General features: G+C 38.0%; 1 pseudogene; it reads right to left on the reverse strand.

Moving 5' to 3' along the window:
- Positions 1-58,289: 58,289 nt before the first annotated feature.
- Positions 58,290-105,314, reverse strand: LOC122673376 (annotated as a pseudogene).
- Positions 105,315-144,179: the final 38,865 nt, after the last annotated feature.

A 144,179-nucleotide genomic window follows, 5' to 3' on the forward strand; every position in this document is an offset into this window, starting at 1 on the left:
TTGTTTCTTAAGTAATAGAATCCTTAATTTCAAGCTGGCACATGGCTATCCTGAAAAGCATAGTAATTCTCATCTTTATTGCACTAAATTATGGCAAAGGTGATGTGAGCAACTTCTTGAAAGAGTCCTTAATGGAAATATATTAGTCAGTAAACAGAAGTCATACTATTTTTTTCAGACCTTGAATAAATTAGAATAGATAATTAGGAGTTTACCTAATAATTGGAAAAGCAGGGAAATAAAAAATCAGGGAAATTACTAGGGATTTTATTAGCTCAAAGTAACACATTGGCTAGATCTTAGGTTTGCTGGAGATATGCCCACATTATGAAAACTCTCCGGAAGGTTCCCATCAGTCAGTTATCTCCATCGGCAGTAGCAAAGCGCGTTGTTCACTGGGCTCACAGGGAAGTGGCTGTAAGTCTCACACCTGACAACCTATTTGGTTATAATTTCCTCTAAAGATTATGATCTTTCATTTCTTCAGCCTCTGAATCTGAAGTGAGTGCCTCACATTAGAAAATTCTAACCTTGAATCATTGGGTAAAGAATTTTAGGAAACTCAATTACTGACTTCTCTTTCATCTGGTAGAAAAAAGAATGAGCTTGTGGTGATATTGATTTGTTAATGGACAGCCCAACTCTTTGTCCAGCACATCATCCACAAACGGCATTTAACTCACACTTAACTCCCAAATAGAGACTGCAACAACAGCACACTCCGCTTGCCACTCCGTTTACATAAATGAGCCAGGCAGTCTCATGTGTCAGTTATTCATCTCAGGAGAGTATGTTCATTCCAAAAGGCTTGCTCACTTTCCCTTTGGTGATGCTATAGCATATGGAATTATAATTTAGCTATTCTTAATATTCCTAATATTCAATAGAAAGAGAATGTGAAAAGAAAAAATCCAATCAGTTTATACACACACACACACACACACAAACACATACACACACATATATGTACATGTTACAGGCTGTCATGGTCAGAAGTAAAATTTGAATGGTTACTATTATCATATATGTAGTTATATGGCTGTAGGTTACATTTAGAACTTCTTTCTTTGACTTCTGTTTCTTTTGCCATTAGGTATTACATCAGCTGGTCTTGGTTCTTTATTGGACAGGATCTAAACATTATCTATTGAAACGTTTGTGGCATTTGTTTTTCTGTGTACATTGCAGATCAGTGGAGAAATAACTCTAGAAAGAATGAAGAGATGGAGCCAAAGCAAAAACAACACCCAGTTGGGGATGTAACTGGTGATAGAAGTAAAGTCTGATGGTGTAAAGAGCAATATTGCATAGAAACATGGAATGTTGGGTCCATGAATCAAGGCAAATTGGAAGTGGTCAAACAGGAGATGGCAAGAGTGAACATCGATGTTTTAGGAATCAGTGAACTAAAATGGACTGGAATAGGTGAATTTAACTCAGATGACCATTATATTTAATATTGTGGGTAAGAATCCCTTAGAAGAAATGGAGTAGCCATCACAGTCAACAAAAGAATCCAAATACAGTACTTGGATGTAATCTCAAAAACAACAAAATGATCTGTTCGTTTCCAAGGCAAACCATTCAATATCACAGTAATCCAAGTAAATTAATATTCAGGACTGATTTCCTTTAGGATTGACTGGTTTGATCTCCTTGCAGTCCAAGGGATTCTCAAGAGTCTTCTCCAACACCATAGTTCAAAAGCCTCAATTCTTTGGCACTCAGCTTTCTTTATGGTCCAACTCTCTATAGAGTTACATTGTAATGGGACTGAGAGGTCCCATTGTTGGTACTGAGAGGAGTGTTATGACCATACATTTTGCTTTGTGGCTTTCAGACTAGAGGATGAGATGGTTAGACATCATCACCAACTCAATGGACTCTGGTATTTAAGCAAACTCTGGGAAATATGAGAATCCCTTGAACTGCAAGATCAAACCAGTCAAACTTAAAGGAAATCAGTCCTGAATATTCACTGGAAGGACTGATGCTGAGGCTGAAACTCCAATACTTTGGCCAGCTGATACAAAGTACTGATTCTTTGGAAAAGACCCTGATGCTGGGAAAGACTGAAGGCAGGAGGAGAAGGGGACGACAGAGGATTAGATGGTTGGATGGCATCACCGGCCTGACGGACATGAGTTTGAGCAAGCTCCGGGAGTTGGTGATGGACAGGGAAGCCTGGCATGCTGCAGTCCATGGGATCACAAAGAATCAGACATGGCTGAGTGACTGAACTGAACTGGGAGATAGTGAAAGGCAAAGGAGCCTTGCATCCTGCAGTCCGTTGGGTCACAGAGTCAGGTGTGACCTAGTGACTGAACAGTAACAAGGACTCAAATAGACTGCGTGGCCTACTGGGAAGACAGATAGATGATCTGCTTATTGAGGTTTCTTTGATCTAGCAAACCCTATTATTTGAATGGCCATCCATGATACTCTCTCAAAGTTATAGAGAAACAAATATTAGCATTAGCCTTCAAAAGGCTTCTTTATCCTGAGATTTTGTATCTGTCTTCAGGTGCAGAGAACATCATTGCAAAGTTTCTGCAAGTCAGTTTGAAAATTTTTGAAAACTTTTATTTGGTGGGATATCCAAAGTGAGGGACAGAGGTCAAGGAACTTTATTCTGAAAGTTCATTATCTGTAATTGTTTTGAACTAACTTAAACTTATCATAGAGAAGATGGAGAAAGATTGCTTTGTGATTATCACTTTAAGATCAATCATCTTTAAAGTTTTAAAGCAACTGTTTATTGAACTCCTATAAGACAGCTTTCTGCAAGAATTGAGATAAAACACAAAAAGACATGATCTTTTTCCCTGATTCAAGACATAAACAGATACATATAATACTATATAATTATATATTTTGACAAAGGCACAATCATTAGACATAAACAGATACATATAATACTATATAATTATATATTTTGACAAAGGCACAATCAATGTAACTTGCGAGAGAAGCTTAACTGATTTTAGAATTCGGGTTTTGGGAATTTTGGGGAAGATTTCTTTGTATTAGTGAAGTTTTAAAAAAGATTAGTTGTAATAAACAAGGCATGGTTGGATGCTGGAAAGGCAGACTGTAGATACATTATAGGAAGAGCAACTCAAATAGGTAACTGGAGTTTAGTTTCAGTTATCCGGATGAAATATACTATACCACTAATACAAGAGCAAGGGCAGGAAGGGTGGGAAAAAGGAGAGGCATCAGAAAGGTGTAAATGAGGGGATTCCCTGGCAATCCAATGACTAAGACTGACTTTCAATGGAGGGGGGTGCAGGTTTGATTCCTGGGTGGGGAGCTAAGGTCCCTCATTCTTCAAGGCCAAAAAACCAAACATAATACAGAAGCAATGCTGTAACAAATACAATAAAGATTTTAAAAGTGGTCCACTTAAAAAAAACCCAAAACTTAAGGAGACATAAGTGAGATAGACCTGTAAGAACTGGTTACGGATTAGATAGTCGGGCTGAGAGAGGAGCAGGAGTAAAGGATGACTTCCAGATATATCCTTTGGCCATATATAAACATATGGACATGGATCTAGATTTCCTGTATATATGCTATGAAGAAAGGGGAGAGAAGAGGGCTCCTTGCAGAAATCAGCACAAAGAATATTTATGCACAAGTTTGCTCGTTGAAGCATCAAGGTTTTTATTACAGTATTGCAAAATATGGCTATCAATATATGCGGAAATAGGGATCTATACTAAATAAAGATAAATATATGTTACACTGAGGAGCAAGGTGACATAATTTAGGATGGATGTGGCCCAGAAGTATATGTGTCTGTGTGTGTGTGTATGCATGTGTGTGTGTGTGTATATATATATATGCTCATAATTAAGCATATTTGCTTCACACTCTATTATACAAATGTATGTGTGTGTATATATATACATATATATATATAATGATTATTTACACACATATGCAAATGGGTCTATATTTAGAGAGAGGAAGTCAGTGTTGATCTCCATTTTTTAAATTACTTGAATTGTTTCCAAGAATTTATAGATAATGAAATTTCACTGAAAGCTCTAGCTTTTCTTTAAAAAATGGAAGATCTAGAAATTCTATTCCTGAATCCAACATGACAGTATTTCTGTATTCCTTCATGGCAACAGTTAGGTACATGGCTAATGTGTTTAAAGCACTAGTTCATTTGTCATTTCTAGATGTCTCATAAACTCTGTAGTTGATTACAAAGGATAATTCACTAATTTTAAAGTTTTGCACAACCTGTCTGGTTTCTGTATATATTTAAGTTTGAAAATTCTACTTTACACAGTTTATTATATAAAAGAACATTTCAGGTCAGAGGATCTATTTCTTTGGCCATCATCTTCAGAGAGGTAACTACAGTGAGCCATAACAATTGGCTAGATCAATCACTTTAAAAACTTTTCAATTTAGAGAAAAGTCAGCAAAATTTATAATCTAAACCCAGGGAAATATATGAATGGATAAGCTGTTTCTGTCAAAGCATTAAGCCTAATGACTAATGGATGTAGACTATATTTTTATAGAGACAGGGAAGATTTCCCTTTGGTCAGTTCAGGCACATCACCGAGTGATTTATGCTTGAAGCATGCCATATACAGGAGACCATTATCTCAATTTTACGATGGGTGACATTCTTGCCACCTATTCCATTTTCAATTTCTTAGAGAAAGTAATGTCTGAGCTCTTGTTCAGATGCACCACAGATTTTAAAAACATTGATAGCCCTCAGGAAATGTTAAAAAAAAAAAAAAAAAAAGGACAGCAATATAATAGTAACTGTAAAACGCTGTGCTCATAACCAACATTGATCTCAAACCTATTTTCCTTATGTGATAAATTCTTATGCTCCCACACTGGAAATTTGTGATTTAATCATCTCCAGCCACAGAAAATGCTCTTGAATAATTAATTATTCTTGCGGCTCCATAGTTTTTAGGTTGGTAGTTCTGTTTCTAACAAGAGACCATCCATTCCACAGAAGATGAGTTTGCATGAAGATATGCACTGCAAAATAAGATACGCTTCTTCTTTTATCATTGTGGAGGTAGTTTACATTCATGAAGAAGGCACTGATCTGGGACTCAAAGCTACACAGTTGGCCTTCCTATGCCATTAAGTCAACACTGATAATTTCTCATAACTTTCAGAATAAAAAATGAAAATTCCAGTCAATCTTTACCTTTTTGCAGTATTGAATTTCTCACATTATCAAGCTTTCCCCCTAAGAACTGCAGTATTTGAAAGTGTTATTTTGTCTTTTTGTCTAAACCATAGGTTAAATTATATCTTTAACAGACAATAGTGTACGTTCTAATGATTCATGGTGTTGTTTTTCTCAAAGTGTTACATTCTAATTTTACAATATTTAGTATGTTGTTTTCTCACCAACTGACACATAAAAATATTTATATAGTTAACTTTCTCCCTGCAATCTTCTTAGTTGCTATAGGAATTTTTAAAAATGATGCAATAATCTTTTTTGCATCTTCCAATAAAATGCCAGAGCCTGAATCATTTTCCAAGAATTCTTTTTTTTTTTGGTATTGAAGTAGCAGCTGATTTATAATACAATGTTAGTTTCAGATAGTTGATTCAGCTTTTTTGCAGGTTATACACCATTATAGTTTATTATAAAATAATGGGTATAATTCCCTGTGCTATACAGTATATCCTTGTCACTTATTTATTTATTTTTATTTTTTCCATTTATTTTTATTAGTTGGAGGCTAATTACTTTACAATATTGTAGTGGTTTTTGCCATACATTGACATGAATCAGCCATGGATTTACATGTGTTCCCCATCCCGATCCCCTCTCCCTCCTCCCTCCGCACCCGATTCCTCTGGGTCTTCCCAGTGCACCAGCCCCGAGCACTTGTCTCATGCATCCAGCCTGGGCTGGTGATCTGTTTCACCCTAGATAATATTCATGTTTCGATGCTGTTCTCTTGAAACATCCCACCCTCGCCTTCTCCCACAGAGTCCAAAATTCTGTTCTGTACATCTGTGTCTCTTTTTCTGTTTTGCATATAGGGTTATTGTTACCATCTTTCTAAATTCCATATATATGTGTTAGTATGCTGTAATGTTCTTTATCTTTCTGGCTTACTTCACTCTGTATAATGGGCTCCAGTTTCATCCATCTCATTAGAACTGATTCAAATGAATTCTTTTTAATGGCTGAGTAATATTCCATGGTGCATATTTATCTTATACCTGGTAGTTTGTATTTGTTAATCCTGATCCTAATACATCCCTTCTCCCTTTCCTCTCCCCTTTGGTAACCACGAGTCTGCTTTCTGTATATTTGAGTATGTCTCTGTTTTGCATAGAGATTCATTTGCATATTTTAAAGGTACAGGCCAGCGTTTATTAGGAAGAGAGGCAAGAAGGGCATCTCAAGTAGAAGGAGCATCGTGCACAGAGGGCTGGGGTAGGAATGCACATTGTAGATATAGGGAGTGGCAGTTAGGTGAGCTAAAAGGCAGAAAGCTTTAGAGGCAGTTGAGTGGCAGAATGTAGGGCTAGAAATTGGCACAGGATATTGATCCCCAAACATTATTAGCCAAAGAAAAATCCAGAAGTTTCTGTAGTACATAAAGAAGGAAACTATAACCTAAGCCATCTTTTGAAATCATCTAGTCAAAAAAAGTCCCCAAGGCATGCTATTTCTATAAGATTCAACTCCTTATCCCCTGAGGGGACTCAGATAATTCCTTTAAGGAAGAGTCACAATTTAGGGCAAAAGTATTATAAATGCTTTCTTAGGTGCTATGTGGTCCTGGCAGGGGTTTGATGTTGGGTCTTCTCTGTTCCTCACTGTGTGTAATGCTGATAATGAACAAAGAGCTAATTTTTTTGGAGGCTCTTAGAGTTTGTTCCATTATATTTTCACTAGGAAAATAAAATTATCCAATTATTATGAACTGGCTCTATCATCTTTGTTCTATTTTCTACAGACCTCTGCAGTGTAGTGGCATTAATAGGAAGGTCCTAGACTTTAATTTCTATACTGTAAGGCTTCCCTGATGGCTCAGGCAGTAAAGAATCTGCCTGTGATATAGGAGACTCGACTTCAATTCTTGGGTTGGGAAGATCCCCTGGAGAAGGAAATGGCAACACACTCCAGTATTCTTGTCTGGAAAATTCCATGGACAGAGGAGCCTGGTGAGCAAAAGTCCATGCAGTCCCAAAGAGTTGGACATGACTGAACTCTAACACTTTCAGATTAACAGATACAAACTACTATGTGTAAAATAAATAAGTGATAAGGATATACTGTATAGCACAGGTATTATTTTAATTGTACTCTAGAAGAAATATCAGGAAAATACCTTAAGAGCATTTATTTCTGCTGGAGTAGAAGATCACTTCCACCATTCAGCTGGGGAGAACAGATAATTTAGAAAGATTTGATAGATGTGGGGATATATTGCATTTGAGCTATTATGGATGAATAAGATTTGAAAAGGATTTGAGAGAGAAGATATATGAAGGATAGGACATAGTAAATATACAGTCATTATCCTTTCAGTTGGAAAGAATGTAAACTTTTTCTTATTAGATAATTTCTTGCTAATTATTTTGTGAATGTTCAATCTGAAAGAGTAAAACAGTTCTAACAGTTGTTAGTCTATTTGGGACATCAAATAGCTATTTTGTCAGAACCAGAGTGCCATTAGCTATGTGTTTCTAAATGAAAGTTCTGCATGTTAATGCTAACTGTGACATGAACAGTAAGATTGGCTTTAGAGACCGTGTGAAGTGAGAACAACAGTCATGATTAACCTACGGAGTGTGAAAATTGGGAATCATCTAGTAACTTTGTGAGGCTATGTTGCCTTGTAGTTTCATTTTCACTAGCAATGACATTGTTATGGAATAATGAGAGAACTTGAAGTGTAACAAGTTAGGTAAAAACAAATTGCTGTACCAATTTTGTAACTTCCAGTCATTTAGTAATTTATAGTTTTCCTGTTAACTCTTGAACAAATTTTGGAGATGGGATTTTGTTTATTTACATGTCTTTACTACTGTTATCATTTATATCAGAGGTGATATAACTGATCATTTAATTTTAGGTCCAATCACTGTGTTTTATGGGCTTCCCTGGTAGCTCAGACAGTAAAGAAAATGCCTGCAATGCAGAATACCTGGGTTCAGTCCCTGGCTTGGGAAGATTCACTGGCAAAAGGAACGACTACCCACTCCAGTATTCTTGCCTGGAGAGTTCCATGGACAGAGGAGACTGGTGGGCTACAGGCCATGGGGTTGCAAAGAGGCAGACACAGCGGAGCAGATAACACTTCTACTGTTTTCTGTGCTCTCCGTTAGGAAGAGAGGGGTTAATATTTAGTGGATCCCTCCCATGTGCCAGGAAGCTCACATTTGCTTGTTTTTAGTTTATATTTTATTGAAATAGCATTGGTTTATAACATTATACACCAGTGAACTTCCAGATGTTCAAGCTGGATTTAGACAAGGCAGAGGAACCAGATATCAAATTGCCAGCATCTGTTGGATCATTGGAAAAGCAAGAGAGCTCCAGAAAAACATCAACTTCAGATTTATTGACTGTGCCAAAGCCTTTGACTGTGTGGATCACAGCATACTGTGAAAAATTCTTAAAGAAATAGGAATACCAGACCACCTGACCTGCCTCTTGAGATAACTGTATGCAGGTCAGGAAGCATCAGTTAGAACTAGACATGGAACAACAGACTGGTTCCAAATTGGGAAAGAAGTACATCAAGGCTGTATATTGTCACCCTGCTTATTTAACTTATATGCAGAGTACATCATGCAAAATGCCAGGCTGGATGAACCACAAGCTGGAATCAGGATTGCCGAGAGAAATATCAATGACCTCAGATATGCAGATGACACCACCCTTATGGCAGAAAATGAAGAACTAAGGAGCCTCTTGATGAAAGTGAAAGAGGAGAGTGAAAATGGCTTAAAGCTCAACATTCAGAAAACTAAGATCATGGCATCTGGTCCCATCACTTCATGGCAAATGGATGGGGAAACAATGGATACAGTGAGAGACTATTTTCTTGGGATCCAAAATCACTGCAGCCATGAAATTATAACATGCTTGCTCCTTGGAAGAAAAGCTATGACCAATCTAGACAGCATATTTAAAAGCAGAGACATTACTTTGCCAACAAATGTCCGTCTAGTCAGAGCTATGGTTTTTCCAGTAGTCATGTATGGATGTGAGAATTGGACTATAAAGAAAACTGAGTGCCGAAGAATTGATGCTTTTGAACTGTGATGCTGGAGAAGACTCTTGAGAGTCCCTTGGACTGCAAGGAGATCCAACCAGTCGATCCTAAAGGAGATCAGTCCTGGGTGTTCATTGGAAGGCCTGATGCTGAAGCTGAAACTCCAACACTTTGGCCACCTGATGTGAAGAACTAACTCATTTGAAAAGACCTGGATACTCAGAAAGATTGAGGGTGGGAGGAGAAGTGGATGACAGAGGATGAGATGGTTGGATGGTAAAACCCACTCAATGGTCATGAGTTTGAGTAAGCTCTGGGAGTTGGTGATGGACAGGGAGGCCTGGCGTGCTGCATTCCATGGGGTTGCAAAGAGTCGGACACGACTGAGCGACTGAACTGACTGATAACATATACAAGTTTCATTTACAAAATCTTGTATTTTTATTTATGTATACACGACAGCATTCTCACCACCAAAACTGTGTTTCGTTAACCACCGTACTGCTGACTCCCTTTAGCCATTCCAGCCTCCCACTGCCACCTCTTCCCCTGTGATAGCTCCTACTTTGTTCTCAGTATCTATGCGTTTATTTTTATTTGGTTTGGTTTGCTCATTTATTTTGTTGATTGTTTTTTGTATTGCACATATGAGTGAAATCAAGTGGTATTTGTATTTACCTGTGTTCTCTCATCCTTCCTAGTGAATCCATGAGATTATTCCTATTATCTGGAGAAGGGAATGGCAAACCACTTCAGTGTTCTTGCCTTGAGAACCCCATGAACAGTATGAAAAGGCTATTCTCCATATTTTACAAATTAGGAGTCTGAAATTAAGGGGAGTCAAGTTGAGTGGCTATGTAAAAATTTATGTTTGTTTCCCTAGTATCTTTATTTTTGATGGCTGCACCTCACCTTCCCTTGTACCAAATGGTATTTTTAAATACTCAGCCCACTTTCTTCGTCTCAAGAGAAACAATCTTAAGATCTGCGCAACTTAAAAACAATGGTTACTCTTCTTGTGGGCTCAGATTGTAGCAAGGCCAATAAATATTCTTTCTCAGGGATTAAACCACCAATGGCTTCCCTGGTGGCTCAGATGGTAAAGAATCTGCCTGCAATGTGGGAGACCTAGGTTTGACCCCTGGGTTGGGAGGGCATGGCTACCCACCCAAGTAATCTTGCTTGGAGAATCGCCGTAAGCAGAGGAGACTGGCAAGCTGCAGTCCTTGGGGTTGCAAAGAGTTGGACACACGCCTGAGCAGGAGGAATGTAACCACCAAGGAAGAGGGGGTGATCTTGCCTTTACAAAATGCATAGTCCCGGCACCCTTTGGATCTCTTATTTTTGCTTCCATAGGAAGATATCTCACATGAGTCTAAAGCCAAAAGACAGTATGGCAGAACTGAGAGATGGCAACAAGGAGCCTGATTAAGGAGTATAATTTGAAGTTTAAAAAATCTGGCCATAAAACTTAGTAGAGAGGAATCGGATACACATGTAAACAAGTGTAATAATCACTGTGCTAACAGTCTTTCTTAGCGCACTGTGTTCTCATCGCCAAATCGCTTCATTTCTCCGTCAGTACAAGGTCTCATTCCCTAAGCAACTTAGGGCAAATCTATGATAGTGATCGACCCCACAAAAATAACTTCAGCTATTAAAAGTCAATCCTTGAGACATATTGAGCAGAGGAGTAATCCAATTTACTTGAAATGTAGAATTTAAGGAGAGAATTCTGTTGTACAGTTATGGGTGGTTTTAAAGGATAGGAAGGACATGATTGATTTCTGCTGGATTCACTGAGTTTGCACCGTGTGAGTTGTGAATGTTTCTCTGAACTTGCAAAAGAAACATGGAAACGCAGGTATAGAATTGACCCTAGGGGGAAACCTCTCTTGGTCTTGATACGTTGTGGCCTGGAGCTTGGCTGCTTCCTGCTGTTCTCCGTTGTGTTTGAGTCTTTGAGGAGCATTATTTCTTGCTAAACATACATGCTCTGCACAGCAGTCATATAACTAGTGACTGTCCTACCGGTTTTTATTTCCTGGAAACAGTTCACTCAGAGGCTAGATTATACCTAATGACATTGAATCTCCCTTGTCTAAAGAAATAGACTAAAAATTTTGTTTTTTTTCCTCCCCTGTTGTGAAGGGAACAATGTGTTCTCAGAAGGCTCTTCTGAGACATAGCTGTATCGATATTGGTGGTTCTTACTGATACTAGCAAATTACTGAGGATCTCCTAAGCACCCAGAACTTGGTTGAGAATATATGTTGTTAATCTTCACAGCCATTTTCAAGGCTTAAATAGTGAGGAACATGAAGCCCTGAGAATTTCTAAGTGATAGAAACATATGTGAAAATAGAATGATGCGTGTGAAAATATCCGATTGAACAGCGCACTAGGTAAGAAGATGTTCAGTTTCATCTCTCCCGTTCCTCCTCCTTTCTTCCATGGTCTGAATGTCTGTGTCCCTCCAGCTCCCCAAATTCACATGTTGAAACCTAATGCCCAGTGTGATTGTATTTGGAGATGGGACCATTAAGAAGTGATCTGATCATGCGAGGGGACCCTCAGTGGTGGGATTTAGTGCTCTTGTAAACGAGGCCTCAGGGAAAGCTCCCTTACCCCTCTGACATGTGAGGTTACAGTGAGAAGACAGCCAGCAACGCAGAAGCTGAAACTTACCAGACCCTAAATATGTCAGCACCTTGATCTTGGATTTCCCAGCCTCTAGAGCTGCGAAAAGTAAATTTCTGTTTGTTATAGCAGCCTGACCAGACTGACATAACAAACTTCTGTTGTTTGTTATAGCAGCCTGACCATCCTTTCCTCTTTTCCTTGCTTGCCTAGATGAATAGTGAAAGCATTTTCCATGTAGGTTTCTCTGTGTTAATTACAATAACCTGATCTGGCAGTTTGTGAAATTTTCAAGTCCTTTTCAGTCCTGCGTTGAAACCTTTTCCAAATAGTTGGTGCATTTTACAGCTACAGATGCAGTGAATGCTATGCATTGACCTTGTTTACTTAGACAGGAAATTCCCAGGTATTGTAGCTTCAGTGGATTGTGTATTCACGTCAGAATTAGCTAAACTCTAAAAATAGACTATGCTCTGTACGTGAGACTCTTCCCTAGTGCTTTTCAACCTCTGTTTCTCAGAAATAGTTGATGCAACTCAGAGGCAGAAAAGAACAGTGAGAGTAACTCCACAATTCACAGTGGGAGGAAATGCTATTAAATTCATAATGAGTTCTGACATGTATATCGTCACTAAGAGCTACAAGTCCTAGTAACATTTTTAGATATAACCTTGCTGAAAAGTTATATATTTCAAGCTTCATGTATGTGACCATGGTTTATATATTTATAGCTTCATGATTCAGGATCTGTCTTGAAACTCTATTTTATGTATATATACATGATGGTTTCTAATACCTTTGGGAAATCATCTTTTAAAATATCCTACATTTTCATTATATAACCTTGCTCTCCTTTAGTTATTTTTCATCTTTTAACTAGGACATACTTATATTTAAGATCAAAAATTTAAAAAATTGCAAGTCTGAATTTGTCTTTGTTTCCACAAAGTATGTCTAGATTTTGCTTGCTACATCAGTAATGTAAAGCAATGGTAATGTGCCACTGAACTGGAGGCCTCAGATTGATTTGCTGATGGGAGCAGTAAGAACTCAATGAATGGTTCTCGTTTCTATATTTATACTTTCCCATCACAGGAAACGTGTCACACTATAATTACCCATGCGTGTGTCTGCCTTGCTCCCATGCGAACACCTGGAGGAAAGCAGTCCTGCCACATGCAGTCTTTGTTGGCCTCGGTGCCTCTTGTGATGCTGGACACACACTCTCTCAAAGCTCACGGCAGAGAAGGGTCAATGTGTGACCGGGCCGAGAGGGGGCTGGAGGTGTCGTTTGCAGAGCTCTGTGACTACCTCCGTGCTCCTGTGATGCCTTTGATTTTAGAAAGCCCCTTGGGCTTGGATTCCTTTCATTTTAGAAATTGATGCGGGCTTGGATACCTTGGATGCATAAGCTGCTTACTTGAATGAGGAGAAGGGAGGTGCTTTAAATTATGTGATGTTGATGTTGAATAAAGTTAACGTGCCGGAACATATGCTGTGTTTACCCTGAAATAGGTGAGGGCAGATAGGTAATTAGAATGTGTTTGAATTTAATTGTATTTAGCAGCCCACTTTCAGAAAGCAAAGCATATGGGCAATTCAGGTGGAAACAAGGTAGGCTTTTTAATCCACTGCCTCCTTCCCAGTATCTGGTGTTCTTTTTCTGTTCTTGCTCCCTCATCTCCACGTCTTTATTACTGGTTTCTCTCATAGGAGAATGGGGCTAGAAACAAAGATCTGTGCTTTTTGCTACTGGGGTGGACTTCTCAACTGCCAGAGCACAGAAACGTATGCGTGTGTAACTGGCCCATGAATAGGAACATAGCTAAATATTTCTACTTGCAATGATATGTATTAAGCTAAACATGAGTTCTTACTGATGTCTCTGATTCTAATACATTACCACTTGAATCATCCTAGCTTTTCCTCCTTGCCTTTGTAATGTATTTTTATAGAAACATGGGTATAAATTTGTTTATAAACTGATGATGATACAGATAACATTTATTGATGACTTACCAAGTTTTAAGAAGAGATGGCCAGAATACACGGAAAAGTAACACAAAAAGTATCTTCATGACCCAGATGATCACGATGGTGTGATCACTCACCTAGAGCCAGACATCCTGGAATGGGAAGTCAAGTGGGCCTTATGAAGCATCACTATGAGCAAAGATAGTGGAGGTGATGGGATTTCAGTTGAGCTATTTCAAATCCTGAAAGATGATGCTGTGAAAGTGCTGCACTCAATATGCCAGCAAATTTGGAAAACTCAGCAGTGGCCACAGGACTGGAAAAGGTCAGTTTTCATCCCAATCCCAAAGAGAGGCAATGCCAAAGAATGCTCAAACTACCACACAATTACTAGTAAAGTGATGCTCAAAATTCTCCAAGTCAGGCTTCAACAATACATGAACCGTAAATGCCCAGATGTTCAAGCTGGTTTTAGAAAAGGCAGAGGAACCAGAGATCAAATTGCCAACATCTGTTGGATCATTGGAAAAGCAACAGAGTTCCAGAAAAACATCTATTTCTGCTTTATTGACTATGCCAAAGCCTTTGACTGTGTGGATCACAATAAACTGTGGAAAATTCTGAAAGAGATGGGAATACCAGACCACCTGGCCTGCCTCTTGAGAAATCTGTAAGCAGGTCAGGAAGCAACAGTTAGAACTGGACATGGACCAACAGACTGGTTCCAAATAGGAAGAGGAGTACGTCAAGGCTGTATATTGTCACCCTGCTTATTTAACTTCTATGCAGAATACATCATGAGAAACGCTGGGCTGGAAGAAGCACAAGCTGGAATCAAGATTGCTGGGAGAAATATCAATAACCTCAGATATGCAGATGACACCACCCTTATGGCAGAAAGCAAAGAAGAACTAAAGAGCCTCTTGATGAAAATGAAAGAGGAGAGTGAAAAAGTTGGCTTAAAGCTCAATATTCAGAAAACTAAGATCACGGCATCTGGTCCCATCACCTCATGGGAAATAGATGGGGAAACAGTGGAAACAGCGGAAACAGCGGCTGACTTTATTTTTCTGGGCTCCAAAATCACTGCAGATGGTGATTGCAGCCATGAAATTGAAAGACCCTTACTCCTTGGAAGGAAAGTTATGACCAACATAGACAGCATATTAAAAAGCAATTATTTGCCAACAAAGGTCCGTCTGGTCAAGGCTGTGGTTTTTCCAGTGGTCATGTATGGATGTGAGAGTTGGACTGTGAAGAAAGCTGAGCACCAAAGAATTGATGCTTTTGAACTGTGGTGTTGGAGAAGACTCTTGACAGTCCCTTGAACTGCAAGGAGATCTAACCAGTCCATCCTAAAGGAGATCAGTCCTGGGTGTTCATTGGAAGGACTGATGCTGAAGCTGAAACTCCAGTACTTTGGCCACCTCATGGGAAGAGCTGACTCATTTGAAAAGACCCTGATGTTGGAAAGATTGAGGGCAGGAGGAGAAGGGGATGACAGAGGATGAGGTGGTTGGATGGCATCACCGACTCAATGGACATGAGTTTGGGTAAATTCCAGGAGTTGGTGATGGACAGGGAGGCCTGGCCTGCTGCCAGGGGGCTAGGAAATATGTGAGGATAAGCAGAAGTTTTGGATGGGTTATAGGCTGAATTTTGCCTCTTCTACCCTTGTTCATTTGTTGAAACTCTAACCTGTAATGGGGCTATATTGGACTAGGGCCTTTAGGGATGCAGTTATGTTTAAATGTGATCATAAGGATGGGGCACTAATTCTGTAGGGCCTGGTGGCCATCTAAAAGTAAGGAAGAGAGCTCTGACAAGAAATCAAATTTGCCAGCACTTTGATCATGGGATTGTAGCCTCCAGAACTGTGAGAAAATAAAGGTCTGTTGTCTCGGACACTCGTCTGTGTTACTCTGTGACGGCAGCACCGTCTGACTGATATAGACAGCGACACTGTTCCTGCCGCTGTGATATGATTCAAAGCCTTTGAAGTTGAAGATGTAAAAGCAATTAATTTAATTAGCAAAAGAGTTGATGGTCAATAAGTTTCAGTAAAATATTTACCTTGCATAAGACTAAGCACCTCCAAGATTGTTGCTCTTTATTACTTTTGCTGCTTAATTGGTTTTGATCAGCATCCCAGAACATACAATTTCCACTGAAGTGTGTTTTAGTCAGGGTTTTGGAGAAAAACAGAGCCACCAGTCAAGTTGATGTGTAAGATTGACCATCATAAAGGGGAAAAATGAAATGTTTAAGAAGAAAAGGATTAATGAATTTTGTAATTATGTAATTTTCGGATTCTGAAAGAATTTACTTGAAGATCAGCTTGAAAGTTGTTTAAATGAGGAAGTATAAATATTTCAATATTGACTTCTCAGTTGTGTTCACAAACACTGCCGAATATTTTAACATACCTTAATCTGATTATACAAAATGGAAATAAATTTATCTGGGAGAACATTTACATATATGTTCTATGGGAATAAAATGACATGTGCTATGTGCAGAATTCAGTCGTCATTTACCTTTTTAAAAGTTAGTATTTTCAAATTTAGCAAAGTTTTCTGTTCCAATTCATAAATGTTGAGCAATAAATCACAACAGATTTCTGCAATATAAATATGCTTATAAATATCATCAAATGGTATTGTTTTGATTCCCTGAAAACACAGAAATGTAATTTTATATTCAACCTTTAAAACTGTACATACATAGTTAAATTTGGAGGTGACCAAGTTCATGTGTATTTTGAATGGTAAATGTTATGTACATTTCATTTTTTCACCTTCTTGATTTCCCCTTCCAGTTTTAAATTCAGCAGAGTTGAATAACTATGTTTAAATGCTATAAGCCTTTGTTCAAATGAAGTAAATTGTTTTTATTCAAGTTCCCAAAAGTTCAAAATATCATTGAGAAAGCTTTTATGCCGCATGAGTCTCTGTGTCTGTCTGCATGTTTGGTTGATAGTGTGTGTGGGAGATTTGCAAGACTTTCTCTTCCTCCTCTTGCATTATTTTTCCTTTCTATTTCTTCTAACACCTTTCTTCATGTTATTCATTGGCAACAAAATACATTCTGTCCTACCAGTGTCACTGAAGCAAAATCAGGACAAAGAAAATGATGTAACTAAAATCACAGTTTATAAAGTATCTCAAATACATTATCCCAAAAGTATATACAAAATTATTTTGATTTTCAACCTCTAAAACTGGATATTGTCTGACTTTTTAATTCTTGTCAGTCAAACGGGTAAAGAATAGTTCTTATCACGCACTCAGTATACCTTTTAGTGACGAGTCTGAGTGTATCTTCATAGCCTAGTGTCTCTCTTTGGAGACATGACTCTTCAAATCTTTCATTAATTTGCTATTGAGATGTTTGTCCTTTTCTTTTTATTTATGGCATCTTATCACCCATTCCAATCCTTTGTGTATTATATTTTCTGTAAAATTTCCATTTTTTAAATTTAGCTTCTTACTTTCACTAAGATATCTTTTGATGAGCAGGCATTCTTGTTTATTATAAAAATTTAAACCATATACAAAAGTAGAACAGTGTATTGAACCTGATATGTCTATCACCAAATTTCAAACAACAATCAATACATAATCAAATTTATCCCATCTGTAACAATTTACCCAAGATATGTTTTGAAATAAATACCAATGTCATATGATTTCAACTGTAAATATTACAGTGTGCATTTCAAAACTTAAGGTTTCTTTTAAAAAAATCATAACCACAATGCCATTATTATAGTTACGGAATTAATATTTAATATATTTAAATATTTGTATTCATATTTTCCAGTAATCTTATTTTTGACAGTTTGTTTGAAATGTTAATATATCTGTAAAAAGTTCACACATTTTAACTTGCTGAAACTTCTAGGAATGTCTTTTAATTTATAGTCTCCTACAGATTTTTCCCTGCAGTTATTTTTGTTGAAGACTTGATAATTTTGTAGTTTCTAATAGTGCTAAGTTTAATGTTTATATCATTGGAGTACCATTAAACAAGTTCCTCTTTCTTTTACATTTCTGCATATTAGTTGTTGGATATAGAATCTTAATCAGACAGAGGTTTTATTTTTTAAAAGACTATAGTTATTTCCATCAAAATATACATGAATCCTGTTTCCTTTTTTGATGCCATTAGCCATTGATGTTTCCTGTCTATTACATTTTATTTCATTATATATGTACTTGAATAGGTAAGACAGACAAGGTGGCATAATGTTATCCCTCTTGGTCCAACTTGGCCCAGAGTAGAAACGTTGTTTGTATTTTGTTGGTTTTACTCATAATGTTTCAGATATTTCCTCTTGACCTACTTTCTAAGTGACTTAGATTCATTTCCCACATGAATTACCAATACTATTTCCTCCAATAATTATGTAATTTTTTCCTTTCCCAGTGACACAAAGATTGTAACTTGATAAAATAATTGTATAAAGTGGACACCTTTTAGCTTCCCAGGTAGCTCAGCTGGTAAAGAATCTGCCTGCATTGCAGGAGACCCCGCTTTGATTCCTGGGTCAGGAAGTTCCCCTGGAGAAGGGACAGGCTACCCACTCCAGTATTTTTGAGCTTCCCTAGCAGCTCAGACAGTAAAGAATCCACCTGCAATGCGGGAGACCTGGGTTCAATCCCTGGTTTGGGAAGATTCCCTGGAGGAGGGCAAGGCAACCTACTCCAGTATTCTTGCCTGGGGAATCCCCATGGACAGAGGAGCCTGGTGGACTATAGTCCATGGGGTTGCAAAGAGTCAAATGTTTCTATGCTCTAGGACTTTAGAATTCCAGTGCTAAATGTATATCCACAAAGAACTAACAGATATATGTTCCAACAGACATATATGTAGGTTTTTATAGAAGCATTTTTCTTAGTCTCCAAAAATCTCAAATGCCTGTCTATTGTAGATTGGATATGTGCATCGTAAATGGGATACGTGCATCATAAATTCCCATCATGAATATTGATTAAAAATAGTGAAAATGAATGAACTTTGAGTGTGTGCAATAGCATGATCAAATCTTGGTTCTGTAATGTTGAATGTTTTAAATTTAAATCTTAGACAACTACATGCACAAGCTTGATGTTCTTTGAAAAAATTCAAAAATAAACCACATATACACACGTGCACACACCTGAACACATAATTATTAAAACTCAGATTAGCAGTTACTTCTGGTTGTAGACAGAACAGGGTAGACAAGATAGGAAAAAGCACATGAGGTCTATGGGTGCATGTAAATTATTTTTAAAGACCTAGTCATTGGATTTGGTACTAACCTCATCAGCATTCACTGGATTCTTAAAAAATACAAATAGAAATAAACTGAATAAAAGGGACCAGATTTGTATCAATGATTATAGTGTATCATGAACCAAGAATTGTGAGTAATCTCATTCTATGTTCTTGTGTCCCCTTACAAAATTATTACTCAAATAATAATTTATGGCTAACTGTTACAATTATATGAAACAAATATTACTTATAACAAGTAAACTTATTCATGATTTGATGTTTTATAAAGAGGGATATTACATTCTAGTAGAAATAGCCCTGGACTTGGATTAAAAGAGAGAATTCCATTACTTATTAGTCACAAGTAAAATGATAGATAACATGCCCTGTGTCCTCTAATCTTAATGTATATAACATTAATTACTATTAGACGAGAAGTAATTGGTAATTGTGATAATGGCACAAATGTATAAGCTTGCATGTGGATTAAATAAATCAAGATTAACAATTTTACTGCGTGTGTAAGCTATTCAACAGCATATAAATGTATTATACTGACATAATTAAAAACCAATAATGAAATCCCTAACTGCTCTTTAGTTGTATTTTTAAAACCCTGGTTCCTTTTGCCAGGAAAAGTGATGATGGGATGACCCTATTCACTCTAAATAAAAAAAAAGAATTTTGTATATATTATCTCACTCTGTCTTTCCCATAAAACCAAATGCCGGGTAGGATCATCATCTCTCTTTGATAAGTGAGGGAATGGAGGCGCTAGATTACCATTCCTTGCCCAAGATGCAGAGTTAGTAAGTAGGTGGTCTCGGATTTGAACCAAAGGTGAGTTAGGAAAGTTGAGAATGAGATGTGGGGAAGAACTCTGGCTGCGAACGGTTGGCAATAAAATTAATATTCTGATGAACCCCTTAGTCAAAAGGACCTACTGATCAGAAAACCTCCTGCTGCTGCTGCGAAGTCGCTTCAGCTGTGTCCGACTCTGTGCGACCCCATAGATGGCAGCCCGCCAGGCTCCCCCGTCCCTGGGATTCTCCAGGCAAGAACACTGGAGTGGGTTGCCGTTTCCTTCTCTAGATCAGAAAACCAGGCTTGAACAATTATAGAAACAATATTGACATTGTGTGGGAATTATTGTACCTTCTGTTGTAGCATTTTGCTCATCAGCTAGTATAACATCTGGTGCTCCTCCTACCTGCTTTCTGAAGGTTTTGGCATATGTAACAGAGGTTAAGAGATCACTCTGGAGCCAAGTGATGTGGAAGCCTGCTCTACTGACTAGTAGCTGGCAAATCTTGGATAGTTACCAGTTTCTCTGTTTCAGAATTTATTCATATGTAATATAGAACTAGTGCTACCATCTCCCTCAAGAACTGATATGACTTGATAGTTCTAACAACAACATACTAATATGTAAAAATATTTAAAATTATTTTAATATAAAATGTTGGGCACATATGATACAGCTAATATATGGTAAGTTGTAACACATTTAATTTTGATAAAATTAGAGATATTTCCAATGAGCAAATTAAAAACAGATATTTTTTGAAGAGATGACATGGAGGTCAGAGTTTTCCTGAGTTTCTGTTTGTTTGCAACTCTATGACCAAGGGTGCATGCGTGCTTGCTAAATTGCTTCAGTTGTGTCTGACTCTCTGTCACACTATGGGCTGGAGCCCGCCAGGCTCCTCTCCGTGGGATTCTCCAGGCGAGAATCCTGGAGCAGCTTGCCACCCCCTCTTCCAGGGGATCTTCCTGACCCAGGGACTGAACCTGCTTCTCCTCGATTTCCTGCACTGGAAGGCAGGATTTTTACCACTTGCACCACCTGGAAAGCCCTCTCTAGAAGGAGGAACAGAAAGTATGTCTTTGAAGAAACAAGAACTCACAGCTCCCTTTTCTTATACAGTCTCAAGCAGGTTATTAATTTCACATTTTTATTCAAGTACTAAAACATTTCCCTGCATACTTTGAGAGACAGATTTGTTTACTGAACGCAGCAAAGCATTGAGGGTAAGAATGTGTGACAATTTATTCTAATTTGCTCATTGCTTGATGGGCATCTTCAGTCAGTTAACTTGATCCTAGTGTCTGCAGGAATGCTCACATCAGGGGAACATCCAACATTGTATGGCTCTGCATGGGTTTGTGGTATTACTTGGCTAGACAGATAAAACAGTAGTGTCGACTTGCTGCTTGGGTGGGCGCATCTTATTACCTAAACGGTTCATTTACACCAACCACTGCCCCTGAGCCCTCTCAACCTGTTTTACTTCTGTAACATGCCCCTTTCCCCACAATCTCTCAATGTCTTTTTTTTTCCTAGCATTTCTTATAAAATCTCATTTTCTCCATGAAACCTCTCTAGATTTAGAGAGACAAAAGGGGAATATTACATTCCTACACAAATGTGCATAATTGTATGAGTATGCATTCCATTATTTAAGTGCATTACTGAATGTTCTTCATCTCTTGGAATACAGGGATGATGTTTCTTGGGTGTCAGGCTGTATTGTTTTATTTTCAGCATTGAGATAAATGAGAAAGAGTGATGATCTTGTTCCTTAGTTGGTCACATTTTATCTCCTTAGAGAGAAATATGTTCAGGATGGTATCAGAAGATGCCATTGACAGACCTCATGCCCAGATTTTCAGAAGATTCTTATTGTTGCCTTACGCAGTTCCAGAAGTAGCAGCACTGCATTTTACTAGGCTCAGGTCTTTGTTTTCATTTTGTACCACTTTGTAGACATTCATGAATTCCCAGGATGTCATCTTCAAGTTACAAAACACCTGCCTTCTTATTTTATCAAGAATCACATTGGCCCCTGTTGGCAGGGGTCCTTTTGATACCGGAGAATACTGGGAATAGTGCCTGAGCTGGTGATAAAGTTGAATTCCATGAATTCTCATGAATCCCTGCCTTTTATTATACAGTGAAATAAGCAAAGGGTTATAAGTATCATGGAATAGTATAAGAAAGTGAAGTGAAGTCGCTCAGTCGTGTCCGACTCTCTGTGACCCCATGGACTATAGCCCACCAAGCTCCTCCATCCGTGGAATTTTCTAGGCAAGAGTACTGGAGTGGGTTGCCATTTCCTTCTCCATAGTAGTATAAGAAACTTTCTATCAAAGCAATGTTTATGATTTCAATTGTCTGTTAGTATTTCCTTATCAAGATACAATATGGTATAATGAAAAATATTTTGCGTTATAAATTAAAAACAAAACTTTGGTTTCTTATCTCGGGCTTTCATTTACCCAGGCTTGAGCAAATAATATAACCTCTAGGGATCTTAAAATGGGAAGAATAAGTTCTGTTTACCATTGTTTACTGTGGAAACCAGTTATTTAACTGGGCTTGTGAAGCACTCTTTTTACCAACAAGGAGATAATAAGAATATAATCTGAAATGATGTAAACTTTATTCAAAGATAATGTTACTGCTAATTTCCTTCTATGTAGTCTGCTCTTTTTAAGGGTGATGTATGCATGGTAATAATACAAATCTACTAATATATTTTTTACCTACAAATGATGTTTGGCAAGAAATCAAAGATTTTATGTACCACAGAGAATGTTGATTGCAATTAAGTAAACTGGCTGTGGACTTTTGATCAGTACTTCAGTGTTTAGAATTTTTAGCTTTTATTTTGGCTACATTCTGCCAGTCAAGTCTCTTCATATAAGGAAGGAAAATGAACAACTAGTAAGACATTTGATGTGTCATTCTGATGAACTTTAGAATGCTTAATATCATCTTGTTTAATTTCATGTTTCATAAAAGCTTCTCAGTTGCAGGATCAATTACTCTCAATTTCCACATCAATCAGTCCAGATGGTTCTCATTATTTGCTAAGGATAGCTGCAAATTGAAATTTTTGAACCCATGATGCATATTGTGTTAATCCTTGATATGGAAGGGTCCCTCTGCAGAATAATAAGTGGAACTGAAAAAGGTGTATCTTAATATTCACAAGCCAAATATTATTTGAAGATTGAAAGAAATCCTTTATTGTTATACCCTGATAAACATTAAAAAACACAGTCTTCAGAAAAATCATCGTTTCACTTAGGTATTCATTGCAAAATAAGAACATCATTTCTGATTCTACATTGAATTTTGATTGGAAGGAAAAAAACCCTCAGGATTGTTTTGCGTTGCAGAATAAGCTATAACTTGTTCCGTAAATGCTATTTATTGTTAGACTAAAAATGTCAGTTATATTTCTTTGTATTTGAGACAATTCCTTTATTGTCAGTTTTTCCTTAATTTAACTCATAGCTGGAATGTATTCCAATTTGGACAGTTTAAAATACAACAGGTACAGAATAATAATTTTACTTATTTAGTTAAGAAGGTATGTTTTAATGATATATTTTCCCATTTTTTTACATTTTCATATTCTTTAATAATTTTCTCTATTGAAAGCAATTATGAAGATTATTATTGAAACATTTTGCATCAGCAGTATAATGATATGGTACATTTGGAAAAGAAATCTATTTATTCTTAAAGTTATTAATACATTCATGGGGAAAAGGTAAAATTTTCTTGAATGTTCAAACAGTAATGGAAATTCAAAAGAGACAAATAATAATAATTGAAGGGTCATAATAATAACTGAAGGGTCAGATCATTAAGAGGATATGACAGTTGTAAATAGGTGTGTTTCCTAACATTGGAGTACCTAATATTCAAAGCAAATGGTAAAATAAATGAAGGGACATATTTACCAGACTACTCTGTCCCAGAAATTCTCCAGATAAAAACACTGGAACCTGGACTGGGTGACCATTTCCGTCTCCAGGGGATCTTCCCAACCCAGGTATCAAATCTGGGTCTCCTACTTTGCAGGAGATTCTTTACAGTCTGAGCCCCCAGGGAAGCCTCAGGGATACTGGAGTGGTTAGCCATTCCCTTCTCTAGGGGAAAATAAATGCAGATAGAGCTCTCAGTGCATTGCTTCCCTCATAGCTCAGCTGGTAAAGAACCTGCCTGCAATGCAGGGGACCTCGGTTCAACTCCCAGATTGGGAAGATCCCCTGGAGAAGGGATAGGCTACCCACGCCAGTATTCTGGCCTGGAAAATTTCATGGACTGTACAGTCCACAAGGTCACAAAGAGTCCGACATGACTGAATGACTTTCACAGATAACAATACAACAGTGGTAAAGGAAGTCAATATCCCATTTTCAACAGTGGGTACATTATCCAGACGTAAAATTCATAAAAATGGAGATTGGAATAACAACATAGAACAATGAGTTTAATAGACATACATAGAACATTCCATCCAACAGGACTGGGTTTCTATGAATGCCCTCCAAGTCCATCCATTCTGTTGCAGATGGCAAAATGCTATTCTTTTTCGATGGATGAATGGTGTACCTGTGTGTGTGTATGTGAGTCTACCTTCTTTATCCATTCATGTGCTGATGGCTACTTAGGTTGCTTCGTGCTGTAGCGATTGTAAATACAGTTTCTGTGAACATTGGGTGCATGCATCTTTTTGAGTTATTTTCTTCATCTGTTTTGTTTTTTTTTTTCCCCTTTCTGATAGATACCCATGAGTGGATTCCTGGGTTATGTGGTAGTTTTACTTACAGCTTTTTGAGGAAGCTCCAAACTGTTTCCATAGTGGCTGCGCCAATTTCACTCCCAGCAGCAGTGTAGGAGGGTCCCTTTCTCCACATGCATGCCAGCGTTTGTTATTTGTGTTCTTTTTGATGACAGCGATCCTGAGAGATGTGAGGTGATATCTAGTTATGGTTTTAATTTGTCTTTCTCTCATGATTAATGATGTTGAACATCTTTTTAAGTGCCTGTTAGCAATTTGTGTGTCTTCTTTGGAAAAATGTCTCTTCAGATCTTGTATCATTTTGTAATTTTTTTTTTTGATGTTGGTTATTTGAGCTGTTTACATATTTTCAGTATTAACCTATTAGCAGTTGTATCATTTGCAAATACTTTCTCCCATTTATTATGTTGTCTTTTTATTTTATGGATGGCTTCCTTTGCTGCACAAAAGCTTTTAAGTTCAGTTAGAGCTCGTTTGTTTAGTTTGGCTTTTGTTTCCTTTGCTTTAGAAAACATGCACCCCACCCAGTGTTGCTGCAGTTTACGTCAAAGAGTGTTCTACCTATGTTTTCTTCAGGAGTTTTATGGTTATTTTGTCTTATATTTAGGTCTTTATCCCATGTTGAGTTTATTTTTGTATATGATAATAAGAAATGTTCTATTTATATTCTTTTACACGTAGCTGTCCAGTTTGTCCAGCACCACTGACTGAAGAGACTGCCCTTTCTCTGTTCATGCCTCCTTTGCCATGAACTCATTGCCGTAAGTGCAGGGGCTGATTTCCAGGCTCTCGTTCAACTGATCTGTGTGTGTGTTTGTTCCAGCCCCACACTGTGTTCATTACTGTAGGTTTGTTTGTAACGTGAAGTCAGGGAGCATGACTCATCCAGCTATATTCTTTCTCAAAATTGCTTTAATTACCTGGGGTCTTTCATGATTCCGTACACAATTTAAAATTATCTGATCTAATTCTGTGGAAAATGTCCTTACTATTTTGGTAGGGATTACATTGAATCTGTAGATTGCTTGCGTTTTAACAATGCTAATTCTTCCAATTCAAGAACATGGTGTATCTTTACATCTATCTGTATCTTCTTAAATTTCTTTCATTGGTGTCTTTTAATTTTTTGAGTACAAGTCTTTTACTACCATAGGTAGGTTTATTTCTAGGTATTTTATTATTTTTTTATATGATTATAAATGGGATTGTTTCCTTAATTTTTCTGATGGTCCATCATGAATGTATAGAACTGCAACAGATTTCTGTGTATTAATTCTCTATCCATCAACCATACCTAATTAATTGAGTGCTAATAGCTTTTTGATGATATCTTTAGGATTTTCTTTGTCTGGTATCATATCATCTGCCAACAGTAACAGTTTAACTTCTTCCTTACCAATTTGGATTCTTTTTATTTGTTGTTTTTTTTTTTTTTTGCTTGTCTGATTGCTGAGGATAGGACTTTTGTCCTCTAATACTATGTTGAGTAAAAGTAGGAGTGGGCATTTTGAGAAAGTTGGCTTAAAACTCAACATTCAGAAAACTAGGATCGTGGTATCTGGTCCCATCAATTCATGGAAAATAGAAGGGGAAACAGTGGAAACAGTGACAGACTTTATTTTTGGAGGCTCCAAAGTCACTACAGATGTTGATTGCAGCCATGAAATTAAGACACTTACTCTTTGGAAGAAAAGTTATGACCAACCTAGACAGCATATTAAAAAGCAGATACATTACTTTGCCAACAAAGGTCCGTCTAGTTAAAGCTATGGTTTTTCCGATAGTCATGTATGGATGTGAGACTTGGACTATAAAGAAGGCTGAGTGCTGAAGAATTGATGCTTTTGAACTGTGGTGTTGGAGAAGACTCTTGAGAGTCCCTTGGACTTCAAGGAGCTCCAACCAGTCCATCCTAGAGCAAGTCAGTTCTGAATGTTCATTGGAAGGACTGATGCTGAAGCTGAAACTCCAACAATTTGGCCACCTGATGTGAAGAACTGACTAATTTGAAAAGACCTTGATGCTCAGAAAGATTGAGGGTGGGAGGAGAAGGGAACGACAGAGGATGAAATGGTTGGATGTCACCCCCGACTTAATGGACATGAGTTTGAGTAAACTCCAGGAATTGGTGATGGACAGGGAGGCTTGCTGCAGTCCATGGGGTTGCAAGAGTCAGACATGACTGAGCGCTGAACTGACTGGGCATTTTGATAAGAGTTGAGGATCCAAAACTGCATGTGAACTTGACATGAGGGAGACACAGTAAAGAAGATAACAAATGGAAAAGAATAAAAAAGATTATGAAGAAAATAATAAAAGAAGATTATGATGTTGAAGCTCCAATACTTTGGCCATCTGATGCATACAGCTGACTCATTGGAAGACCTGATGCTGGGAAAGATTGACAGTAGGAGAAGGTGAGGGCGACAGAGGAAGATATGTTTGGATGGCATCACTGATGCAATGGACATGTACTTGGCACACACTGGGAGATGCTGAGGGACAGGGATGCCTGGAGTGTTGCATTCCATGGGGCCGAGAAGAGTCAGCCACCAGTGGGCAACTGAACAACATGAGGGTAATAAACGGAAGCTATAGCTGGTAGTCTGGGAAACTATTTTCATTAATTAATTAAGATGTTTTAGGAACTTTTTCAGCTGAAATTTCAGAGTAAATAAGTGAACTATACAAAGGACCAGGAAAATATTTTTCTTAAAGGAGAGAACAACAATCACACGAGCCGAGAGGTAGAAAAAGGGTTGGTATATCCAGATGTACAAAGTGATTAAGAAGGTTTGAGGTATGATAAATGTTATGGGCTAAATTTGTCCCTCCAAAATTCAGATGTTTTAAATCCTAATCCCCAGTCGGATTCTATTAGGAGGTGAGGCCCTTGAGAATAATTAGATGATGAAGGTGGAGCCCTGATGAAGGAGATTAGTGCCTTTGGGAAGAGACAAAAGAGAGGTCTCTTCCTCTCTGCTTTCTGCCATGTGAGGGCATGATCAGTAGTCAACACAAGATGATCACCTACAAAAGCAGAAGCAGGTTCTTACCAAAACTCAACCACACTGGACCCCTCATTTCAGAATTACCAGTATCTTGACACAATGAAAATTAACTTCTATTGTTTAGTCAACTCAGTCTAGAGTAATTTGTTATAGCAACCTGAACTGTCTAGCACAGTAAGAAAGAAGTTGTATGAATTGTGCTTGGAATGAGGCAGACAGGAAAATATAAAACCTGGATCTACGTCATCATAAAGAAGTTTTTTTTTTTTTTTTTTTTTCCTATTAGGAACAGAAAGGCAATCAAGGAATCAAAGTAGAGTGTGAGGAATGAAGAGTCAGATCTTGTATACTTTTTTCAAAATACCAGTGTAACTACTGTGAATGTAGATCACGGAGGAGGAGCTGAGATGTAGGAGAGCAAATAGGTAGATTCGGACGTGTTGTCATGTTTTGGAGGAGAGATGGGGTGGCTTTGGCAGAGTTAACAGTAGAGAAAGAGAGAAATGGAAATTTGGGGATATGAATGATGATGGAAAAAGAAGAATATAGATTGCCCTCAGGTTTGGGGCAAGAGTTTCACAGGCACGCTGTGGTTCCATTTATTGAAATAAAAAGCTATTCAAGGAATTATATTTCAATTTCAGGCATACTAAAGTTGAGATTTCTTTTAGATATCCAGGAGATTTCAAGAGGGAGATGGGATGTATAGATAAAGTATTAAATTTGCAATGATCTTTCTTTAAGTGATCTTAGATGAGTATTAGATAAGTGAGTTGAGTTACAGTGAAAGATTCCATTAAATTTATAGCTATATGGTTTCATATTATGGTCTTTCCTCTTTGTTATCTGTGTGACTGGAGTGAGTGATAAAAGTCTATCTGAGGTTGTTTTCTTATCTGTGCAGTGGTGATAATACCTGCTTGATATGCATAATGTGAAAATTAAGTAAAATTACTCATATGAAGTAGCTCTAATGTTGAAGGTTATAAAATTAAATTTTGTGGGAATCTAAATATGCATTGTCTTCAATTAGTTTTCCCATTTTTGAATAAAGAGTCATAGGAAGATATCCTATATCCACTTATCTATTCTATAATGTCTTAATGTGAAAGCATCTCATTCCCCCCACCCCACAATTTTAAATATAAGAACCTGAGAATGAATACCTGGCTCACAACATAGAGCCAGGTAAAACTATCACCCACAGATCTGAATTATAGCACTGCGTTACACTGATTTAAAGATTTAGCCGTTTATAAACACCTTTAACCTATTCCCATTCTACGTGGCTATAAATATATTATGGACTCTAGGAAGCAGAATTTTCATAGTTGTTTGCTGCAGTGCTTTTGTGAAGAACAGAATATATATTCACTGTCACAGAAAATTACAATTTAGAACTTCTCTTGTTCCTTGATAGTTTTGTTTTATTTTAGGTATTACTGAAAAACAAAGCAAAACAAAAACTTAAAGGTGAAAGAAAAATAACCTCTTTGATAAATTAAGAAATCATTTATGTTAGTCAGCACTACCTGAAAGAAAAAAAGGGCTCAACAGTTCATAAAATTGACTGAAGAGACAGGCAGTTGAAAACAGACTCGATAAGAATGGATATTTTCTTTTCTTCTGAATCTGAGAGATTTGCTGTCTTTGTAAAACACTAGAGCCTCTTTGATTTTGACTCATTGTGTAACTCACAATTTCAGCTAAGTAGTACATGAGACCTCATGCATTTTTGTCCAGAAAGCAGAAGATATTTTCTATGATAGAAAACTAATGTCTTTGAAGGGATGCCAGAACTTCAATTAGGTGTAGTGTTTTCAGTAAGTAAGACCACCTCTCTGTGATCCAAAGGATTTTAAATTCATTTGGATTAAATCATGCCACAGGCTAGCATTCTCTAAGGTTTATTAAAGATGATAATTCTTTCCCATAACATCAGACAGCATATCTTCTATAAAATGGTGTAAGATTTTCTGCTAAATATGGGGCATTTTTGGTCACACATATTTGACAGCAAACTTCCAGGGAGACTATTCATTTTCTTTGCATAAAGCAATCTCTTAGGCCTGTATGACATTCTTCAGAAGTCAAAATATTGCTTGCATTGGGTATTCCTCTCCCTCACCCAGAAGTCCAAGGGTCAAGCAGAAGTCTGCATGAGCAGCTGCGCACGTCTCTCCAGAAAATGAGCGGAAACAATTTTTAGTGTTTTTGTTGTTGCTCAGTCGCTCAGTCATGTCCAACACTCTTCTACAACCCCATGAGCTGCAGCCTGCCAAAAGCTCCTCTGTCCATGGGATATCAGTATCACTTAAAATTAAATGTTTTAGTCCTATAATTACAATTGGATATGCTAATTACTTGTCACTTACTAACATCCCTTCTGAACTCCTGAGTTTCTCAGTAATCTGTGAAGATCCTGAAACATCTTTGCATTTTCAGAACTAAAGGTCTGAGTGATTTGGGGATTAATACACCATAACCTATCATTAGGCAGTCATCTGTCCAGTAGCATCTCTTATGACTTTTCTCCATTTTAATGAAGAAGAAGGATGAGAAAATGTCCAGCTTTCCTTGAGGACGGACTCAAACCAATGATTGGTCATGATCAACATTACTGTCCTAACTACCTTGGTGTAAGAAATCTTTTTGTGCACTTTACTGTCTATTCAAAGATAGAGAAAAGTGAAGGATTGTCTTGCAGACAAATTAGGGCATTTGAAATGCCAAGTCATTGCCTTTGGCATCCTGAAATGCCTCACAAAATTAAAAGGTTTATGAATAGTGCTTTATGCAGTTGGTTGGAATAAGAGGTAGGTTACTCACTTACCTGGGTGTAATTCAGATAGACCCCATGGACATAATCACACAGGTCCTTATTTGGGGTTTTCTCAATCCGCCGTTGTCTGCCTTGGGTGTATTTCTACCTCAGCCCACTCTGGCTGCCATCTTCTGAAGTGTGAAGTGTTAGCCCCTCAGCCGTTTCCGACTCTTTGTGACCCCATGGACTGTAAACCCACCAGGACCCTCTCTCCGTGGAATTCTCCAGACAAGAATACTGGAGTGGGAGGCCATTTCCTTCCCCAGGGGATCTTCCCGACCCAGGGGTCGATGTGTCTCCTGCATCGCAGGCAGATTCTTAACCATCTGAGCCACCAAGGAAGCCCTGTCATCTAACTCCCCTTTCTTCCTGCCGGTGCTGCTTTAGCGGCTTCATTTAACTTCTTCATCTGCATGCTGCTTTGCCTTTTGGCTCACCGCCTGTTTTCTTCTTGCCTTAGAAACCTTGGCTAAATAACTACTATAGTAACCTCATTAGGACTTAAGATTCTCTCACAGATATCCTTTGGACATCCAATATTTCTGAGCACCCACTTTCTTCCCTACTCTTTTCTTATTCTTCCTCACTGCTATCGCAATAAAAGGTGGAGAGTCTAGGCATTTTCTGTGTTAAAATAAATGACCTAAATTTTGCCATAGATCTACAAGTGTTTTCATTAATAGTGACTGTTGAATAATCTAGAAAATGATGGTAAACCATATAGGTGTGTATGCATGTGTGTATGTACTTTTTATAGGTATCTTGTCATCTGTATAGAGAGATTGATTAAATATTTAAATAAGCGTCATTTTTATAAAAGAGAGTGTGAGAGTTAAAACCCTAATGCACAAAGTAGAACTACATATTCATGCCTTGGACTCTTTCCCACACAATTCCTTAAAGAATTGCTTAATTGCTAATTGTTTCTGCCTTCTCTGCCAAAAAGACTAATATTTGGATTTACAATGAAAAGGAAAAACTTTGCTAAGGGAAAATGGAATTTCTTTAGGAAGTAACTACAGAGCATCCTACAGGGAGAGTGAATCAGATTAAAACCATCACTGTAGGAGTTTTCCTTGTTACAGAATCTCCAGCCTGACCTTGAGGGAACATGTATCTCTTTTGCTTCTTTGTTTCCAATCTCTTAGACTGTGCCAGTTGCCACCTTAGTAAAACTATTACCCATTCCAAGAACTTGCCTCTCATAAGTGAAGCCATCTATTGTGGTTGATCTTCATGACTCAATTACATTGCATTTGGATTCTTCTTCAGAGAATAACAACTCTCTGATATCTATCTACCTATCTATCTCTCTATATATAATAGAAAAAATTAAGGATAGGCATAAGATATTGTTTAAAAAAATGAGCAGGTAAGTATTTTATAAAAATGTAGATTATCTTGATGGCATCACAAACAAAGATTTGCTGGAATTATTAGCATACATTATTGCTGTCAACAACATATCTGAGGTATTTTGCAAGGACTCTCAGATGATGTTCATGTATCAAATGGAGATATCTAGATTGGGGTCAACAGAAAAGGTACATTGCTCTCAAATTGAATAATTTAAATGTGTTCACTAGCAAGTGGAAGAACACTTGATTTAACGTTTACTCTAGTGCGTGATGTCAGATTCTTCCTATAACTCTTTCTTGCTTTTTAAAGTCAATATAGATGACACCGAATGCTACAAATATCAAATGTATGGATGATGAAATAGGAGAACAGTAAATATGTATAAGAGTGTTACAACCTTAAAATATTGCTACAGATTGAAATAATGACCCAATATAGCATGGTAAAATCTAATGGAAAGGAGATATGCATGATCTTGCATTTCTTTATGATATGTTACTTAATAGTTATGCATATTTTAAAAAGTGTATCAGTTTTTGTCAGTAGTGGAATACGTATCAGTAAGAGTCAGTGTTTATTGTAGATCTCAACAAGCTATTTTGAACTAGGGATGCTTAGTGATGGCTGATTTTATATGTACCCTTGACTGGGCCAAAAATGGCCAGATACTTGCTTAAACTTATTTCTGGGTGTGTCTGCGAAGGTGTTTCTGAAAGTGATTTGCATTTAAATTGGTGGATGGAGTAAAGCAGATTGCCTTACCAATATGGCTAAGGTACTGTCCAATCCTTGGAAGACCTGAATAGAGCAAAAAGGCAGAGAAATACTGAATTCTCTTCCTGACTTCTGGAGGTGAAATATTAGTCTTCTACTCTTGTTCTTAAACTTACTGGGGCTTACACTATCAGCAGTCTGGGTTCTCAGAACCTTAGACTCGGACTGAAATGTACGCACTACTGGCTTTCCTGGGTCTCCATCTCACAGACAGCAGCGGCAATTCATGGGACCTTAAGCCCTCTGTAACAGTGAGAGGCAACTCCTTACAATAGATCTAAAACCCTCATTCTAGAAATCATATATCTACACACACACACACGTATATCACGTCCGTATATGATTATATGCATTTGATTATATGATTATGGTTGATTGTGCCGTGAGTGTTCTCGGTTGCTCGGTCGTGGCCAGCTCTTTGCACCACCATGGACTGTAGTCTGCTAGGCTCCTCTGTCCGTGGGATTTTCCAGATAAGAATACTGGAGTGAGGTGCCGTTTCCTATTCCAGGGGATATTCCCAACCCAGGGATTGAACCCACATCTCTTGAGTTTCCTGCGTTGGCAGGGGGATTGTTTACCACTGAACCACCCAGGGTTCTTCAGAGAAATGGACTGAATGGGAGATATTTTTACCTAACATATTATGTTAATTATGTATGATCACACAGATATGGTATAAAAGTTTAGAGAGAGATTTACACTTCTGTTCTTTTCTGCATATATCAGGTAAAATCTAGAATTAAATCTTATTTTATGAAAGGTTATATTAAATTATTGTTATATAAGTTAAAAATAATTTAAAATGAGCACTTCAAAATTCTTGAGATGCTCGTTAAGAGTGATTATAGGGTTTACAAAAAATATATGCCATAAATGTTTGCTATCTTTTGGAATCATTTTCTATTTTCAATAGACAAAATCATTATTTGCATTTAAATCTATAAGAAAGAAATGATATATAATTTTTTCAAAGATAATTTTGGGTTCAGCAAAGAAGCTTACTTAAGATTATTGTTGTATCTCTTAAGAACTAGTGTGTTGAGTTTACTTTAGGGATCATTTTGTAAGAAATATTCCTTAAGCTCCAAGATTAAAAAGAAATAGTTACAGGCATAACATAAGAAATGACATTCTTACCTTGACAACTGTCTCTAGGCAGGTTTCACTATTTTGAGAAGGTCTAATTTCCCTGTGCTGGAAGAGATTCATGAATCAGAAAGGATGTGGCCTCTTTGAATGTTCAAAATACCTTCAAACCTTAAAGATTATCAGCTTGTGATGGTAATTATCGTCTCACAAGAGTATAATTAGCTTCTTTTAGGAGACATAGGAGAGTCCTTCTGAGTCATCCCAAGACAGAAATTACCCCAACTGCCTGGAGAAATGTTTAGCAATCCACACAGAATTACTCTCAATAAATGGCATATGCCTTATACAGAATGTTTGCCAGAACCATGAAAATTCAGAAATGTGATGTTTGCTCTGAAAGTCTGAAAAGACAGTCTGTGTCCAAAGCCCACAAAAGCCGGTTGTCTGTTCTATTTTCACTCATTTGTAGTCCTTTCATTTTAATTCTCAGATCTATTTATGTGAGGTAGAGACCCAGGTCCCCTTTTCTGAGGTTTTATTTATTTTTAAAATTAATTTTTATTGAAGTATAGTTGCTTTACAATGTTGTGTCAGTTTTCACTGTATAGCAAAATGAATCAACCACACATAGACACATGTTCGCTTCCTTTTGGGCTTTCTTTCCATTTACTCCCCACAGTGCATTAAGCAGAGTGCCCTGTGCTATTCAGGGTGTTCTCACGGGTTATCGATTCTATACAATACCAGATGGACCTCGATAGTGTCATGCAAAGTGAAGTAGGGCAGAACGCGAAAAACTAATGTTGTGTATTAGCACGTATATATGGAATCTATAAAATGGTATAGACGATCCTATTTGCAAAGCAGAAATAGAGACACAGATACAGAGAACAAATGCTTTCATACCAAGGAAGGAAGGGAGATGGGGGGATTTGGAGACTGGGATTGACAGGTGTACACTATTGACACTGTGTGTTAAATAGACAGGCTTCCCTGATGGCTCAGTGTTAAAGAGCCCACCTGCCAATTCAGCAGATGTGGCTTTGGTCCCTGGGTTGGGAAGATCCCCTGGAGAATGAAATGGCAACCCACTCCAGTATTCTAGCCTGGGAAATCCCATGGACAGAATGACTGGGCTACAGTCCATGGGACTGCAAAAGAGTCGAACATGACTTAATGATGGAACGACATAAAATAGATTACTAATGAGACCCAGATCTCTTTGATCATACCAAAAGCTCCATGGTCAAATCCCTTCGCTATGCTTTGTAATAATGATCCAAGGAAATTACTTTGAAATACCATCTCATTTAAAATAAATTACACATACCCGTTGCCTATGTCACATTTTGAATAGTACTATTTTCAGTTTTTACCTGGCCACACAACAGAACATGGCAATTTAACAATTCAGATAAACTATTTTGCAGTGGCATTTAAACTCAAATTGATTAAATAACTCCTTAAATTTTTGAATTTTAAGGAACCCTCTTAGTCATGTTTTACTTTCATTTATACTCACAGGGGCAAGTAGATGTGCCACCTCATCCTCACAAATATCAAGATTCCAATATACATGTACTTGTTTCTAAAAATAATGTCCATTTAATTACATCCTAATAATTTCCCCAACTTTTTATTTGTCATCATTTAAGATAGAGCCAAGACATTTTTCAATTAGGATGAAAATTTCTGTTTTTTACCAATTGCTGGAACATATAATGGTTGACAGAGATTTTTATTTCACACCTAACAATACAGTGTGTTTGCAGTGGTGAGGCATTTTATAAATGTAACTAAAAATGAAAAATATTGAGTTCAGCATCAAAGTATCAAAATAAAAACTAAAGATAATCTAGCAATTCAGATATTTTTCTTTAAGAATACTAAAATGTGCATAAAGTCTTCACAGAGAATTACCTGAGTCTAAGAATAAAGACTCTTTCCCAAGGTGAAACTATTTTTGGCTTACCAAGACTTTGCATGCCTGATGTCGCTTCAGTCATGTCCGACTCTGTGTGACCCTGTAGACTGTAGCCCACCAGGCTCCTCTGTCCATGGGATGCTCCAGGCAAGAATACTCGAGTGGGTTGCCATGCCCTCCTCCAGGGGATCTTCCCCACCCAGGGACTGAACTGGAGTCTCTGATGTCTCCTGCATTGTCAGGCAGGTTCTTTACCACTAACTCCAGCTGGTAGTATTTAATTGTTTCAGAGTTTTGTTAGACAGAATCAGGGGGATGGTGAAAACGATTGTCCAAGGAAGAGGTGGGAATGCTTGTTGACTCTGCTCTTAACCCAAGTGAAATCACTGTGCTTTGAGCAGAGAGAAGTTTAGACTTCTCCCTAACTTCTCTCTTAACTTCTAACTAAGCTTGTTAGTCTTACTTACCGCTTGTTTGGTTGATAAATATTAAGTATATGGTGTATTATTTAATAATTATTTGGAAGACCTCTCGAATTCCAAGGGTTTACAGGGAAAATACTAAGGTTGAAGGAGGAAACAGGCAAAACAGGCTCTATCTTGAGAGCAGGACTCCATCTTGGGCTGGACTGTGGACTTTGAGCTCTATGCCCAGTATCTTTGGAAGCAATACAACAACTAAAGGAAGAGCCCCAGGGCTTGTACCTAGACTCTCCATCACCTGAAAGAATACCCTAATTATCTGTGTAACAGAATAGAATCATACATTCTATGATGCTTATTGGGGTATGACCACAGGCCTATTGATAATTGTCCACTGTTATCTACCTAGGCTTAAGGCACAAGAATCACAGATTAACTTTGATTGTATCTTTCTTTTCCTTTTTTCAGACTAGTTTCAGGGAATTTGGAGAGGTGGGTTTGGGCAGGTACACTTAGGACATATAAGGTTTTCACAAAAACTGGTCGGGGTCCTTGGCTCAGAAGAGACTGCCTTGGGCTTTTTCTTGAAAATCAAGGTGGGTGAGAAGTACAAATGATTCTCACTCATTAGGTAGCGTATTCATCAATATAATGCTATAATGTTAAGAAACAAACTCCAATGTGTATAATGTCTCAAAAAATAACTCATTCAAAGTCCACAATGGGTTTTCCTTATGACAGGTGTTTTCCCTGAAGTGATGTTCCAGGGATCCAGTCTTCTGTCTTATGCTTCTACCATAATCTTGCAGATTATTGTGTCCATCTGCATCAATCTAGGGGAAAAATGGAAAAACACAGTTCTACAAGGGGTGGCATTTTATACAGAAGACCTGGAAATAATGCTCATTATTGCTAGTCACATTCTCTTGGCTAGAGCATAAAATCCTACCTGCCAATCTCCAAGTGCAGAAGAAAAAAAAAAGGCTGGGAAATACTGTTGAGCAAGTCGTCCAGGAAAATGATGAAGTAAGGTTGGTGGAGCTGCGATGGCAGTTGCTGCCACAGCATGAATGTTGTGTCTCAACCACCAATGAAGGGAGGTGTAGGTGAGCAGAAATAAACGTGAGCTTCCCAGGTGGTGCTTGTGGTAGAGAATCTAGCTGCTAAAGCAGGAGATGCAAGAGATGTTTGATCCGAGGGTCAGGAAGATCCCCTGGAGGAAGGCACAGCCACCCACTCCAGTATTCTCGCCTGGAGAATCACAAGGACAGAGTAGCCTGGTGGGCCGCTGTCCATGGGGACACAAAGAGATGGATACAACTGAGCACACACACACATACATGAATAAATGTTGGTCTCCAGATTTAACTCACAGAATCCCCACATTGTCAAAAATCATGTATTTTAGTTTATAGTCAAATATGCATTGCTGTTCTTGCTTACCAACAACTTTACTTTTGAAAATTTACCGGTTCGCTCTAATCCTTATGACTCTCAGCTCTCAACTCGGTAACTCTGGCTATCACACAACCTGGGAGATATTTAACATATACTAGAGGGAATTCTCCAAACCAGGCTTCAATACTACGTGAACCATGAACTTCCAAATATTCAAGCTGGATTTAGAAAAGGCAGAGGAACCAGAGATCAAATTGCCAAAATCTGTTGGGTCATCAAGAAAGTAAGAGAATTCCAGAAAAACATCTGTTTTAATGACTATGCCAAAGCCTTTGACTGTGTGGATCAAAACAAACTGTGGAAAATTCTGAAAGAGATGGGAATACCAGGCCACCTGACCTGCCTCTTGAGAAACCTGTATGCAGGACAAGAAACTGCAGTTAGAACTGGACATGGAACAACAGACTGGTTCCAAAATGGAAAAGGAGTATGTCAAGGCTGTATATTGTCACCCTGCTTATTTAACTTCTATGCAGAGTACATCATGAGAAACGCTGGGCTGGAGGAAGCACAAGCTGGAATCAAGATTGCTGGGAGAAATATCAATAACCTCAGATATGCAGATGACACCACCTTTATGTCAGAAAGAGAAGAACTAAAGAGCCTCTTGATGAAAGTGAAAGAGGAGAGTGAAAAACTTGGCTTAACACTCAACATTCAGAAAACTAAGATCATGGCAACTGGTCCCATCACTTCATGGCAAATAGATGGGGAAACAATGGAAACAGTGACAGACTATTTTTGGGGGGGCTCCAAAATCACTGCAGATGGTGACTGCAGCCATGAAATTAAAAAACACTTGCTCCTTGGAAGAAAAGCTATGACTGACCTAGTCAGCATATTAAAAAGCAGAGACATTACTTTGCCAACAAAGTTCCGTCTAGTCAAAGCTATGGTTTTTACCAGTAGTCATGTGTGGATGTGAGAGTTGGACTATAAAGAAAGCTGAGTGCCGAAGAATTGATGCCTCTAAAGTGTGGTTTGGAGAAGACTCTTGAGAGTCCCTTGGACTACAAGGGGATCCAACCAGTCCATCTTAAAGGAAATCAATCCTGAATATTCGTTGGAAGGACTGATGCCAAAGCTGAAACTCCAATACTTTGTCCACCTGATGTGAAGAACTGACTCACTGGAAAAGACCCTGATGCTGGGAATAATTGAAGGCAGGAGGAGAAGGGGATGGCAGTGTATGAGATGGATGGATGGCATCACCAACGAGATGGACATGAGTTTGAGTAAACTCCGGGAGCTGGTGATGGACAGGGAAGCCTGGTGTTCCGCAGTCCATGGGGTTGCAAAGAGTCAGACGTAACTGAGTGGCTGAACTGACCTGAACTGAGACAGCATTAGTTAGAGGAGTTGACAAATGAGGTTGAATAGTGAAGTATGGAGAGAAGATAGTGTAGACTCCAGAAAAAAATACCTTTTTTGCTAGTCTTTTTAAAGTAATTGATTCTTTGCATATATGGAATCTAAAAGATGGTACTGATGGACCTATTCACAGGAAAACAGTGCAGATGCCGGCATAGAGAACAGACTTAAGGGTGTGGTGGCGGGGAGGAGAGGGTGGGATGAATGGAGTGAGTAGCTTGGAAACATATACACTACCATATGTAAAATAGATAGCCAGTGGGAATTTGCTGTATGCCTCAGAAAGCTCAAGCCCGGGCTCTCTGACAACCTCGAGGGTTGGAGTGGGTGGGAGGTGGGAGGGAGGGTGAAGAGGGAAGGAACATATGTCTACCTGTGGCTCATTCATCTTGATGTATGGCAGAGACCAACACAACACAATATTGTAAAGAAATTATCATTCAATTAAAAAGAAATAAATTTTAAAAATTAAAAAAAATTTTAAAAATAAGTAATTGGTTCTTGATGTGAGATAAGAAGGAATTAACCCTAAAGATAGTTGATTCTCTTCTTTGAAGACTTTCCCTAAATAACCTTTTCTTTTCTACCAAACCTTACTTTCTACCTCTTTGCATTAGTTCTTTTCTTGATGTGTGTGTGTGTGTTTGGATTTTAACTGACCATGTACCATTCTGTCTTTTTTGAAATTTATCGGAGATGTATTACCTTACATTGGGAAATGCAGAAAGAACTAGTAGAATGAGAACTTTTTTTCTTATGGTTTATTCATGCAAACTGAGTTACTAAGGGCATCCCAAACAAGCTGTGGCAAAGGGTGAGAAGGAGGCAGAAACAATATTTGCATACAGCATACTTGAAGTTGCAAGTTTGAAATCATTTGGGCTTTCTCCTGGAGCAGCAAATTTTTCTCCTTAGGAAGTTCTTATCTACCGTGGAGGAAAGATTAGGTTATATAGGTTATATAATCGTAAACAGTCAACTATAGACACACTGATTCTGCAATGTAATCCAATCTCAGACCTCATGTGGACTACAGAAGATGGAACCCAGGAGATGTCATAAAAAAGAAACATTTGAATATCTCCCAGGCTTCATGCCTTATGTTATAGTTTCTGCATTAAAAAATGTGAGATTTTGATAGTTTTGCATAATGTAAATGAAGGACTACTTGTCCACACAGTAAGTTCAAGGAAAGATTTTTGAAATTGATGAATTAGAGAAAATTAGAAGTTGGAAACATCAAACCCTAAGGGGCTTTAAGATAATCCTGTTACTTTAGTTACAGAGAATGAAAGGCCTAAATATGTTGAGTGACTGGCTAAAGTTTACAAATGAAGTCAACATATATTGAGGTTTGGCAAGTCTCTCTCTCATTACAATGTTCTTTAATATTAAAAAAAATATATACAGAAACAGAAAATTATTTTAAAGCCAACATTAATTTCTGGAGCCTGAAACAAATGACAATTTTTTCAGTAGTCACAAAGATGTATCAACAGCAAAGATGTAGTACGGTTTAGCTTGGTTTCTGCTAATCATATAAGAAAAAGCAAGCAGTATATTTAAGTAATTGAATATTGAGCTAGAATTATTCACTGTAGTTTTGCACAGAAGCATATAAATTAGAACTTAATGGACTGGGAATGTTAACTAAAAATTATCTGAATGAAAAAAATAACAGTAGGTCAGTCAAAAAAAGATAAACAACAACAAAAAAACAAGACAGCAGTGAATTTTGCCATCTCATTACTCATGGGAATACTGTCACTATGGCATTATAAACAAGAGGATATGGAAAGATGAACATCTTCTGGACGCACCTAGAAGCATTTTTCTCCTGTGAATGTATAATAGCATGCATATGTGAGAAAAAAAATTCTTTGGATTTTGGCAATATTCTAACAATAATTAGCTTCAGTGGGAATGTTTGTAGGTACATATTTACATAAACTAAAATAAGAATAAGACAAATGAGGTGAATGGCTGTTATCTTTGAATCAAATAAAATAGGATCATGGAAAGAGGGGAAAGCTTTCAGATTTGTACACTCAAAAGTCTTGTTCAATGGTGCTACATTGGCTAAGATAATAGAATTATAAGGTAAACTGACTTGTTTGTTCATCAGGACATTATTATAGAATATTAATCATATAAAAGAAAAAAAAGCCCCAAAGATTACTTGTCATAGTGTGAACATTATTCAATAGAATGCTGAGGAAGAATATATAAGGCATAAAATGATTACCACTGTAATGTACGTATTAAACCAACATTAGTGTGTTCGGCTGTTTCCCTGTTCTTTCCAAGTAATATCAATCTTGCGTGTCTAGATATGGATAGTTTAATAGGAATAAAATTCCGTACCTTCAAGTTCTATGAAACTTAGAAAGTTAACTTGAGGATAGGCTATTAGTGTGCTTTCAAAACTGTTGCTTTAATTTACAGAATGAAGGCCTGGCTCGTCCCCGTTCTGCATCTCACTATGGGACGTTATGGAAATGTAAAAATTATGTGGGAATCAAACGGGTAGACCATTGAATGTATCAGTTTTAAGTTCCTTCTTTTAATCAGTGCTTTTCTGTTTCATACAATTTATTTTAAGGGTAAAGAACTATATTAGAAAATATGTTTAAAGCTATATGAGAAAAAAAAAGTAAAGCTATATGAGGATGTTCTTAGATATTTAATAGAGTGGGACAGTTCAACTGACTGTAATTTTCTGTGAATGGCATGTTCTTTTCCATCTTATGACTACTGTCAAGTAACTTAATTTCTTCTGAGAGAAACATCCAGTAAAGGAAAGCAGAGGGGCATTAAAAAGTTTGAGAACTGTGGTTCATTAACTCATCATAAAACAAACTCATAGCAAGACTCTATGCCTTACCTAGCTATGTATTTATCTAAGAATTGAAATTAATAAATGATATAAATGCTATGGGGTCCTACTTTAAGATCTGCACTTGAACTGAAAAATGATATTGGATTTTATTTTTTTAACAGACTGTAAGTCTGATTAGGTTAATATATAAACAGTAAGAATGGAGTTTGCCACTTAGGTTATGTATTATACATTTTGTGCAAATTGAATGACCTAAATTTGTAACTCCAAGGCTTTGATATTAACATACTTAAAGTGTACAAAGAGATTAAAAATACTTCATTTCACTTTATAAGGCACTGGTGGTTTAGGTTTAGTTGCTAAGTCATGTCTGATTCTTGCAACCCCATGGACTGTAATCTGCCAGGGTCCTCTGTCCATGGGGTTTCCCAGGCAAGAGCAGTGGAGGGAATTGCCATTTCCATCTCCAGGGGGTCTTCCCAACCCAGGGATTGAACCTGGGTCTCCTGCATTGCAAATGCGTTCTTTACTGCTGAGCCACTGGGGAAGCCCATTAAGACACTGGTAGACATGCATTAAAGTTAATATTTTGGTTTTCCTAATTCTTTCTTATTGACTTTAATAAAGCACTTCCACATTAAAAAAGAACATGTATAAATAAAGTATGTTTGAAAAGTCTTGGTAAAATTGTATTCATATATGTATTAGTTTTCTGTTGCAGTATAAGAAACTATCAAAAAGTTAATGGCTTGAAACACACTCATTTATTACTTCAAAGTGTCTGTAGGTTGGAAATGTGTGCATAGTCCAGTTGGTTCTCTGGTTGGAATTGAGAAAGAAGCAAGCAAAGTGTTCACGGGGCTCCAAAGTCATCTGAGGTTCATTTAAAGTCCTTTTCCAAACTTATTAGGTTTGGAATTATGAATTTCCTGGCAGTTGCGTCACTGAAGTATCCATTTTACATTGCCTGTAGATTAGAAGCACTTTCAGCTCCTAAAGGCCACTCTCTGGGCCATCATATGTGGGGCTTGTCTCTCAAAACATGGCAGCTCACTCCCTGCAGACCAGCAGGGGAATCTCTTTCCATGAAGGGCTCTATCCCTCTTCAAAGCTTCTCCTGATGAAATCGTACTCACCAGGGGTAATATTCATTTTTATTAACTCAAAATCAACAAATTGGAGATCTTAATTTCATAAGTAGTATCCTTCACCCTCTATCCCATAATAGAATGGGAAAGACTAGGGATCTCTTCAAGAAAATTAGAGATACCAAGGGAACATTTCATGCAAAGATGGGCTCAAAAAGGACAGAAATGGTAGGGACCTAACAGAAGTACAGGATATTAAGAAGAGGTGGCAAGAATACACGAAAAACTGTACAAAAAAGATCTTCACAACCCAGATAACCACGATGGTGTGATCACTCACCTAGAGCCAGACATCCTGGAATGTGAAGTCAAGTGGGCTTTAGAAAGCATCACTATGAACAAAGCTAGTGAAGATGATGGAATTCCAGTTGAGCTATTTCAAATCCTAAAAGATGATGCTGTGAAAGTGCTGCACTCAATATGCCAGCAAATTTGGAAAACTCAGCAGTGGCCACAGGACTGGAAAAGGCCAGTTTTCATTCCAATCCCAAAGAAAGACAATGCCAAAGAATGCTCAAACTACCACACAATTGCACTCATCTCACACCCTAGCAAAATAATGCTCAAAATTTTCCAAGCCAGGCTTCAGCAATACGTGAACCATGAACTTCCAGATGTTCAAGCTAGATTTAGAAAAGGCAGAGGAACCAGAGACCAAATTGCCAACATCCGTTGGATCATTGAAAAATCAAAAGAATTCCAGAAAAACATCTATTTCTGCTTATTGACTATGCCAAAGACTTTGTATTCTGAAAGAGATGGGAATATAAGACCACCTGACCTGCCTCTTGAGAAATCTGTATGGAAGACAAGAAACAACAGTTAGAACTGGACATGGAACAACAGACTGGTTCCAAATAGGAAAAGGAGTACATCAAGGCTGTATATTGTCACCCTGCTTATTTAACTTAGATGCAGAGTACATCATGAGAAATGCTGGGCTGGAGGAAGCACAAGCTGGAATCAAGATTGCCAGGAGAAATATCAATAACCTCAGATATGCAGATGACACCACCTTTATGGCAGAAAGAGAAGAAGAACTAAAGGGCCTCTTGATGAAAGTGAAAGATGAGAAGGTAAAAGTTGGCTTAAAACTCAACTCAGAAAACTAAGACCATGGCATCCAGTCCCAACATTTCATGGCAGATAGATGGGGAAACAGTGTCAGACTTCATTTTTTTGGGCTCCAAAATCACTGCAGATGGTGATTGCAGCCAGGAAAATAAAAGCCACTTACTCCTTGGAAGGAAAGTTATGACCAACCTAGACAACTCATTAAAAAGCAGAGACATTACTTTGTCAACAAAGGTCCGTCTGGTCAAGGCTATGGTTTTTCCAGTAGCCATGTATGGATGTGAGAGTTGGACTGTGAAGAAAGCTGAGCACTGAAGAATTGATGCTTTTGAACTGTGGTGTTGGAGAAGACTCTTGAGAGTCCCTTGGACTGCAAGGAGATCCAACCAGTCCATCCTCAAGGAGATCAGTCCTGGGTGTTCATTGGAAGGACTGATGCTGAAGTTGAAACTCCAACCCTTTGGCCACCTGATTCCAAGATCTGACTCATTGGAAAAGACCCTGATGCTGGGAAAAATTGATGGCAGGAGGAGAAGGGGATGACAGAGGATGAGATGGTTGGATGGCATCACCAACTCAATGGGCATGAATTTGGATAAACTCCAGGAGTTGGTGATGGACGCGGAGGCCTGGCGTGCTGCAGTCCATGGGGTCGCAACGAGTCGGACATGACTGAGCGGCTGAACTGAACTGATCCTTCATCTTTGCCATTTAATGCCATCTAATTTTTGGAATGAAATCCATAATACCTCATCTCACCCAGGCTCAAGAGGAAAGGAATAGAGAGGGTGTACACCCCTGGAGATTGGAATCTGGGGGTCATCTTAAAAATCTGTCTACCACAGTATTCTTCCCAGAAATTGAGAAAGAAAAAATAATCTCAAATGGTTTTTAAAGTTATATTGTCAGTCAGATGTCTCTAGCCATTTTTCCTTTACCTAAATCTTTACTATCTCTATGAGAAAATTGAGATTTGGGTAAATTTTTTGAGGTAGGGCTAGTTCTCTGTGTGGTTGCTCACAAGCATGAATTTTAAATCAATCAGTTTGCCTAGAGGGTAGATCTGTTGGGCTGATGCTATTTATTCTGGGCATCAAAGAATCAATATCAATTATTAAAGATGTCTCATTTGAAATTCATAATTTGTAGAACAATATTTGATTGGTTTATGACATCCTTTCCAACATTTTTTTCTAGTTAAATTTCCTGAAGTACAGAAACTAGAAAACCATAGTCCTTAGTTTTCTGGGCAGGTTAGGATTCCAGAGTGACTTGGAAATACTTGTTTGCACTTGGAGAAGTAGAAAGTAAGGCTAAAAAAAAAAAAAAAAAGAAAGGCTAAAGCTGGACATTTCCTGTTCTTCTGAGGATTCTCCTGGTAAGCAGTATTGTGGAGACACTTATTTACTAATACATTTGTTTATTTGCACAATTAGTAGAGATACCAGTGTCCAGCGCACAGCATCACAGGCATCGAAAGGTCTGCGTGGACCCCCACTTTGATCTTGAGCCTTATAGCGCGGTTCTGGACTGATGGCATGGTGGGGGCTTCTCAGCCGTGGAGGGAGCTTTCTGACCATGATGTTGGTGTGGATGGAGAGAACCGCTCTAGAACTAGACTCTCCTTTCGGTGAGTGCTTGCCTGGTCATGGAGAATGTGGTCCTTTTGGTGCTCCTTCTCAGTTATGACTTTGGGAGTCTTTCCTGCAAGCAGCATCTTGATTCTGTTTTATTCAGCATGCTCAGTGATTCTATAAACGATCTCTTTTGGCTTTACCCAGCTAGGATGTATTTTCTCTCTTACTTAACACTGCCCAGTACAGATAGAACTTCTGTGTTTTTCCTAGTCATTTCTGCTTCTGGAGAGAGAGGCGCACTGCTGTAAGAACAGCCATTTTAGTTTCTGTCTTAACACCTATCAGGCCCTTTGAATGTGAATGGGGTGATTCTACTCCTCACTGATGCTTTTTTATTTCAATGTGAGAGATTTGGAAATGACTCCTTACAGTGTGGCCCTAATTATATTTGTATCCAAGGGTGTTTGTTCTCAACTCCAACTGGTAGAAAGGCAGAGGATAGTTTGTTTTCTAAAGTTCAATAACTCTTAAAAATAATTTTAAAAAATCTCACAGTTCATAGAACTTTCATTATTGCCAGTTATGGATTCAGTGGGAGTTTTCAAATTCAATGACCATTTTTATCGTTAAAATATATAAGTTAAATTGTCTACTTGCCCATGGGTATTTTTCCTGAAGGCAAATAATTTCTTCTCTTCTTTCCCTAGCTGCTACTTTAAAAGTTTCATTTCATAGAACTCCCAAGATTGCTTTAAAAAGACTAGATTATCACAGTGTTTAAGAAATAAAGTTGAATCGTGGTTTCTTTTTGACAGTGATGACATCCTGTTCTGCAGCCAAAGACTATGCTAGGGAAAATGAACTCAGTGTAGCAGAAGACGCATTTTGGTTTCATACAACAAGGACTTCCTGGCAGAAACTCTTTTGGCATGGTGCCCATCTTCATGTCAGGTCATGCACACAGCATGGTTTAGTCCTCAGAGATTATCCAGTGTTTGAATTTTGATGAAGTTAGGGATGATGGGCTGAATTTTGTAACTTTTACCCTAAAATGTATTTTATTCATCCGTATCTTGTATCTGCCAGCAAAGCCTTCTGTGTAAGCCTTGGTGTAATATCCATATCTGCCACTACACTCTGTGAGGTTTGGACTTTTTTGCATCCATTTTATCTGCTACTGTTTCTCGAGCTCATCACACGACATGAATGACTGAAGAGATGTTTTTAAAAATCTCTCCTAATTGTGTTTAAACGTGGCCTGGTGGAGCATAAGTGTTGCGGAAATTTTAACACCTTATACGGAGACTTCTCTGGCAGTCTAGCAATTAAGACTTCATCTTCCATTGCAGGTGGTGTGGGTTCAATGTCCGGTCAGGCAGCCAAGATCCCACATGCCTCATGGCCAAAAAGTCAAACATACAAAAAGAAGCAATATTGCAACAAATTCAATAAAGACTTTAAACATGGTCCTCATTAAAAAGATACTTTAAAAAGTACCTTATATTAAATTAGTCATTTAAATTCAACTATTTTATTTATGTATCAAGTGAATAGTTAACACTTGCCATGTATTGGCTGTAATTCTATGTAAAATTAATATTTTCTTATTTTATCCTCAAATATCCCTTTGGTTAGGACAGTGCCATTATTAATCTAGAACACAGTAGGAACTTGAAGCAAGTAAAAGTTTGCCCAAATCACTCATGAAGAAAGGGGCTGAGTCAGGATTCAGACCATCAGGGTAGACCCAGGTTCCTAACAACCAAAGGGGCCAACTTCTCAAATTTGACTATCTCTGATTGGAAGCCTTGGGAGATCAGTGGTAAAACCAAATTGAAAAAACTGTGACATTAATCTATACTTTATTAATTTGTGGTAAATGATTTTGGTTTATGGCCCATTTCAGAAACTATTATAAACAAATATGCCAAGGAGAACCTATCTGAGAATCTAGCAACAATAATAACCACTTATTAAATTCTGAAAATTCATTTGAGTTTTCGGCCAGAGGTAAGAACGAAAGAAGTTTAAAAAAATTCAGATGGGAGATGCAGGTTATTTCATCTTTACACTCTGTTCCCTCTCCCTATTTGCTTCTACCCGTACCTTCTTATTCAGATTCTCTCACTTCTGAAAATTGAGGTGGGAGGACTCTTGGTGGGGACTATAATGACTACTGTAAAGCAGTAATTACAGACTCTAGAGGTTTTTTTTCCCCAAAATGCTTGTACCAGAGAAGTAGCCTCAAGTATTAATACTGATTTCAGTGTTCCCTCTAAGAAAGCTTTAGGCACATCCCAGGTGTTTTTCATTATGTAATAGTGTCTATCACAATCTTTTAAACAGCGTGGCAAATCATTCAGCATTTTTAAACACTGAGGAAAAGTTGCCTGATTTGCTAGAGCATGAATGTGACAAAGCCTGTTGCACATATCAGACATGATTACTCTCAGATCATTAAACTCAGTGTCTGAAAGCTTAGTGTGGATATAAAACTGACCTTTTTTTTTATTACTCAAAATAGAACTTACTGCTGTCTCCCACCCTCACCTTCATAGCAACTCAGACAATACCAGTGATGTACCCTATGCACAGAGATATGACTTTTATACACACCTCCATGAATGTGCTTGCCTATACTTGTCCTCTTACAACATTGATCACAGCATATTGTAGGGTTCTCTTTAGCTGTCCCTATTCTTCATTAGTCTGGAGGTCCTTGAGAGTACAGACTATGCCATATTCTCCCAAAGGAGATAGAATGCCACTTGATATAACGTAACTATTTGACAACACTTGTTGATGAAGCAGAGGGTCATGCTGTTTATTTGCTGTGTCAGTTTTCTATTGCAGTCATGGCAAACAAACACTATTAATTATTTTACAATTCTGTAGGTCAGAAGTTGAACTTGGATCTCAGTGGGCTAAAATGCAGAGGTCAACCTGCATTCCTTTTGGGCATCTAGGGCATCCTGCTTTTCCTAGCTTCTGTAAAGGGCACCCACATTCCTTGGCTCATGGCCTCTTCCTCTGACTCCAAGGTCAAGTGTGTAGCATCTTTGGCCAATGTTTAATAGTGATCCCTCTCTGGTTTCTTGTATCACTTCGTTGTTCCACTTTTAAGGATTCCTATAATTACTTTGGACCCACCTGCGTATCCAGGATAATATCCCTATCTTAAGATCAGCTAATTAACAATTTTAATTTCGTCTGCAACCTTAATGTAACTTTGCCATGTAATAGAACATATTCCAGGGACTAGGATGTAAGCATCTCTGGAGAGCAGGGGCATTATTCTACCTACCACACTTCCTAGATTCTATTCTAGAGTCAGCCACACACTTGCTGGTAAAAGTGGAATGGAAGGTGTGGAATATGGCTTCTGCAATGTCCGCTCCCACCTCCAGCCTTCAGCATGTTTCTTTCTGTACTGTGGAAGCCGGGCTGCTAGAACTCTTATGCCAAGCTCCTATGCAGCTAGTTTTCCAGGTGTGATTAAGGTTTGAGCCTCAGATGCACTGCAGGGAAAACTGAATTCCATAATGAAGGACGTAAGGAAAGAAGAGAAAATAAGCAGGACATCCACTTCTATGGTGCATGATGTGCCAGAGGAATTCATAGGTCTGCAGTCATTGCTTCCATGACTTGGTAGCTTTCTATCATCAGAATGGCATTTACTGAACTATGGCAGGGCGAGTGGAGCTAGGCTTACCAGTTTTATGATTTGGGAGTTATAGTTTTCCTGGGCAGGAGCAGGATGCTTCTGAGGGCTTGATGGTTTCCTGGGAAGCTCCTTCAGCACCTGCAGCCTATTTTTAAGTAATGTGCTCTATGGGGAGACTGTATTCCATCAGTCCTAGATACATTTTTCCACTTTAACTGTCAGTATGTTTATCATTCTTAGTAGTACATGAAATAATGACGTGTCTTATAATCAGTGCTCTTAGTTATGTGAAGTATTGTACATTTCTTCCTGGGGAAACCATTTAGCATTGTTTATGCAACTCAGTCCTATCTAATGCAGGTGTGTGTACTAAGTCACTTCAGTCGTGTCTAACTCTTTGCAACCCTATGGACTGCAGCCCACCAGGCTCCTCTGTCCATGGGATTCTCCAGGCAAGAATACTGGAGCAGGTTGCCATTTCCTCTTGCAGGGGATCTTCCCAACCCAGGGATCGAATGCGCTTCTCTTAAGTCTCCTGCATTGGCAGGTGAGTTCTTTACCACTAGTGCCACCTGGGACAACAGTTTATAACATAATGAAAATGAGTATCTGACCTTTAAAATTCACCTCTAAGACATAGAAAAACATAATTTTTTATTTTCTCTTGTAATCATTGTGTGTTAATCACCAAGAACAAAATGGACTTTGGTTCAGAAAAGCAATATACCAGCAAATTATTTGCTATGTAAAATGTAGAGATTGCCTTTAACAAGGCAGATTTATCATAATTTACTTTAAGACATTAAGTCATATAGACCTAGATGCCCTGTGGAGTAAATAATTCCCATTATTAAACTTTAGCAAGTCAATATTTTAAAAATTTGCAATTTATTACATGCCAGAGATTTTGCTAGGTTCTCCAAATCTCATTGCCTTTTCTCAATACCATTGTATATGAAACATCAAGACAAATCTTAGGGAAGCAGATATAAGGTTGGAAAAATAATTTATCTTTTGTTTCAGCTTTTAATGTTAATTTATATATTCAACTAGTAAAGAAAAGTATTCTGATTCAGAATATGAAATACAATGACCTGACTCACTATAAAACATTCAAACTCATGCTAACAATAAAGGTGCGATTGTAATTTCACTTGTGTCTCTTAAATGTCAAACCTCCAAGACAACTTGACATACCACTTAGTTGATATTTAACCCTTTACAATTTGGGCCTGAATTCCACTTTGATAGAAATATTTCTGAAATATCTTCTATGCCTCCTTGCTTCCCATTTTAAACTGTATCAAAATTTTCCTGTGATACATGCTTATGGTGTGGTTGACTAGGTACAAATCTAAGTGGGGTGGGATGGATATGTTGGGACATACACAATCATGTTGGCTCTGAAGATTTTCTTGGAAAATATATATTCCAATGCTAGCATACTTGTTTTCATTTATCTCTGTTACTAACGCAGGTTGACTTTAAAATTTGCAGATTCATGACTTCCTAAGCAGAGCTCAAAAGCTATATTTCTGGAAAGAATATTTGTGCATGAAACGTTGAAGCAGAAAGTGATCACTGCGTAGAAAATTATCTTGTTATTACTTCTCCTCAGCGTCCTTTGACTCATCTAGACAAATTTCAACACTGTTATTTCTGTATCACTGACGCCAACAGAGTTCACTCTGGGTTTTCTGCCTGATGACCTATTTACTTAGGGTGAATATTCTTCATTATTTCAAAAATTCATGACAATGAATTTCTGAACATCTCAGTGAAAATGGACATATTCTTTACCTTTATTGGATAATTTCTGCTTATCTGATACCAGGCTACAATTTTTGCTAAGTTGTTCTTTAACAAGCAACATAATACAGGTAAATTTATAATTGTCCTAAAAAAAAAATTGAATGTTCTCTAATGGATCCTTTGTGTGATAACATTTCACATTTGGAAGCTGAATACCACAGTTCATAGGTTGAATAAAATAACACTGTGTTAATAACACAGTCAAATCACACTGAAAATTCAGGAATATACTGAAGAGTGTTTTTCTAAGCTTATGCCTGCTTCTTTAAAGTTTCTCAGTATTCCATATGCAACAGAGAACTTTTTGTCCATTTTTATTAGCATGTTGGTGGGCTAGCTATTGAATTGTAAGGGCACGTTATTTTAAAAAGCTTTCTTCATGATTAAATGTAATTTGCTTGACAAATTCAGAATCAAAACAATGAAGTGTTATTCTGAACACACTTAATTCATAATAAATTTTGCATAGACTTGAGATCACGGGTGATCTGGTAGTCTCTCATCACCATGTCCATTAGACATTTTTTATCTTGAATCAGTTTCGATTCTACTATATTCTGAATCAAAGTAAACCTCACTGGAAATTTTGTAAAAGGTGCGTCTTAAAGTCTTTTGCTAATCATTAGCTTTTTCGATTTGAAAGCACAGAATATTTGGCATGCAGATGATGAAGTAATTCACACAGTAAAAAAGTATTCAAACCCTGAAGACCTAGTTATTTGCAATGAGATACAAATATTGTACAGGACTATTTTCATATTTTAATAGCAATATAAAATAGACAAGTTGTCTAAATTATTAGTATAAATTAGCAGAAGTTCATATGTTTTCTGCTCTTTTTTATTTTTAGGAAAAGTATTAGTTTATAATCTCAGTGGATGTAAAATCTCAAGGATATTTACCCTTGATAAGCTTATTTCTTAGACTTCCCCAAGGTATATAAAACAGAAAAAGGTAATACCAATTTTTAATTATATTTCTACCACTGAGGTATTTCAGTTCATTACTTTAAAGTTTCATCTGGCTGGATTTCTGTGAATCAGTTCCTCTAGAGACTGATCATTTAAAACTATTTTTTTTTTCTCTTTAAATGGCAATCAGTTTATGTACAACATAAGCAAATCGAAAGCCAACAATAATGTTATTTTACCGGAACATAAAAATTTGTCATTTGCTTCTGACTCTCCTAATCTTAAGGCTGCTTGCAAGGTGTGGAAGTATACATTTTCATTAACTTATTCATTCCTTCAACAAAAGTATAAGGAGCATCATTACATGCCAGGGACACAAGCACATGAACTCAGATCAGTTCAGTTCAGTTCAGTCGCTCAGTCATGTCCGACTCTTTGCAACCCCATGGGCAGCAGCACACTAGGCTTCCCTGTCCGTCACCAACTCCCGGAGCTTGCTCAAACTCATGTCTATCGAGTTGGTGATGCTGTCCAACCATCTCATCTTCTGTCATGCCCTTCTCCTCCCACCTTCAATCTTTCCCAGCATCAGGATCTTCTCCAATGAGTTAGTTCTTCAGATCAGGTGGCCAAAATATTGGAGTTTCAGCTTCAGCTTCAGTCCTTCCAATGAATATTCAGGACTGATATCCTTTAGGATGGACTGGCTGGATCTCCTTGCAGTCAAAGGGACTCTCAAGAGTCTTCTCCAACACCATAGTTCAAAAGCATCAATTCTTCAGTTCTCAGCTTTCTTTACAGTCCAACTTTCACATCCATACCTGACTACTGGAAAAACCATAGCTTTGACTAGATGGACCTTTGTTGGCAAAGAAATGTCCCTGCTTTTTAATAAGCTGTCTAGATTGGTCATAGCTTTTCTTTCAAGGAGCAGGCATCTTTTAATTTCATGGCTGTGGTCACCATCTGCAGGATTTTGGAGCCCAAGAAAATAAAGTCTGTCACTGATTCCATTGTTTCCCCATCTATTTGCCATGAAGTGATGGGACTGTGGCCATTGAGACAGTCAATTCCTAGGCCGGTTGATAAGAAGTCCAGGGTCCCTGAGGAGGAGAAAGGGATCTGGGACTCTCAAGGAAATAGGGATCTGGAATTCTCAAGGAGGAGGAAAGGACAAACATTTTTTTTTCTACATTCCTTAGAAAGGATAATCAATAAGTATCAATAAACAATAAGTATCAATAAGAACAATAAGTAACAATAATGTATGCTGCTTGAGGACATGTTTCTCCTTCCTGAAAACCTTCTGACTAATCCTGTTATCTTAAAATGTAAATTGTGGGAGTGGGTCTATTAAGATCTTTACAATCTTGAGACATCCTTTTGATCTATTGTAACAACCAATTAAAAAAGTATAAAATTCCCTTGCTAAGACTAGGGATGGGGGCACTCTCCGTCCCCCTTCTGATGTCTGCGTCAGAAGCTTTCTCTGCTCCTTTTCATACTTTAATAAAACTCTGCTACACAAAAGCTCTTGAGTGATCAAGCCTGGTCCCTGGTCCCAAAGCCAGATCTTCTTCTGAGATCATGAATCCAACATTGTTCACTGTAAGATATCAGCATGATCTTAGTTTTTTGACTGTAGAGTTTCAACATCAGATCAATGTTGAGCTTAGATCAGTCTTGCCCTAAAATAGCTCAATGTCTACTGGGAGGAAAAAAAAAATCATAGGTTATTACAGCTTCTAAGCAGCCCATTTACACTAGACTAGATGCTTTTGAAATTAGCACTTGCAAGGACTGGAGTTTCCCTGGGGGCTCAGACAGTAAAGGATCTGTCCACAATGTGGGAGACCTGGGTTCTATCTGTGGGTCAAGAAAATCTGTGGAGAAGGGAAAATCCCCTGAGTGACCAACACTTTCACTTTTCATATGCACTTACACGTGTGCATGCTAAGTCACTTCAGTTGTGTCTGATTCTTTGTGACCCCATGGACTGTAGACTTCCAAGCTCCTCTGTCCATGAGATTTCCCAGGCAAGGATACTGGAGTGGGTTGCTGTTCCTTTCTCCAGGGGATCTTCCCAACCCAGGAATTGAACCCCAGTCTGCTGCATTGCAGGCGGATTCTTTACCATCTGAACCACCAGGGAAGCCCTTACATGGGCCCTGTTAAAACACCACTGCTCATGAGGGACAGTTTACTAAGTTTGTTTATCCTGGGTATTGTGTACCAGATTACATTTTAATCAGGTAAGATTTTTCAATTTCATAAATTTATTATGATGGCAGAAAATGGAAGAGAGTTATATAATTTAAAGTTGGAACTTTATACCCTACAAGCAAAATTAGTTGAAAATGAGTGAACCAACAGTATAGATGAAGTATTTTTCTACACAGTTTAATATAATTAAATAGACTTATATTTACTTAGCAACTATTTTAGCATTTTTATGTGAATTACTCAATTTTCATATTTAAGTAACTTGTATAAACAGTATAGTTGAAAAGGCTATGTATTATTTGACTGAGTCTTAATTTCCTTTTTCTCAGGTTCTAGGAATCATCTTCACTATCAAGTATATTTATTTGTAATATGTTGGTTTGATGTGGTATGCTGCTTTCTAGTTTCAAAGCTTATATTTTTAAGTCTCTGCTTATGTATTTGCCTAGAAATTCTTAAAATCAGAAATAATTTTCTAATCATGAATTCTCTCATGAGAAATTCCATTATATATAACTTGATTTATGTATGCATTTTGAGAAATGTAATATTGTGTGTTGTAATATAGGAAAGCATGTAAACTAGAAAAGTTAAATATGAAACTAAGAAGTAGTGGCAATAAAAATGGGAATTAAATAAATTAGACAGATACGCCATGGTTGCTAAAAAGAGGCAGAGGTAACTGAAAGGAAACCTGAGACTTAGGCTTGAATTGTTGTCTCATCTTGCTAAAGAGAAACCAATATGTGCTTCAAATGAACTAATTCTGTGATGGGATCAAAAATTTCTATTGGTGCAGTTAAATTCTCTGAACTTGTGGACATTAAGAATTACCTAATCATATCTGCTGAGTAGTTTAAACAAAGGATGCTCAGCATTTTCTTATATTTCTTGAATTTGGGATTTTTATGGTCCAGAAGTTGGATCAAGGTGGGTAGTCTTCAGCAATCCCAGGTAATAAGATTTGCAATTCTTAAAAATGAAAAATTCATTGTGACCACCACATAACAAGCAAGCATATCACAATATATCTGAAGTGAAATGAAGTTAAAGTCACTCAGTTGTGTCTGCCTCTTTGTGACCCCACGGACTATACAGTTCATGGCATTCTCCAGGCCAGAATACTGGAGTGGGTAGCCTTTCCCTCCTCCAGGGGATCTTCCCAACCCAGGAATCAAACCCAGGTCTCCCGCATTGCAGGAGGATTCTTTACCAGCTGAGCCACAAGGGAAGCCCACAATATATCTGAGATGTTCCCAAATATCTAATTTTAGATTCATTCATTAGATTTAATTACATTTATAAATTTAATATTTGAAAGAATGCTAATTATAAAAAGATGGTTGAACATTGTTATTAAGATTAAATTGTCTTTTTCTGGCAAAGTTTTTTGCCATAAGAATGTCAGAAACAACAAAATTTAAGACCTACATATTTATTGATTTAAGATAACATGCATGACACGCAACATACTTTCAGGTTCAGGTTAGAGATTTAATATTCAGTTGCTTATCACCAATATTGTTTTTGAGTGAATCTGTAACTCCCTAATATTTACTCTATCCCTAGAATTCAGTCCTATTATCACTGATATAAAAACATCGTATTAGATGGCAGTGTAGTTAATGGTGTAGAATCAGTACATAACAAAATGGTCCTGTGTTGCCACAAAAATATTTTCAAACTCAACTCAAATTCTTGGCAATTGCATACTGAAAATCTTAACTTTAACATTGATTTATATGACACTGCTTATAGCAAAATCAGCATTATGTTTCTTTCTTTATCTGAGTTAACATTAGGCCTGTTTATACTGTTCTAAATTGTTTTTGTTTATTTGTATATTATTTTTCATATTACACTGCATATTCCTTTCTTGTTTCCCTCATTGATTCCACAAGTCATATATTTTCTCCTTGTGCATTATTACACTGAATTTCTAGTGAGTCATTATACATCTTGGCAAGTTCATGTTTTTGCTCTGCCAGTTTTTACCAAGGAAGCTAAAATCAATGAAAATTACTTGGATTTATGTATGCTCAACTGTTAAACATTGAGAAGTGACAGTGTGAAGTTCTTTAGTAAAATGGGTTGAATCTATTTCAGTGTTATTTTTCTAATTATGGTATACATGCTTGATGTGTAGAGTTATGTTTCACTGTTTTCAAAGCTTTGACAAAGATCTTAGAGCAGTTTCATTAAGTCATTCATATCCATAACACAAAGACCCTCACCTTAAGTATCTAAGCTCCAACTTCAGGATCAAGGAATATATGTTTGCTTGGGTCAGTTAAAGAGTAGGGGTTGAAATGGGAATTTTGCATGGGATTAAACATTTTGGGGCACATATAGGTGTCCATGCTGCAGATAAAATACAGTATATGAACTTTATGTGAAATGAGATATTGGCTGCCATACATGCCCAGATATGTGTATGGTGTTCCTTTGAAAGAGGACAGGATTAGCTTTAGAGGCTGATTCTACTGGTATTCAACTATGTGAAATACTATAGATACTATTTTTGGGAATGAAGGCTACTTGGTCTCTGATGCTGACCCCTCCAGAGTCAGCTCTATTAATCAGGACCCTAACAATATATTCTCTGATTTTGTTCCACTTGATAGATTTCTTCTCTTTTCAACTAGTTGAATTTTATTTTATTATTATTTACATAAAGAACAATGTTTATTTTAAATCTACTGTTATAGGGTGAAGGAGGTTTAATAAAAGCTTGTCCAATAAATTGAAAGTAGCTCAAGACTTACTCAACTTTGTATCCTTAGGCCCTCCCTACAACATAGTAGGCAAAAGAAATAATATGCCGTACCAAATCCATAACTACTTAACTGTATCAACACACCAATACAAAAAATTTAATACAAATTTAAAACATAACACATTTAACTGTATTTCATCATTATCATTTAAAGCTTGATTTTATAAAACATAATAAGACATTCTTAAGAGTTCTGTATCACAACAATTTGAAGAGTGGGAATATCCAGTTCAAAATCACTGCAGATGGTGATTGTAGCCATGAAATTAAAAGACGCTTACTCGTTGCAAGGAAAGTTATGACCAACCTAGACAGCATATAAAAAGCAGAGACATTACTTTGCCAACAAAGGTCCACCTAGTCAAGGCTTGGTTTTTCCAGTAGTCATGTACGGATGTGAGAGTTGGACTGTGAAGAAAGCTGAGTGCTGAAGAATTGATGCTTTTGAACTATGGTGTTGGAGACGACTCTTGAGAGTCCCTTGGACAGCAAGGATCCATCCTAAAGGAGATCGGTCCTGGGTGTTCATTGGAAGGACTGATGCTGAAGCTGAAAACTCCAATACTTTGACCACCTCATGCGAAGAGCTGACTCAATGGAAAAGACCCTGATGCTGGGAGGGATTGGGGATGAAAGAGAATGAGATGGCTGGATGGCATCACCGACTCCATGGACATGAGTTTGAGTAAACTCCGGGAGTTGGTGATGGACAGGAAGGCCTGGCATGCAGAGATTCATGGGGTCGCAAAGAGTCAGACACGACTGAGCAACTGAACTGAACTGAACTGAATATCCACAGCTTTATAGGCTCAAGTTACATAAATTAAACTCAAATAATTGGACATTTTTTCAATATGGAAACTATACAAATGAAATAAATGGCAAAAGGACCCAATAAGAGCAATATTTCACTACTTATGGACTATCATTAGTTACTTTCAGGATCTAAATGAAGATTCTAAATATTCATATTTCTTTTGTTCTATTTTATATTTAAATATTTCTCTACCTTCTGAGTCAAGCTACTTGACCGAAAGCCTGATTTAGAAAGGCATTTAGTGAAAATTTTTCCACCTGCAGTTACTACCTTCAAAGAAAGTAACACTGCAGTACTGATGTAATCTGCACAGTAACTTATGTCAACCGTACAGTAAATCAGATAGGTACCAAAAAATGGAACAATTTTGCACAGATTCAGTAAACTATCATGCTAAGTTTTCCTCATCTAAAAATTAACCAATGGAATAAAACATATCAACTATCGCTGATCTGGTAGGAAAATCACATTTGAGAGTTACAGGTACATTATTGTCCATATCTCATCCTCAGTCATTGACAGGAATTTTGTAGGCTACCATGCTATTTACTTTGTGAATTGTAGTAGTAAATGAACGAAGACGAACCTCCTCAGAATTGGTAATGAACTGTGGTCCCGACTTCCCATTTTTCAGGTACAACCAGATCTCTGTCTGTATAAATGAGGAGCTCAAATGAACAAGAAACTTCCAACAGCGGCAGAAATGTTACTGTAGCTGTGGTCTGTCTGATCTCTGAACGGATCTCGTCTTGGAGAGCTTCCTGAGACTTTTCTCTGGGTGCACGGCCATCTTTTGCAGTCTTGTCACACTCAACATCAAACCGCCATCTTTCAAGGACCTCTCCACTTTCAGTATTTGAGAAGACTACCACCAGTTTCTGAACTGAACACTTGCATAACCGTTGGAAGAACTCGGCCACGATCTTGGTGCTCCCGCGCAACGCGATGCCTTGCTCCGGGAGAGTTGCGGCGCCATGGCCAGGCCCAGGATGACTGTAAGCGCTTCCGCCCGGCAGACAGCGACGCAGGCGCTTCCAGGGCAGTTCCCGCCCCTCGTTTCCAAAGGAACGACGCAGGACGCCGTCGCGCCCTCTGCGCAGGCGCGGAGCGCCTCCAGCGCCAGCCTCCCCCCCCCTCCCCGCCCCCCCCGCCCCGCCCCGAATTTTATTATAGGTTTTAAAAAACTTAGCTTATTCTCCATTCTCATTAACTTGAACTTTATAATTAACTTCATGTTTTGAGTTCATTTAGATTTTAGCCTAATTTGGAGCTCCAGATCACTTTATTGTTCAAATAACTTAGCCCTTATAAAGTCCCTTTGTTTGTTTCTTCATAAGCGTTTGAATAAATTACTCTGAAAAATAAAATTAAAAATAGGTGTTTTTGCTTTATTTATATATTTATTCATTCAGTGTCAATATTAACTGAGAGGTGACCATGTCTTCTAGCCTTCATTTTCCAATCTTTAGACCCTGCTCAGAATATTATAGTCAATCTCTTTGTATTGATGAGTGATACAAATCTTCAAATTTCAGTACAGAATTTGCTTACTGAGGTTAGTAATACTCCAGCAATATTTCTTTATCTTTATATTAATATTATTAATGGATTTTTAATAATTCAGAGTTCAGATTTCATTCATTGAGTTTGGGGTGTGGCTCAAAACATGAATTTTTATCAAATCTTCAAATGGTCTTCAGACTATAGTTTTGGAAACCACTTATTATAATGCATTGAAACAGGATATAAATTAGCAAAATTTATACCTTGAAATTAAACCTAGTTTTCAAGCTAGGTTTCAGTACATGAACCAAGAATTTCATATGTACAAGCTTGGTTTAGAAAAGGCAGAGGAACCAGAAATAAAATTGCCAACATTCACTGGACCCTAAAGAAAGCAAGGGAACTCCAGAAAAACATCTACTTCTGCTTCATTAACTTTGCTAAAGCCTTTGACTGTGTGGATCTCAGCAAATTGTGGAAAATTCTTAGAAATTTGAGTACCAGACCACCTGACCTGTCTCCAGAGAAACCTATATGTGAGTCAAGAAGCAACAGTTAAAACCTTACATGGAACAACTGACTGGCTCAAAATTGGGAAAGGAGTACCTTGAGGCTGTATATTGTCACCCAACTTATTTAACTTCTATGCAGAGCACATCATGTGAGATGCTGGGCTGGATGAATAACAGGCTGTAATCAAAATTACTGAGAGAAATATCAGCAACCTCAGACATGCAGATGATGCCACTCTAATAGCAGAAAGTGAAAAGGAACGAAAGAGCTTCTTGATGAAGGTGAAAGAGGAGAGTGAAAAAGCTAGCTTGAAATTCAACATTCAAAAATCTTAGATCATGGCATCTGGTCCCATCATTTCATGCTAAATAGAAGGGCAAAATATGGAAGAAGTAACAGATTTTATTTTCTTGGACTCCAAAATCACTGCAGACAATGACTGCAGTCATGAAATTAAAAGACACTTGCTCCTTGGAAGAAAATCTATGACAAACCTAAACAGCATATTAAAAAGCAGAGACATCCCTTTGCGAGCAAAAGGCCCCTATAGTCAAAGCTATGGTTTTTCCAGTAGTTATGTATGGACGTGAGAGTTGACTGTCATGAAGACTGAGTGTCAAAAAACTGATGCTTTTGAACCATGGTGCTGAGGAAAATTCTTGAGAGTCCCTTGGACTGCAAGGAGATCAAACCAGTCAATCCTAAAGGAGATCAACCCTGAATACCCACTGGAATGACTAAGTACTTTGAACACCTGATGTGAAGAGCTGACTCATTGGAAAAGACCCTGATGCTGGAAGAGACTGAAGTCAAGAAGAAAGGGTGACAGAGGTTGAGGCAGTTAGATCGCATCACTGACTCAATGGACATGAATTTGAGCAAGCTCCGGGAGATGTGGTTGGTTCTTGGGCAGAGGAGGCTGATGTGCTACAGTCCGTGTGGTTACAAAGAGTCGGGCCTGGCTTAGTAACTGAACAACAACAGTATCTACCATAATACAATCCTCCTGGAAGAGAAGGGCAGGTTTCCAAGCTGATTCAAAAATGGCTTCAGAGAGCAGAAGAAGTGAATCTGCTTAGGGTGTTTTGGGTTGTTAAATAGAAGGACTGGGGAAAGGATCTTAACTTTCAACTGGCATCAAAGGATAAAGTACCTGGGGTTTCTTAACAGTGTGCTGAAATGTGAAGCTGAAGAGGAAAAGAGATGGGTGTGGCTTAAAAATATTGGCTGTAAAACATGATAATATAGTAAGACACTATTGCACATCCAGAATGAATAATTGTAGCACTGTGTAATTTATCTTGAGTCTAAAATGAATTCTGTTCCAAGACTTCTTAATCCTATCTAACTTTCTTTTATCTTTGAGCCAAACAATGTATATTTTGGTGTGGTGGCACCCTTAAATACTAGTTTGGCTTGATGTGATAGATTATATTTCCATTCAGCAAATATTCTTGGCCTCCCCTGACTTACATTGTTGCTTCAGTCATGTCTGACTGTTTGCAACCCTATGGGCTGTAACACACCAGACTCATTGTCCATGGGATTCTCCAGGCAAGAATACTGGAGTGGGTTGCCATTTCCTTCTTCAGAAGATCTTCCTGACCCACAGAACCAACCTGTGTCTCCTGTGTTTAATGCATTGCAGCCAGATTCTTTACCACTGAGATACTGGGACACTCATACATTGATGTTTCGCTGGCCATATGATTTCTTTTAACAATCAATGGACTATGTGAAAGGCTGATACATATCCATTCTAAATGTTGGCCTTAAGAAGCATCATCGTGTATTTCCATCCATCTCTCTGGAAGCTTGCAGTCTCTGTCTGAAAAAAAATCTTGCCTTGAATACCCTCCAATCTGAAAGGTTTAATATTTGAAGCTGGTGCGGACCAAAACTGTGGTTCAGTGCCAAGCTGGACACAAACTGAATCAGTCAAACTCCAGTAGCCTCTTAAAACTGCAATTTCAAGCATAGCCTTTTCCAGAAACTCAAATATTAATATTGTAAGTATAAGAATGATATTTATTGCTTTATGCCACTGAGTGTTGAGGTCATTTATTGTGGCCATTTATATAGGTAAATAGAAGATCCATGTACTAAAAACAAACCCCCAAGTTTGTGTCATGCTTATTTGCCCTTTTCTTATCGTTACCAGTTTATTTCTACCTACTCTCTGGCTATAGTACATTTTGGATTCCCTGTGTTTTCTAGGAATGTTAATATCTGGCTTAAATATTCCCTCCCAATTCTATTCTTAAAATCATCTTGTTCTTATAATAGCAATAGATTTTCCCCTTTCACTCTAATGTTCACTTGCTGCTACTGCCTATAACAGTATAAATTATCAAGAATTTCCCAGGAAATGGGTAGAAACTAAAATTTACTGCCTTGAATTTTTATTTGAAGAGACTGACAGGATATTAGGAAACTTGGTCAATAGCAAAAGTAAACTTTGTAATGCTCCTAGACTTACTTGTACATAATTTGTGTTCAGTTACATTTGTTGAATTAATGAATGAAAGGCTCAGCCAATATTTCCACCAGATTAAACCAAGTTTTATTTATTAAAAGTATTAGAATTGTCAATAAGGCTGAATGATATTTCAGAAGTGAAAAGAAAAACACACATATTAATTCTGTGTGGTAGATCATGCAGAATAAAGCTCAAAAAGATCAAACTATTTTTAATATTACTAATTAATAATAATCAGAGATTATTAATACACATGATAACAGAGTCTATCTTGAAGCTGTGTATGTATTATGAAAGTAAGATACATGAGTAAGGCAGATATTCCCTTCAATAAGGGAAATTATTTTTCTAGGTATTTTATATATAAACTTTGAAATTAAGACTATTAACATAGCCATGGGAGGGTTAAGGCTTTTCAGTAGAAAAGCATTTTATAGTAAAGTCAGATCAGCAAGGCTACGTTGTGATTACAAATAACCCTAAAACCCAAGTGTCTTAACACAATAAAATTTTATCTTCTAGCTTCTAAGAAATATTGCAAATGCTGATGATTCTGCAGAGCAATTGTCCTTGCTACAGCAATCCAGTTATTCAGGGTAAAGAGATTCCAAATCCTGTAGCTTCTCAATATGTGAAGAACTGAACACTGACTCTTAAATTCTCCCACTCAGAAATAGCACACATAATGTCTGCCCCTATTTCCTTAGCTAAAGATAGACTCAAGTCCATTCCTATCCTCAAGGGGAGACAAGAAACACGATCTTCTGTTTCTTAAAAGAAAACCGCTTGTCAGTGGAGCGTAGGAAAACTGGCCATGTTCACCTGAAGTTAGCTAGCTTGTAAGGAGAACAACAAGGTTTTCAACTCAGGTCTCTCTCTAAACACTGTGCTCTTCATCACTGGGCTATGTTCATTCCTTAACATAAATTAATTAGTAAACTTACAGGAATTAAGAACAAGAATAATTCCAGAAAAGGGGGAAACTAAGAAAGTTTCATGAAGGCTAATTGCTAAAGGATTTGTAGAATAACGTGAGATTCTGGAGGCTTAGGTGTGTTGTACTTGCTACTTAAATTTCTGTCTTAGCTTTTGGGGCACTTGAGGAGAAAAGAAAACCTGGGGAAATTTTAGGGAAAAGTATATACTGAAATAATTTCTGCTCTGGGTTAACTTTGATTGACAAGACTTGACTGCCTAGGCAATGAGCATTTTTAGAGTGTGACAACATACTCATTCTATGATCCTCAAAATTCATTCTGCATCTCAGACGAGAGCCTGTGAATATTGGATTCAAATAAACAATCTATTTGGATGCTTGCCATCCTGTCAAATTGAAAAGGGAATCTCCTGAGATGTCTATCAACAGAAGAGGACTTTTCTGTTAGGATAAAAAAGTTAATTAATGATTGACTGACCTGCTGAAAGGCAAGTTGAGATATACAGCACACTTCAGCTACAAGTCACTTGAGAATTCTCATTTCACTTTGCTATAAAATGGATTCATTAGTATTCTAACAGCTTATTTTATTGTCGCTATAGCAATGGCTGGAGTTACAGGTTTATTCTTACTGAGCAATGAGCTTTAATGATATTTTCATTTTGCAAGTTAAAAAGCTTTCTATTTTCTCATGGCAAATCATGACAGAGTATATCTGTTACATAGCTAAAGGTCAAATGAAGCAATGAATCCAGAGTCTAATTAAATTTATATTATTTGTTAAAATGAATAACCACCTACAAATCCAAAATGATCTCAGTTTTATTATTTCCCTGGAATCTGTGTTAAAATTTATTTCTCTTTTGAGAGCTGAGTTGTTCAAATTATCAAAAATTTAAAACCTGTTGGAAAGCTACCCATAATTATAACTATTTAAATTTTATAGTCATGTGAGTAAGACTGGAGCACAAATACTTGTCAAATCACTTGATAACAGGGCTGTAACTAATTCTAGAAGTCTATTGTTCTTATGATTTCATATGACAATGAATAAAATAACCAAGAAATGTTTAGAAATAAATCTGAGATATATATTTTCTTGCATATTTTCACAGTCACAAGGATGAAAATACAATTGAGAAGCAACTTTTCTTACTGTGTGGCAAATGTTAACACTTTAAGAAACAAATTACTGTTACAACAACAGAAAATAGGGAACCTAAGTGAAAAATGCAAAGAAATAGAGGAAAACAATAGAATGGGAAAGACTACAGATCTCTTCAAGAAAATTAGAGATACCAAGGGAACATTTCACGCAAAGATGGGCACAATAAAGGACAGAAATGGTATGGACCTAACAGAAGCAGAAGATATTAAGAAGAGGGGTCAAGAAGACACAGAAGAGCTCTACAAAAAAAGATCTTCACGACCCAGATAATCACGATGGTGTGATCGCTCATCTAGAACCAGACATCCTGGAGTGCGAAGTCAAGTGGGCCTTAGGAAGCATCACTACAAACAAAGCTAGTGGAGGTGATGGAATTCCAGCTGAGCTGGAATAAAAGATGATGCTGTCAGAGTGCTACACTCAGCATGACAATGAATTTAGAAAACTCAGAAGTTTTCTAAACTCAGTGGCCACAGGACTGGAAAAGGCCAGTTTTCCTTCCAATTCCAAAGAAAGGCAATGCCAAAGCTTGTTCAAACTACTGCACAATGGCACTCATTTCACATGCTAGCAAGGCTATGCTCAAAATCCTCCAAGGTAGTCTTCAACAATATGTGAACTGAGAACTTCAGATATTGATGTATAAGCTAGATTCAGAAAAGGCAGAGGAACCAGAGATCAAATTGCCAAGAAGTGTTGGATCATAGAAAAAGCAAGAGAATTCCAGAAAAACATCAACTTATGCCTCACTGACTACGCTAAACCCTTTGACTGTGTGGATCACAACAAACTGTGGAGAATTCTTAAAGAGATGGGAATCCCAGACCGCCTTACCTGCCTCCTGAGAAATCTGTGCAGGTCAAGAAGCAACAGTTCTAACCAGGCATGGAACAACAGACTGGTTCCAAATTGGAAAAGGAGTATGTGAAGTTAAGTACTCTGCTTACTTAACTTACATGCAGATTACATCATGCAAAATCCCAGGCTGGATAAAGCATAAGCTGAAATCAAGATTGCTGAGGAAAATATCAATACCCTCAAATATGCAGATGACACCACCCTTATGGCAGAAAGGGAAGAGGAACTGAAGAGCCTCTTGATGAAAGTGAAAGAGGAGAGTGAAAAAGTTGGCTTAAAACTCAACAACAATGGAAACAGTGACAGACTTTATTTTCTTGAACTCAAAATCCCTGCAGACAATGACTGCAGCCAAGAAATTAAAAAAATGTTTGCTGCTTATACAGTAAAATGAAGCAGAGATATTAGTTCTGCTTTAGACTTTAATGACAAAGGTTCATCTAGTCCAGTGGTCATGTGTTGATGTGAGAGTCTGGCTGTAAAGAAGGCTGAGCACTGAAGAATTGATGCTTTTGAACTGTGGTGTTGGAGAAGACTCTTGAGCATCCTCTGGACTTCAAGGAGATCCAACCAGTCAATCCTAAAGGAAATCAACCCTGAATATTCATTGGAAGGACTGATTCTGAAGGTGAAGCTGCAATAATTTGGTCACCTGATGCAAAGGGCCAACTCATTAGAAAAGACCCTGATTCTGGGAAAGGTTGAAGGCAGGAGGAGAAGGTGATGACAGAGGATGAGAAGATTGGATGGCATCGCTAATTCAATGAACATGAGTTTGAGCGATCTCCAGGAGATGGTGATGGACAGGGAAGCCTGCTGTGCTACAACCCATGGGGTCTCAAAGAGTAGGAAATGACTGAGCAATGAACAACAACGATGAAAATACAGGAAAAGACCATTTGAGAAGAAACTCATCCTCAGTGTCAGTAGATACATTACCTAGTAACTTTACCAAAACTTATACGAGGAAGCATTAAGCAATGCTTGGAGCCTGTTAGAAAAGGCACCCACCTGCCAGGCTATAGTTTCTTGGGTTAGTTACACAGATTAACTTTTCAATTAATAAGCCTTTTAATATTAGATTTATTTTTTCATAAGAAAATATAGACATATTGGTTTCCTAAAATTCATGAAAGTCTCAAATCAAGGCAAATATTTTGGCTTATTAATACCACATGCAAACAAAGGAAATATAAGAATGCAGTTAAATTTGAAAATCCTCATTAGCTTTGAAGGTTACTACAAAAAGCTTAGATTTACATAGTGATTTCAAAGACGTTTGTCTGTTTGCTTATAATAGAAGTTCATTTCCGGATTTTATGTTCTGGTCAAAACCTCTAATTTACTATAAATGAAAGCTCCTTATTTGGAAAAAAACAAAAAAATAGGCTGAGAGAAGAAAGGGAAAATGCATTAATACAGAAGAATCTGTATATGTGTAAGCACATACATAATTTATATTTTAAATTTTAAAATGCATGCTAATGAGTCATCAAAGCTCATTCTGCTTTCACCTAAATCTTTCAGTAGAGCCTTTATTATAGAATTTAAAAAATAAGATGTATGCTAATGGTTCGTGAGGAAGCATTTGACTTCTTTTTGAAATCTACTTGATGATAGATTCAATCATTGAATCTATATTTGGTTCCTTTTATGGAACCCAGAAAAATGTCAGTTGGAAAACACTGATTCTCAGAAAAGTAATAGTAGAGCCTTTAATATTTAGCAATGATTCCCCCTAACATGTGTTTATGCGTTTGCCTCATATCTTCTCTTATGACCTTAGGAAATGCTCTATTAGAGAACAGGTGTAGGGCAAGACACGTTAATCATGCAGTCTCCGCAACATGAGTGGTGGAGTGCAAAGACACGGAGGGAACTGCGGTGTATGCCTCCGGAGAAAATGTGCTGCCCTGGTTCTGATACATTCTGCTTCTTGATGTTGGTTTAGTGACACTCTGTTTTAAGCCTCAATTAAATGGTATAAAAATATATATATACAACATTTCCTGAGACTTTAAATTGTGTTGCAAAGACCAAGTTAAAGTGTTCATCACTCTTCATGACCCTGTGGACTGTAGCCCACCACGGGCTGTCCATGGAATTCTCCAGGCAGGAATACTGGGGTGGGGAGTGAATTCTCCAGGGAATCTTCTCGATGCAGGGATTGAACCCGGGTCTCCTGCAACAGGCAGATGCGTTAACTGTGTGAGCCACAGGGAAGCCCTTGGCAAAGAAGCAAGTACATAATATATGAGGAAATACTTTAAAATTGGAAATCGCAATGCACATTGTTATTCAATAGAATAGCTCCACTGGAATCCCACTAATTTAAATCTTATTACCATTATCGTCACTTGAATTCTGTGTTGAATTCTTTTACTTTATTTTATAATCAACACTTCATTTTGAACAGGGCTTCTTTCATCTCCTCACCTCTCTTTTTAAGCAGCTTTCAGTCCTATTTTATTTCTGTTCCTGAAGGCATCCTTGGGAAACAGATAATCAAACAGTGAGAAATTTACAGTAAATTGTTTCATGTTCTCTGTTGCCTGCAAATGAGACTTTCCTCCCATTTTTTTTCTCTCTCTTTTTTTGATTTTGCTTCATGATCCTTTCTTTTCTTTAATATTAGAATTAAATAAATATATAGAGAAGATAATTTACCTCCAACTACTGCACAACTGCACTCATCTCACACACTAGTAAAGTTATGGTCAAAATTCTCCAAGCCAGGCTTTAGCAATATGTGAACCATGAACTTCCAGATGTTCAAGCTGGGTTTAGAAAAGGCAGAGGAACCAGAGATCAAATTGCCAACATCTGATGGATCATCAAAAAAGCAAGAGAGTTCCAGAATAACATCTATTTCTGCTTTATTGACTATGCCAAAGCCTTTGACTGTATGGATCACAACAAACTGTGGAAAGTTCTTCAAGAGATGGGAATACCAGACCACCTGACCTACCTCTTAAGAAACCTGTATACAGGTCAGGAAGCAACAGTTAGAACTGGACATGGAACAACAGACTGGTTCCAAATAGGAAAAGGAGTATGTTAACGCTGTATATTGTCACCCTGCTTATTTAACTTCTGTGCAGAGTACATCATGAGAAACGCTGGGCTGGAAGAAGCACAAGCTGGAATCAAGATTGCTGGGAGAAATATCAATAACCTCAGATATGCAGATGACACCACCCTTATGGCAGAAAATGAAGAGAAACTAAAGAGCCTCTTGATGAAAGTGAAAGAGGAGAGTGCAAAAGTTGGCTTAAAGCTCAACATTCAGAAAGCTCAGATCATGGCATCTAGTCCCATCACTTTACAGCAAGTAGATGGGGAAACAGTGGAAACAGTGGCTGACTTTATGTTTTTGGGCTCCAAAATCACTGCCGATGGTGATTGCAGACCTGAAATTAAAAGATGCTTACTCCTTGAATGGAGAGTTATGACCAACCTACACAGCATATTAAAAAGCAGAGACATCACTTTGCCAACAAAGGTCCATCTAGTCAAGGCTTGGTTTTTCCAGTGGTCATGTATGGCTGTGAGAGTTGGACTGTGAAGAAAGCTGAGTGCTGAAGAATTGATGCTTTTGAACTATGATGTTGGAGAAGACTCTTGAGTCCCTTGGACTGCAAGGAGATCCAACCAGTCCATCCTAAAGGAGATCAGTCCTGAATACCCATCGGAAGGACTGATGCTGAAGCTGAAACTCCAATGTTTTGGCCATCTGATGCAAAGAGCTGACTCATTGGAAAAGACCCTGATGCTGGGAAAGATGGAGGGCAGGAGGAGAGGTGACGACAGAGGATGAGATGGTTGGACGGCATCATTGACTCGATGGACATGAGTTTGGATAAACTCTGGGAGATGATGATGGACAGGGAGGCCTGGCGTGCTGTGGTCCATGGAGTCGCGAGGAGTCGGACACGACGGAGCGACTGAGCTGAAGTTAACTGACCCACAGTGTTACCTGTCACCACTGCCATTTTCACACTGTTTCTTCTACTACTGACCCCACTCCTGGTTACACATGCAGTGATCTCAGCACTTGTATTGACTCATGGGATCAACATGACAAGTGTATATGAAGTTTCTTTTAATAGCCCCAATTTGCAATCGATAAAACTATAGCCCATATAAATTACTTAATTCGAAGTGGCTATACACTCACCAACACAAGTGAAATGGGCATTTGGAGAACAAGTAAGAAGAAAGAAATGAAGTAGCTCAAGACAGAGCCTGGCATCCAGTCTGTGCATACTGGGGAAGTGTTCCAGTGAAATTAGCCTTTCTCTGTTTTCTTCCAGCAGAAACTAACAAGTGGGTATCATAAGCCTGTAACACATGGGGTCCCAAAGTAATCAGCAGGTGATCCTAACTGCATTGAGTACAGTGGAGTGGAAATTACTGTGAAAGTCATATGAATTGTTCAATAAATAAAAGAGCCCTTCAGGTCAATTGGAAGGGCAGCATAACGCGACTTCTGTCAGTCACTGCCCAAACTGGCCAAAAAGTTCATTCGGGCTTTCATACACTGTCATGGAAAAGCCTACATGAACTTTTGGCCAATTTAATATTTTAAAATTCTATCTTTGGTGATACATGAGTTTGCTTTATTTCTCAGTTCCACCCCCTAGCTCTATAACTTTAGACATTGATTAATTCACTGATTCTTCATTTTCTCACCTATAAAATGGGGATAATAATAGTATGCACTTATTTAGGGCTATTATGAGAATTGAATTGAATCCGTATAGCAATAATTTATGAAGTGAGTGAAGTGAAGTCGCCTAGTCATGTCCGACTCTTTGCGACCCCATGGACTGTAGCCCACCAGGCTCCTCCATCCATGGGATTTTCCAGGCAAGGGTACTAGAGTGGGTTGCCGTTTCCTTCTCCAGGGGATTGTCCCAACCCAGGGATCGGACCCGGGTCTCCCGCATTGTGGGCAGACACTTTACTGTCTGAGCCACTAAGGAAGCCAATGTATCAGGCCTGACCCATAATAACTTTTACAGATAAATGTTATAATTACAATACTTGTAATGATCAAAGTTCTGTAAATGTTCAGTTTGTTTCAGAATTTTTCCCCTAGTCCAAAAGATTCAAGGGTTTAAAAGCCAAAAATCACTGTCAAGTTTAGGTTTTAAGATACTCAAGTGAAGACAAGCCCAGTTCTTTCCCCAAATACCGTTCCTATAAACTCAGAGAAAACCAGCTGAGAACATGGGCCCTGTGGCTCCCCTTAAGATCACGGACTAGGGCTGAGATGGGTTTTTTACCATCTGAAGTCTTTCTTTGGATGAAATTCTACATTTGATTCTTCTGGTGTGTGCTCAAGTGAATAGTAACAATTTATAAATGTCCTGTGGTGGTAATATGCCACAAATTCTCTTCTCTGCAACAAGATTCAGCCAATTAACTAGCTTTAGTTAAGAAACTCAAGGACAATCTACTCAGCAGAAACAGTACATTCTGCCTTTATAGTTAATACATTCCTCTCTCACCCCCCATAACTTTTGAACTAAACTTTTTTACTGATCATCTGGATTCAGAAGTTTAATTTTTAAAATAAAAACCCAAGTGATATACGTATATCTTTTTTCTGAAACAGTGATTTTTCCCTTGCTTAAAACAGTCTGAGAGACTTTCCCTTGCAGAATTTGAAATCCACTGATGTGTGTCTCAATACTAAAAGTGAGCCTGTAAGAGTCATTGTCTTACTTAACCTCCTCAGGCTAAATGATGTCATGCATTGCTAAGTCAGCAGCAGAAAACAAATAACACTTCAACAGGGAAATCGGCAAGAAATTCCAAAGTAGAATACAATTCCTTTGACACTTATCTGGAAATAGGCACAATTTCCATTACCATATATTAGAAAAGTCCAAAAGTAAATGGTCTTTAAAATGAATAAAATTGAGTTATAATATTCTATAGGGAAAAAAGTATAAATTTGAAACTGAAATTATCTTCACCTTAAAAAGACTTTCATGGCTTTGATACTTTTTGAAACATAAAATGAAAATTATCATCACTCATTTTTTTTCTTACATACACCCATTTATTTAACTTCTACAATAACTCTGTCCCAAGAATGTTGCATGCATTATACTAATAGAAAAAGAGACAGAGTTAACACGTGGGAGAAAGGACTGGAATTCATTGTTTTGTGACACAAAGCTAAGAGTTCAAGAATCATTGCCTATTTCTGTTTCTCCACCGTGAAACGGATTCCCATGCACATCAGTATTGCTCAGTGTGTATACGGAGCATGTGTGAAAAGAGGCATCAAGACACGAGCTGCTCTCTGGCCCGTTGCATGGAGGCGAGCGCTGTTCAGGTAGGTGTCCTGAAACTGCAGCGTTTGTGTCCCCAGGGAAGCTCCAACACTTAATGGTGAACCTGCTGCAGGTCACCCAGTCTTGCAAAAATTATCAGTCATATGTTCAGGTAGCACTTTCCAACACTTGATTTTGAACACTCTTGAATGTCTTCTCAAATCTGGATGAAGACATTTAGACTTTGCTTTGTGTAATACACTCGAGGTTCATCCACCTCACTAGAACTGACTCACTTTTTTATGGCTTAGTAATATTCTACCGTATATATGCATCACATCTGCTTTATCCATTCTGCTGTCAATGGACATCAAGGGTGCTTTCATGTCCTGGCTATTATAAATAGTGCTACTATGAACATTGGGGTGGATGTGTCTTTTTCAGTTGTGGTTTTCTCAGGGTAAATGCCCAGTGGTGGGGCTGCTGAGTCACACGGTGGATTTACTCCTAGTTTTTAAAGCACTCTCCATGCTGCTCTCCACAATGGCTGTATCAGTTTACATTCCACCAGCAGTGTAGAAGGGTCCCCTTTTTTCCAGATCCTCTCCATCATTTATTATTTGCAGATTTTTTTGATGATGGCCATTCTGACTAGAGTGAGATGACATCTCATTCTTGATTTGCATTTCTCTAATAATTAGTGCTGCTGAACATCTTTATTGGCCATCTGTTTATCTTCTTTGGAGAAATGTCTGTTTAGGTCTTCTGCCCATGTTTGGATTGGGCTATTTGTTTACCTGATATTGAGCTGTATGAGCTGCTTATATATTCTGGAGATTAATCCTTCATCAGTTTCAATTTGTGATTATTTTTTCACATTCTGATGGTTGTCTTTTATTCTTGTTTATTGTTTCCTTTGCATCAGTCTCTACAAAGAAAATTTATACACATTATTGCATTGGTTTTGCCACTAATGTTTTGCATTGGCAATCCATTTTAGTTTCCTTAATTTGAAGTTTGGACTCACTCAAAATTCTCATCATATTTTCAAATTATATACTTGTAGCCCTGGATGTCTCAAAATCATATGCTAGTTTAAATTTCTGCATGTTTCTTAAATATTAACTTCATCCTAAGAACATCATGCATGCCCATGCTGTCTTTCATTTTGTCTGCAATCAATGTGTTCTAAATTTTGGAGTAAGGTTCTCCTGTGTTTGCATTAGACCTGCCAAACCATCTCAGCCACTGCTTAGTTCTTGTGAAGAGATGCTTCATTTCCCCTGTTTTAGCCTTTCCTGGGTTTCCCTGGTGGCTCAGATGGTAAAGAATCTGCCTGCAGTGTGGGAGATCTGGGTTTGAACCCTGGGTTGGGAAGACCCCCTGGAGGAGGGCATGGCAACCCACTCCAGTACTCTTGCCTGGAGAATCCCATGGATGGAGGAGCCTGGCGGGCTACAGTCCGTGGGGTCACAAAGAGTGGGACCCGGCTGAGTAAGCGCAGGACTTACCCGAATCTTGGCTTAACTCAACTGCCTAGTTTCAGCACTTGTCTGATGGGTCTAGTCCAGCTCTGCCATTTCCAAAGCTAACCTGAAAGGTAAAGATTTGAACTAATGACTTTTAAGTACTCTCATCACAAAAATAATTAATTCTATATGTCCTTAGTATAATCATTCTTTATTTTATAATTTTTAAATTCAGTTTCTTTATTTTAGGCCTATTTTTAAAAGATTCAATTTTTTAATTTGCCCATCTGACTGTTAAATGTGGATTATCCACTCATACTAGCTTATTTTCTTCTCTAAATAAAGCTGTACACTACCTTTTCACAATTTCTATACCCTTGATGTCTCAGTCAGTGAGATTTTTGCCATGTAAGATAATAGTTTTTTCTACCAAATTCTTAAAAATAGATATAGGTTCCTATAGGAGCAATGTCAAGGAAATTGTAATTACAGATGATCTGTAGGAGGTTTTTTGAGCCACTGCAGAACTCACTTGACAGAATCAAAACCAAGTGGTAGCAGTTAGGGGTAGTAGAGGCTTCTTAGGTATTCTTCCTGTGCAGTTCTCTCACCAGAGAGTGATAGAACTACCTCTGAATGCACATATCTCACTGTCCATCAGGGTTCTCCAAAACCAGGACCGGTTGAGAAAGAGAGAGAGAGAGAGACTGAGACTGACTGATTTTGAAACAAACAGACAGAGAAGGAAGAGACTGAAAAAAAAAAATTGGGTCAAATGATTATGAGTAGGCTGGTAGGCTGGAAACTTGGGTGGGAATTGATGCCACAGTCTTCAGACAGAATTCTCTCTTTTCTGTGAGGCCTCAAGTTTTGCTCTTAAAGTCTTAATGTGAAACCCACCCACATTATGAGGTCAATTTCCTTTACTTAATGTCAACTGATGGTACTGCTGGTCACATCCACAAGATACTTTTAGAGCAACGTCTAGATTAGTGTTTAAATTAATTACTGAGTACTATAGCTGAACCAATTGACACATAAAACTAGCCATCATATTCACCTCCCCTTTTTTTCCCTTGACAAGTTTTTATGCACAGTGACCTCCAATTCAAATTTTATTGTCTTTTAGTATTTAATCATGGGCCATTAAATTATTGTCCTTTTAAGTATCATCTTTGACTTTCAAAGAAATGTCAACAGAATAAATTATATCAGGCAACTTAAACTTTCTGCAGTTCAGTTATTTCTATAATAAATGAGAGAATAATATGAATATATATAAATATAAAAATTGAGATAGTAAATCATGTCTTGTTAACACTGTAGTGTTTTACTTGAAGGAATAAATGAGAGACATTTAAACAACTTCAAGGTGGTACGCAAATATAAGGAGTTTCACAAGATCTCTAGACCATTTTTTATCTGTTTTGTTTTGTTTTCTTCTTGGTCAGTCATTTTCTGGAGCCAGAAACTGGAAAGTGGGCTTTTTGCCACTTTACCTAAAGCCTTCCAAATTCCACACAAGGCATCCAAACATTCCATCTGAAAGAGAGAACTTTCAGTAAACCAAGATGCTGTTTCAGCTATTAAAAAAGTAAGGTCCAGAGACTTAATGTTCAGCTAGATCTGGCCTCCTCAGCCACATTTAATGCAGTACAGAGAATAGGAAACAGAGCTTTATGCTCCATCCTCAATTAAATTGGAACTATATGACTTCCAAAACTTTTAAATATGATGAAGCGTTTTCAAAGTCAGTGACATAATACAATGGTAAAAGGAAGTTGTACAAATAAGGTGCCCCATTTGCCGACCTCAGAAAATGTCATGAGGACTGTTTTTTTGTCAGCCATATATATACACACAGACACACAGGACTTTCACAAGCCATGTTTAATGTGGTTTAAAAAATATTTTTCCTTATTTTTTTTTTTTTACTTAAGACTTAGCTTTTTTAAGAGAAATTTTAGATTCATAGCAAAATTGAGAAAATACTAAGATTTCCCATATACCCACCACATGCACAGCCTCTCATATTATCCACATCCCTCTCCAAGGTCATATCAGTTCAGTTCAGTCACTCAGTCGTGTCCGACTCTTTGCAACCCCATGGACTGCAGCATGCCAGGCTTCCCTGTCCATCACCAACTCCCAGAGCTTGCTCAAACTCATGTCCATCAGGTCGGTGATGCCATCCAACCATCTCATCCTCTGTTATCCCCTTCTCCTCCTGCCTTCAATCTTTCCCAGCTTCAGGGTCTTTTTCAGTTAGTCAATTCTTTGCATCAGGTGGCCAAAGTACTGGAGCTTCAGCTGAGCATCAGTACTTCCAATGAATATTCAGGACTGATTTCCTTTAGGATTGACTGGTTTGATCTCCTTGCAGTCCAAGAGACTCAAGAGTTTTCTCCAATACCACAGTTTAAAAGTATCAATTCTTTGGCACTCAGCTTTCTTTATAGTCCAACTCTCACATCCATACATGACTACTGGAAAAACCACATCTTTGACTAGATGGACCTTTGTCAGCAAAGTAATGTCTGCTTTCTAATATGTTGTCTAGGTTGGCCATAGCTTTTCTCCCAAGAAGCAAGTGTCTTTTTTTTTTTTTTTTTCATTTGTTTTTATTAGTTGGAGGCTAATTACTTTACAATATTGTAGTGGGTTTTGTCATACATTGACATGAATCAGCCATGGAGTTACATGTATTCCCCATCCCGATCTCCACCCCCCCCCCCACCTCCCTCTCTACCCAATTCTTCTGGGTCTTCCAGTGCACCAGGCCCGAGCACTTGTCTCATGCATTCAACCTGGGCTGGTGATCTGTTCCACTATAGATAATATACATGTTTCGAAGCTGTTCTCTCAAAACATCCCACCCTTGCCTTCTCCCACAGTGTCTTTTAATTTCATGGCTGCAGTTACCATCTGCAGTGATTTTGGAGCCCAAGAAAAGAAAGCTTGTCACTGTTTATATCATTTCCCCATCTGTTTGCCGTGACGTGATAGAACTGGATGCCATGATCTTTGATTTTTGAATGTTGAATTTTTTTATACCAGCTTTTTCACTGTCCTCTTTCACTTTCATCAAGAGGATCTTGAGTTCCTCTTTACTCTCTGCCATAAGGGTGGTGTCATCTGCATATCTGAGGTTATTGTTATTTCTCCCAGCAATCTTGATTCCAGCTTGTGCTTCATCCAGTCCAGCATTTTGAATGATGTAGTCCGCATATAAGTTAAATAAGCAGGGTGATAATATATAGCCTTGATGTATTCTTTTCCCAATTTGGAATATATATTTATTACAATTGGTGAACCCACACAGACACATCATAGTAATTCAAAGTCTTTAGTTTACATTAGGGTTCATTCTTGATGTTGCAAATTCTATGAATGCGACCAATGTATTCATTATATTATATCATACAGAGTATTTTCACTGCCCTAAAAATCCTCTGTGCTCTTCCTATGAACCCTGCCCCTCTCCACCCATGAAAAACACTGATGTTTTTATTTTTTACATAGTTTTGCCTTTTCCACAATTTCATGAAATTGAAATCATATATTAGGTTGGGCAAAATGTTCATTCAAGTTACATTTACAGAAAAACGTGAGCAGACTTGTTGGCTGTTTTTTCAGATTACTTTTTTCACTCTGTAATATTCATTTAACGTCTCTCCATGTCTTTTGTGGCTTGATAGCATGTGTCATCTTAGCACTGAATAATATTCCCCTCTTTGGCATATCAAAGCTTGTCTACTCATTCACCCACTGAAGGACATCTTCGTTAATACTAAGTTTGTTTATTTATGAATAAAACTGCCATGAGCATCCATGTGCAGAGTTTTGTTGTGAACATTCTCAACTTGTCTAAATACAAAGAAGTTCAACTGCTTGACCATATGGTTAAGAGTATGCTTGGTCTTAAAGATCTAAATGTAAGACTAGAAACTATAAAACTCCTAGAGGAAAACAGGCAAACCACTCTCTGATATAAATCACAGCAGGATCCTCGATGACCCACCTCCCAGAGTAGTGGAAATAAAAATCAACAAAGGGGACCTAATTAAACTTAAAAGCTTTTGCACTACAAAGGAAACTATAAGCAAGGTGAAAAGACAGCCTTCAGAATGGAAGAAAATAATAGCAAATGAAGCAACTGACAAAGAATTAATCTTAAAAATATACAAGCAGCTCATGCAGTTCAATTCCAAAAAAATAAACGACCCAATCAAAAAATGGGCCAAAGAACTAAACAGACATTTCTCCAAAGAAGACATACAGATGGCTAACAAACACAGAAAAGATGCTCAACATCCCTCATTATCAGAGAAATGCAAATCAAAACCACAATGAGGTACCATTACATGCCAGTCAGGATGGCTGCTATCCAAAAGTCTACAAGCAATAAATGCTGGAGAGGGTGTGGAGAAAAGGGAACCCTCTTACACTGTTGGTGGGAATGCAAACTAGTACAGCCGCTATGGAGAACAGTGTGGAGATTCCTTAAAAAACTGGAAACACAACTGCCATATGACCCAGCAATCCCACTGCTGGGCATACACACCAAGGAAACCAGAATTGAAAGAGACACGTGCACCCCAGTGTTCATTGCAGCACTGTTTACAATAGCTAGAACACAGAAGCAACCTAGATGTCCATCGGCAGACGAATAAATAAGAAAGCTGTGGTACATATACACCATGGAATATTATTCAGCCATTAAAAAGAATGCAGTTGAATCAGTTCTAATGAGGTGGATGAAACTGGAGCCTATTATACAGAGTGAAGTACGTCAGAAAGAAAAACACCAATATAGTATATTAACACATATATATGTAATGTTGGAGAAGGAAATGGCAACCCACTCCAGTACTCTTGCCTGGAAAATTCCACAAATGGAGGAGCTGGTTAATGATGACCCTATATGTGAGATAGCAAAAGAGAGAGAGATGTAAAGAACAGACTCTTGGACTCTGTGGGAGAAAGTGAGGGTGGGATGATTTGAGAGAAGAGCATTGAAACATGTGTATTACCATATGTGCAAGAGATCGCCAGTCCAGGTTTGATGCATGAGACAGGGCACTCAGGGCCGGTGCACTGGGATGACCCTGAGGGATGGGATGTGGAGGGAGGTGGGAGGGGGTTCAAGATGGGGGACACATGTATACCCATGACTGATTCATGTTGATGTATGGCAGAAACCACTACAATATTGTAAAGTAATTAGCCTCCAATTAAAACAAATAAATGAATTTAAAAAAAGAGTATGCTTAGTCTTGTAAGAAAGGCAAACTGCCTTGCAGATTTTTTTTTTTTTACTGAAGAAACTTAAACAACAACACAAAACTGCCTTGCCAATTGGGTGTATCATCTTGCATTCCTACCAGCGGTTTATGAGAGTTCCTGTTGCTCCATATCTCTGTCCGCATTTGTTATCAATGTTCCAGATTTTGGCTTTTATACTAGGTGTGTAGTAGCAACTCAGTGTTGTTTTAACTTGAATTTCCCTGGTGGTGTGTGGTCTGGAGCATATTTTCATCCACTTATTTGCCACCTCTATATCTTCTTTAGTGAGCTCTCTGCTAAGATCTTTAGGCCATTTTTGGATAGTTCGTTGTACATTTTGAATAACAGTCCTTATCAGGCCTGTGTTTACAAATAGTTTTTCCCATTTGTGGCTTGTTTTCTCATTCTCTGTTACTGCCTTTTCACAGCAGAAGTTTTCCATTTTAATGAAGTTCAGCTTATCAATTATTTCATTCCTTGATTGTACCTTTGTTGCTGTATCTAAAAATTTATCAACATCCTTCAAGTCACCTAGGTTTTCTCCTACGTTATCTTACAGAAGTTTTATAGTTTTGTGTTTTTACATTTGGATCTATGACCCAGTTTGTGTTAACTTTTGTGATGTGTGTAAATTCTGTGTCTGGATTCACACTCTTGCGTGTGGATAGTCCGTTGTTGCAGCACCATTTGTAGAACTACCTTGGTTCCATTGTGTTGCCTTTACTCATTGGTCAGAGATCAGTTGGCTATATTTATGAGTGCCTATTTCTGGGCTTTCTATTCTGTTTCATTGATCTGCTTTGTCCATTCTTGCACCCATACCATTCTTTCTTGATTACTGAAGCTCTTCAAGTCTCAACTTGAAGTCAGGAAGTATCAGTCTCCAAATTTATTTTTCGCCTTTAATTTCTGTCATCTATTCTGGGTATTTTGTCTCTCCATATGAACTTTGGAAGGAAAGTTATGCCCAACCTAGACAGCATATTAAAAAGCAGAGAAAGCAGATGAATGGATAAGGAAGCTGTGGTACATATACACCATGGAATATTACTCAGCCATTAAAAAGAATTCATTTGAATCAGTTCTAATGAGATGGATGAAACTGGAGCCCATTATACAGAGTGAAGTAAGCCAGAAAGATAAAGAACATTACAGCATACTAACACATATATATGGAATTTAGAAAGATGGTAACAATAACCCTATATGCAAAACAGAAAAAGAGACACAGATGTACAGAACTGACTTTTGGACTCTGTGGGAGAAGCAAGGGTGGGATGTTTTCAGAGAACAGCATCGAAACATGTATATTATCTATGGTGAAACAGATCACCAGCCCAGGTGGGATGCATGAGACAAGTGCTCGGGCCTGGTGCACTGGGAAGACCCAGAGGAATCGGGTGGAGAGGGAGGTGGGAGGGGGGATCGGGATGGGGAATACGTGTAAATCTATGGCTGATTCATATCAATGTATGACAAAACCCACTGAAATGTTGTGAAGTAATTAGCCTCCAACTAATAAAATAAATAAATAAATAAATAAAAATAAAATAAAAAGCAGAGAAATTACTGTGCCAACAAAGGTCCGTCTAGTCAATCCTATGGTTTTTCCAGTGGTCATGTATGGATGTGAGAGTTGGACTATAAAGAAAGCTGAGTGAGGAAGAACTGATGCTTCTGAACTGTGGTGTTGGAGAAGACTCTTGAGAGTCCCTTGGACTGCAAGGAGATCCTACCAGTCCGTCCTAGAGGAGATCAGTCCTGGGTGTTCATTGGAAGGACTGATGTTGAAGCTGAAACTCCAATACTTTGGCCACCTCATGCGAAGAGTTGACTCATTGGAAAAGACCCTGATACTGGGAGGGATTGAGGGCAGGAGGAGAAGGGTATGACAGAGGATGAGATGGTTGGATGGCATCACCGACTCGATGGACATGAGTTTGGGTAAACTCTGGGAGTTGATGATGGACAGGGAGGCCTGGCGTGCTGCGATTCATGGGGTTGCAAAGAGTTGGACACGACTGAGCGACTGAACTGAACTGAATATAAACTTTAGAATTTGTTTATCAATACCCACAAAATGGGGTTCCCAGGTGGCTCAATTGAAAGAATCCACCTACCATGGATTGACATGGCTTCGATCCTTGGGTTGGGAAGAGCCCCTAGAGGAGAAAATGGTGACTCACTCCAATATTCTTGCCTGAAAAACCCTATGGACAGAGGAACCTGGCAGGCCCCAGTCCAAGGGGTCACAAAGAGTTGGACGTGACTGAGTATGTGTGGGAATGATTGATGGATCCACAAAATAACTTACTGGGGTTTTTAATTTGGTTTTTGCACTTATTCCATAGATCAATTTGGAAAGAACTGACACCTTAACAGAATGGAATCTTTATTTATGAACATGAAATACCTCTCCATTTATTCTTTGATTTTTTTCATCAGAGTTTTGTAGTTTTCCTCATATAAGTATTGTACATAGTTTGTTTGATTTATACTTAAGTACTGTATTTAATTTTGGGGTTACTAATGTAAATGGCATTGTGCTTTAAATTTCAGATTCCACTTATTCATTGCTAGTATATGAAAAAGTGATTCACTTTGTAGATTAACCCTGATATAATCACTTATTAGTTACAAAATATTTCTTAATAGTTCTTTGACATTTTCTAGATAGATGATCATGACATCTGTAAACAAAGACAATTTTTATTTCTTCCTTTCCATTTTTTATCCCTTTATTTCCTTTTCTTAATGAATTCACACAAACTTCCAGTATGATGTTAAAAAGGACTTGATCATCATGGGAAAGCTTCAATTTTCTCACTGACAAGTATGATGTTAGCTATAAGGTTTTTGCAGATATTCTTTATCAGGTAGAGGAAATTCTCCTTTGTTCTCAATTTTAAGAGTTTTTTTTTTTTTTTTTTAATCATGAATGGGTTTTGGATTTTTAAAAAATGTTCTTCCTGCATTTATTGATTTCATTTATGTTATATTCATTTTTGGATGTTGAAGCAGCCTTCTATAACGAGAGTAAGCCATACACAGTCATAGTTCTTTATACATTTGTTAGATTCATTTGCTAATATTTTATTGAGAGTTTTTACACCTATGTTCATACTGGAGATATTGAACTTTAGTTTCTTTTTATTTTCTGTAATATCTTTGCTTGGTTTTAATATTAGGGTAAGGCTGTCCTATAGAGTAAGTTAGAAAATAGTCTCTGCTTCTATCCTCTGAAAGAGATTGTAGAGAATTAATATAATTTCTTCTTTAAATGTTTAATTGAATTCACCAGTGTGCCCATTTGAGCTGGTGCTTTCTGCTTTGGAAGGTTATTGATTACTGATTCAATTTATGTAACTTATATAGGCTTATTCAGATGGTCTAGTTCCTTCTATGTGAGTTTTGGTAAATTGTGTTTTTCAACTGATCTATTTCATCTAGGTTATCAAATTTGTGGGCAGAAAGTTATTCATAGTACTTTGAAATTATCATTTTGATTTCCATGAAATTTATAATGATGTTACCTATTTTATTTTTGATATGAATAATTTTTGTACACTCTCTTATATTTTTATTAGTTAGCCTGACTAGAGACTTATCAGTTTTATTGATTTTTTTCAAAGAACCAGCTTTTGGCTCCACTGATTTTCTCTAACAATTTCCTGTATTCAGTGTCACTGATTTCCCTTCTAATTCTTATTGTTCTTTGTTTCCACTTGCTTTTATTTTAGTTTATTCCTCTTCTTCAAGTTTCCTAATGCAGAAAATATAGATTATTGATTTCAGATCTTTTATCTTTTTTAGTAGATGCACCCAATGTTATGGGCTTTCCTCATAGCTCAGTTGGTAAATAATATGTCTGCAATGCAGGAGACCCTGGTTCAGTTCCTGGGTTGGGAAGATCCCCCAGAGAAGGGATAGGCTACCCACTCCAGTATTCTTGGGCTTCCCTTGTGGCTGAGCTGGTAAAAAATCTGCCAGCAATGCAGGAGACCTGGGTTTGATCTCTGGGTTGGGAAGATCTCCTGGAGAAAGGAAAGGCTTCCCATTCCAGTATTCTGGCCTGGAGAATTCCATGGACTGTATATTCCATGGGGATGCAAAGAATTGGAAATGACTGAGTGACTTTCACATTCACTTTTCCAAAGTTATAAATTTCCCTCTAAGTACTGCTTTTACTGCATCTGACACATTTTGATAATTTGTATTTTCATTTTCAATTAGCTCAAAATATTTGAAATTTCTTTCAAGATTTCTTGTTTGACCCATGTGTTTAGAAGTGTTTTATTTAATCTCCACTTACACTTTGATTTTCCAGTTATCTTTCTCTTACTGATTTCCAGTTGCATTCCATTGTGTTCTGAGAGCAGACACTGCATTATTTCTACTTTTTAAAGTTTTATTTAGGTGTGTTTTATGACTCAGACTGTGGTATCTTGGTGAATATTCCATGTGAGATTGAAAAGAACGTGATTTCTGCTGTTGGTGGATAAAGTAGTCTGTGCTGTGCCGTCTTAGTTGCTCAGTCGTGTCTGACTGTTTGTGACCCCGGGGACTGTAGCCCGCCAGGCTCCTCTGTCCGTGGGGAGTCTCCAGACGAGAATACTTGAATGGGTTGCCATGCCTTCCTCCAGAGGATCTTCCCAGCCCAGGGATGGAACAGAGGTCCCCCACACTGCAGGTGGCTTCCTTACCATCTGAACCACCAGGGAAGTAGTCTACAGGCATCAATTATATTCAGTTGATTGGTGTCAAGTGCAGCTCTGTACTCACCTGTTTTCTGAAAGATTTGTCCCTTTCTGAGAAAGGGTTTTTGAAGTCTCCAGCTATGATAATGGATTCATCTGTTTTTCTTTGCAAGTCTTTTTGTCTGATCATTTGACACACTATTGTTAAGGCATTGGGTTCTTTTGTTGTTACTTCTAAGAGAAACAATTGTTGGAGAACCAAATGATAAATATGACATTTTTTTCATTAAACACAGTATTAGTGAAGTGGGAGGTGCTTAGTATTGTGCATGTGATCAGCTTGCAGTAATTGTACCTATTTTCATGTGGTAAGTATGACTTAAAAGAAAACACAACACCTTGAAATTTATGGAATGTTTATGGCAGCTTGGGCTCTCATCCAAATGTTAAAAAACTGAACTTTTAAAACAAGTCTAACAAAAAAGAACCATCACATGAGGTCTACAGAGAAGGGAAAGATTTACACAAACACACATACACACACCACCTCCAAGTAGATTAATAACACCATCATTAAAAAAAAAGTTCCTGCAGATCAGATAAAACTAACCAAACACCTCACAGAATAAAGATATAAAGGAAGCTTAAAGTAAATTGTTTCTAAAATGATAAGATAGATGAAGAAAATATTTCCATAGATAGGACAAAATGATAAATGCCTATGGAAACAGAGGCGACTGGGAAGATCCCCTGGAGAAGGGATAGGCTGCCCAGTCCAGTATTCTTGGGCTTCCCTTGTGGCTCAGCTGGTAAAGAATCTGCCTGCAGTATGGGAGACCTGGGTTTGATCCCTGGGTTGGGAAGATCCCCTGGAGAAGGGAAAGGTTACCCACTCCAGTGTTCTGGCCTGGAGAATTCCATGGACTTATAGTCCAGGTGGTCACAAAGAGTCGGTCACGATTGAGTGACTTTCGCACACATACACCACCACTGTCACCAGGAATTAGAATCTCAAATCTACCTGATTCTAAAGATGCATGAAAGAGAGGTTCACATAGGCAACGTTTAGGAAAGGGATCCTGCCCTTTTTAATTCTTCACAGACTTGTATGTTCTGGTGACACAGTGCCATGTTTTGATCATTGATACAGTAACTGGGTGCTACCGCAGAAGAGAACTCTACTGTAAGAAGTCCCCGAGGTCGTGCCTTAGTTTGACATTCAATATCCCATTAAGCCATTCTATCAGGTAAGCTGCCAGAGTGATAGCACACTTGGGAACGAGCATCTCTTGTCCTAAAGAAATCTGTGTGGAATACCATATCAAGGCATGCGGAATTTTGTAAGCCCTTAGGTGATATTGTTCTTAGAGATACTATAGGTAGAGAAGATAGACTCGTATTTGGAATAGGAATCATCTTGGTTGTGACAATCACCATCTAAGAATCATATTTGGAATAGGAGTCATTTTGGTTTGTGAAGGTCACCGTCCACTTTAAGATGGGCCTGATGTAATCAACACGTTACCAGATAGCTGGAGAGATCAGTGTCTGTCCTTCCCTGTGGCAAACTGGGCACTCAGCAGTGACGGTGGCTAGATTATCTGTCATATTAAAGAGCCACGCTGTTGATCCCACATGTATTCTTCATCTCTGCCACCATGGCCGTTCTCTTAGTAGATTAACTATGTTAGAATATGGGTGGTTGGAGAGAAGCTGACAGAGTCATAACGTGCATCTCATCCCTGAGAACATCCTCTGAAGTGGATACTGATGGGCAAAGACAGGAGACAGACAGACACTCTTTGTGACTTTGTAAACCTCGTGACTCCACACTTCCAGTTTTTTTTTTTAATTATTATTAAAAGACTTTTGATGTGGACCATTTTTAGTCTTTACTGAACTTGTTACAATATTGTTTCTGTTTTATGCGGGTTTGTTTTTTTTTTTTCTTTTTGGCTAAGAAGCATGTGGGATATTAGGTCCCTGACCACGGATTGAACCTGCAACCTCTGCATTGGAAGGGGAAGTCTTAATCCCTGGACTACCAGGGAAGTCCCAGCTTCCAGTTTTTAAATCTTTATTCCAGGTTCATAGGGCTTCCCTGATAATCTCAGTTGGTAAAGAATCTGCCTGCAATGCTGGAGACCCCGGTTCAATTCCTGGGTTGGGGAGATCCACTGGAGAAGGGAGAAGCTACCCACTCCGATATTCTTGGGCTTCCCTTATGGCTCAACTGGTAAAGAATCTGCCTGCAATGCGGGAGACCTGGGTTTGATCTCTGGGTTGGGAAGATGCCCTGGAGAAGAGAAAGGCTTCTCACTCCAGTATTCTGGCCTGGAGAATTCCATGGACTGTACATGGGTCACAAAGAGTTGGACATGACTGAGGGACTTTCACTTCACTCCAGGTTTCTGATCAACCAGCCAGTCTATTATCACTAGAATTTGGTGTATATAAGTCATTCAACCCTTTTTTCCAGGTATAACACAGAGCTTTCTCTATTGGGAGAATTTCCCTTCAACATTGTGTTCGGGTTGGGGGGAGTGGGGTACTCAGCGGTGCTGTAATATGGCAACAGTTTATTTTTAACTAGTGCAATCATATTCATTAATGAGAATTAGTTCCACAACATTTCCTTGTCTACCAGTTGGTTATCAGATACAGCCCCTCAGGTGATAGGTATGAATTGAGAGAAAGGCTGTTTGCGTCTGAACTGTTAGAGCCTGATCCAGAAGGCAGGGCTTCACTTACAGAATGTGTTGCTTGTCTGCCTACCTGACATTTGTAATTCACGGGATCTAATGGCTGGACCATGATGGGCAAGTCATGTTGCCATCTCTTTTCCATTGTAGTTTATCAGCGCTAGGGTGCAGTACCAGTCCAAGGACAGTTTTCCAAACAGTACAGAGTTCTACCATGCTCCCAAATCCTAGAGATATGTACTACAACTATCATGTTAAGGCTTACAAAAAACTTCAATCATGATTCTGAACCAACTCAGATGCATGAAAGTAACATTTATTTGCTAGCTGTTGTGTCAGAAGTTATAGGACAGTTCACCAGACCGTGAGCCTGCCACAGTGCTCGCTCACTTTGGATCCCATTTGAAATGGGCAGTCTTCTGTGGCATCCAATAAATAGGTTAGAGGATTATTCCTAAGTCCAGTCTGTGTTCCTAAATTCACTAAGATCTGCCACTCTTTCCTGTAGTGGGAGAAGTTACAGGACAGGGCGTGGGGGTGGGAGCAACAGCTTGTCTTATTTGTTGAGGCTATACCAGCATGACCTAGACCACTGGACTCCTAAAAGCTTCACCGATGCCTGCGTTTGAATCAGTCAGAGCTCATTTCCCTGGCACATTCACATCTTATAAGACATCTAGCCACATAGGAAAAAAAATGATATAAACAGTGCTAAAAAATACAAATGGCTCTTAAGTGAAAGTGAAAGTCGCTCTGTCGTGTCTGACTCTTTGCGACCCCATGGACTGTACAGTCCATGGAATTCTCCAGGCCAGAAGACTGGAGTGGGTACCCACTGGAGTGGGTCGCCGTTCCCTTCTCCAGGGGATCTTCCCAACCCACGGATCGAGTGGAGAACCCAGGCCTCCCACATTGCAGGGGATTCTTTACCAGCTGAGCCACAAGGCAAGCCCAAACGGCTCTTAAACATGGAAAGATTCTCAGCCTCACTTTTAACAAGACAAAAGCAAAATAGTATTATACTTTGATACTATGTTTATCTTTCAGATTATCAAAGAACAAAAAGTCTGTTAGAGAGATTCACATACACATTTCTGAACTGTAAATGAGAAAAATATCTATGGAGATTTATCAATCACTCTCAAAATATCAAATGGATATGCAATTTGTCCTAGAAATGTATTTCCTGAGAATTATCCTACAGATAATCTTACATTTGAGAAAAATTACACACGTAAAAAATTGAGTATTGCTTTGTATACAATCAACAAATTGACAAACGAATTAACAACGGGCTAGTTAAATAATGCTATTCAAAGGATAAAGACTTAGAAAGAATGATATAGATCTTTAGTTACTGATACAAATGATCCAAAATATTATTTTAAGTGAAAAAATAAAATTACTGAACATTGTATGTTGCATGGTATCATTTTTGTTTACCTCTATTTTTGAAGAATCTATTAGAAAATGCTCAAGAAATTATTTTAAAACTGGCTTTCTTATGGGTGGGAAGTTGATTGTTTCTATGATAAGGATATAGAAACAACTTATTTTTTCTGTATACTTATTTATTGCTTTTGAATTTTTTATTATAAGCATACATTATTCATTTTTAAAAATGAAAATAAATCCTACTTGATTCACATTAAATTTCCACTCATATCTAATTCAAAACCTTACTTCTCCCTCTGTTTCACATCTGAACAGTGGCTTGAGAACTTACAGTAGGAAAGAAAGTAAAAGTAATATCTGTTTATTCATTTTTCCTTTATCTCTTCCCCTTGCTACTAGTTCCTTCACACTGATGCAGGGGAATAAAGGATTAAATAAAAGAAATATCTTATGTGTTTTTCAAGAAATAGGGAAATCCATACGCTGTTGATGGAGTTTAAATTTGTTAAAATATTGAGAAATAAATCTGGCCATATCATATCTGGTGTATTTTTAGGAAATCTGGTAGTCAGTTCTCTCTGGCATTTGGACATCACTGACCTGCTGTTTGTAGGCATCACGGCTTCGGGTGTCTCACAACCCAAGAGGGACAACTGCTTCTATCCTTGCGGATGCCTTCTATACTGCCCAGAATAGCATTGGGTGCTGTAAAAAATAAACTCTAGAATATAAATGATATAGTAGACTATAATCTTATTAATCTTATTTCTTCCTCATCTAATAACCTAATGAAAATATCCTTAGGAAGATTGAGGACTGAGTGTGAAGGCTTTTGGTTAGCATCCATTTAAAGTCAACCTGTCAAAGTCTCCGATCTTTTCACCATGTGACTTTATAAGATTTCCTGGGCATTGCTGTTCGGCCAGTGGAGAAGAGGAAAACATGAAAACTCACAGTAAGGGAGAGTTTTATGAATCAGGCCTGGAAGTGGAGTGTGCCACCACAATCCATTTCATGGAGCTGGACTCACTTAAATTGGCAGGCATTACTGCAAGGGAAGTTGAGAAATGTTGACCCAGACTGGTCAACAGATTTTCACGGACAGTCCCACAGCATTGAAAAATCATGCATAATATGTCTGGCCAGCTGCTTGTCTCTCCCATATATCCTCAGCAGTTCACGTGTCAGTTGCATTCCACAGCCTCTTATCGCTAAAGGATAGTCTTGCTTTCCTCTTGCAATGCTCTACTGTTAGGCAAAGCATATTAGCTATAACACAAGCTTGGCTACCTTTGCTACTTGGCCCAAGAGAATCTTAAAATCATTTCCAAGTGGAAAAGGGACAGTAGCATTTGTGTGTGTGTGTGTGTGTGTATACATATATTCACTTTATGTATTTTTTTTTTTTTTTTGGCTGCAACACAAACTTGCAGGATCTTAGTTCCTGACTAGGTATTGAACACACACCCTCCACAGTGAAAGCAGAGTCCTCATCAATAGACCGTCAGGGGATTACCTTTATGTAAATTCTTATGAAAGTTCAAAGGGAGAGAAAGCAGGACTGAGCCACATAGCTTTCAAATACAATGCTGAGCTGACATCTGTGAAAGGAAAGACTGGAGGAGATAGAACTGGTAGGGAAAAGATCAGACAGCCGTACAAATCTGCAAAAGTCTTAGTGCCATGGAGAACGTTAGAGCAGAGGTTGCCAGTTGAAAGAATCTACATTATGTCAAAATGGCCAGACTCTTAATATAACATGTTTAGTTCTTGGTTGTTGAGGCTGGACAAAAAAAGACATGGATTCATCCTTTGAAAGATGAGGTAAACTTCGAAGGCATTAATAGTTGGAGGTTGTCAGCTAAAAGCACTCATTGAATAAGGAATTCCTTTTTTTTTGTTTGTTTTTTGAATGTTGAGTTTATTTATTTATTTTTATTAGTTGGAGGCTAATTACTTCACAACATTTCAGTGGGTTTTGTCATACATTGATATGAATCAGCCATGGAGTTACATGTATTCCCCATCCCGATCCCCCCTCCCACCTCCCTCTCCACCCGATTCCTCTGGGTCTTCCCAGTGCACCAGGCCCGAGCACTTGTCTCATGCATCCCACCTAGGCTGGTGATCTGTTTCACTATAGATAATATACATGCTGTTCTCTCGAAACATCCCACCCTCGCCTTCTCCCACAGAGTCCAAAAGTCTGTTCTGTACATCTGTGTCTCTTTTTCTGTTTTGCATACAAGGTTATCATTACCATCTTTCTAAATTCCATATATATGTGTTAGTATGCTGTAATGTTCTTTATCTGGCTTACTTCACTCTGTATAATGGGCTCCAGTTTCATCCATCTCATTAGAACTGATTCAAATGAATTCTTTTTAACCGCTGAGTAATATTCCATGGTGTATACATACCACAGGCCCATTCATCTGCTGATGGGCCTCTAGGTTGCTTCCATGTCCTGGCTATTATAAACAGTGCTGCGATGAACATTGGGGTGCACGTGTCTCTTTCAGATCTGGTTTCCTCAGTGTGTATGCCCAGAAGTGGGATTGCTGGGTCATATGGCAGTTCTATTTCCGGTTTTTTAAGGAATCTCCACACTGTCTTCCATAGTGGCTGTACTAGTTTGCATTCCCACCAACAGTGTAAGAGGGTTCCCTTTTCTCCACACCCTATCCAGCATTTATTGCTTGTAGACTTTTGGATAGCAGCCATCCTGACTGGCGTGTAATGGTACCTCATTGTGGTTTTGATTTGCATTTCTCTGATAATGAGTGATGTTGAGCATCTTTTCATGTGTTTGTTAGCCATCTGTATGTCTTCTTTGGAGAAATGTCTGTTTAGTTCTTTGGCCCATTTTTTGATTGGGTCATTTATTTTCCTGGAATTGAGCTGCAGGAGTTGCTTGTATATTTTTGAGATTAATCCTTTGTCTGTTTCTTCATTTGCTATTATTTTCTCCCAATCTGAGGGCTGTCTTTTCACCTTACTTATAGTTTCCTTTGTTGTGCAAAAGCTTTTAAGTTTCATTAGGTCCCATTTGTTTATTTTTGCTTTTATTTCCAATATTCTGGGAGGTGGGTCATAGAGGATCTTGCTGTGATTTATGTCGGAGAGTGTTTTGCCTATGTTCTCCTCTAGGAGTTTTATAGTTTCTGGTCTTACATTTAGATCTTTAATCCATTTTGAGTTTATTTTTGTGTATGGTGTTAGAAAGTGTTCTAGTTTCATTCTTTTACAAGTGGTTGACCAGTTTTCCCAGCACCACTTGTTAAAGAGGTTGTCTTTTTTCCATTGTATAACCTTGCCTCCTTTGGAATTCCTTTTTGGAAGGAAGTTTGAGTTAAAACCTCCATGACTACTTCAGCTGTAGACACTAGATTTCCATTATTTTCAGCTCCTTTCTATTTCTATCAATAGTTTTTTTGGATTAAGTAGGTAAATATTGCTCAGTATGTCCGACTCTTTGCGACCCCATGGACTGTAGCGTACCGGGTTCCTCGTCCATGGGATTTTCCAGGCAAGAGTACTGGAGTGGGTTGCCATTTCCTTCTTCAGGAGATCTTCCCAACCCAGGGATGGAACTCAGGTCTCCCTCATTGTAGGCAGATGCTTTTGGATTAGTCCTCAATTAACTTGGAAAGGAAGACTGATTCTTTCCAATTCCTATCTCATCTGCATACCTCCACATTAAATGCTTAGGGACAGGAGACGATATACCATAGTACTTCCATCAAGGAATGATGCAGGTCTGATCTCCCAGATGCCAACCAAAAGCCAGTCTTGTAAGGATGCCTTTCAATGGATAGCAGTCTCAGGTGAACTATGTTAACTATTGATATTTTCTGCAAATGTGAAAACTTTTTCATGTCTTTCGCCTTGTCCTGTTCTCATTTTATGTCTTCCTGAAATCATAATCAATGGTCTCATATATAAGCACTTATGTATATACCCTAGCTCCCCTTCCTGTTATCTATTTATCTGACATTGAGAGAACAAATCATGAATAATCCAAGTGTTTATTTTTTTTTTCAATTGTGCATGGTAACAAAAATACACAAACCTCACATTAAATTTATAACCAATGCACTTGTATTTGTTGTCCAGGAATTCTATAAAAATTCCTTAATTTGTTGCTTCTCAAGCTGTGGTCATTGAATCCATAGGATCAGCACTGTCTGGGAACTTATTTGAAATGTCATTACAGGTCTAACTGCAGGAATGCAATTACAGGTCAATTCTGCAGTTAGATGTGTAATTACAGGTCAATCAATTCCATAATACCCCATGGAATTCTGGGGTATCCACGCTCTAACAAGCTCTTTGGGTGACTCTGATGCATGTCAAAGTGTTAGATACTGTTCTTGACTCTTCATCCTCACAACTTTTTAGACATCGACTTCACATGTTCTCTTCTTCAACTCATATTGCTAGCAACACTGCTCCTCTATTTTTTCTCAGTCAATATCCTTGCTTTTTATTTTACTGAAAAAATAGAATTGTAAAGAACTTCCCTAAGCTCCCTTTCCCCCACACTTCTAACCTGTGTCCATGTTTTATCTGCCTTTGCTCCTTTTGGCTATGATTCATTTGTGCCCTGGATTTCATCCTCCTTCCCTAAGTTTGTAATTGCCTCACTTTCTCTTCATCAGCATCTATTGTATTTCCAATGAATCATTTCCATTAGCATTCAACTATGCTGTAACAACAATTAATAGTACCTTGAACTCTAGCAGTCTATTTCAGTGATCCAATTTATAGTAAAGCAGCTAAAAAGAGAATATATAGTTCATATCTCAAATTTGTTTCCTCTCATTCTCTCTAACCTACTTTAATTAGACTTTCACTGTGCCATTTTATAAGACAGCTCTTGTTAAGGACACCAGTGTTTCCACCTTGCTAAATATACTGACTATGTCAATTTTTAGTCCTCGTTGTCATCACCAACATTATACAAGTTGATTCAAGCCTCTTTCTATTCTTTCTGTTATCTAAATTATCTGCCATATTTCCATATGAATTACTCTCTTGGATCTTCATATCTCAGCTCAAATATAACATTATTAATATAGTATAATGTTAACAGCAAATACTGTGACAGGATATTATCTATAAAACATGGTTTTGAGAACTTCAGGTGCTAATACTATGCCAATTTTTAGTTGGCATAGTATTAGCCATACTATGCCTCAGTTGAAGGACTGAGGCACAGGCAGGTGTATTAATTTTTTCCAAAGTCACACTTTCGGTTTGAATGGAGCCTCACCACAATGGAAACCCAAGCAAGGCCGTGTGACCCTGGGCCTTCAGCCACACCGGCTGTGCAGGTTTCCCAGACTCACTAAGCTGATTAGCTGGCATCGCCTCTTGCCCTCTCTGTCCTCCTCAGTTCTGTGTTCTTGCACAGCCTTTATTTTCATCCATGGCAGAGTATGTCATGTGTCACTGTATTTCCTAATCTCTCTTTCAGCTATGTGGAACTGATTTTTGTCCAATGGCGCGTAGTCATAAATGATGTGAGTCACTTAAATGCCTGGCATGTGATAACCTCTAGATGCTCTGAGATGGATTTACTGTGAACCTAATGAAGCTTAGTACTCAGGGATCTTGCTCGATTTCAGTATCTTTCGAGACTCATAGAGGGCCTTAGAAATGTACCTACATGGTCTTGTAAAAGATGTTTTATGATATTTTCAACCCTTTAAGAAACTAGTCTTTTCATACTCTGATTCCACTTGTCACATTTTATCTTTTGTTGTATAAAGTTAGAAAGATAGCAGGTATTTGGGGATATGTAAAGGGGAAAGCTGAATTAATGTTATGTGTGGATGGGCTTTGGAAAGATGTATGCATGTTTTGCTTTCCTTCCCATCTGTATTTAATTTATGCAGATATATAAATGGCTTTCATGAGTTCTTCAATCACCCACTGTGCCGATTCATCCAGAATCATAATACAGAGATGAGAGGACAGGGGTCTTATCTTGATATGACTGTGCCCCATGGCACTCAGCATCAGACTTATGTGGATGGAGAAAAAACCAGATTTGAAATGCAGGGTTTCAGAGGTAGTATATGGAAAATTTTTCAAGTTAACGTGGTAGTGAAATTAGGTGAATGTTGTTCACTTTTCATTGAAACCTAATGAAATGAAAGTATTCTCTTGTCAAGATTATGAAAAGCAGGTGACTCTTAAAAATGAGAAGGAACATCAGGAAAATGAAAAAAATATATATTACACCCATCACACAATATGTTGAATTAAACCACTAAGATTTTGAGATTTGTTAGAGCATTTACTATTACTTATTGCAATAAAATATAATACCCAACACCTTATATATTTTCGTTGTTCTCATATGAGCTCCATGGTGGTAGAGTCTTTGCTATTTGTTCACTGCTTGATCTCTGGCAATTAAAATAGAACATGATGTACAATAATCTTCCATCACATATTTTTTACTATATAAATACATCATAGTGTAATTGCAGAATGTCAAAAATAGAGTATTACAGAAGTTTCCAGGGAGGAAAAATTACAGAATTTTGTTAATGAACAAGACTCAGATCAACTGACTTCTCATCAGACAGGCAGAGTACTACAAGACAAAGGAATGACACTAACTTCTATTGATGGATAACAGATTACAGTGGATTTAGTGGCTTAGAACAGCACACATTTTTATCTCAACATTTCTGAGGGTCTGGAGGGTAGTCTGCTTTGCTGAAGGTTCACAAGACTGCAGTCAAACATTTGGGGGCTTGGTCTCATCCAAAGCTTGGGTTTTCTTCTCACTGTTGTTGCCAGATTAATTCATTTTGGAAAGAGTTAATTAATTAATTAATTAGAGTGTCTTTTAGAAAGACACTCAGTCGCCAGGTGCACCTCTCGAGGACTTGCAGCGTGCTTCTTCAAGGACAATGAGAGCATCTCACTGCTTCCAATCTTTATCTTCAAAGGATTTCTCAGATACCTTGTAAAGGCCTTACCCTCTAAGATCAAGGCTACCCAGGACACTCTCTCATGTGATTAATTCAAAGTTTACTAGTCAGGGGCCTTAATTACATCTGTAAAATGCCTTTAGCTTTTTCACGTAACCATGGGAATAAAATCCAGTTACATTCACAAGTCCCATTCATACTCAAGTGGAAGGAATTATACAAGGTAAACTATACTAGGGACTAGGAATCTGGGGGACCATCTCAGAATCTGGCTGAAATAATGCTTTCAAAGTAAATTTCTTTCTAATCTACAATTCTACACTCAGACAAAATATCAGATATTTTAGACATGTAAACATTTAGGATCTCTCTGTGTAGCAAATGATTAACTTAGTAGGCCTGACATTGCTCTTTAGAAGGGTTCAGTTGTGGAGTTGTCCATGGCTGATTTTTGGGAACTTGGCTTTTGGAATGTTCCCTGTGTTAATCAGCAATAAAATTGTTTTATATGTCTGGGCACTGAACACTGCTGTACTGAGATGACTAGATTATTTATGCAAACATGTGATTTGTGGTAAATATGCCTCTTTTCCTTCTGGGGGTCTGTAATTTTTGTAATTATAACTCAGAGAATGGCCAGTCCCCATTAAAAGTCCTGTGCTGTGAGTCTCAAGTGGATTTCCCTGGACAACAACATTTTACAAATGCTACTGCATTCCACTGCTGGAGAAAAAAGCACATTTTTTGCTGCCACAACACTCACTAACATGAGAGGGAGAACGTGGAAGTCTGTTCCTGCTGTCTTTCAAACTCTGCCTCATGGGGCTTTTTCTGTTACTGATTCTTCTTTGTATCTGTGTTGTTGTTTATTTGCTAAGTCATGTCCAGCTCTTTGTGACCCCATGGACTATAGCCCACCAGGCTCCTCTGTCCATGGGATTTCTCAGGCAAAAATACTGGAGTGGGTTGCTGTTTACTTTTCTTCCCAACCCTTGTCTCTTGCTCGGTAGGCAGATTCTTTACCACTGCACCACCTGGAAAGATTTCTTTGTATCCCTCCAGTGTAATTTATCATAGCCTCTGAATCCTGTGTGTCCTTCTAATGAGTTACCAAACATGAAATTTTTGCAGGATCCCCAAATCCCCTGCAGTCTCTTTATTATAAAAGAAAGCCACCAGAAAAATTAAGGTGTAAATCAAGAAAGATGAAAGTGTATTTAAGAAGGAGTACAGTGTATTCAGGTCAGTAAATCCAAGGCAAGGAATAACAGCTGTGAATCAGCCTGGAGAACAGCCAGTCCTGACAGCAGAAAAAGAGTATAGAAAAATCACAAGTAAATATATACTATAATTGAGATCATAAAAAATGAGAATATAAGAAAATCCAGCACTATAACAAAAATGAAACAATGAACAAACTCAGAAAACAAAAATTGTCCAAGATGATGGCAAAATGTGTCATGAATTTTGAATAATTGTTAAATAATGAAAATTATTATGCATTTTACCTAAAATGGGAGAGTATTTTAGCTCATGTAGTTCTAAGGCTAATTGCTTGGAACACAGAGAGAGAAACATCTGTTATTATCACATATTATCAAGTCTAATATTGGAGAGATTTTGTAAGCCATTAATAATGTAAATATTCTTTAGTCACTTTCATTTTAATTGCTTTTGACTTAATTAGCCAAATATATAAATTTTGGTAGTTATTAAGAAATCAAAAATAAATATTAAACCTCACTGTGTAAAAATGTCAGTAGCAAGATTTAGGAGATGCAATTTGGAGAAAGAATAGGCGTATTAGCACCACCAACTTTCATTTTAGATGGTCAAATGGTACTGTAAATACTTATGGAAAAAGAAATAAAACTTTATATTTAAAGTTTAATTGTAAATAATAGAAGGATTGTTGCTGAAGCTGAAGCTCCAATACTTCGGCCACTTGATGTGAAGAGCCGATTCATTGGAAAAGACCCTGATGCTGGGCAAGACAGAAGGCAAAAGAAGGGGCAACAGAAGGTGAGGTGGTCAGACGGCATCACTGACTCGACGGACATGAATCTGAGCAAACTCTAGGAGACAGCGAGGACAGAGGGGCCTGGTGTGCTGCAGTCCATGATGTGGCAGAGAGTCAGACGAAACTTAGCAACTGAACAAGTAAATGATAGAACTAAAATAATAATAGTATGTTTAACAAACAAAATTGGGACGGGGTATACAGTATATAGACCCTGTCAGAAAATGAATGCTGTCTAAAATTGAAAATCCATAAATGTAAACTATGTATATGTATACATATATACAACACATTTTATTAATAATATATTAGAAAAGTACTAGAAAACTAATATTTTTCAAAAATTCTTTGGTATTTCATGTGCTAACATGTACATTCATTAATTTATATTGAACCTTTAAAGGAGAAGAATATTAGTGGGAGTTAGTTACCAAGATTCCAATATGAAAGTAACAGTTTTATTAAAGTAGTGAAATAACATGAGTTTTTCACTTCTAATTTTAAGTTTTTTGATACTATAACATTGTTTTTAACTTTAGAACATAATTTTATATTAAACCTGTTCAAAATTTATTAGACTGTTAATGTTACTAGGAGGATGAAGATTTTAGTTTTCCTGCTCTATTCTTAGAACATAGAACAATGATTGGCATATGATAGATGTTCCACAAACATTTGTTGAGTGAAAGCAATTTGAATTCAACAAATGGTTTTAATTATCTCCTACATGAAAGGCAATATTTTAGGTTCAGCGACTCCAACTCTAATCACTCTCTTTTCTTTGTATAAATCCCATTTTGATTCCACTTTAATAATTTAATTTCATCCCTATTGCTCTATGACCTTTTGCTTCATATGCTTTGCCTCCATGGAAACCTAAAATACTTTAATATTACACTTGACCTTCCAGGGGAACTGCCATTTAAGATAAAAACCAGAGAAAGAGTCGGAATTGCATCATGGGACTAGCAGACATTGAGGCAACAGCATTTAGGACAACTTGGTATGTCAGAAGAATAGGGAGAGCTTTGATACCGTTAAAACATAGTGTTTGAAGAGTAAATGTAGTCAGACTGTTTCTAATCCTGGGGAAAAAATAAAAGAACAGAGTAAGCTATTTAAGAACAACTGTGTCTCAAAACTATCTATACAGCTGCAGCCAGGAATTGATATGAAGTAGCAGAAATGGCAGCCCATCCCAGTGTTCTTGCCTGGAGAATCCCAGGGTCCGGGGAGCCTGGTGGGCTGGGGTCGCACAGAGTCGGACACGACTGAAGCGGCTTAGCAGCAGCAGCAGCACTGTTCCTAGGATATTTGGAACAGGAACACGGTACATATAATATTTATATGTAATCATATGTATAGTTGGATTAGTAAAATTATTAGAACTTGGTGACTTAATAGTTATATGCAAGGAGGTTTGAGGATGGTTTGGGTAAACTTCTTACAGAGAATTTGATGGGAAACAGATTTTAATTTTTTTGATGAGGGTAATGATGATGTTATATGTGTTTTCTTGTGATTATGCTGAAGTATGTGAAATGGTGAATTAGTTCAGTACATTTAAGATGCTTGAGTGAAATTCAAGTGCAGATGTCCAACTACTTAATTATGAGTTAGAAACTGGGTGTTCATCTCAGAAGAAGGGACTAATGATAAAGTTTCACAATCAATAGCATAAAGAATTGATAAACTTGAAAATTAATAAATAAGTATATTTACTGCTACATTTTTATTTAGAATTCTTTTACATTATTTTATCCCACATATGCTTTATACATTACATAAATAATCAGATGTAGTATTTTTTAAACATGTGTTACTCACTAAGCTCAATACTGGATACTTTACATTTATTGCTCATTTAATATTTACAGAAACTGTGTGAGGGACTGACAGCCCTCTACTGATGGTGGAACTCAAGGTCACAAAATATTTTCCTCGTGTTCCACAGATCGTGAGACCTCCTGAAAGGCTGAATCTGGGGCGAAGTTTGTTTTATATTTGTGTCCACATTTACCCACCAGCAATGCTGCCTCCTGTCTATTTCAGTTCCGTTCTCTATTTTTCAGGAAGAAATTGCTTCACTAAAACTATTATTTCACAACTTGCTACCCACTCTCATGTCTGCTGTTGGTGATTAGAGATATTTACTTGACTAAAAATGAACAATGTGGGGAAATATACAGTGGATCCTTTTGGGGCTTTTTGGTTGCTTTTCCAAACCTTCTTAGCATCACAGTTTCGTCTAAAAGTTACCACCCTGTACACATTTTACATTGACATATTGCCTTATTATTATACAAAAGGAGGTGTCTGACATGATGGAGCCTAGAGCCACCCTTGAGATCTTGTTTTCGAGTTACTGTTCTGTAATAATTCATGTTAATAAATAGGTTTGCAGAAATATGGTTGAGGTTCTTAAAGGACATTTGTCCCTATGTCATAGTATGTAAATCCTGTTTAAAACAGACAATGTGCACATACAGGCACACACACAATAAAAACATCTAGGATAACACAACATTCAATTACACAATATCCAGCCTTTCAACTAGTGGACCTTTATAAACCAGGACACAAACCAAATTCATAATTAAAAGGGATTTTGTTCTCTGGATGGTGTCCTTCACTTTGACTGCAAATGCAGGACTGTAGTATCACACTTGTGACACTGGTGATTATCACTGGCAAAGGTTCTCTGCTGTCCCCAGTCCAGCCAATGCTCATGTCCTCAGCACCTTCCTTCCTCACTAATGACTGTGAAGCAATAATATCCCTTTCTGGAATTACTCAGTAATTGCTGAGGGATCTTTTAAGTTAACAGGAAGTCAGAGATTGTGCAACATTCAGAAAGCTTTGTTATACTAATGTAATGTAATGTGCATGCTCAGTCGTGTCTGACTCTGTGACCTCATGGACCATAGCCCACTGGGCTCCTCTGTCCACGGGATTCTCCTGGCAAGAATACTGGAGTGGGTTGCCATTCCCTCCTCCAGGAGATCTTCCCGAACCAGGAATCGAAACAGTGTTTCTTGCATCTTCTGCATAGGCAGGCAGAATTTTTTACCACTGGGTATAATATCTTCAGTCAATTACGTGTGTCTTCCCATCATTAAAGAATTCGTCTCTAACTTGACTTTCCTAGATGCATTTTTTCAGGAAGTTCCTTGACCCTTGATGATTGCGGCAAGGACAAAAGTGCAGTTAGTGAAATGCAGACTCTGAAAAACATGTCATATTGGGAACCTATATTTATGTCTTTTGTTATAAGTAATATTTCAGTGAAAATAATAAATCTTTCCTTGGATAAGTGACAGATGGTTTAGATTGGCAAATTTGCTCTCAGTAAATCCATAAGAGGAAACAAACTCTCACGTTTCAGAAGGGTAACAACAGGTCAAATACGAAGATTTGGATCTAATCCTTCAGCAGCTGGACTATGAGTGAATATCCTTGCTCTAAAGCTATATTTTAGAAAGTTCTCTTTGAGAGACTGTATCATGCATCTTATTTCAAAGAAGTCTGATTAATTTCTCTTATGCTTTGCAAAATTGCTTTTGGTTACCAACCTTCTCTGTATATTAAATATGTAAGCATGAGCATTGTTAATTTCTCTATGTAAGTCGATGATAGAAACACAACCACAAGCCCAGGAGCTTAAATGTTCTTCCATTTTCATCCTTTTTACTTAGCTTTATTTTGCAAAATGAGAAGATTTCAGAAACATAAATGAGAACTTCAATCTTGATGCTTAAAGTTCGCTATTTATTTTCTCCTGTCGAAATTAATGTAAACTACCAGAGATCAAATTGCCAACATCTGCTAGATCATTGAAAAAGCAAGAGAGTTCCAGAAAAACATCTATTTCTGCTTTATTGACTATGCCAAAGTCTTTGACTGTGTGGATCACAACAAACTGTGGAAAATTCTGAAAGAGATAGGAATACCAGACCACCTGACCTGCCTCTTGAGAAACCTGTATGCAGGTCAGAAAGCAACAGCTAGAACTGGACATGGAACAACAGACTGGTTCCAAATAGGAAAAGGAGTACATCAAGGCTGTATATTATCACCCTGCTTATTTAACTTCTATGCAGAGTACATCATGAGAAATGCTGGGCTGGAGGAAGCACAAGCTGGAATCAAGATTGCCAGGAGAAATATCAATAACCTCAGATATGCAGATGATACCACCCTTATGGCAGAAAGTGAAGAACTAAAGGGCCTCTTGATGAAAGTGAAAGAGAAAAGTAAAAAGTTGGCGTAAAGCTCAACATTCAGAAAACTAAGATCATGGCATCTGGTTCCATCACTTCATGGCAAATAGATGGGGAAACAGTGGAAACAGTGTCAGGCTTTATTTTTGGGGCCTCCAAAATCACTGCAGATGGTGACTACAGCCATGAAATTTAAAGATGCTTGCTGTTTGGAAGGAAAGTTATGACCAACCTAGACAGCATATTAAAAAGCAGAGACATCACTTTGTCAACAAAGGTCCATCTAGTCAGGGCTATGGTTTTTCCAGTGGTCATGTATGGATGTGAGAGTTGGACTATAAAGAAAGCTGAGTGCTGAAGAATTGATGCTTTTGAACTGTGGTGTTGGAGAAGACTCTTGTGAGTCCCTTGGTCTGCAAGGAGATCCAACCAGTCCATCCTAAAGGAAATCAGTCCTGGGTGTTCATTGGAAGGACTGATGCTGAAGCTGACACTCCATTACTTTGGCCAACTGAAGTGAAGAGCTGACTCATTTGAAAAGACCCTGAGGCTGGGAGGGATTGGGGGCAGGAGGAGATGGGGACAACAGAGGATGAGATGGTTGGATGGCATCACTGACTCGATGGACATGAGTTTGAGTAAACTCTGGGAGTTGGTGATGGACAGGGAGGCCTGGCGTGCTGCAGTTCATGGGGTTGCAAAGAGTCGGACAAGACTGAGCAACTGAACTGAGCTGAACTGAAATATTTAATGGAGAATCTAAAATTCTTCTTTAAGAGCTCATTTGGAGCAGTCTTCTGACTGTTATCCCATGTTTTCATGTGGCTCAGAATTATGGAAAATCCTGCTACTGTGACATGTGATTAACACTTATAGGCTTATATTTCTCATGTAAAGAAATTCAGAAGAGGTTATCAGAGCCATTCACATGACTTAATAGTGCAATGCTAACTTGATATCCTTTATCTTCCCAGTTTACTAACTTGCACTTGTGATTTTGGCTGTCATGATCACAGAATTATTGATGTACACTGGAGAGCATGTCTCAATTAAATTATGAAAAAGGGGGAGTATCAAAGGAAGATAGGTCCTCTGGAGGGCTTCATGTGTCAGATAATAGCTGCAAGGGTGTTGGATGATATGCACTTTAGTATTACTGCTTTGTTAGTAGAGGAAGACAAGGGAAATTGATTTCAGCATCACTTTTGAGAAGTCCACCCAATGTGTTCCATGGTTTATTAAGTAAAATGCTATCAGGTGGCACTAATGGTAAAGAACCCACCTGCCAATGCAGGAGACGTAAGAGATGTGGGTTCAACCCCTGGGTCGGGAAGATCCCCTGGAGAAGGGCATGGCAACCCACTCCAGTATTCTTGCCTGGAGGATCCCAAGGACAGAGGAGCCTGGTGGGTTATGGTCTGTAGGGTTGCAAAGATTCAGACACACACAACTGAAGCAACTTAGCACTCATTCTTTTAATTACAAGGGAATGAATCACTTTCATAACACAATATAGCACTAGAGGAAAATGAAACTTATAGATGTGAAAAATTGTTTTTGTCTCATTCCTAGTTATGATAGCAAACCATATATTTGCTTGTATTTGCCTGTTCTTTATTTTGAAGCCTCATGTCTTTTATGGAATCATAACTAAAATTTTAACTTCTCCAAATAAAAGATCACCACTTATTCACTTTTGTATTTCTTCCAGAATATGACATTGCTCAGAGTATTAATAGATATCCAGTAACATTGATCAATTAAAATAATGAATATTTTAACCACTCTTAAAATATGCAGAATAATTACTCAAGGTGGTTTGGAGGAGTTTTATTTACTATAGTTATTAAATGAGTAATATAATTTGGCTAAAAATTTTAGAAACTTCATAAATATATGAATAATATTTTTGTTCACACTAAAATAATATGTTTGAAATTAGATTTTCAGAGATACTTTCCCTTGTCATTTCACCCCATCTTTTCTGGCCACTCAGAATAGACCTAATAGGCATTAGCTGTTACTGGCCTTCATAGATAGCCTGAGATTACTTTCTGCTCTTTCCATATAATTATTGTGCAACTTGCCCAGCTTTTAATTCCAGCTCCAGGACATGGAGGGATTGGCTGTACTGATTGAAATATTAGGGATAATTTTTTGCACTAAAATCCTAAAGGGGAGTCAATAAAAAGACCTAAGGAAATGATGAATGAGGATTGGATGATTTTAGATGCTCAGATATGCCCTGTATTGTTTAGATTGACTAGATATGCTTTTAGAAAATGCACATCCCTGCATTTAAACTCGTAAGAAAGATCTTTTGTAGAAACAAGCAACTACAAGATTATTGGTCCTATGTTCTTTTACTTATGAATGGATGGTAAGATGCTAGAATATTAAGACACAGATAAGTGATGTAGATTTAGGATTTGGGAATAGATATACTTAGAGTACACTTCTCAATTTAGCTTTTGCCTTAGGCTATTCATATTAAATTTGACGAAGCAAAAATGATCTGAAAAGGAAGATATTGGAAGACATGACTAGAGCTCACTGTGCTATCTGATTTTATTCTGTTTGGGGGAACATGTTCTTTAGAGATGACCATGGCCATATGGTTTGTATTGGCCAGTGAAACATGAACCTGAAATAACATACATATTTTCCAAGTGGAGGTATTTAAGAGTCATGAATGAGCATCTGTGCACACCTCCTCTGCCTCAGCAATAGTGAGAGCACATGTTAATATGTAATGCCATGAAACCAAAGCAACCTGGAATGATGAGTCAAAATTTAGAAGGCAGCTTCTCTAGGGAGTCATCTAGACAGTAGACTGCATGATTAAGAAAGAAACTTCCCTTAAAAGTTTCTGTACACGTCAATCTGAAACAAACACAGCATTGTTTATCAACCATGCTCCAATAGGAAATAAAAATTTTTAAAGTTTCTGATATTTAGGTGATGTTACTACAGTATCATGAAGCCTACTTTGGCTGAACTTCTAGATTCTCAAAAATTTGAGAAATGAAAAGTGATTTTAAAATACTTATTTTACTCATAACATCTGTGGTGTGGGATAAAAATCTAAGCTCAGTATGGGGAAGGAAATGGAACTTGTAAGTTAACTTCAAAAGTAGGCACATTCCTCCCTCCTTCCAACTATAGGTAAAGCTGGAATCCCTACCTGGAATATCTTCTCAAGAAAGGATGAAGGAATAGGGGATGGTGAGAAATACTGGACCTTTGCTGGCAGACTCACTACCAAAAAGGAGAGGAGAGGCACCTAGTTGAACATGACCAGTTTATTGTTACCAAATATTCTGAAGTTATTTCAGCTTCCCTGACATTAAGAGGATAAGGGGCAGAGAGACTGGGAAGGTACCAGCAACCCTACTTGTAAACAAACAGGATGGGGAATAAGATTTTCTCTTGCCATCCTGCAAGACTCCATCTGGTCCCTACCTTCTGTTCCAGTTACATATTGCATTCCTGTATTTAGCCTTGAAGGCATATGAACATGCTATTTCCTTTTAATTAAACAAACATCTCTCATTCATCATTCAAATCTCAACTCAATAGCTATTTCCCCAGTTAAACCTTCTCTGCCTCCTTAACTAGATCAGTTTTCTTTATTAAGAGCTATTTTATTGCATCGTTTATCTCTTACTTACTTAACCACATTTGTGATTTTATATTTCTTGTGTAATTAATTTTATTAACGCCTGTCTCCCTAATGAGATTATAAATGAAATAATATTATGCCTGTCTTGTCCATCATTTATTCTTTGTGTTTTGCATGATGGAGCTGTTTTTCTTTCTCTTCCTCTCTTTCCTTCTATTTCCCTCTCTTCTTCCTGCTTGTCCTCCATCTTCCCCTCCTCTATCCCCTTCTATTTTCTTTGATCTCTCTCTCTTCAAATATGTGTGTGTGTATATACATATATACAAACAACTATATTTCTACATACATGTGAATATGCATCAAAAACACACATAGTATATAGTACATAGGAATTATTATTTATAAACACAAAATTGTATAGATGTGTACAGAATGTATGTAAGCTAAGCATATAAAATATTTAAATATATTAAAGATATACATTCACAATGTATAAATGCATACAGGTGAGAAATACTTAGAAGATAGATGAAGTATCTAAAGTAATTTGTATAAAATAACTGGTAAATGAAATCAGTTTTAAGGAAAACAAAGAATATCAAATTATGGAGTGCAATAAAGATGTGCAATTAAACAGTTTGAGAGTAAATTATAAGAGAATATTCGTTTACCAGTATACTGATTTTGCCTGTAAGTCAGAGCACTTTGATGAACCAGAAGTGAAGTTTCATGATGGGCACTCAGATTGATTTCATTATATATTAACTCATTATTGACATTTGCATGTAGAGTCCATATTAAAGTGTAAGTTAAGTGGCTACAACAAAGAAACTCAGAATATAATGAATAAATGCATGCATTTAATGTAGGTAGGCTACCTCTGCTCCACAGAATCATCTAGGATTTGTCATAATCATTTCTTAAATCTTTTTCCTTCAGCCCCCCTTTAATTTTAGTATGTGGTCAAAGCTGAGTTATTCTCACCACATTCAGACCCTGAGTAAGGAGGTAAGAGTTTAAGTCCAAGAAAACAGATTTAACTTTAATTGACCCAGAACTACCCACTGTCTGTCTGTTGACCATCGCTAGTTCAGAGGGGCTGGGGAATGTTCTGTCTGGTAGATAGACAGTTACAACTCTTTCGCTAAGGGAGAAATCTGTACTTTGCCATACAGTTCATGTAGGAAAATTGTGATGGCAAGAACCAGAGCATTATTTTGAATATTGATTCTCTTACCTTTTAAAAAAAATATCCTTCTGATGTGGAGCGTCTAAAACAAGTATTTACCGTGGGGGCTCTGCTGGGTCTGCACCGCTGCACGTGGGCCTCCTCTAGTTGCAGCGAGCGAGGCTCGCCCTCTCTGTAGCCTGCGGGGCTTCTCACCGTGGTGACTTTCCTTGCGGGGACCATGGGCTCCAGGTGCGTGGGCTTCAGTAGCTGCGCGCGAGGGCTCAGCCGTGTGGCTCAGGGGCTCCACGTGTGGACTTCAGCATTTGTGGCGCGAGGGGATCTTCCCAGACCAGGGATGGAACCTGTGTACCCTGCATCGACAGGCAGATTCTTAGCCACTAGATCACCAGCGAAGCCCTGGTTCTCTTATCTTTTTAATTTTTTCAGAAAGTTACTTGGTTGCAAGATTTCTTTTTATGTCTTGCTTCTTTCTTAAGTAACTCATTTTTGTTTCAGAAACATAAATTTGCAATTTCATATTGCAGTTTAATGGAGAAGACAGATTTATTATAGGAACAGAATTCTGTTTATATAAATTTGTGGTAATTCTGTTTCATTAAAGAAGGATATTTGAAAAAGATAACAAGCAAACTAACATTTCAAAAATCTTAGATAAATTAGAAGTGAATGTTGATTTTCTTAATATGCCTAAGATCACAGGTTTTCAAATTCTGTTGAGCAGTTACATAATTTTGAAGAGAAGAGTGAGGAATGACTGACGATGTGCATTTTGGGGGCAAGGGAGTGTTGCTGTTTTGAAGGAAATTGAGAAGACAGTTCTAAACTTCTTCCTGGGATTTTAACTATTGTAAATAGAACTGCTAGGAACATTGGTTGATGTATTTATATGTTCACATATATATTTCATATATATTTATGTTGAGAATATATGTGGAAATAGAATTGCTATATCATAATCCTATGTTTAACTTTCATAGAAACTGCAAACAAAGTTTTCTAAAGTTTTTCCACTAATTATCCACCGAAACTATCTGGGCCTGGAGATTCTTTTTTTAGGAGCTTTTACATTTCTGATTCAATTTCTTTAAGATTTATAGAACTACTCAGTTAATCCATTACATGTTGAAGAAAGTTTGGCAATTTGTTACTTTAAGGAATTGGGCCATTTTCTCTAACTTGTATAACTTATATCTGTAGAATTGTTGGTTGTTGTATTTGGTTACTCAGCTGCGTCTGACTCTTTTGTGACCCCAGAGCCTGTAACCCGCCAGACTCCTCTGTCCATGGGATTTCCCAGATAAGAATACCGGAGTGTGTTCCCATTTAGTATTCATTTACTGTTTGTTTAATAGGCACCCGATTATAGTTATGTCAGTATTATTACTCTTTGATCTTGATAGTTTTCTTTGCTCTGAAGTCTACTTTTTTCTGATATTAATATAGTTTTTGTGTTTTTTTTAAATTCACTTTTGCATGGTATACCTTTTAATCATTTTACGTCGACACATTTTATTGTATTTGAAGTGAAGTTCTTGTAAATAGAGCTGGACATGGGGTACCTTTTGGACACCACATTCATTTTGAATATAGTTCTTTCCAGTAACCGTGGGAGGATATAAAACCAATTCTACCAGTTTAGCCCACAGCATCATAGAGAAGCAACAATCCAAAAGTGTAACATGTGCTTCTTACAAGAACTGAGAGTCATTAAGAGGCATTTTCTAATTTAGTGTAAAAATGAAACAGCCCTTAAGAATACAACTGATAATACAACTTTATTAAAATCTTAAATGTAAACAGAGGCATACAGTGAACTGCAAAAATTTTGGAATTTAGTAATCAGTGAATTTCACAACAGTAAGGTAAATTTCATTTGAGTCATTGGAAAAGACCCTGATGCTGGGAAACGTTGAAGGCAAAAGGAGAAGAGGGTGACAGAGGATGGAGATGAATCTGAGCAAACTTCAGGAGACAGTGAAGGAAAGGGCAACCTGGACTGCTGAGGCCCATGGGTTCACAAAGAGTTAGACACGGCTTAGTGACCAGACAGCAAAACAAGGTAAAGTTCCGGGATGACATGGGGCAGAGAAGAGAAACAATTTCATGATAGAAAAAAATTTAAAGGAAAAAAAATCATTTCCCTTAGGATCATCTTAATGTTGTTGTTTAGTTGCTAATTCGTGTTCAACTCTTTTGTAACTCCATGGTCTGTAGTCCACCAGGGTCCTCTGTTCATGGGATATCCCAGACAAGAATATACTCGAGTGGGTTGCCATGTCCTCTTCCCGGGGATCTTCCCAACCCAAGGATCCAACCTGCTTCTTCAGTCAATTTGTATCTTTATTGATATGAGTACCTTTACATGTTTTAGTCTTCATTACAAAGGATTACATTAATCATGCTTCTTAGGGTACAGTTACTACTGATTCAAGCAAGAGCTCTGTTTTATGTGTATGTGTGTATGCATGCATCTCTGCACCTCTGTATCTATGTATCGACCTATCTCTCCTCTCCCATATCCAATTCTGATTGGAATTTTCATTCTGTTAGCATCACATCTTGATGAAAGTGAATTTATAAAGTTTATTTTATCAATATTTCTATTATGCTTAGAAATGTTTACTTATAAATTATGATAATACTGTTACACTAAACTCTTTATATGGTTTACTATACACTATTTTAGGTGAGGTTCTAATACTCTGTTCTTATTGTAAAGTTCTCATAAACAATTCATCTGGGAACTCTCATGTTACTGATAAGAATAGGTACATCCCAGATAATAATTCTAGCCAATATTCCTTTGACTAAAAATAGTATAATAAACTCTCCATTACTTGTGGTTCTTACAATTTAGTTATGAACAGAAAAGTAGATTTTTAGGCCCAACACAACATAATAATAACTAGATAATACACACTATGCTAAGTGATTTACATGGATTTTCTCACGTAATTCTTTTTTTTTAAATTTTTTTAATTTATTTTTTATTTATTTTTATTTTATTTTATTTTTTTTCATTATTTTTTTTTTCCAGTGGGTTTTGTCATACATTGATATGAATCAGCCATGGATTTACATGTATTCCCAATCCCGATTCCCCCTCCCACCTCCCTCTCCACCCGATTCCTCTGGGTCTTCCCAGTGCACCAGGCCCGAGCACTTGTCTCATGCATCCCACCTGGGCTGGTGATCTGTTTCACCATAGATAGTATACATGCTGTTCTTTTGAAATATCCCACCCTCACATTCTCCCACAGAGTTCAAAAGTCTGTTCTGTACTTCTGTGTCTCTTTTTCTGTTTTGCATATAGGGTTATCGTTATCACCTTTCTAAATTCCATATATATGTGTTAGTATGCTGTAATGTTCTTTATCTTTCTGGCTTACTTCACTCTGTATAATGGGCTCCAGCTTCATCCATCTCATTAGGACTGGTTCAAATGAATTCTTTTTAACCGCTGAGTAATATTCCATGGTGTATATGTACCACAGCTTCCTTATCCATTCATCTGCTGATGGGCCTCTAGGTTGCTTCCATGTCCTGGCTATTATAAACAGTGCTGCGATGAACATTGGGGTGCACGTGTCTCTTTCAGATCTGGTTTCCTCAGTGTGTATGCCCAGAAGTGGGATTGCTGGGTCATATGGCAGTTCTATTTCCAGTTTTTTAAGAAATCTCCACACTGTTTTCCATAGCGGCTGTACTAGTTTGCATTCCCACCAACAGTGTAAGAGGGTTCCCTTTTCTCCACACCCTCTCCAGCATTTATTGCTTGTAGACTTTTGGATAGCAGCCATCCTGACTGGCGTGTAATGGTACCTCATTGTGGTTTTGATTTGCATTTCTCTAATAATGAGTGATGTTGAGCATCTTTTCATGTGTTTGTTAGCCATCTGTATGTCTTCTTTGGAGAAATGTCTGTTTAGTTCTTTGGCCCATTTTTTGATTGGGTCATTTATTTTCCTGGAATTGAGCTTCAGGAGTTGCTTGTATATTTTTGAGATTAATCCTTTGTCTGTTTCTTCATTTGCTATTATTTTCTCCCAATCTGAGGGCTGTCTTTTCACCTTCCTTATAGTTTCCTTTGCTGTGCAAAAGCTTTTAAGTTTCATTAGGTCCCATTTGTTTAGTTTTGCTTTTATTTCCAATATTCTGGGAGGTGGGTCATAGAGGATCTTGCTGTGATTTATGTCGGAGAGTGTTTTGCCTATGTTCTCCTCTAGGAGTTTTATAGTTTCTGGTCTTACATTTAGATCTTTAATCCATTTGGAGTTTATTTTTGTGTATGGTGTTAGAAAGTGTTCTAGTTTCATTCTTTTACAAGTGGTTGACCAGTTTTCCCAGCACCACTTGTTAAAGAGGTTGTCTTTTTTCCATTGTATATCCTTGCCTCCTTTGTCAAAGATAAGGTGTCCATAGGTTCGTGGATTTATCTCTGGGCTTTCTATTCTGTTCCATTGATCTATATTTCTGTCTTTGTGCCAGTACCATACTGTCTTGATGACTGTGGCTTTGTAGTAGAGTCTGAAGTCAGGCAGGTTGATTCCTCCAGTTCCATTCTTCTTTCTCAAGATTACTTTGGCTATTCGAGGTTTTTTGTATTTCCATACAAATTGTGAAATTATTTGTTCTAGTTCTGTGAAAAATACCGTTGATAGCTTGATAGGGATTGCATTGAATCTATAGACTGCTTTGGGTAGAATAGCCATTTTGACAATATTGATTCTTCCAATCCATGAACACAGTATGTTTCTCCATCTGTTTGTGTCCTCTTTGATTTCTTTCATCAGTGTTTTATAGTTTTCTATGTATAGGTCTTTTGTTTCTTTAGGTAGATATACTCCTAAGTATTTTATTCTTTTTGTTGCAATGGAGAATGGTATTGTTTCCTTAATTTCTCTTTCTGTTTTTTCATTGTTAGTATATAGGAATGCAAGGGATTTTTGTGTGTTAATTTTATATCCTGCAACTTTACTATATTCATTGATTAGCTCTAGTAATTTTCTGGTAGAGTCTTTAGGGTTTTCTATATAGAGGATCATGTCATCTGCAAACAGTGAGAGTTTTACTTCTTCTTTTCCTATCTGGATTCCTTTTACTTCTTTTTCTGCTCTGATTGCTGTGGCCAGAACTTCCAACACTATGTTGAATAGTAGTGGTGAGAGTGGGCACCCTTGTCTTGTTCCTGATTTCAGGGGAAATGCCTTCAATTTTTCACCATTGAGGGTGATGCTTGCTGTGGGTTTGCCATATATAGCTTTTATTATGTTGAGGTATGTTCCTTCTATTCCTGCTTTTTGGAGAGTTTTAATCATAAATGAGTGTTGAATTTTGTCAAAGGCTTTCTCTGCATCTATTGAGATAATCATATGGTTTTTATCTTTCAATTTGTTAATGTGGTGTATTACATTGATTGATTTGCGGATATTAAAGAATCCTTGCATTCCTGGGATAAAGCCCACTTGGTCATGGTGTATGATTTTTTTAATATGTTGTTGGATTCTGTTTGCTAGAATTTTGTTAAGGATTTTTGCATCTATGTTCATCAGTGATATTGGCCTGTAGTTTTCTTTTTTTGTGGCATCTTTGTCTGATTTTGGAATTAGGGTGATGGTGGCCTCATAGAATGAGTTTGGAAGCTTACCTTCATCTGCAATTTTCTGGAAGAGTTTGAGTAAGATAGGTGTTAGCTCTTCTCTAAATTTTTGGTAGAATTCAGCTGTGAAGCCATCTGGTCCTGGGCTTTTGTTTGCTGGAAGATTTCTGATTACAGTTTTGATTTCCTTGCTTGTGATGGGTCTGTTAAGATCTTCTACTTCTTCCTGGTTCAGTTTTGGAAAGTTATACTTTTCTAAGAATTTGTCCATTTCATCCAAGTTGTCCATTTTATTGGCATAGAGCTGCTGGTAGTAGTCTCTGATGATCCTTTGTATTTCAGTGTTGTCTGTTGTGATCTCTCCATTTTCATTTCTAATTTTGTTAATTTGGTTTTTCTCTCTTTGTTTCTTAATGAGTCTTGCTAATGGTTTGTCAATTTTGTTTATTTTTTCAAAAAACCAGCTTTTAGCTTTGTTGATTTTTGCTATGGTCTCTTTAGTTTCTTTTGCATTTATTTCTGCCCTGATTTTTAAGATTTCTTTCCTTCTGCTAACTCTGGGGTTCTTCATTTCTTCCTTCTCTAATTGCTTTAGGTGTAGAGTTAGGTTATTTATTTGGTTTTTTTCCTGTTTCTTGATGTAAGCCTGTAACGCTATGAACCTTCCCCTTAGCACTGCTTTTACAGTGTCCCATAGGTTTTGGGTTGTTGTGTTTTCATTTTCATTCATTTCTATACATATTTTGATTTCTTTTTTGATTTCTTCTATGATTTGTTGGTTATTCAGAAGTGTGTTATTTAGCCTCCATATGTTTGAAGTTTTAACAATTTTTTTCCTGTAATTGAGATCTAATCTTACTGCACTGTGGTCAGAAAAGATGACTGGAATGACTTCAATTTTTTTGAATTTTCCAAGACCAGATTTATGGCCCAGGATGTGATCTATTCTGGAGAAGGTTCCGTGTGCACTTGAGAAAAAGGTGAAGTTGATTGTTTTGGGGTGAAATGTCCTATAGATATCAATTAGGTCTAGCTGGTCCATTGTGTCATTTAAGGTTTGTGTTTCCTTGTTAATTTTCTGTTTAGTTGATCTATCCATAGTTGTGAGTGGGGTATTAAAGTCTCCCACTATTATTGTGTTACTATTAATTTCCTCTTTCATACTCGTTAGTGTTTGCCGCACATATTGCGGTGCTCCTATGTTGGGTGCATATATATTTATAATTGTTATATCTTCTTCTTGGATTGATCCTTTGATCATTATGTAGTGTCCTTCTTTGTCTCTTTTCACATCCTTTATTTGAAAGTCTATTGTATCTGATATGAGTATTGCGACTCCTGCTTTCTTTTGGTCTCCGTTTGCATGAAATATTTTTTCCCAGCCCTTCACTTTTAGTCTGTATGTGTCTCTTGTTTTGAGGTGGGTCTCTTGTAGACAGCATATATAGGGGTCTTGTTTTTGTATCCATTCAGCCAATCTTTGTCTTTTGGTTGGGGCATTCAACCCATTTACATTTAGGGTAATTATTGATAGGTGTGGTCCCGTTGCCATTTACTTTGTTGTTTTGGGTTCACGTTTATACAACCTTTCTGCATTTCCTGTCTAGAGAAGATCCTTTAGCATTTGTTGAAGAGCTGGTTTGGTGGTGCTGAATTCTCTCAGCTTTTGCTTATCTGTAAAGCTTTTGAATTCTCCTTCATATCTGAATGAGATCCTTACTGGATACAGTAATCTAGGTTGTAGGTTATTTTCTTTCATTACTTTCAGTACGCCCTGCCATTCCCTTCTGGCCTGGAGGGTTTCTATTGATAGATCAGCTGTTATCCTTATGGGAGTCCCTTTGTGTGTTATTTGTTGTTTTTCCCTTGCTGCTTTTAATATTTGTTCTTTGTGTTTGATCTTTGTGAATTTGATTAATATGTGTCTTGGGGTGTTTCGCCTTGGGTTTATCCTGTTTGGGACTATCTGGGTTTCTTGGACTTGGGTGGCTATTTCCTTCCCCATTTTAGGGAAGTTTTCAGCTATTATCTCCTCGAGTATTTTCTCATGGCCTTTCTTTTTGTCTTCTTCTTCTGGGACTCCTGTGATTCGAATGTTGGGGTGTTTCACAGTGTCCCAGAGGTCCCTGAGGTTGTCCTCATTTCTTTTGATCCTTTTTTCTTTTTTTCTCTCTGCTTCATTTATTTCCACCATTTTATCTTCTACCTCACTTATCCTATCTTCTGCCTCCATTATTCTACTCTTGGTTCCCTCCAAAGTGTTTTTGATCTCATTCATTGCATTATTCATTTTTAATTGATTCTTTTTTATTTCTTCTAGGTCTTTATTAAACAGTTCTTGAATCTTTTCAACCTTTGTTTCCAGGCTATTTATCTGTAACTCCATTTTGTTTTCAAGATTTTGGATCATTTTTATTATCATTATTCTAAATTCTTTTTCAGGTAGATTCCCTATCTCCTCCTCTTTTGTTTGACTTGGTGGGCATTTTTCATGTTCCTTTACCTGTTGGGTATTTCTTTGCCTTTTCATCTTGTTTAGATTGCTGTATCTGGAGTGGGCTTTCTGTATTCTGGAGGTCTGTGGTTCCTTTTTGTTGTGGAGGATTAACCCAGTGGGTGGGGTTAGATGATTGGCTTGTCAAGATTACCTGGTTAGGGGAGCTTGTGTCAGTGTTCTGGTGCGTGGAACTTGATTTCTTCTCTTTGGAGAGCAATGGAGTGCCCAGTAATGAGTTTTGAGATGGGTCTATGTGTTAGGTGTGACCTTGGGCAGCCTGTATGTTGATGTTCAGGGCTATGTTCCTGCGTTGCTGGAGAATTTGTGTGGTATGTCTTGCTCTAAAACTTATTGGCTCTTGGGTGGTGGTTGGTTTCAGTGTAGGTATGAAGGCTTTTGGACAGTCACTTATTACTTAAAGTTCCATGTAGTCAGGAGTTTTCTGGTGTTCTCAGGTTTTGGGCTTAAGTCTCCTGCCTCTGGATTTCAGTTTTATTCTTCCTGTAGTCTCAGGACTTCTCCAACTATACAGCCCTGATAAGAAAACTTCTAGGTTAATGGCTAAAAGATTCTCCCCCGTTAGGGACACCCAGAGAGGTTCACAGAGTTACATGAAGAAGAGGAGAGGGAGGAGGGAGATAGAGATGAGCAGGAGGAGAAAAAGGGGGACTCAAGAGGAGAGAGACAGATCTACACAGGTGTCTGTTCCCAGAGTGTTCTCCGTAGCCCAGTCACCTACAAAGATTCACAGAATTGGATTGGGAAGAGAAGGGGAAAGGAGGAAATAGAGGTGTTCTGAGGTAGAAAACAGAGAGTCAAGATTGGGAGAGAATAATCTTCGGTTTAAAAATAGGGCTTCTCTTTTTTTTTTTTTTTGTAAGGTTATAGTGTATTGAAAATGAAAATTAAGGAGTAGTAGAGGAGTACTAGAGGACTTTAAAAGAAATAAGAGAAAAAGAAAAATAGAAAATAGAAGAGAAAAAGGAAAGAAAAAAAGAAAAAAAAGAAAGAAAAAAAAAAGAAAAAGAAAAAAAAATTTTTTTTTCCCCCTAATTAAAAAATCGTAAAAGTCTATGGAAATGAAAGTTAAGGAGTAATGGGGGAGTAATAGGGGATTTTAAAGGAAAATAAAAGAGAAAAAAGAAAAAAGAAAAAAAAGAAAAAAAAAAAAGAGAAAAAAGTAAAATTATATCTAGGAGTTTCTCTGGAGCTGTTGCGGTCAGTGTGGGTTCGGCTCAGTTTCAGATAGCTCCTCGTTCCAGCTTACGCTTCTCGATATCTACAGGCCCCTTCCGGTGTAGTCAGTGTTTCCTAGAGGGATTTTAATCTGTTGCACCAGTCCTTTCTGAAGCGGTTCCCTTTGTTTATTTGGCTTCTGTTTGCCGGTCTCTTCAGAGCCTCATTTCCGCCCTGACACAGGCGGGCGGAGGTGGACTCTTATTCAGGTAGCTAGTTCCGTCGCTCTGCGGGGAGGGGCTTGCGCTGCAGGGAGAGGCTGGCGCTGTGGGGACAGGCTTGCGCCGCGGGGATGGGCTGGCGCTGCGGGGCGGGGCTGACGCTGCAGGGAGGGGCCGGCGCCGCGGGGATGGGCTGGGGCTGCCCGGAGGGGCTGACGCTGCTTTCTCCATCTGCGCTGCTCAGGCTCCGGCTGTTCTATATGGAGCGCGGCCCGCGCTGCGCGAGGTTCCAGCCCTCGGGTGTTCCACAAAAGCGCGGAGCGAAAGCTGCGCCTGCTCTCTGTGCCTTCCCCGTCAGAGCGGTCCAGGCAGCGAGGGGCTTGATGGGCGCACTATCCCCAGGTGTGGCGCGCCCCCTCCCTTCCGCGGACCCAGTCTCAGTTTCCGCTGGCGCCAGTTGGGTGCGCGCGCCTTCCGCCCTCTGCGTCCCCAGCCCCAGTCCCCGCCCGCGCCGGTCGGGTGCCTGCGCCCTGTGTCTCGCCGCGACCTTCCCCTCCCCCCTGCCTCCAGCGGGGCTGGGCCGGTCCGCAGCCTGCAAGCTCTTCTCTGGATTTTCTGGGTCTCTTTGTTCTGCGAACGGCCGGCAGTGTGTTCGGGCCAGTTAATTTACTCTCTCTTTTGGTCTCCCACAGTTCAAGTTGGCAACTCACAGAAGCTCCCTCCGATTGTCCTCAGGGCACTCAGGCCCGGACCCTACCCCAAGCAATGCCGCCTAAGAGTTCCCGGGACGGATCTCCGTCCTTAGCTCTTTTGCCTCACTTTTTATCTTTTATATTTTGTCCTACCTCCTTTCGAAGACAATGGGCTGCTTTTCTGGGCGCCTGATGACCTCAGCTAGCGATCAGAAGTTGTTTTGCGAAGTTTGCTCTGCGTTCAGTTATTCCCTCGATGAATTTGTAGGAGAGAAAATGGTCTCCCCGTCTTACTCCTCCGCCATCTTGGCTCCTCCTCACGTAATTCTTATAAAGTCCCATGCATTACTTGTTATCACTACCCCCTCCCTTTTTTTTTTTTTTTACAGATAAAGCAAATCTAAAGAGGAATTCTATAATCTGAATTTTTAACCAGCACTTCAGGTAAGTCTTTGGTAGGTGGTTAGGAATTACATGAGATAAGTTATATCATACAGTTTAATGCTAGGGTTATTAATATACAGATGTGATATATATTTTGCATATTTTACACCAGATTTTAAAAATTCTTATATTTAAGTTCATTTTTAAATCAATGTTGCTGCACAAAATATGTGTATTTATACAATGATAAGAGGGATGCATTCCTTTAATAAAGAAATGCATGTATGATGAATTCAACAGAGAAAAATATTTCTTTATCCTAGAACCATATTGTATATTAAAAAAATTGGTAAATTATTTTTGATAAGGGATTTTCTGACTTTAGAAATAATATTTTAATTGTAATTTGAATAGTTTAAAAACTCAGCATTGTCCTTGTTTGGACCATTCTCCAAGCATTTTGATTCTTAATTAGGGTTGAATTGCCAAATTATGATGATAGCAGGGTAATCTTCTTAGAATTTTTAAATTGCTTATAAATAGGCAATGTTCAGAAACTAATTTCTAAAACTCAGATTTTTATTTAATTTTGGGAGGGATTCATTTTTCATTTTAAAGTTGTGGTAAGTTTTCAAATTTTGTATAATTTTCCAAGAACAAATCACTTGCCTGTTATTTGCATTGGGACCATGGCTTCCTTCATCACTTTTCCTTTGGGAAGTTTTCCTTGATTCATCTTACTGCTTTTTCAGTGAATGATTTTCCTAAGATTTTCTTGAGTTACTAGAAGTACAGTGCTGCCGACCATATTTGGGTGTCATATAATAATTTTAGATCAGGCATAAAGATAAACTACTTCTGTTCTGTGAAGTTAATTGGAATAGAGGACATCTGTTGCATATTTTGGGTAAGGGTTATATTTGGAATTGCCAACCTGGCTGGTCCTTCCTCTTCTTGATTAAAAGTTAAAAAGGAATAAGAACAATAGTATATATAAACACACACACAAATATTTGCCATTTAGCCTTAAAAATACCTAGAGGATCAAGTATGTCTACTGATAGAATTAAGATGAATAAAACAAATGCCTTAAACATCCATAGGAGACATTTAGGAGTCCTGATGTGAAGAATTTTGGAAGAGGAATATTGAAGTTCAGGTTTACCACCTGAGCTTCTGATTGGAGACTCATGAGCAATGAACTCACAATTTATTGCACATCAATCCTTTAGGCAATAGTATTTAGGCAAAAGTATTCCCAATACTTGATGGTGAAAATGAGGTATGGAAATTGAATCATATTTTTTCGTGGTTTCTTTGCATGAGCGGAAACCCCATCACAAGCTGCATCTTTTCCTCACAATTCTTAAATATTTGCTCCTATACATCTTTTCCAATTTAGCAAGCACTGGATAAAAATAAGAACACTCTATTCTGTTGTCAGACTCTCCTTCTCCAGCCCCTCTCAAGTTCAAACACTGAGTACCTTTAAATAGTAGCCTTATTTCGGTCTAGTCCTTGATCAGGTTCTGAACAAAGCAGGAGGGTTTTTCCTACCTTCATATCAATCTCTGTAGAGTGCACATCTGGAATAAAATTATACCTTTCTTCCCACTAGATAAACTGTCCTATTGTCTGTTGTGTTTCCTCATTTCATTCATCCGGGGTTCTGTTAGACATTCAAGATCAAATTTAGTTAAGAAAGCAACTTTCACGATGGTAGCATATTTTAGCCTTTTTTAACTTCTATACGCCAGCAGATACAGCAGTGCTTCATTCATGGTGAACAACAGTAAATGTGTATTCAGTGAATCAACCCAATGAATACCAATATTATTTCTCTGTACCTTTGCATTTTTTGAACTGAAATCAGATATTCTGTTTATTAACTCAGGTCAGCGCTGACATTTAGGGATCTAGATCTCATTTCTGTCTCCCTTAAATTCTGTCTGAAGTTTTGTTCCAGATACAATAAACAGCACAAAAATTTCTATCTAATACAAAGTGTTGCTATGAGTTTGCAAACTGTTGTCACATTTTAACCTCCAAAGTAGGTACCTAGGCGCATTAACTAGCTAGAATTAAATACAAATTTACCTTGTTCCTTTGCTGTATATAAATTGCAGGAACATAAAATAGTGGAAAGATCCTTGGTTTTGTAATAACCCACATCAGGATTCCAACACCGTCCCTGACATTGTAATTGCGTGGTGTCCACAGGCAAGTTTCCTCATTCAATTCAGTAAGAAATAATTCTGTGCTCCAATTCATCAGGTAGTGTACTGTAACCCAGGGTTATGAAGATATAGTCTTTATCCTTCAAGAGTTCCATGTGTAGTATGAGAAACAGCCACATAAACAGATCATAAAAAAAGGAGTTTTAAAATGCAATAATAATGATTTAACTGAAGATTATAAGAGGTCAAAAGAGGGGAACATTATTTAGCCTTAGGAAATTCCTCATTGAAATTATATCCCATGGGAAATTGCCAGCAATATATAGAACAAATCTAAATGTTTCTTGCTGCCTCCAAAGCTAACAAAATAGTGTACCGTAAACCATCATGACATCATCTTTGCAAGTAAAGGAGGTACAAATTTGCTGTTTTAGTATCACCATGACAACTATGTTAACCTTAAAAATATAATTTTCCTGTTTAAAATTCTTCAATAGTTTTCCATCATACTTAAAAGTATTATTCCTTGTTGTGGCTCACACGGACATGGCAGAGAATGCCAGCCTGCTCACTAAAACCGCCTCCTTCTATGGGGATGTATGGGGATCCAGCTAGACACCAAGGTTATATTCCCTTCCAGTGACTTGCGGGCCTATGAATATATTCTAAGTGGTGGACGTTGAGCACAATATGAACTTGGAAGCCGTATGTTAAAGACAACACTACTTCTGGATACCTTGAAGTCTTTATGGAGCAGGGACACCCCTACCCTACTCCTACCATGGGCCTATTGAGAAAACTGGGGTTAATTTACAGATATTTCAGGTTTCCCTATGAAATCTGTTAACATTAGCTTAGCTAAGACCAGGACTCCACATTGTATCTTCCCTGCCAGTCTCTCTGCCTCATCTCCTGCCACCATTATACCTGGCCACTCTGTTCAGTCTCGTTGGCCTCCTTCTGATACCTGGATTTTACACTTTCTTCTCTATTTGGAATTCTGTTTCTCAAGATACGCTAATAGCTTACTGATGACTTCCATAGTCTCTGACCAGAGCCACCTGCATAGGATGGCTCCTTGACTGCTTCCACTTTTAAAAGAGCCACTCGTTCCATCATGCTTTATCCCTTTTCCTTCCCTTTTATCCACAGTATAATCTCTTCATATGGTTTTATATATTTGGTATTTCTTCATTGTGTAATTCCAATTAGTGAAAGGATACTCTATTTATTGGCATTTTCTCTTCCTTACCAGAATATGTATAGTTCCACGAGGCAGCGGCACTTTCTTTTACCCCTAGAATAGTGCTTGTACATGGCAGGCAGTTAGTAAATATCAATTCAATGGGTATTGAATGAATATTGGTGTTTACATATCTAACATACAATGATTCTTACAACTGGAAGATCCACAGCGTGGTTTAGGAAATAGATGCCTAAGGTGAGTTTGTTGCCAAGAAATGAAGATAGTCCAACAAGAGGAGACTTTCTATATTCATTTATTCAAAAATAGTTTATTGACTACCAGATAAATGCTGGGTATAGTGATAGGTTAGCTTACATTTTAGTGAAAAAGACAAAGGGTAAAATCAAATTTAAGATGTAACAGGTGGTTTTCCCACATTAAAAAAAAAAAATAGCTGCTCAGTCATGTCCAATTCTTGGTGAACCCATGAATTGTAGGCTGTCAGGTTCCTCTGTCCAAGGCATTCTCCGGGCAAGGATACTGGAGTGGGTTGCCATTCCTTTCTCCAGGGTATCCTGCAGACCCAGGGATCAAACCCAGGTCTCTGGCCTTGCAGGCAGATTCTTTACCGTCTGAGCCACCAGGAAAGCCCTGTCCCACACTGACAGTAAATTATTCTATGGAAAAGAGAGCTTTGCACCTTTTCATTTTAAGTAGGGATAGCATCCTGAGGGACAATGCAGTGTTGAAGTTAGACATAGGCTGGTAGAGGTGGAATTTATTAACCTGAAAGATGGAAGAGTTTTAGAAATCAAGTCTTCAATTCTGGATCAGAATTCTTTCCAGCTAGTCCACAGTGATGCTCAGAGTGGTTTTTTACTATACAAAGTCAGAAACCAGGGCTTTCTTTACATGATGAAAAACAGTGGAACCTCCACACCTCTCTAGGGCAAGAGTCATCATGTCTGTTGATACGATGTCCAAAGGATCACAGTCCTAAGATGTCAAAGTTTGTATTCAGGAAGGCACCTCTAGGCAAGAAGGAAACCTGCTATTTTGGGTAACAGGTGAAATCAGAATAGAAGACCTGAAATGGTTGAGTTTACAGTCTCCAAACCAGACGTGGCTGGTGACTGGTCAGCATGTGTGTGATCTGTTGTTCTGCCTCTCTGTCATCATTTTATAGGTTTGCCTTTTAAACAGTGGTAATAGACTGCTATTTGAGTCCATGAACTATAATATAAACATAAAAAAATGGACATTCCTAAGCAAAGCACATTGCACACAACAGACCAAAATAATGCATACATTTGGAATTTAGAAAGATGGTGATGATAACCCTATATGCAAGACAGAAAAAGAGACACAGATGTACAGAACAGACTTTTGGACTCTATGGTAGAAGGCGAGGGTGGGATGATCTGAGAGAACAGCATTGAAACATGTATATTATCAAGGGTGAAACAGATCGCCAGCCCAGGTTGGATGCATGAGACAAGTGCTTAGGGCTGGTGCACTGGGAAGACCCAGAGGGGTGGGATGAGGAGGGAGGTGGGATGGGGGTTCAGGATGGGGAACACATGTAAATCCATGGCTGATTCATGTCAATGTATGGCAAAAACCACTACAATATTGTAAAGTAATTAGTCTCCAACTAATAAAATAATTGGGGAAAAAAACAAATCAAAATGATTTATTGAAATGAATTATATTTGTTATTCACTCAATATTCTTCAAAATTCCTCAGTTCAGAATTTTCACCCCTTCCATATTTAAGTGAAAAAGTAATAGAAAATCTCAGGCAGGAGGAGAAAGGGACGACAGAGGATGGGATGGCTGGATGGCATCACTGACTCGATGGACATGTATTTGAGTAAACTCTAGGAGTCTGTGATGGACAGGGAGGCCTGGCGTGCTGCAATTCATGGGGTTGCAAAGAGTCGAACAAGACTGAGCGACTGAACTGAACTGAACTGAGCACTTTAGATATTTTATTTTTCACAGATAACTCATATGTTTGTGTAAGATTCTTTTTTTTTTTTTTTTTGGTGATTCTGACTGCTAATCTCCATGCTAAATTAAGCAAAAAGTTGTCCTGCTGTGCATATCTGAATTGCAGGTGCCAGGGTGCATTGCTTAAGTAAGTGTAAGAAAATTGGTGAGGTCCATGGATTACTGGAAATATATTCACCTTTACGTTGGATTTAAAATATGATGCAATGGCCCTCAATTAAGAATGAAGATTTAGAAAGTCTAAGGTCAGAAAGAACTTAAACTATTTCAAGCAAAACAATGTTACAGGAGTCTAGTTCCATGAATAGCAAATACCTATTTTCATTTGTATTTTTAAGTTGTTTATTTTGATAGCATCATCTCTGAAATTGTGGAAGATGCCAGCTGTATTCACCATTACTAATTCCTGTTATTTATGAAGGGATTAAAGAGAATAGTGGAGGCACCTGGATTTGATGAGGACACGTTAAGAAACTTCAAAATGCTTATCACTGTCAAATTTGGATTCCAGCCAGAGTTTGATATTTGGTTTGGAATATATTTTAAGTAAAGCAACTCTTTCATGTGTAAAAAATCCAGAAATAGCAAAATCAAAACCACCAGCTCAGTAGAATAGTATTTACGGTTTCTTGTGCATGTAAGAATATCTCATGAACTGGGAGCTGTTAAACAAACTTTGAAATGACACGCAGAGATATATTGTTGGAAGAGAGCTTATAGAGTGAAAATGCAGAAGCTGTTTATTCTTAAATATGACTGGTTATAGCATTTGAGTTTTTCTAGTGATAGGGAATTGGTTAAAGGTAGTAGCTGCCTTATCAGAGAAGGCAATGGCAGCCCACTCCAGTACTCTTGCCTGGAAAATCCCATGGATGGAGGAGCCTGGTAGGCTGCAGTCCATGGGGTCGCGAAGAGTCGGACACAACTGAGCGACTTCACTTCCACTTTTCACTTTCATGCATTGGAGAAGGAAATGGCAACCCACTCCAGTGTTCTTGCCTGGAGACTCCTGGGGAGGGCGGAGCCTGGTGGGCTGCCGTCTACGGGGTCGCACAGGGTCGGACACGACTGAAGCGACTTAGCAGCAGCGGCAGCAGCAGTAGCTGCCTTATGCCAATTTTGGGGAACAGCTTAAGTTTGATTTATGATTTTCAGAGGCAGTTACAAGAAGTGGCCCAAATTGTTTTACCTATTTTGCAGAGTAAGATAAACTGAATTTTGCTGACGAGGCTTAAATGGTTTTGTCTGTTCAGGGAATTCTCAGGTTTAATCTCTTTTTTTGCAATTTATTTTAACACATGTAATCATTTTAAAACATAGCATCACCGTTTCATAAGCAACTTGAAACTAAGAACTAGAATCACCTTTGGGGCTTTCATTTTCCATTGTCTAGATTAAGAAAGTCATGTGGAGAGAGATTCGGACTTAATTTGTAAGACATTTGGGATATATAAAGATTTTTAAATGTTATTATATTTATTTGAGAGATGGTAGTATACTATTATATTTTACCTTTAGGTTGATGTCAGTTTTAAAGTAGAGAATACATTAGAAGAGGGATAAGACCAGAGACAGAGAAACTTGATAGGAGACGGTTATGTGAGAAATGTTAAGGACTTTAACTAGGGTAGTGGTATTAGGAAGAATAGAAAGAAAAATGGCATGTTTTAATAGATGTAAAGATGGTAGGCAGATACTAATTTTGACTGGGTATGGGGTGTAACCATGAGAACTACTCAAGGACTAAATGTTATACATTGTTAGTTGACACTTGATGGAGTCCCTAGGGTATAGGAAGTTTTAGAATGTTTTAGAAGTGTTATTAAACTAGTGCGGCCAGGTCATGGTGGAGAGGTCTGACAGAATGTGGTACTCTGGAGAAGGGAATGGCAAACCACCTCAGTATTCTTGCCTTGAGAACCCCATGAACAGTATGAACACAAAAAAGATAGGACACTGAAAGATGAACTCCCCAAGTTGGTAGGTGCCCAATATGCTACTGGTGATCAGTGGAGAAATAACTCCAGAAAGAATGAAGGGATGGAGCCAAAGCAAAAACAACACCCATTTGTGGATGGGACTGGTGATAGAAGCAAGGTCCGCTGCTATAAAGAGCAACATTGCATAGGAACCTAGAATGTTAGGTCCATGAATCAAGGCAAATTGGAAGTGGTCAAACAGGAGAAGACAAGAGTGAACATCGACATTCCAGGAATCAGCAAACTAAGATGGACTGGAATGGGTGAATTTAACTCAGATGACCATTATATCTACTACTGTGGGCAGGAATCCCTTAAAAGAAACGGAGTAGTCATCATAGTCAACAAAAGAGTCTGAAATGCAGTACTTGGATGCAATCTCAAAAATGACAGAATGATCTGTTCGTTTCCAAGGCAAACCATTCAATACAGTGGTAATCCAAGTCTATGCCCCGACCAGTAACGTTGAAGAAGCTGAAGTTGAATAGTTCTATGAAGACCTACAAGACCTCCTAGAACTAACACCCAAAAAAGATGTCCTTCTCATTATAGGGGACTGGAATGCAAAAGTAGGAAGTCAAGAAACACCTGGAGTAACAGGCAAATTTGGCCTTGGAGTACAGAATGAAGCAGGACAAAGGCTAATAGTTCTGCAAAGAGAACACACTGGTCATAGCAAACACCCTCTTCCAACAACACAAGAGAAGACTCTACACATGGACATCACCAGATGGTCGACACTGAAATCAGACTGATTATATTCTTTGCAGCCAAAGATGGAGAAGCTCTATACAGTCAGCAAAAACAAGACTGGGAGCTGACTGTGGCTCAGATCATGAAATCCTTATTGCCAAATTCAGAGTGAAGTTGAAGAAAGTGGAGAAAACCACTAGACCATTCAGGTATGGCCTAAATCAAATCCCTTATGACTATATAGTGGGAGTGAGAAATAGATTTAAGGGACTAGATCTGATAGACAGAGAGCCTGATGAACTATGGACAGAGGTTTGTGACATGGTACAGGAGACAGGAATCAAGATCATCCCTAAGAAAAAGAAATGCAAAACCAAAAAATGGCTGTCTGAGGAGGCCTTACAAATAGCTGAGAAAAGAAGATAAGTGAAAAGCAAAGGAGAAAAGGAAAGATATGCATTTGAGCACAGAGTTCCAAAGAATAGCAAGGAGAGAAAAGAAAGCCTTCCTCAGTGATCTATGTGAAGAAATAGAGGAAAACAACAGAATGGGAAAGACTAGAGATCTCTTCAAGAAAATTAGAGATACCACGGGAACATTTCATGCAAAGATGGGCTCAATAAAGGACAGAAATAGTAGGGACCTAACAGAAACAGAAGATATTAAGAAGAGGTGACAAGAATACACAGAAGAAGTAAACAAAAAAGATCTTCACGATGCAGATAATCATGATGGTATAATCACTTACCTAGAGCCAGACATCCTGGAATGTGAAGTCAAGTGGGCCTTATTAAGCATCACTACGAACAAGGTTAGTGGAAGTGATGGAATTCCATTTGAGCTATTTCAAATCCTGAAAGATGATGCTGTGAAAGTGCTGCACTCAACACGCCAGCAAATTTGGAAAACTCAGCAGTGACCGCAAGACTGGAAAAGATCCGTTTTCATCCCAATCCCAAAGAAATGCAATGCCAAAGAATGCTCAAATTACTGCACAATTGCACTCATCTCACACGCTAGTAAAGTAATGCTTAAAATTCTCCAAGCCAGGCTTCCACAATACGTAAACCATGAGCTTCCAGATGTTCAAGCTGGTTTTAGAAAAGGCAGAGGAACCAGAGATTAAATTGCCAACATCTGCTGGATCATCGAAAAAGTAAGAGAGTTCCAGAAAAACATCTATTTCTGCTTTATTAACTATGCCAAAGCCTTTGAATGTGTTGATCACAACACAGTGTGGAAAATTCTGAAAGAGATGGGAATACCATACCAGACCTGACCTGCCTCTTGAGAAACCTGTATGCAGGTCAGGAAGCAACAGTTAGAACTGGACATGGAACAGCAGACTAGTTCCAAATAGGAAAAGGAGTACGTCAAGGCTGTATATTATCACCCAGCTTATTTAACTTATATGCAGAGTACATCATGAGAAACTTGGGCTGGATGAAGCACAAGCTGGAATCAAGATTGCTGGGAGAAATAGCAATGCCGCAGATATGTATATGACACCACCCTTATGGCAGAAAGTGAAGACGTACTAACGAGTCTCTTGATGAAAGTGAAAGAGGAGAGTGAAAAAGTTGGCTTAAAGCTCAACATTCAGAAAACTAAGATCATGGCATCTGGTCCCATCACTTCATGGCAGATAGATGGGGAAATAGTGGAAACAGTGGCTGACTATTTTTCTGGGCTCCAAAATCACTGCAGATGCTGATGGCAGCCATGAAATTAAAAGACACTTACTCCTTGGAAGGAAGTTATGACCAACCTAGATAGCATATTATAAAGCAGAGACATCACTTTGTCCACAAAAGTCCGTCTAGTCAAGGCTATGGTTTTTCCAGTGGTCATGTATGGATGTGAGAGTTGGAATGTGAAGAAAGCTGAACGCAAAAGAATTGATGCTTTTGAACTGTGGTGTTGGAGAAGACTCTTGAAAGTTCCTCGGACTGCAAGGAGATCCATCCAGTCCATACTGAAGGAGATCAGTCCTGGGTGTTCATTGGAAGGACTGATGTTGAAGCGGAAACTCCAGTACTTTGGCCACCTGATGTGAAGAGCTGACTCCTTAGGAAAGACCCTGATGCTGGGAAAGATTGAAGGCAGGATGAGAAGGGGACGACAGAGGATGAGATGGCTGGATGGCATCACTGACTCAGTGGACATGGGTTTGGGTGGACTCCAGGAGTTGGTGATGGACAGGAAGGCCTGGAGTGCTGTGGTTCATGGGGTCGCAAAGAGTCAGACATGACTGAGCAACTGAACTGAACTGAACTGAATTCATATTACTACTTGTAATAGTGATGATGATAATGAATAGAGGTCCATTTTCATGAAGTGCATACTAAAGATAATATTGTAGACTTTAAAAATATTCATAACCTCAAAACTGGGTTATGTTTTATTAATGGGAATTTTTAGACATCAAGCCCGGGAAGCAGCTTCTCAAGTAACTCTGAGGGAACTGCTCCAAGGTGGTTAGCAGGGGACCTAGGTTATATGGAAGTTTTGCAACAAAGGGCGGATAGTTGAATTATGAAAATTTGATTGATAGTTAAAACTAGATATTCCAAGTGAAGGAATTCATTGCTTTTCTGTGTATGAGAAGATGCAAAAGTCTTGGTTCACTGAAAGCATTCCTTTGATATGGACCTCAGTTTTGTGGGACCAGGATTGCTTTCAAATCCCGAGTTCCCTCTGGGCACACCATAGGGAGTGGCTGTAGTTTGACGGCTGCTAGATGGCAGGTATTCTTTCCTTCCTGAGTTTGCTCAGGGCTCACCAGGTCACTGTCAGTGGTAGCTGCAATCACTGATGACTACAATCCTTTGTTTACTGATAAGGCAGAACATAATTCAACTTCTCAATATCAAGGATGTAGGTATTAAAATATGTTGAATCAGTATGTCAACAAAGTCAAGGAGGGGAGAATTTCAATAAGAAAGATGTAGAAAATGCCAGTAGCCATAAGGGATTTAATATATGTTGCAAACATAAGAATATATGTTGCGAATTATCCATTGCAACTGATAGCGAGGTTATCAGAGACCATGGTGAGAAGAGTTGCTATGGAGGACTGGGGACAGAAGCCAGGAGCGGTTACCTGAGGCACGTCTCAGGACCTAAATGATGACTTCTGTTCCACTCTTGTCATTGGAGTCTCTCCTGTGGATACCAACCCTTAATATCCTCCTAGGGCAGCTGCCTAAGCACAAGCTTAGAATTTGTGATAATTTTCACAGGAGTCTAATGTCTTGGGCTAATAGTTTAGCTCACTTAATTGATTCTGTGCTTGGTATTCCCAATGGGATCACAGAGATAGCACCGGAAGTCTGCGTCTCTCAACTCTTTAATCAACAATCTGTATTTGACACACTCTTTTGAGGTCTCCTGCCGAGTGTGACTAATTACCGCTTGGTGCCTGGAGGCACTGAGAGAACCTCCAGGGACTCCCTCTGTATATTTTAGCACAGACAGAAATTTGCACGTGTTAGCTTGCACAATCAGTTTTAGAAGCTTAACAGCTGTAGGCATTTCCATCTCAAGTATAAAGGCTGCTCTTTGTGAAGGTTTGAAATGGTGCTTTGAATGATAGGTGTGAACCGTTTCCAAAAAGCCAGAGCTGTAAACAGAAGGGCCGAGACAGGGTGGTAACTAGGAGGACACCCAAGGACAAGATAATTCTTTTTCCAACACAAGTAAGACTTGAGTACACTGTTAATGCTTTTGACACATTAATTAGAAACTCGACTACATTTTCAATATCAGGGAGTTACAAATAACACATTAACTTGAAATGATCTTGTCATTTAGCTTTTCTCTTTGCTTTATTTGTACAACAAAAGAAGATTTACAGAAAGGACTTTTATGCTACTTTTATTTCTTTATTTCTAAAATTCTGACTCAACAGGTCAGCTTTTATGCAAAACAGAATTAATATAATTTTTCCAATTAAAAAAATTAACAATTATTGCATTTGTATGTTTGATAATGTAAATAAGACTGTTCCCTTAACATATATAGAATGCATTAAGTAAAGCTGTTATTCCCCCCTTCCCCCGCTGATTTCTCTTGAGATAAAAATTAGGGCAAGCGTTATGAATCAAGAGTTATGATTATTGCTAGCTTTTAAAATAATGACAGTGTTCCTAGGCTCATGTACTTGTGAGAATGATTAGAAAATTTTTAAACAGTAGTTTTTTTAACATGTTATTAATTGACTTCAAGTTTTTGAAGGTTTCACAAAGACATATATATTATGAGACTAGTTTGGAGGTGCCTAGGACAGAAATGTCAGTTAATAATCTGAAAGTATTTAAAAACGTTATCAGAACCAGTCAGGATGGCTGCTATCCAAAAGTCTACAAGCAATAAATGCTGGAGAGGGTGTGGAGAAAAGGGAACCCTCTTACACTGTTGGTGGGAATGCAAACTAGTACAGCCGCTATGGAGAACAGTGTGGAGATTTCTTAAAAAACTGGAAATAGAACTGCCATATGACCCAGCAATCCCACTTCTGGGCATACACACTGAGGAAACCAGATCTGAAAGAGACACGTGCACCCCAGTGTTCATCGCAGCACTGTTTATAATAGCCAGGACATGGAAGCAACCTAGATGCCCATCAGCAGATGAATGGATAAGGAAGCTGTGGTACATATACACCATGGAATATTACTCAGCCGTTAAAAAGAATTCATTTGAACCAGTTCTAATGAGATGGATGAAACTGGAGCCCATTATACAGAGTGAAGTAAGCCAGAAAGATAAAGAACATTACAGCATACTAACACATATATATGGAATTTAGAAAGGTGATAACGATAACCCTATATGCAAAACAGAAAAAGAGACACAGAAATACAGAACAGACTTTTGAACTCTGGGAGAATGTGAGGGTGGGATATTTCAAAAGAACAGCATGTATACTATCTATGGTGAAACAGATCACCAGCCCAGGTGGGATGCATGAGACAAGTGCTCGGGCCTGGTGCACTGGGAAGACCCAGAGGAGTCGGGTGGAGAGGGAGGTGGGAGGGGGGATCGGGATGGGGAATACGTGTAAATCTATTGCTGGTTCGTGTCAATGTATGACAAAACCCACTGAAAAAATAAATAAATTAATTAATTAAAAAAAAAAGAAACATTAATGATAGAGATGAGATGAAGGTATTACTTTCATCAACAATATCTGGGACTCTCCTTTCTCAAAACTTTGAATAAATCTAAAAATCCTATCAAAAAAAAAAAAAAACATTATCAGAGTCTTGACTTAAAAATTAGTCACAACCCGTAAGTAGACTGAAAGCAGAGAGTTTTATTTGGTGTTTATTTGAAATATTAGGGCTTCAAGAGTGGGAGACAGCATATCAAGTAGCCATGAAAGACTGCTCTGAGGAGGCGGGGAAAGGAGTGGGGATATATAGAAGTTCATAACAAAGAGGGCAGACCAGTCTGAACATCAAAGATGATGGTTAGGTATTAAGTAATTTAGCTTTCTTCCCTGCACGGGAAGATGTTAAGGATCTGGGTTTACTGAAGTCATTCCTTTCACATGCATTTCAGCCATCTGGGGCCAGCATCCCGTACTTTTACTGAGGTATTCTCTTTCTTGAATTCCTTTGGTTTTTCTGATTTGTTTAAAGTATATAGAACTTAAGATTAGTTGTTGCCTTTTACTTGATATATTTTCCACATAGGACATAACTGCAGACAGTTCCTGTTAGATAAAGGCAAAGTCTTGCTACACCACAGGCCTTTTATAATCAAGCTCACATATGTTCAGGAACAATTAGGACTATCTCTAAATATGTTTCCATTTAAAAAGATTACATAAATAGTTTGTGATAATTCCTGCATACTCTGTATCAGCTGAGATACATCTTTATTCTGGCAAAGTTAAGTGTCCAAGGGGTCCCTGAAGGATGGCATTTCAGTCTTCTATGTCAGTTTCTCAGCAAGCCCGTTTCCCCACATGATTCTGCGTACCACATCCCCCTGTACTCACACACACACACACACTGTTTATTGATTTGTCTGTCTCCCCTGGTCAAGAAAGATAAGAAGAACAGACTCTTCATTATTACATTAAAACACGGAGAGAAAACACTGCCAGTACACATAATACACTGCAGAGGCCAACTTTGGTACAAATTGATTTTTATTATTTATATTAATGTCTATGAGACATTTTATTTTCCTCATTGTAGAAAAGATTCAGATCTTTGACACTAAAACTACATTTCATAAGGTTACATTTTGCTACTAATGAATTGGATTCAGCATTAAAATCTTTTTATTCAATTTAAAGTACTTTGAGTATTATAATTCAATTGAGTTAATATATATAATGTCCCTTTTTCAACTCCTATGAGTATTTCCCAGACATTTAGAATACAATGCCCTATGAAGACTAAAGAACTTATTAACATTGCAGATTTCTCAAGAAGTGGGCAAAGCACAGTTTCTCTTTCAAAATAAAGTGCTTAGTGTTCCAACCTGGAATGATGTGTTATTTTTTTATATTTCCAATTTTATGTCACTAGCTCTTCTAAACCATAATGGGAAATTAATACTGCTTTTCATTATTGTTGCTTTCTTAAAATGAACACTGATGTGAATTTACTTTTTTTCTATAATTTTTTATTTTAACCAATAGATTGCAAACTAAATGTTAGGCATCAGTGATACTAAGAAAAGTAAAGTATTAAGTGAGTTACAGCACTTTAATCACTTCTGTTATGCATAAACTTAGGAATAATATATTACAATGTTCATTGTAAGGTAATTAAAATAATTTTAGTTACCTGCAGACTGACACATGTAAAGACTTAAGGCAAATAAGATAGTGCCATATCTTCACTTCTAAAGCTAACGCAAGCCCATAGATGCTTCTAGCAATGAGTGGTGTCAACCTTGGGTGACTTTTAGGTTACATATTTAATGGCTCAGTTACATAATGAAGAAGGAATAAGACTGCCCAAAACAAAGCTACTTATGCTGAGAACAAAAACAGCACCATGGATCTAAAAGGTTTTAAAATCCATAAACTGATGTAGTTAAATGAGCCTATTTGTTGTAAACTTAGGTTCAGGATATCCTTGCCCATTTTTTTAAGGAACAATATAAAGAAATGTATCCAGATTTTCTATATAGTCTTGTTCTGCTTGGCTCATCGATTTAATTTCTTGCCTAATAAATAAAAAAAAAACAAGCATTATAGCTCTGATATTTACTCTCAAAATGCCTCAAGGGAGGTTACATATGTATGAAAGATACCTAGTAAACATTATATAGTATCCTAATGTGACAATGTTAAATGAACTGAAGGGGTATAACAATGTGAAAAACAAATCAGTATACTCTATTTCATCAAGCATTTCAGTATTCCTTACATTGTGCCTCTGCATTTTAATTCAAACAATCTTATTTTATGTCTGTTATACTCCAGATACTTCATGATTCACAGTGAAGGAAGACCTGTCCCCACCCCAGCTCAGCGATCGGTAAGATGGACATTTAATTGTGTGTCATAATGGTGCTATAAATTCTGTCACAGTATCGTCATAGTGTTGCGTGTGTGCTAAGTTGCTTCGGCCGTGTCTGACTCTGGGACTCTATGGGCTGAAGCCCACCAGGCTCCTCCGTCTACGCGATTCTCTAAGCAAGAACACTAGAGCGGGTTGCCTATTTCCTTCCTTTCAAGTAAAAATCAATATGTATACTGACAGGTGGTTCAAGTGTTAGTTTAAAAGTTATGAGGAAAAATGACATTGTAGATGTATTCAGAGGCAACATGGAATCTAATAACAAACACATGGCTTGGATTTTGTAAGGTTGTAAAATTGTGAGGTTGGACAAAATTTTCAAGCTCACAGACTAGTGAGGAGAAGATAAAATGACCACAGTTCAATGTGGTAATGCTGTATCCAAGCCTACACAAGTAGACAAAGGTCTCACGGGGGTGAAGAGAGATGGAAGGTCAATGTTTTGCTGGTTATTGTTGCTGAAAACTTGAATCTTATTCACTGGTGCCAAATAGAAATGTGGAGACAGCGCTTTGGAGTAGAACAGAGCAACTTTATTACTTTGCCAGGCAAAGGGGTCACACCACCCTAAGGTCCTCAAAACTGTGCTCCCCCAAACCCAGAAAATAGCAAGTGGTCTTACAGCTTCAGGGTGGAAAATAAGCCTGTAGATAGGGCTGAGGTAGTCTTGCATTCTTCTTTCTTTCTGGAGACACTGAGATTTTTAGGGCTGGTGTCAAGTGGTTCCAGAACAGGCTCTGGGGTCCTCCAGGGTACGGTTCCATGATCTTCTTTCTGTAATGAAGGATGCTCACAAAGGAAAGGGGGGTTGGGGAATGTTGTCTTGCAGAAGTAAACATCAGGTGTGATGTACAACTTTAACTAGAGGGCAATCACTATCAGAGTGCAATCAACTAAGAAAGAGAAGGGGAAAAAAAGCTATAGGCGACCAGCTGGATGGGTGGAAAGAATAAGAGCTAACACAATAGGGGTGTCTCAACCAGTTTCTGATACAGCATTATCTCCACCTAGTGGGTCTGTCAGAGACTCAAATGAAGGATGTAAAAATAAGTGCATTACATTCAGATTCACATATCTTCTGCCATCAATATTTCCCAAAGGAGGCTAGCATCTTCCCAGGAATGAAAGTTCAAAATTTGGAGCCTTCTCTGTCTGCCTACTCTTTTATCTATGTATACGGTCTTGCAAATCTTAATTTATTTGTATTCATGCGGCTTATTAAATGTCTGCTATTTTCAATGTATACAAATACAACTATAGTTCATGTTCTCTTGAACAATTATTTATAGAGTAGTGTGTGTTAGTCACTTAGTCGTGTCCAACTCTTTGTGACCCCATGGACTCACTGTAGCCTGCCAGGCTCCTCTGTCCATGGGATTCTCCGGGCAAGAATACTGAAGTGGGTAAGCCATTCCCTTCTCGAGGGGATCTTCCTGACCCAGGGATTGAACCCATGTCTCCTTCAGATTCCTAAATTAGTTCACAAAACTTATGCCAGTCCTTTCTTCAGTAAGTTGTATATTTACTTCCTTTACTATTAATAGAGGAAATAAAACAATATGATTGCTTTAGTTTGCTTTACAGATTAGAAACCATGGGGCCTGCTTCTTTGTCTTTTTAACTATGGCATAATAACTCACAGTAAATGTGTACTATAGTTTATGCAGACATTCCATTATTGGCTATTAATTTTTTTAACTGTCCCATAACACAATGAGACTATTATCCTCTTTGTACATGCCTTCTTGTGTACATTATCACATTTCCCTAGGCTAAGTATCAAGTTTATTTTCTTGGGCTCCAAAATCACTGTGGACAGTGACTACAGTAATAAAATTGAAAGACCGCTGTTCGTTAGAAGAAAAGCTATCACAAACTTAGTATGTTAAAAAGCAGAGACATCACTTTGCTGACAAAAGTCCATACATCCAAAGCCATAGTTTTTCCAGTAGTCATGTGAGAGTTGGACCATAAAGAAGGCTGAGCACTGAAGAATTGAAACTTTCAAACTGTGGTGCTGGAGAAGACTCTCAAAAGTCCCCTGGGCAGCAAGATCAAATCAGTCAATCCTAAAGGAAATCAACCCTGAATATTCATTGGAAAGACTGATGCTGAAGCTCCAATACTTTGGCTACCTGATGCAAAGAGCTGACTCTTTGGAAAAGACCTTGATGCTGGGAAAGGCTAAGGGCAGGAGAATAAGAGGGCAGAAGAGGATTAGACGGCTGGATGCCATCACTGACTCAGTGAATGTGAGTTTTAGCAAACTCCGGGAGATGCTAAAGGACACTGAATCCTGGCGTTCTGCAGTCCACGGGGTCACAAAGAGTCAGACACGACTTAGCAACTGAACAAGGACGACAAAGTACTGAGGCTTGGCATTACTTTTCAAAATCATTAGTAGGTGGTGTAAAGCTGCTCTTCAGACCAACCATTCCAGTTTTAAAATCTTAGACATTCCCTAATACATGATAATGCCAAAATTTTGATTTGTTTCAATCCAATGCATAAAAATTAGTCTCAGAATAAAAACAACATGTATTATCCAACTAGGAATCTTTAAAAAGGAGAAAGAAGGTGCTATTAACAATTTTCCTGGGGTAATGAGCCTAAGCAAGGATAGTTAGGACCAAACTAGTATGTACTGTCCTAACCACAGTTAGATTATAAATCCCAATCTTACAATTTCAATAACTGCTTAATTTTTTTCCTTTATACAACAGTATGAATAAAGTCCAAATGTTTCATCTAGAATATATAACTTTTCATGACATGAATTTACCACCTTTTACTTCTGATCGCCTACTTCACTCTGCCGTTTAGTATGAACGACCTAGTCACCGTCATTCCCAGGTTCTTCCGGCGTGGCTGGATTCCTGCTGTCCGTCTTCTCTTCCCCGTCTGCCTGTCACGTCCAGGGTCAATGCCCTACACGTGCTTAGCGGTCCAGCTTAATTCTGCATCATTAACGGAGCTTTTGAAGACTTTTCTATTCAGAATTACTTGCTTATTCTATTGTGTTCTATCTACTACTACTGTTGCATTTTTATGGCCTCCTCTTCTGCTCTGAGGACAATATACATAGTGATTAAGACAGCCGATGCTGGATTGGAATCCTAGGTCTGTAATTTGCATGTTGGGCAAGTTACTTAATGGTGCTGCCACAGATTCCTCGTGGGCAAAGTAGGGATAATGCTTCCTAACACCTAAGACCTTCATAGGGGTTAAATAAATAATACATGTACAGTACTTAAAAATAAGTGCCTGTAAATAATTACTGTACACTTGTAAATAATAAGATTTCTCTTAACTATTGGTTTTCCCTGGAAGTAGGCTATAGCTTTTCTAAAATTCTCTCTAGCTTGGAGAAATGAAGGTGAATCTACACCTAGTGTACCTGAATTATCTCATGGGACCCCAGAATATGGAGTTGAAAGTTTAATTGGGGAATAGGCTTGGCCCAGGCTGATGTATCTGCTAGCAAATGCTGTGCCCTTAATCTTTTTGTTTCTTTCCCTCCTTTCTAAAATGCAAATAAAAAAACACATACCTTATAAGTTTGCAGTGATAATTAAAATAAGTGTCTAGCATAGTACATGGCAGTGCTGGTTAAATAAATAATAACTATAGACAATGCACTTTGAATTTAGTGACTCTCGGCCCCGAGGTGAAAAATCTCTTTGTTCACTCTCATCAACCAACCAACAAATAGATAACATGTTATAATTATCTACATTAATTAGACTGTAAACTCATCTAAAGGATTCACTGAAATCATTTATAATGTTATGAAGCAAAATGTAGTGATTTAATAGAAGTTCTTCACATGTTTTACTTAAAATTCAGTATAACGAGGAAGGAGTTTCCCTCTCAATCATACAAATATTACCAAATATTCACATTTAAAGGAAAACCTTATCCTGAGTGGCACCCCAGAAGGCTTCTTGAAGTAATTTAAGATTCCCACAATATTACAAGAGCTGTAAGTAAGCTGTGCCCCCATTTACTTATCTGATGTCATGTATTTGTGGTGTGTGTATCATTTGTTCAACTTTATATACATAAAAAGAATGGAATTATGTTTTTGACCCCGAACAGCCTTTCATCATACTGAGAAACAAGTTGCATATCACATTGTCATTAAGTGACAACAATGTTTCTTCATAATAAGGGATAAATTTTGACAATTAGCATAATATCAAAGTTAGGTATTTTTTATGTTTTAAAATGCAACAACATGATTTTATAATTAACTTCTACTATGGAGAGTAAAGTTGGTTTTGGTGAATGATTTTCTCAGTATTTTTATTTTGGGATATAGCTGATTAACAATATTGTTAGTTTCAGGTGTATAGCAAAATGATTCAGTTATACATATACATGCTTCTGTTCTTTTTCAAATTCTCTTCCAATTTAGGTTATGACAGAGTATTGAGCAGAGTTCCTTGTGTTATCTAATAGGTCTTTGTTGGTTATCTATTTTAAATATAGCAGAGTGTACATGTCAACCCCAAATTCCTAATCTTAAGTATCAATCAGTTCAGTCACTCAGTCTTGTCCAACTCTTTAGAACGCCGTGGACGGCAGCATGCCAGTTTTCCCTGTCCATCACCAACTCCTGTGCTAGCTCAAACTCATGTCTATTGAGTCGGTGATGCCATCCAACCATCTCATCCTCTGTCGTCGCCTTCTCTTCCTGCCCTCAATCCCTCCCAGCATCAGGGTCTTTTCCAATGAGTCTGCTCTTCGCATCAGGTGGCCAAAGTACTGGAGTTTCAGCTTCAGCATCAGTCCTTCCAATGAACACCCAGGACTGATCTCCTTTAGGATGGACTGGTTGGATCTCCTTGCAGTCCAAGGGACTCTCAAGAGTCTTCTCCAACACCACAGTTCAAAAGCATCAATTCGTCAACTGACGCTCAGCTTTCTTTATGTTCAACTCTCACATCCATACATGACCACTGGAAAAACCATAGCCTTGACTAGACGGACCTTTGTTGGCAAAGTAATGTCTCTGCTTTTTAATATGCTGGCTAGATTGGTCATAGCTTTTCTTCCAAGTAGTAAGTATCTTTTAATTTCATATTTCACAAACACATGGAGATTAAACAACAGGTTTCTAGGTAACAAACAGGTTTCTAAATAACTTACAGAAGAATCAAGGCAAATTGGAAGTGGTCAAATAGGAGATGGTAAGAGTGAACATTGACATTATAGGAATCATTGAACTAAATTGGACTGGAATGGGTGAATTTAACACAGATGGTCATTATATCCACTACTGTGGGCAAGAATCCCTTAGAAGTAATGGAATGTGGCCATGATAGTCAACAAAAGAGTCCAAAATGCAGTACATGGATGCAATCTCAAAAACGACAGAATGATCTCTGTTTACTTCTAAGGCAAAACATTCAATATCACAGTAATCCAAGTCTATGCCCCAAGCACTAATGCTGAAGAAGCTGAACTCAAATGGTTCTATGAAGACCAACAAAACCTTCTAGAAGTAACACCCAAAAAAGATGTCCTCATCATTATAGTGGACTGAAATGCAAAAGTAGGAAGTCAAGAGCTACCTGGAATAATAGGCAAATGGCCCTGAAGTAAAAAATGAAGCAGATCAAGGCTAACAGAGTTTTGCCAAGAGAACACATTGTCATAGCAAACACCCACTTCCAACAACACAAGAGAAGACTCTACACATGGACATCACCAAATGATCAATACTGAAATTAGATTGATTATATTCTTTGCAGCCAAAGATGGAGAAGCTCTATACAGTCAGCAAAAACAAGACTGGGAGCTGACTCAGATCATGAATTCCTTATTGCCAAATGTAGACTTAAATTGAAGAAAGTAGGGAAAACCTCTAGACCATTAAGGTATATCCTAAATCAAATCCCTTACAATTATACAGTGGAAATGAAAAATAGATTCAAGGGATTAAATCTGATAGACAGAGTGCCTGAAGACCATGGACAGAAGTTCAGAACAATGCCCGGGGAGCACTAATCAAGACTATCCCCAAGAAAAAGAAATGCAAAAGGCAGAATGGTTGTCTGACAAGGCCTTACAAATAGCTGTGAAAAGAAGAGAAGTGAAAGGCAAAGAAGAAAAGGAAAGATAGATCCATTTGAATGCAGAGTTCCAAAGAATAGCAAGGAGAGTTAAGAAAGCCTTCCTCAGTGATCAATGCAAACAAATAGAGGAAACAATAAAATGAGAAAGTCTAGAGATCTGTTCAAGACGATGAGAGATACCAAGGGAATATTTCATGTAAAGATGACCACAATAAAGGACAGAAATGAAATGGACCTAACGGAAGCAGAAGATATTAAGAAGAGGTGACAAGAATACACAGAAGAAGTAAACAAAAAAGATCTTCATGACCCAGATAACCACAATGGTATTCTCACTCACCTAAAGCCAGACATCTTGGAATGTGAAGTCAAGTGGGCCTTAGGAAGCATCACTATAAACAAAGCTAGTAGAGGTAATGGAATTCCAGTTGAGCTATTTCAAATCTAAAAGATGATGCTGTGAAAGTGCTGCACTCAATAGGCCAGCAAATCTGGAAAACTCAGCAATGGCCACAGGACTGGGAAAGATCAGTTTTCATTCAATCTGAAAGAAAGACAATGCCAAAGAATGTTCAAATTACTGCACAATTGCACTCATCTCACATACTAGGAAAGTAATGCTCAAAATTCTTCAAGCCAGGCTTCAACAGTATGTGAATCATGAATTTCCAGACGTTCAAGGTGGATTTAGAAAAGGCAGAGAAACCAGAGATCAAATTATCAACATCTGTTGGATCACAGAAAAAGCAAGAGAGTTTCAGAAAAACATCTAATTTTGCTTTATGACTATGCGAAAGCCTTTGACTATGTGGATCACAACACAATGTGGAAAATTCTTAAAGAGATGGGAATACCAGACCACCTTACCTTCCTCCTGAGAAATCTGTATGCAGGTCAAGAAGCAACAGTTAGAACTGGACATGGAACAACAGAATGGTTCCAAATCAGAAAAGCAGTATGTCAAGGCTGTGTTTTCTCACCATGCTTATTTAACTTATATGAAGAGTACATCATGCAAAATGCTGGGCTGGATGAAGCACAAGCTGGAATCAAGATTGCCAGGAGAAATATCAATAATTTCAGATATGCAGATGGTACCACCCTTTTGACAGAAAGTGAAGAAGAACAAAAGAGCCTCTTGATGAAAGTGAAAGAGGAGAGTGAAAAAGTTGGCTTAAAACTCAACATTCAGAAAACTAAGATCATGGCATCTGGTCCCATCACTTCATGGCACATAAATGCGGAAACAATGGAAACAGTGACAGACTTTATTTTTGGGGGGGCTCCAAAATCACTGCAGATAGTGACTGCAGTCACAGAATTAAAAGACGCTTGCTCCTTGGATGAAATGCTATGACCACCTAGACAGCATATTAAAAAGCAGAGACATTACTTTACCAACAAAGTTCTGTCTAGTCAAAGCTATGGTTTTTCCAGTGGTCACATGTGGATGTGAGAGTTGGACTATAAAGAAAGCTGAGCGCCGAAGAATTGATGCTTTTGAACTGTGGTGTTGGAGAAGACTCTTGAGAGTTCCTTGGACTGCAAGGAGATCCAACCAGTCCATCCTAAAGGAATACTCATTGGAATATATTCATTGGAAGGACTGATGCTGAAGCTAATACTCCCAATACTTTGGCCACCCGATGCAAAGAAGTGACTCATTTGAAAAGACCCTGATGCTGGCAAGATTGAAGGTGGGAGATGAAGGGGACGACAGAGGATGAGATGGTTGGATGGCATCACCAACACAATGGACATGAGTTTGAGTTAACTTCAGGAGTTGGTGATGGACAGGGAAACCTGGTGTGCTGTAGTCCATGGGGTCACAAAGAGTCGGACATGACTAAGTGACTGAATTGAACTGTCCTACTGAAGAAATCAAAGGGAAATAAAAAGAAAATTTCCAGAAACAAATGACAATGAAAATACAATTCAAAACCTATGGGAAGCAGCAAATCAGTTCTAAGAGGGAAGTTTATAGCAATACAGTCCTACCTCAACAAACAAAATAACATTGTATAGACAACCTAACTTTACACCTATAATGACCGGAAATAGAAGAACAAAAAACCCTCAAAATTAGTAGAAGGAAATTTGAAATCATAAAGATCAGAGCAGTAATAATTGAAAAAGACATGAAAGAAACAGTAGTAAAGATAAAGAAGATTGAAAACTTGTTCTTTGATAGACAAAACTGGCAAATGTTTAACCAGAGTCATCAAGAAAAAAAGAGAGAAGAGTCAAATCAACAAAATTAGAAATGTAAAAGGAGAGGTTACAACAGAAAATGCAGAAATACCAAGGATTTTAAGAGACTATTATAAACAACAATATGGCAATAAAATGGATAACCTGGAAGAAATGGACAGATTCTCAGGAAAGTTCAATCTTCCAAGACTCATCCAGGAAGAAATAGAAATTATGAACAAGCAAATCACAAGCACTGAAATTGAAGCTGGGATCAAAAATCTCCCAAATCAAAAGCTCAGGACCAGATGGCTTTACAGGAGAATTCTGTCAAACATTTAGAGAAGAGCTAATGCCTATCCTTCTAAAACTCTTTCAAAAATTGCAGAGGAAGGAACACTTCCAAACTCATTCTACAAAGCCACCATCACCCTGATACCAAAACTAGACAAAGACAACACACAAAAAAGAAAGCCACAGGCCAATATCACTGATGAACATAGAAGCAAAAATCCTAACAAGATTTTAGCAAACAAAATTCAGCAACACATCAAAAAACTTACTACCATGATCAAGCTGGGTTTATTCCAGAGATGCCAGGATTCTTCAATATATATAAATCAATGTGACACACAATATTAACAAATTGAAAGATAAAAACCATATGATAATCTCAACAGATGAAGAAAAAGCCTTTGACAAAATTCAGCACACATTTATGATTAAAACTATTCAAAAAGTGGTCATAGAAGGAACATATCTCAACATAGTAAAGACCACATTTGATAAGTCTACAGCAGACATTATACACTGAAAGCATTCCCCCTAAGATCAGGAACAAGACAAGCATGTCCACTTTCACCACTATTATTCAACATAGTTATGGAAGTCCTAGCTACAGCAATCAGAGAAGAAAAAGAAAAAAGGAGTCCAGATCAGAAAAGAAGAAGTAAAACTCTCACTGTTTTCAGATGACATGATACTGTACACAGAAAACACTAAAGATAGTATCAGAAAATTACTAGAGCTAATCAGTGAATTTAGCAAAGTTGCAGGATACAAAATCAATACACAGAAAGCATTTGCATTTCTATGTACTAACAATGAAAAATCAGAAAGAGAAATTAAGGAGTCAATCCCATTCACCATTGTAACAAAAAGAATTAAATATCTAGGGATGAAGTTACCTAAGGAGATGAAAGAACTATACACAGAAAATTATAAGACACTGATGAAAGAAATAAAAAACTACATAAACAGATGGAGAGATATTCCATATTCCTGGATAGGAAGAATCAATATTGTGAAAATGACTATACTACCAAATGCAATCTATAGATTCAATGTGATCCCTATCAAATTACCAATGACATTTTTAACAGAACTAAACCAAAAAAAAAAAAAATTCACAATTCATATAGAAACACAAAAGACCTTGAATAGCCAAAGCAGTCTTAAGAAAGAAGAATGGAGCTGGGGGAATCAAACTTCCTGACTTCAGATTATACTACAAAGCTACAGTCATCAAGACAGGATGGTACCAGCACAAAAACAGAAATATAGACCAATGGAACAAGATAGAAAGCCCAGAAATAAACCCATGTGCCTAGGGGTACCTTATCTATGACAAAGGAGGCAAGAATATAAAATGGGGCAAAGACAGCCTCTTCAATAAATGGTGCTGGGAAAACTGGATAGCTCCATGTAAAAGAATGAAATTAGAACACTTCCTAACACCATATACAAAGATAAACTCAAAATGGATTAAAGACCTAAATATAAGACCAGAAACTATAAAACTTGTAGAGGAAAACATAGGCAGAATACTCAATGACATAAATCAAAGCAAGATCCTCTGTGACCCACCTCCTAGAGTAACGGAAATAAAAACAAAAGTAAACAAGTGGGGCCTGATTAAACTTGAAAGCTTTTGCACAGCAAAGGAAACTATAAGCAAGGTGAAAAGACAATCCTCAGAATGGGAGAAAATAATAGCAAATGAAATAACTGACAAAGGATTGATTTCCAAAATATACAAGCAGCTCAAACAACTCGATGACAGAAAAACAACCCAATCAAAAAGTGGGGAAAAGTCCTAAATAGACATTTCTCCAAAGAAGACATACAGATGGCTAACAAGCACATGAAAAGATGCTCAACATTGCTCATCATTAGAAAAATGCAAATCAAAACTACGAGATATCACCTCACACCGGTCAGAATAGCCATCATCAAAAAATTTACAAACAATAAATGATTCTGTCAAACTTTCTAATTCCCTTTTCAGGGCTGACTCTATACTAATTCTGTCAACATCCTATTTCTTTCTGCCAAACTTCTCATAATTCAAATATGATATACTTCTTTTAAGGTTAACACAGAAATCAATATAAATAAGAACCCTTCAGGTCGATTAACTTCCTGCTTTACTTACAAACACCCTTTTGTTGCTTCTCAAGAACTCTGAGTAGCGCAATTTCCAGCATCAAGATTATTGCCTGTGAGTGAAGAGAGAGTAGTGGTCTGTATTAGAGAACCTGGAATTGAAGTCTGAGTTTTCCTCAACTTAGTACCTGTAACATCATGCAAGTCCTGTAATTGTGGACTTTGATTTTTTTAAAAATACCAACTAGGGGTATTAATTAATAATCAATGAAATGTCATCAAGTGCCTATATTCTACAATTGTATATTTCTTGATTATTGCAATTATAATCTCTGATATAAGTTAACATGGAATTATAATCATCCAAATACAAGTTTGTACTTTTAAAATTCTGAGCAAAAAAGGGCTTTTAAAATTACTATTTAAAACCACCGTTTTTTGTGTCTCTGGTGAAGTGGAGGAATAAGAAGAAAGTCCCTAGCAGAGTCTTTCTGTTTATGAGGCGTAAGCCTCTTTTATTTGAGTTTCAAAGGACATTGCTACGACAACAATATTTAACTTAATATCTGAGGTTATTGATATTTCTCCCAGCAATCTTGATTTCAGCTTGTGCTTCAACCAGCCTGACATTTCGCATGATATACTCTGCATATAAGTTAAATAAGCAGGGTGACAATATACAGGCTTGACATACTCCTTTCCCTATTTGGAACCAGTCTATTGTTCCATGTTCAGTTCTAACTGTTGCTTCTTGACCTGCATACAGATTTCTCAGGAGGCAGGTAAGGTGGTCTGGTATTCCCATCTCTTTAAGAGTTCTCTGCAGTTTGTTGTGACCCACACAGTCAAAGGCTTTGGCGTAGTAAATAAAGCAGATGTTTTTCTGGATCTCTCTTGATTTTTCAATGATGCAACATGTTGACAATTTGATCTCTGGTTCCTCTGCCTTTTCTAAGTCCAGCTCAAACATTTGGAAGTTCACGTTTCATATACTGTTGAAGCCTGGCTTGGAGAATTTTGAGCATTTACTTTGCTAGCATGTGAGATGAGTTCAATTGTGTAGTAGTTTGAACATTCTTTGGCATTGCCTTTCTTTGGGATTTGAATGAAAACTGATCTTTTCCAGTCCTGTGGCCACTGCTGCGTTTTCCAGATTTGCTGGCATATTGAGTGCAGCACTTTCACAGCATCATCTTTCAGGATTTGAAATAGCTCAACTAGAATTCTGTCACCTCCACTAGCTTTGCTTGTAGTGATGCTTTCTAGGGCCCACGTGACTTCACACTCCAAGACGTCTGGCTCTAGGTGAATGATCATGCCATTGTGGTTACATGAGTCATGAAGATCTTTTTTGTATACTTCTTCTGTGTATTCTTGGCACCTCTTCTTAATATCTTCAGCTTCAGTTAGGTCCATACCATTTCTGTCCTTTATTGTGCCCATCTTTGCATGAAATGTTCCCTTAGTATCTCTAATTTTCATGTCAAGCTCTCTAGTCTTTCCCATTCTATTGTTTTCCTCTATTTCTTTGCATTGATCAATGAGGAAGGCTTTCTTATCTCTTGCTATTCTTTGGAACTCTGCATTCAAATGGGAATATCTTTCCTTTTCTCCTTTGCCTTTAGCTTCTCTTCTTTTCTCAGCTATTTGTAAGGCCTTGTCAGACAACCATTTTGCCTTTTTGCATTTCTTTTTCTTAGGGATGGTCTTGAGATCCCTGCCTCCTGTACAATGTTGCAAACCTCCGTCCGTAGTTCATCAGGAACTCTGTCTATCAGATCTAATTCCTTGAATCTATTTGTTACTTCCACTGTACAATTGTAAGGGATTTGATGTAGGTCATACTTGAATGGTCTAGAGTTTTTCCCTACTTTCTTCAATTTAGGTCTGAATTTGGAAATATGGAGTTCATGTCCTGAGCCACAGTCAGTTCCAGGTCTTGTTTTTGCTGACTGTATAGAGCTTCTCCATCTTTGGCTGCAAAGAATATAATCAATCTGATTTCAGTATTGACCGTCTGGTGATGTCCATGTATAGAGTCTTCTCTTGTGTTGTTGGAAGAGTGTGTTTGCCACAACCAGTGTGTTCTCTTGGCAAAACTCTGTTAGGCTTTGCCCTGCTTCATTCTGTACTCCAAGGCCAAATTTGCCTGTTACTCCAGGTATCTCTTAGAGATTTTTGATAATTACTTTACTAGCATGTGAGATGAATGCAATTGTGCAATAGTTTGAACATTCTTTGGTATTGCCTTTCTTTGGTATTGGA

The sequence above is a fragment of the Cervus elaphus genome, chromosome 17 (genome assembly GCF_910594005.1).
Source record: "Cervus elaphus chromosome 17, mCerEla1.1, whole genome shotgun sequence".
Lineage (NCBI taxonomy): Eukaryota > Metazoa > Chordata > Mammalia > Artiodactyla > Cervidae > Cervus > Cervus elaphus.